At 42.0% G+C, this 144,179-nt stretch overlaps 1 protein-coding gene and 2 pseudogenes across 3 annotated transcripts; 2 read left to right on the plus strand and 1 right to left on the minus strand.

The window, feature by feature from the left end:
• Positions 1–30,960: 30,960 nt before the first annotated feature.
• On the plus strand, positions 30,961–31,746 carry LOC147419243 (uncharacterized; annotated as a pseudogene).
• Positions 31,747–35,073: 3,327 nt separating this feature from the next.
• On the minus strand, positions 35,074–97,065 carry LOC147419244 (uncharacterized). 3 transcript variants are annotated; one of them, XM_086506120.1, is made up of 3 exons: positions 96,919–96,986; positions 38,068–38,148; positions 35,074–37,616 (listed from the first exon to the last, which is right to left on the minus strand). In XM_086506120.1, the coding sequence occupies exon 3, from the start codon at positions 37,573–37,575 to the stop codon at positions 35,500–35,502; it is 2,076 nt and encodes a 691-aa protein (XP_086362246.1). In that variant the 5' UTR covers positions 37,576–37,616; positions 38,068–38,148; positions 96,919–96,986; the 3' UTR covers positions 35,074–35,499. The 3 variants fall into 3 exon arrangements, with proteins under 3 accessions (XP_086362246.1, XP_086362245.1, XP_086362244.1); XM_086506119.1 differs by lacking the exon at positions 38,068–38,148 and having other exon boundaries at positions 96,919–97,065; XM_086506118.1 differs by lacking the exons at positions 38,068–38,148; positions 96,919–96,986 and adding an exon at positions 37,867–38,054.
• A 43,896-nt stretch (positions 97,066–140,961) lies between these two features.
• LOC147419245 (aspartic proteinase nepenthesin-1-like) lies at positions 140,962–142,568 on the plus strand (annotated as a pseudogene).
• Positions 142,569–144,179: the final 1,611 nt, after the last annotated feature.

Genomic DNA, 144,179 nt, shown 5'->3' on the forward strand with positions numbered 1-144,179 from the left:
TAGTTTTGGAGGACGCATCTGATTCATAGATAGAACACCAAGTCGAATTCAGAGCCAAGTTTGCATCAACTTATAGGTTGAAGACTATGACATTTACACATCCAAGTTGGCTCTCTTGTTATTGAAACGTGCATTGCGTTCACACCATCATTATTTCGTTTCCTCACCAATCATTCTACATGATTTTAATGTGGTAGTTTATTTATGTCGCTTTATTTTTCTTGATCCTTGGGTAGGGTTTATGGGAATTTATGTTTTGATGTTCCAGGTTTTGGGTCATCTAAGATTTCTTTTTCCTTCAATTAACGCGAAAGCCTAAATTTGCTTTGCTCAAACCGTCAAATTAAGAAACTTTTTAGTGAAAAAGATTGCATGGCAACGGGTAGTAGCGAGTTGTAGTGTTTACCAAACTCATCAACTTGCACAAGTCTTTTTTGGTTTTTTGGTAGGAGTCTATGAGGACTTTCGGAAGGGTATACAAGACAATTTCACTTGGTTGGCCAAAGGGCCAAAAAAAAAGCTTCATTGTAACAAAGTAACAAGTAAAAATATACATATCTCATATAACTCCTCGAGCTTCAGAATAGCTAGGGACAAAAAATAAATAAATAACTCCTCGAGCTTGGCAATAACTAGGGACAAAAATAAGTAACAACTGACAAGTTTATACGTCCATCCGTAGACATAGATGAGTCATCAAAGTAGAAGGTTTCTAACTTATCTTTCAACACAAGTAAAAAAATAAACACAATTAGAACGCTTGCCAGATTCGTATTTGGGTTAGGGTTGAGTGGAGTGAATATGGTGCTTACAAGAGAGAGAGAGAGAGAGAGAGAGAGAGAGAGAGAGAGAGAGAGAGAGAGAGAGAAGCTAATACTGATCATAGGACATAGAACAGAAATTTAGATATGCTTCTCTTTAAGCTTAATCAGTATCTATGTCTTCTGTATTTGTCTTAATGCTTGTTTTGTGTATGGCAGAGATAACATATATTCACAACACTGGACGTTTTGATTGCACAAGCGGGACTCCATCTTGACAACACTGTAAGGTCCGTTATTTGCATCCAATTTCCCATGTCTATGCGTTTGCTCAGCGCAACACCTAAACGCTACTAGATAGGGCACGGCTTCCGTTTCTTATAAGTTTTGGAGAGACCACAATGCCAGCTCTCCACCATACTTTTGTATGGCACCTCTACATGACGTGCACTGTATACTTTGCAGATTGAGTCTGTGACATTTCATTGCAAGAAGATATGTTTAACTATTCACATTGCTTTTTTGTAGCTTGACTCAAACATTGTCCTTTGGCTTTCACAATTGGATGACATTCGTACACAATTATCAGGTCGGTAGTATAGATTAGCCTGTTTATGTTTTCTGTATTTTTTGAGTTTGTCAAAGCTTCCTTAAGTTTAGTTTAGCCACGTGTTTTCCTCACCAGTGCATGTTCAATCTTAATCATCGTATCTATATCAAGTAAACACTCATTTCTTTCTCACAGTTAAGCAATTCAATTTATATATTGAGTACATGTTTACTCTCTCTCTCTCTCTCTCTCTCTCTCTCTCTCTCTCTCTCTCTCTCTCTCTCTCTCATGTTCTACGAGAAATAAAGGAAAATTGACTACGCTTGATTGAGAATAAGATGGGTGTTTCAAAGATGGGACCATGGTTGAGAATAAGATAGGTGTCTCAAAGATGGGACCATGGTCTAGAGACTAAATGGTCCATATTACTAGGATGAATGGTACAATCTGCAAACAACTACCAAAGTAGGTTAAGGACTAGGTTAAGGTGTAACCCTTTTGGTTGATTCAATTACCCTCTTTAGTAGCCCTTTGTTGTATCGGGAGCGCTATGGGACACAACTTGCTTCTTCTCAATGCTCATCAAGTCCCAAGCTGAGCTATTATTGGTTGGTTCTACTCATTTTCTCGTGTTCCACAACAAAACCCAACGCGACAACAATCACAATCAACTAACCAAGTAACTAGCTGCGCTCCAAAATCAATCAAATTATGTACGGCAAAGGCCCATCAAGCAAGACTAGTTGTGCTTCTTTTGACTTCTCTCTCTCTCTCTCTCTCTCTCTCTCTCTCTCTCTCTCTCTCTCTCTCTCTCTCTCTCTCATCTCTTGTCCACAAATATGGACAAGATCAACATATTTCTAGAATCGCTATGATCAAGAATTGTTAAGGATCTCAAGAGTTCATGGGGCATTGGGGATATTCTAACACATTCATTTGCAAATCAACTATGTCTTTTGACTTCTCTCTCTCTGTCTCTCTCTCTCTCTCTCTCTCTCTCTCTCTCTCTCTCTCTCTCTCTCTCTCTCTCTCTCCCCCCCACAAATATGGACAAGATCAACATATTTCTAGAATCGCTATGATCAAGAATTATTAAGGATCTCAAGAGTTCATGGGGCATTGGGGATATTCTCACACATTCATTTGCAAATCTGCCATAGTTGCTAAATATTTTTAGGCGTTAATTACTTATTTTGAACCAGCAAAAGAGTGTAAAGAGTCCACCAAATTGAAAGAGATGCTTAGCTCTACACCATCCTTAGAAGCCCCTAAGTGAACTACATTCTTGCACATGGCATGGTCGGGCAATCAAGAAACTAGAAATAGATGTCTTGCAGGAGCCTTTGCCTCTTGACCTTGAGAATGAGACTCGTGGAAATTATGCATTGCCCGATTGTCAACGGTGTCGGGGGATAAGTGTTCGAAACGTGAGCCGGGAAGGCACAGGTCCTCGGGCTATGAGAGGTGTGTGTGAGAGGGAGAGAACAACAGACACAATCAACTCCAGCAAGCACGATAATCATCAATACACTGAGTAAAGCTTTGAGTACACTTTAATCAATAGCCAAGGCGGGCTATTAACAGCACCGTCACTTGGATTAACTAAAAACTAGGTGTTTACTCTCCCGTTACCAGATTACACGGGCTGTTAATAGCTCTGTGACTTATCAAGATGAGTAATCAAGTTTAAGTTGATGACAATGATGATTAAGATTGGATTATCTGAGAGAAAGAGCATCGATGATGGTAACAAACGTCGAACATCATAGCGAGCGCGGTTGCTTCCTCGGTTTTCCTTGGGTTGGATCCATAATGATGATGGAGATCTTCTCTTCTTCAATCGCCTTCTTCTTATTCTCTTGCTCAAAAATCCACTCTCTGGTAGCCAAAAATCTCCTCTTGAATGCAAAAAGTTGTGCCCTTAAGGGCGAGTGAAGCCACCACCTTTGCTCGGACTTCTTGGACCTGCCTCCTCTCTGTAAAGTCAAGAGAGGAAGATTATATTCTCAAAGCTTTTCTTAGTCGAGAGAACTTCTTGCCCTTTCCACCCTTGTGCTCAACTCCTCTTCTTCTCTTCCAAGCCTAATGCAATCCTTCGTCCGAGAGAGAATTAGTCCACAGCTTTCTCCTCCTTCCTTCCCCTAATTCTCCCTCATTGCCCTTCTCTTGCTACCATTATGCCATCCCCTTGGCGGCTTCTCCAAGGTAGAGAGAGAGAGAGAGAGAGAGAGAGAGAGAGAGAGAGAGAGAGAGAGAGAGAGAGAGAGAGAGAGAGAGAGAGAGAGAGGAGCTCTTCCCCCTCCTCCCTTGGTTCCTTCTCGTTTTCCCCTTCTCTTCGATGATGTCTCCCTTCAATCATATGTCATGCCAATTTTTACTTTTATTTTAATGCCCCCCTTCATTTGCTTGTCATGCGATGTGACAAGCCTTCTGGTGACGTGGTAGGCCAAACAACGAGCTCCACCAAATGGGCCAAAAACAACATCGAAGTTGGTTGCCCCAGCTTGCTGGGCATTTCTCACTTCTTGCCCATTGTCATTCCCTCGTTGCCTTGGCTCCTACGAGCTGCATCTCCCCCTCAGCACTTCTGTCCATGGCTCAACCCCATGCCTCGTTTATTTTCCTCCACTATTCACATTAAACCCCATAATTTTTAGATCCTTTGGGCGACCACTTATGGCGAGCGGCCATTTGGTCCTCCATTGGTTAATGCTCAAGCTCCTATGGGCACACCATATCAACCAAGGCATTTCCTCGTACGACATTTGGCATGTACACCGACAAAGCATTACCTCCCATGGCATTTATTTTTAGCAGCCTTTGATTGACAATATCATCGTGAATTTTGTTTCCCCTATCAGTGTCTTGAATGGTGCCATGGTGCCACATGTCTTTAAGATGCAAGTATAGGTGATTGCATTTCGTGGAAGCCCTTTCCCTTCGCATCTGATTAAAATATAAAGAGCTTCTTTGCCACATCCATATCGGGCATTGCTAAATCACTACATTACGCATATATCTTGACCACGGTAGTGTCGAGCACAAGTCCACCAACATATCCAATAATCAACGCACTGCAAGAGATGACATTTCAGACAAGATACTCCTTGAGCACTTATTGACCTATTAAGTGCACTATATTCCAGAGCTTGGTTGAAGCCCCAAAACTCCCAGATGGCACATTGATCAAGGCGACCAAAGTGGTACGAAACTCGCCCCCCGCCGATGAAACTTTAACGGTAAATATCTTGGCAACCAAAACTCTGATTGCTGATGTGAAAAGATCGATGCTGCACTCCACAAGATGAGCACTTCAAGACCATGCATTCTCTTCATCTTTGGTCCTTCATCCGCAATTGTCCAACCCAGTACGGATCTGCAATCCACTCAAACTTCAGACTGTCATAACTTCCTCACCGTAACTCTAATTGACGAGCCATACAAACATGCTTGTAGAGCACTTTGAGTACTAAAGTTCTAGTGCATAAACTCTCATTTGTGACTTGCTTATTATCGAGCCCTGATCATTGTTGAATAATTATATAGACTTCAAGTAGGCTTAGCCTGCATGCCTTTTCTCTTTTTCTCACCATGGAAGCAGAGCCGCACAAAATCCACCCCCTCTGAACCTGCACAGCCTCCGGTCTATGCCACTCGGTCTTTAATCTTCATCTATTATAAGCACTTAGAGCTCTTTGCCATCATCAAGATCACATAACCTGGTAAGCACATGAAAAAAAAAAAGGTTTAAACCCTATCATCAATGGTCTGGCTTAATCATTTGGTAATAACTACACCCATTAGAAATCTTTGAACCATATTCGTCGTATCTTCATCACACTCAATTATGAAAACCCTGTATAGTAAACCCCGCCAAACTCAAGTATGCTCCAGTTAGTTCTGCACATGTCTTGACCATCAAGCTCTATTTAGGAAACTCTGTCTGCACACGGAATGGCTATCAAGTCCTTTACTCCAAGTTTTGGCAGCATAACCAACTCAAAAGATGTGAAGATACTTCACCAATTGTCCAAAGAAGTCAAATGGAAGCTATCCATGTAAGCTTACTGACCTAAAAATCTAAAAATCTTCCCACTTAGCATAAATCCAAAAACAAAACCTAGTGCAAAGCAACCTGCTACAAGAAATAACTGATATCCCTTGCATCTGCAAGCTGCACTTTAGTAGCCCCCGGGATCAAATGGGATAGTAAGGAATTTCCCAAACAATGAAGCAACATAATATCCACATGAGCATACATTTCCTCTATCAGTCACCTTCAAGCATTTCTGGTGCAAATATGCTATTCCTCGATCAAATAGTATGCAACCACTATGCATGCTCAAAAGTACCCATCCGTATTGAACTTGCCTTTTAAGATCCTTAGAATCTCTTGGATCAAACACCATTGAGAGTACATAGCATTGATGGGCCCCACATACTAGAGCTTCACCTAAAGCATGATGCAACACCCACATCACATAAACTTTTGGAAACTTATGCTCGTTATTGGCAAGCGTTCAAGAGAATTGACTCCCTTTTACTGGCAGCCAGAACATCACTGACATAAGCATCATTAGAAATAATATCCAAACCCAACCATAGTAGGCATATTGTCCAAGGAAATGAAGAAATTTGTGCACTTTTCGCAGTACCAATGATGATTTTGTATCATCACTCCCTCTAGCTTCATAGCCATCGTGAAGAACCTTGGAACAATCTGGACCTGAATCATCAGAGGCATATTTACTTGGGATTCGAGCTTGATCATGCGAGCAATCTTTGAAAAGGTTTCATCATTAAATTCATTGTTTACCTCTATTAAATTGCTCAAAATATGGTCCTCCAAGACTAAATCTGCTACTTCCAAAGCTGTATTTACTTTGGCTTTGCTCCTTGCAAAAATGTGTTCCCAAAATTCTTCATAGTTGAGGAATTGCATTTGATCCCCTTCACCTTTATTGAAGACAATGTGGCTTTGTTCAGTAATTTGCTTCATTGCCAATTCGATAATCCTTGACCTTTCATGAACAAATCCATCTGCAAAATAGTCCCAATGTGTGGGATATGTTTCCGCCAGCTCTCGAACCTTATCTTTAAACTCGGAGGTTACAACTTCTTCAAGAGCTGCAATCATCCGATCTTTTGGAACTCCTCGGCCGGGTCTTCATCTTCGCTTTATAGCATGAAAGGAGACCATCTAGAACGAGCCCTTGAAAAACACACCATTGTTCCCACATGGCATCAAGTGCCATCTCCACGCCATCGTCAATTTGCTTTTTCAACTTCATGGCTTTCACTTCGAGCAAACATCCTGAACTAATTGCATTTTTTTTTGGCACATTTCCTTTGTTCCCATCAAATCCTTTTGAATTGAAATCTTCAATAAACTGCATCAATTGTTATGAAATTTCCATCTTCATCTCCCACCCCGGCTCATTTCACATTGGGTTTACGAAGAAAAACATGAGCCGAGAAGGCATGGGGCCTCTGGCTATGAAAGGTGAGTGAGAGACAGAGAACACCAGACACAATCAGCTCTGGCTAGCACAACAATCATCAATACAATGAGTAAAGCTTTGAGTACACTTTAATCAATAGCCAAGACGGGATGTTAACAGCAACGTCACTTGGATTAGCTAAAAAACTAGGTGTTTAAGCTCCCTTACACAAGCCGTTAACGGCTTTGTGACTTATGAAGATGAGTAATCAAGTTTAAGTTGATGACGATGATGATTAAGGTTGGATTATTTGAGAGAAAGAGCACCGACGATGGTAACAACATTGTAGCAAGTGCGATCGCTCCCTCGATTTTCCTTTGGTTGGTTCCATAATGATGATGGAGCTCCTCTCTTCTTCAATCACCTTCTTCTTCTTCTCTTGCTCAAAAATCCACTCTCTGGTAGCCAAAAATCTCCTCTCTTGAATGCAAAAAGTTGTACCCTTAAGGGCGTTGAAGCCACCACCTTTGCTCGGAATTCTCGTTCGTGCCCTCCTCTCTCTAAAGTCGAGAGAGGAAGATCATATGCTCGAAGCTTTGCTTAGTCGAGATAACTTCTTGCCCTTTCCTCCCTCGTGCTCACCTCCTCTTCTTGTCTTCCAAGCCTCATGAAATCCTTTGTTCGAGAGAGAACTTAGTCCATAGCTTTCTCCTCCTTCCTTCCCCTAATTCTCCCCCGTTGCCGTTCTCTTGCTTCCATCATGCCATCCCCTTGGCAGATTCTCCAATGTAGAGAGAGAGAGAGAGAGAGAGAGAGAGAGAGAGAGAATGGAGCTCTTCCCCCTCCTCCCTGCTCGTTTTCCTCTTCTCTTTTTGATGATGTCTCCCTTCAATCATTCGTCGTGCCAATTGTTTTATTTATTTATATATGGCCCCCTTCGTTTGCTTCTCACGCCCTTCTGCTGATGTGGCAGGCCAAATGACGAGCTCCCTCAAGCCGACCGAAAACAGCGCCGAAGTTGGTTACCCTTGCCTGCTCGACATTTCTCTCTTCTTGCCCATTGTCATTTCGCCGCTCCCTTGGTTGCTACGAGCTCCATCTCCCCCTCAGCGCTTCTGTCAGTTACTCGATCCCATGCCTCGCTTAGTTTCCTCTTCCATTCACATTAAACGCCATCATTTTTAGCTCATTTGGGTGGCCACTTATGGCAGGCAGCCATTTGGTCCTCCTTTGGTTAATTATCAAACCCTTATGAGCACACCATATCAACCAAGGAATTGCCTCGCACGGCGTTTGGCAAGTACACCAACAAAGCATTGCCTCGCACTGTGTTTATTTTCAGCAGCCTTTGACTGACAGTATCATCGTGAATTTTGTTTCCCTTATCAGTGTCTTGAATGGTGCCATGGTTCCACATGTCTTTCAGATGCACGTATAGGTGATTGCAATTCGTGGAAGCCCTTTCCCTTTGCATCCAATTAAAATATCCAGAGATTCTTTGCCACAACCATATCGGGCATTGCCAAATCACTATATTACGCATATATCTAGACTACGATAGCATCGAGCACAAGTCCACCGGCATATCCAAGAATCAATGCATTGCAAGAGATGACATTCTGGACAAGATACTCCTTGAGCACTTATTGATCTATTAAGTACACCATATTTCGGATCCTGGTTGAAGCCCCAAAACTCCCAGATGGCACACTGACCGAGGCGACCAAACTAGTCAGAAACTCGTCCCCGGTGAAACTTTAACGGGCAATATCTTGGCAACCAGAACTTTGATTGCCAATTTGAAAGAGAATTGCGCTTCACAAGATGAGCACTTCAGGCCCATGCATTCTCTTCATCTCTGGTCCTTCATTCACAGTTGTCCAACCCGGTACAAATATGCAATCCACTCAAACTTCAAGCTGTCATAACTTCCTCACCGTAGCTCCAATTGACGACCCGTAAAAACAGACTTGTAGAGCACTTCTAGTGCATAAACTCCCATTTGTGCTCACTTCAAACATACTCACTTTCAACATCAAAAGCATAGTTTTTTTGGCCCCTTAATTCGCATCTGGCATACAGTTAACATTAAACTCGCTTATTATCAAGCTCTGATCACTACTAAATAATTATATAGACTTCAAGTAGGCTTAACCTGTATCCCTTTTCTCTTTTTCTTATCATGGAATTAGGAGAAATATGGACTTTTCATGGGCCTTCTAAGGAATCCTCATTTTTAGGGATTAAGGATAATGTTGTGTAGGGTTAAGTGGACAAGTGCATTCAACAAACTAGTTTTGAGTAGGCTTTTCTAACCTTTTTTTAAAACACATGTAGGATGTGGACCTAGGAGGTCACTTTCTCTCTCTAGCTTTTTGAAAGTGAAGGGAGTAAAGGGGTGTGGCCACATTAACAAAAATGTAGGTTACTAAGAGCCAAAATTTGACTTTTTTTTTTCTCAAAAAAGTCATTTTTACTTATTTTTTACTTTAAATTACCCCCCCCCTCCCCCCCCCACCAAACATATATGCATATCAAGAAATCATTTATTGACCTATTCTTAAACCTACAAGCAATGATAGTCCACCTTTTCAAAATCTCTCTCTCTCTCTCTCTCTCTCTCTCTCTCTCTCTCTCCCGTCCCCTCCCCCGCAAAAAAAAAACCTTTGTTCTCTCCTCCTCCTCCCTCCTCTCTACTTCTCCTCTCCCTCCCTCCTCCTTCTCCCCTCTCTCTCCCTCTCTCCCTCTCCCCCCCTGCCCCCTTCTCTCCTCCCATCTTCCTCCCTCTCTCTTTTCATCCTTTGCTTCCTCACAGAACAGCTCCCATGGTGCTCACAGACATCACAAACCATGTGCCTCCACCAACACGTATTGTGCACACCAAAAGCGTATATATTCACTCTTCCAGGACGTTTGCATCGAAAGCCACACGTGAGGGTGAGCAGAGGTCATCCCAGGAACGACATACCGTCAATGAGACAAATGTTGACATTTGGGTAGATGGCCGTTTGTACCCTTACGATCCTATAAGCCACTTCCATCTATCCTTTAATAGCCTTTTGATGGTTCTTCAATATCTTAGGAGGGGAGAAGCATGCTTGTTAGTCTATTGCAAGCGGTTGTGTATGGGTGCAAGTGATTTTTTGCATTCGTGGATGCACGAATGTCAAGCTCTTCAACTCAAAACAGTGGCATTACAAGAAAGTATTGCCTCTTTTGGAGAGGGAAGTTGAAACTCTTCACAACAACAAATGCAGGAAAAGAATGTCCACATTATGAAGCTTGCCAACACCATCACATATTTGAAAGAAACACCCCTTGGTGCAAGGGAACAATATCCATTTTACTTTTGGTTGTATTCTTCTTATCATAGACTTTGAAGTCTAAGGTCTTGCCTCTACTTGTTTTGCAATGCTTTGCAGAAAGGTTGCTTTTGTGCTAAAACTCGATGAGTGTTAAATAGTGAAAGGTTGAAGGTTAGACAGGTTAAGTGTCACCACTTTTCCTTTAAAACAACCTTCTTTGTTACATTTTGTAGGTAGGTGCTTCAAATCCATGCTTATTAGAGGTGGGTAATCTCATCATAATTTATGTTTTATGATTGTTTATTCCCACTTGGATGGAAATACTTGCAAATTTGTACAACATATACTTAACAAGTGTCTTTATTATACATCTTGCAAATGTTGAATTCATACATTTTTTTGTTTGAAGAACTAGTCTCTAATGTGTCATGGTACAAGGTGACCTTTTACTATGCTAGTTGAGTGGTGGTGTTTGTAACTGTTGGAATTAGGGTTGCAGAGAAACGCACACAGCTTGGAGAAGACGAAGGAAGCTCAAGGCACACAATAGAGAGTGTGTTTCTTAGTATGCAATGGAAAGATAGATAGCCCTAGAGTGATGGGCGTATATACAATGCACGGGGAAAAAACCTCCTAAAGAGGGAAAAAAATGCCCCGGCAGTCCTAATGTGTTCACACACATCACTACCACATGTATATGGTAACAAATCCCCCCTGGAGTGATGCGGTGAACGAGAGCTAGCACATGAGTAAAGGGAAGTGCCATGCCCTGAGGACATGATCAGTCCACAAAGGGGAGTAAGCCCAAAGCTTTGCGGAAAGCTTCAAGCTTCTCACGAGACAATGCCTTTGTGAAAAGATCTGCAAGGTTGTCCTGTGTTGGCACATAAGCCAAGCTGATCTCTCCTGCTGAGAGCCTCTCCTTGACATAGTGGTAAGGCACCTCAATGTGCTTTGTGCGAGCATGAAAAACTCGGTTCCTCGCAACTGCCAATGCGCTCTGACTGTGAGTGTAGATAGTGTCCTGTCCAACACCCAAATCAGCCATAAGGCGTCTGAGCCATACACACTCAACTGTAGCTGTGAAGACTGCCCTGTACTCAGCCTCACAACTCGAAGTGGCCACAGTAGATTGCTTCTTGTTCAACCATGATATACATGAACTGCAGCATGAAACAGAAACCACTTGTGGACACTCACGTGTCAAAACAACCAGCCCAATATGAGTCCGAATGTAAGTCTGGCGGCAATGATCCCCCCTTGGGATAAAACAAGCCAAGATATAAAGTGCCACTAAGGTAGCGAAAAATCCTCTTGACAGTCTGTCAATGCTTAGACCCTGGGCTATGCATAAATCTGCTGATCTGTGAGACTACAAACTGAATATCTGGCCTCGTGTTGCATACATAAATGAGGCAGCCAACAACAGTTTGGTAAAGAGTGACATCAGCAGGATCGTCAGCATCATATAGACTCAACTTCAAACGTTTTTCCATGGGAGAGGCAATAGGTTTGCAATCCTCAAGTCCGAACTTACATAGCAATGTTTCTATGTAACTTTTCTGACACAAAGCAATACCACCATCACACTGCTTAAACTGTATACCCAAGTAATGATGCAACAGCACTAAATCTTTCATCTTGAAAGTAGCATTCAAATCAGCCTTAAATTCAGCAATATGTCTCTCATTTGGTCCAGTGATTAGCAAATCATCGACATAAAGAACAACAATGAGAAGTACCACATCCTCACGCTTTACATACAATGTGCTTTCTGTTGGACTGTTACAAAAGCCTCGTTTCACCAAATGAATGTCAGCTTTCTCATACCAAGCACGAGGAGATTGCTTCAACCCATACAAAGCCTTCTTACATCTGCACACTTTGTCCTCTTGTCCTTTTATGACAAAACCGCGAGGCTGCGTTACATAAACTTCCTCAAATATGTCACCATTCAAGAAATCAGTAACAATGTCTGATTGATGTACATCCCAACCAAAATGAGCTGCCAATGTACATAGAAAACGCACAGTAGTCATACGACAAGTGGGAGCAAAAGTGTGCATCAGCCATACGACAAGCAGTAGTCATACGACAAGTAGAAAACGCACAGTAGTCATACGACAAGTGCATCCAATTTACTATCACGCAAAGTGTGCATTAGCCATTTACGCATACCTCTAGCCTGCTCATTTTCAACCCTTTCCTCATCAAGTACATCATGTACATCTGTATCAGTAATAGGCTGATCTAAAACATTTTCAGAAACCCCCATAGGCTGTACATTTGCCTCATTGGAACTTACATTCGTACTTCCACCACTGAAAAGAGGCAACAAAGTGTCATAAATGTCCTGTGAGCTTACATTACTGTCTCTAGTACATGACAACAAGGGCTGAATAGAATCTTCCACAAACACTACATCCCGAGAAACCAGAATACGTTTTGTTTGCGGATGATACAACCTATAACCTTTGCTTTCAGCATTATAACCAACAAAAATACATTTGACAGCCTTATCATCCAATTTTCTGCGTTGCACTTGTGGCACCAAAGCATATGCCAAACAGCCAAAAACACGCATGTGCTCAATAGAAGGCTTTCTATCATGCCATGCTTCATATGGAGTAATAGACTGCAAAGCTTTCGTAGGACACCTGTTAAGTACATAAGTGGCACACATGGTGGCCTCAAGCCAAAAAGAATGCGGCAAAGCTTGACTTTTGACCATACATCGTGCCATTTCCGTCAATGACCTGTTTTTCCTCTCAGAAACACCATTTTGTTGAGGTGTATAAGGCACTGTACATTGGTGTTTTATCCCACGACTAGCCAGAAATGCATTAAATTCATGAGACATATACTCCCCCCCTCGATCGGAACGGAGGGTGCCCATAGTACATTTCGAGACATTTTCAGCCATAGCCAGAAATTTTTTGAAGCACATAAAAACTTCGGACTTCACTTTAAGCTGAAGTACCCATGCATGCCTGGAATAGTCATCAATGAAAGTCACGAAGTACAGGTAATTGCCCGAGGACAGAGTTTGCATGGGCCCACAAACATCAGTATGCACAAGTTGCAACCTGCATGTGGCCCGAACTAAACCATCCTTTGGAAATTTAGAACGCTGCATCTTACCCAAAATAAAGCCTTCACAAACATGTTTGACAGGTGCTTCAAGAGGCGGCAAAGAAGCAACCATATCAGATTTGTGCAAACGCAGCAAACTCACAAAATTCAGATGACCAAAACGTGCATGCCAAAGTTTTGCATCTGAAATAGCCCTTGAATCTACAACAACATTTGCAAAATTTTGTCCACACTTGTCATACAAAGTGAGCTTATACAGTCCATGACACAAAAGCCCAGATGCAACAATTTCATCACCAAAACTGAGATCATGAACTGTACATTTGTCATCCACAAATTTGACCACAAGTCCAAGTCTAGCAAGTGCGGATACAGATAAGAGATTCTTCTTGCTCCTAGGTACATAAAGTGCATCAACACGTGTGAAGGAACTGCCATTAGCAGCAGTGAGCACAATCTTTCCAACTCCCTGAACTGGATAAGAGGCGTTGTTGGCACAAGTGACTGAATTCCCATGAGGGATAGACTCGAGAGAGGTAAACAATTCACGATGTGAGGTAATATGCTTTGTAGCACCATTGTTGAAATACCACACATGTGAATCTACAGCAACTGACAAGCATGCATCATGGACAACAGGATTGTAAGTACACTCTGCGCTAAAAGCCCATTCTGCATCAACATCAACAACATAGTCTCCTTTCACAGAAGACTCAACAATGGCTACATTTGTAGTGGAACCAGCATTTGCAGTGGAACCACCCTCTTTCTTCTTAGCCTCTTTGGCCTTCAACTTAGGACACGACTTGATCAAGTGATCATTGGATTTACAATAATGGCAACGCATCTTCTTTTTTCCCTTATCATCAGAATTTCCAGACGAATTGATGCCAGCAGAAGCATTGGGAACAGAATTTTTTCCACTAGCAGCAGAACCATAAGAAGTGGTTGCATTGTTGTTACCACCCTTTCTTTGAGAAGCAATAAAAGCCTGTTCAATTGCACGCTGTCTAGTCCTGTTTTTTCTAGAAAGTGACTCTTGCAACAGCAATGTGCATAATGCATCAAACTTGACAACTAGCAAAAGTACTAGCAAAAGTCTGGTAAGTACTAGCAAAAGTCTGGTAAGAATCTGGTAAGGCATCAAGAACAGTTTGCACAAGGGAACAGTTTGCACAAGGGAACAGTTTGCACAAGGGAACTGTTTGAAATGACTTCACCTACATAAATAAGTTGCTCATTGATATCCTTGACACTAGCAAGGAAAGTGTCCATATCATCTTCCTCATGTATAATCTTCGACTCCAACTCTTTACGCAGCAAAGCAATTTTAGCTTCATTGCGGCTTGCATAAAGACCTGCTAGAATATCCCAAGCCTGTTTTGCAGATTTTGCTAAACGGATGTGAGGAACAATGGTGCGCTTCACAGAAAACGCAATCAATGCATGAGCATGCGCATCCTTAACATCCCAACGAGCTTGTTCTGCCGTAGGCAAAACAACTCTAACAGCTGCAATCCTTGCAGCAAGACCTGCAACATCCTCAACATCGCCTACATCCTCAGAAACAGGACGTACATCAATGCCCTGCACAATGTTCCAGACACCCTTTGACACAAGAACATGTTGCATCATATAAGCCCACATAGGGTAGTTGTCCCCATCCAACCTGTCCTTAGCAGCAAACATCTTGAACACATCTGTGTTGTTGTTGTCAGCCATGGTAAATGCTGCACCTGATGTGAAAACTGCCCGAAAATAGGAGAAACGGAGCGAGAACAACCTGTGCTATATAGCACAAACCGTAGAAGACTATAAGACACCTATTATGCAGAAAATGACACTGACAGAAATTTTGCACAAAATGACGAAATAGCCTGTGCAGTTTTGCATGTAGTGGAAACGGAGGCCGAAATGAGCCCAAATCAAAATTCTGAGCAGACCTAGCTATACGAGCTATCCCAAAATATTTGTCGACCTGCGAATGCTTGCCAAAGCTCACTGAAATCGAAGAAAGTGAGCAGGCATGTGCTGGAGCAGCTGGCGACTAAGCCCATGAGGACGCACACAGCTTGGAGAAGATGAAGGAAGCTCAAGGCACACAATAGAGAGTGTGTTTCTTAGTATGCAATGGAAAGATAGATAGCCGTAGAGTGATGGGCGTATATACAATGCACGGGGGAAAAAACCTCCTAAAGAGGGAAAAAATGCCCCGGCGGTCCTAATGTGTTCACACACATCACTACCACATGTATATGGTAACAGTAACAATGGCTCAATGAACTAGCATAACATGAATCTTTTATGGTGGCACAAAGCTCTCCTCAAGCAATGTGGCTCCCACTACACCAATAGTCATTATGCTAACATGGAGAGATCTCTAGTAGGACAATACAACAGATTTCCATCAGTAACACACCCTTTCCTAACATGAGGGCACCCCCACCAAAGATATTTTTATGTGATAGGTCACCCCATGAGCATACCATGTCATGGGATGGATGCAAGAACTATGACCGCACTACCCCTTGGAAGTTTTTTATGAATGTATGTTTATCAAAGTCAATGAGAAGAAATTTGGACTTTTTTGTTTGTTGATGTGTAAGAGCACTCTAGGCCTACCATATTTTGAGATTGTTTGATAAGTTAAACAAGATTTGGTCATTTAAAGTGTAAATTTGTTTTTGTTTGGTAAGATTGTAAATGAGAAGACATGATAAAGTAAAATAAATCTTTAAGGAATAAACCATGGTGAGATTCCTACCATGCACTTGTGACACCATATCTCTCCTTGAACCTTGTGATTTCTATCGCTGTGGGGAGTCCAAGGGGAGCCTATTTTCAAATTTTTAGTGATAAATTTTGTTTGAAGGAACTTTTTGTTGTTTTTAAGTTTGTACACAGTCTACGAGTTCATTCTGATTGTTTTCCTTCAGTTTCAAATTTTGACCGAGGACACTCCTTGGAAGCCACTTTTGAAGGTGTTAGGGTGAGATTTTGGGAAAGTTTTGAGCGTAGGAAATATAACCCTTAACACAATGAAAAACATTGGTTCTTTGAGTATTTTCAGATTCCATGGTTTTGATGCTCGTTGGAGCCCGTAGATTAATGAAAAAGTAAGAAATATCTCTTTTACATCATTTTATTAGAAATTGCAAACTTGCACGTTGATGTTTGGAGAATTCGAGCAAGATATCACATGATGGCCAAAGAGTGCGACAAGATGACCAAATTTATGTGAGACAAGTCCGTACAGATTCGGAGCCGAGTGGGAGCTACAAGCTGTTGAACACTTACAAAATCAGGTTCAACACTTCCAAAAAATAAAAAAAACTTAACACTTGAATCATGGCCAAACAACTAAAATATGCTTGTATTTGCCATTTTAAGGCCCTAGGGGGCCTCAAGAAGAGGGGCCACAAGGGCGCGCAAAATGGCCATAGGGCCTTAAAATGACAAACAGAGCCTTTTTTTTAATGCATGGCCATGAGATAGAAGTGTGCAGTTTGATGTACTAAGAGAAACCCCCCTTCCCCCCTCTTTTTGTTATGTGTTCAAAGGCACCGAGACATTCACTATGTAAAATTTTCTATATCACGTGCGTTCACCAAAATGGATTAAAAGTACCCCTTATAGGCCTTATCTACACATGTTTCTGTAACTTTACAAGAATATAAAATCCCTTATGTTGAACACATGTGATATGTTACATATACTTCAGTGAACTCTCCCGGTCAAAGGCCTCACAAATCCTGTGCACTCAGCACTAGAAATCAACCAAACAAGGAGCCAGCTTTTACTTCCTTGTGTCCACCCCCTGTTCTTGGGAATGTCTTTGGTATTTGAAATCACATATTACCCCTATTGTTATAGTATTCAACTAAAGGTTTCTTGATTAGCACTTTACATAGGCTCGAGTGGTAGTATCTTCTATGTTAACAATGCATGCATCTATAATTTATGTTTACACTTTGTCTATCCAAATGAGCTACATAGTAAAAATCAAATCCACAATTTAATAGTTAAGTTCACAAGGTGATAGCCATTGGTATCAACTTTAGCAATACCAAAGAAATAGCTACCAATAGCTAATAAGTAGGGATATTTAGGAAGATTTGATACCAAAAACTTGTGAACACTACTAAAAAAGGTGGAAATTGAAAGGCTTTACAATCTATGTATGCTAAAATACAAATCAATAATAAGTTCATTGTTCACCTATCAATCACCGCTATGCATGGACACCTCCATCTCAACCTTGGCATAGGCATAGTATGGAAAAAATAACATGCTGGAAAGCAAGAATTTTGCTTTCTCAACTTGTGAAACGTTGCTAATGAAACAAGATATATTCAACATCCCCAAATGAAGACATCTTGACAAAGGTTATGATCCACTTTAATAAGAATAACCATTAATGATTAAACTGAAATCAAAATATTGCTCAAATTTCTCTATGGTGGAGTGATTAAGACTTGAGACTTGAAACATCTTAAATGCAAATCAAAATATCCATAAAGGTCAACAATGTTTCTCAAATCTGTATGAAACTCCAATAATTTAAATTAAATACTCACTCAATGCAACACTATTTAACAAAAAGAATATCTATATTGCACCAAAATGAGTATAAATACAAAAACATTTATAGAGGAATCCAACCTTATGAAAATAATTACAAACGGAGAAAATGTTATTGTTGTCAGGCTTCTCTTACAAGTACTTGGCTTCCTCATCTAGAAATTCATATACACTTGAATACTTGTGTGTATGACACTATGGAAGATGGTAGTACTTTATGGATGGCTTTTCTAAGAGCTCCTAGAGAGTACCTATTGGTTCAAGATTCTACACAAATCCTACTATTCTTATCATAATCTTTTAACATGGTAGTGAAAGGTTCCTCACAGACCAATAATAGAGTGATTTCCATCTCTGCACATGGTTGCTTACTCATGTCCTCTTAAAACAAGTTGACTTTGTAAGTAAACAACAAATTTTGTGAGCACAAATTTATAAAGTAAAGAATGATATCATTCTAATAATCTAGTGACAACTATACAAAGAAGAAATTAGAAGGAGAATCTTTGATAACTCTCCATAGATAACACAACTTACTTACATTGTGAGACTCAATCACATGCTACACAATCATAGATGGTGCACCAAAGCCATCAACAAAACACACTCCAATGTTATGAGGTGTGAAGCCCTAAACATTGAAAGCCATAAAGAGGTTAAGTCTCTCCAACATGATAAAATTAAAGATGGTGATGATGTTAAGGTCTGAATGTAAGCTACAATGATAGTTTTCTTACCATTCTATCTTATGTTGGAGGTGAACCCTTGCAATGCCCACTCACTATTCACATCTCGTATTGTTGTGGTATGCAAGTCATGTGAGCTTATACTTTTGCCACCCCTTCGGGAGTAGAGGTTTCCATGTAGTGTGAGTGAATGAAAGTAGAAGGAGTCCAATCTTGTTTCATGTTGTAATGGAGGTGAGAGAAGGGAGAAGAGCTAGCTTGGTGTGAAACTATGTGGTGGGCAAGGGGAAGAGATGGGGGAGAAGCTTGCTTGGTGCTATAATGAGGTGGGAGAAAGTTAGCAGAGAGATAATGCTGAATTACAGGCAGTGCATGTGGTTGTTGCAGCAATGGAGAGCTTGAAAAATGGTTTTTAGAGAGAGAAAATAACTTTTTAGCTATGTAATAGGTTTGGAAAGACTATGGAGGGTTGAAAATAATATTTTGATTTTTTTTAAAAAAAAATCATTTTTTGGGGGGTTTTAGTGTGCGCTTTTTTACTTTTGGAGGTAAAAAATGATTTTGTGATCATGAAAAAGGTTTGGGGACCTTTTAAGGAGAGAAAACATGAAATTTTATTTTTTTCATAATTTTAAATCCGGGCCAAAAAGTGGAGGAAAAGAGGTCAAAGTGGTCACCCCCCCCCCCCCCCCCCCCCTCTTCCCTTTCCCTTAGCCATCTCCCTTACCTTCTCACTAGCCATTAAGAGATGTAAGACTACTTTGTTCCCCTATTCTTTTGAGGGTATAGAGTGTGTCCACCACCCTCTTCCTATTGACTGGCTTCTAATTGATCTTAATCCCAAAGGGCCCCTAGAGGGTTCATATTTTTCCTAATGAAAATTGGACTCAATTTTGGGCCCTATAAGAAACGCCAACTCAGCATAGAGAGAGGTAATCCTAATTTGGAATTTTATTTCTCATAGTACATACATAAAAGTTTTCTTGATTACTTAAATGCATGCTTGTACAAAATGCTTTTCGAGAGCCCAACTTAAGTGTGCACAAAAATCCATGTCCGTGAATCTTAATGAGTGATGTGATGTGTTATGAGAGAAAAAACATAAGAGATGTTTTCAAAATACAAAAAAAAAAAACACCACGGATGCATCCAGAACGTAAAAAAACCTTAGGATAGCACTTTAAAACACTAAAATCCGACGTCTCTAGCTCAAGATACAACCTTTTTAAGTCTAGGGCCTCCTGAGGTCAATACCAAGTGAGTAGAGGCCCAAGAGACCCCTCATGGGCCTCTATTCGCTTGGTTATGACCTCTTCATAGTCTTAAGTAGGACCTATCAATCGCTATCAAGTACGATCCGTTCAAATTTGAATTGTGAGTACCTCACAAAAAGGTGATTGATGCTTGTGCGAGATAGCAACATCGGGTCATAAAAAGACGCTCGGCGCCTATGCAAGATGTCAACATCAAGCGCCTTACTCTTTTGGTGACAATGAAAATTTCACCAAAATGATTTTCATGGACATTTTAAAAAATGAGAAAAAAAGGTTTTTCTACGTAACGTTAGCATTCTTCCTATTGGCTAAGGGGCATTTTCTCACTAGAGTTAAAAGCCCAAAAATGAGTCCATTTCTTTCCTAATGCAAGGATGGAATGGACTATCGCTTCCTACAGATGAAGATGGCTGCTCTTTACATGACAGTTCCTTCTAGCCTTTAAGATAGGGGACATGGCCTATTTGTTGCACGCGATCTACAAGTTCCACCACATTCAGAGGTGACCCATGTTACATCCATAGTATAAGCATTGATGGTTGTGTCTCAATGTAGCCTCCCTTTTAGATAGAGGCATAACTCATGTAGAGAGCCAAAGACTTTATGTATGTTGTATGTAAAAGGGAATTTTTCCGATAATGTAGTGTCACATTTATAGGAATTTTAAGTTGGTAGATTTAAGTATCAATCCCTCTTAAGTTCTATGACAAAGCAAAGACATCCCTATATGTAGGTCTTTCCTCTTCTCTACTTTTTTGCAAGATAACTTCTTTAGCATCTTCACTACTGTAATAAGACTTTATTGTTCAATTTGCTCATGTATTAGCTATTCTACCACAACACCTTTGTCTTGGATTGTAGTCTAAACCATAGTATGCAGTACAACAATTAGTCCATTATACCACTATTATGCCAACAAATACTGAACGTAACCAGAGCCACTCGGGCTGGGAATCTTTCTATACGATGTTGCCAACCTTCCTAATACAAAAAATCAAATATACATCCAATACGGGTTAATGAATGAATCCTCCTGGAAGGTGCATCTTACCACAAAAATGCCATCAGAAAAACGCAAACCAATGTATGCCTCCTTAAATGGTGAGTAAAGATGGTATGCAAAAACGCAAGCCTACCGTCAGTCTTTAGAAGCTCCATCAAGCTCACATGTGAAGAGCATGGAATCCAACAAAATGCCAAGAACCTTCATACAGTACACAATAGCGAGAGAGCAGGGTTAAAAAAAAAAAAAACCAATTTACTTTTACACATTATGCACCAGCCAACATTAATAGTGATTAAATACACACATCAAGGCCCCAATGATGAAATCAATTAATGGTCTGTGTGTCCCTAACGAAAAAACCCATATCCTTATGTAAAGCAAAACCTAAGCGCCTGAACAAAACAGAGTATCCTTATACATTCAAAAAATTCAACAAAGTGTAGTATGTCATCCATGTGCCAAAACTACATAACGAAACCAAGCCAAGTAATTCATAGACCTGTGAAGGTTGCTCCGTGAGCTCCATTTCCACTCAGTAAGCGGCAACAAGCGCACTCCTCTCTTTCACATACACACACTAAAACACAATCAAGGCTAAGTGAGGGGCAAAAAGCGTCCTCACCTCTTTAAATAGAAGCAAGTCGAGGATGAGGCATCATGAAGAGCTACAGGTAGTAGCTCCCACCATTATCTACATGATCTGCCAGTGCACTATTCCATATGGGACACAAATGTGGCTGCCTCAGTGGAGGCTAGGAGTATGCAAGTTTAGGTTTATGCGCATAGAGATATCTGAGAGCAGGTGATGCGGCAGAGGGGGAGAGGGAGAGAGGGGGAAAGAAGGCAGTAGGGGCATGAAGAGGTCCTCGATAGGATGAGGAGAATTAAACCACCATGTTTATTTTTACCATCATGAGGTTATTTTTACCATGCACCCTTAATAAGGGTATATCCCCACTAGGAAAAGAAAAATACCTAAGCGGTAACTATGTACAAAGCTAACAACTAGCCACCTCAAGGGGGTAGGTGTCCAAACAAGCCCCTTCCTTTTTTTAAAAAAACATTCGTCTCAAGGAAAAAAAGAAAAAAGATGCCTTGTTCCTGACTGTTTACAACCGGAAAGAGGGTGAGTGAGTGTCAGAGTGTTCTTTGTGCAGGGAAACCATAAGCTAAACTGGGGTAGATTTTTAAAGAAAAAAAGACCATGGTTTGACCAATCAGAGCTTGTAGCAACACCTTTGCGCGCGCGCGTGTGTGTGTGTTTTGAATGAGATTTCAAAGCACTACCTAGAAAAAGCCTTTCATTGTGTGGGCTAAATTTGGAAATTTATAAATTTATGCGTCTTGCAAGTATCATAATTTTATTTTACAAAACATAATTATTGCAAATCAAGAGGACCTATTGTGGGAACTTGTTATAAATAACAACAAATTTTACTAATTTTGGAGCCTAGCTCAAAGATAGTCGCATGGACATCACTCTACTATGATTGACTAAGTAATATTAGAGCTAGCGAATTGTAACTAAGAACCAAAATTAGCTAGAGAGTGAACAAGAGATGAAACATTACTAGGCAATAGAGGACTTGAAAAAAAAAAGGAACAACAAACTAGGGAAACTGTATGTAGCTTGTAATGTGTAGGGAGAGGACGCTTGCTATCCTTTCCCCATAATCAAGGAGATTGACGGAGGCTAGGAGCATTGATTAGGATAGTAAGCGTCCTTTCTCGGCCGCCATCAAGCGTTGTGGGGGAGGGGGGACCAATCATTAGGAAACATGTGATAGGTCAATCGCACTCAGTCGCTCAGTGCTCAGTATCAGTGTTCAAATTATAGAGCATGTTCAGATTACAGGTCCAATGATTGGTTGCTGTGGCTCCAATTTTCCAAGTGCTAACATGGCGATCATATGACGGTGGGCAAAAAAATACCGACTCAAAAAGGCATATCGATGTGTGGCATTTACTTAAGTTTTGAAACGTTGATCAATGGTTAGAGACCTTTGTTACCATATACATGTGGTAGTGATATGTGTGAACACACTTAGGACCGCCGAGGCATTTTCTCCCTCACTAGGAGGTTTTTTCCCCTGTACATTGTATATATGCCCATCATTCTAGGGCTATCTATTTTTTTCCATTTCATACTAAGTAATACACTCTTTGTTGTGTGCCTTGAGATTCCTTCGTCTTCTCCAAGTTATGTGCGTTTTCCTGCAATCCTAATTTCAACAACTGGTATCAGAGCAAGTTGCATCCTCTCGGGCTTAGTCATCAACAGCTCCAGCACACTCCTGCTCACTTTCTCCGATTTCTGTGAGCTTTGGCGAGCGTTTGCTGGTCGACACAAACCTTGGGAGTGTTTGAAGAGCTTAGTCTGCTCAAATTTTTGATTCAGGCTCATTTCGACCTTCGTTTCCACTACAAGCAGTACTACACATGCTATTTTGTCATTTTGTGCAAAATTTTCGTCAGTGATGTTTTTTGCAAAACAGGTCCCTTACAATATTCTACGGTTTGTTCTATATAGCATGTGTTGTTCCCGCTTTCCTTCTCCTCTTTTCGGGCAATTTTCACATTAGGTGCATCATATATCATGACTGACAAAAACACAGATGTGTTCAAGATGTTTGCTGTTGAGGACAGATTGGATGGCGACAATTACCCTATGTGGACTTATATGATGCAACATGTTCTTGTGTCGAAGGGAGTCTGGAACATTGTGCAGGGCATTGATGTACGTCCTGGTTCTGAGGATACATGCAATGTTGAGGATGTTGTAAGTCTTGCTGCAAGAATTGCTGATGTTAGAGTTGTTTTGTCTATGGATGAACAAGCTCGTTGGGATGTAAAAGATTCACATGCTCATACATTGATTTTGTTTTTTGTGAAGCGTACTATTACTCCTCACATTTGTTCAATCGTGCCATTTCCATAAGTGACCTGTTTTTTGTCTCATCAATACCATTTTGTTGAGACGTATAAGACACTGTACATTGGTGTTTTATCCCACGACTAGCCAAAAATGCATAAATTCATGAGACATATACTCTCCCTCTCGATCGGAACGGAGGGTGTCCATAGTACATTTTGAGACATTTTCAGCCATAGCCAAAAATTGTTTGAAGCACATAAATACTTCAGACTTTGTTTTAAGCGGAAATACCCATGCATGCCTCGAGTAATCATCAATGAAAGTCACGAAGTGAAGGTAATTTCCCAAGGAAGGAGTTTGCATGGGCCCACAAACATCACTATGTACAAGCTGCAACTTGTATGTGGTCCTAACTGAACCATCCTTTGGAAACTTCGAACGCCGCATCTTACCCAAAATACAGCCTTCACAAATATGTTCGACAGGTGCTTCAAGAGGCGGCAAAGAAGCAACCATATCAGATTTCTGCAAACGCAGCAAACTGGCAAAATGTAGATGTCCAAAACATGCATGCCAAAGTTTTGCATCTGAAATAGCCTTAGAATCCACAATTGCATTTGCAAAATTTTACCCACACTTGTCATACAAAGTGAGCTTATACATCCCACGGCATAAAATGCCAGATACAACAATTTCATCACCAAAATTGAGATCATGTATTGTACATCTGTCATCCACAAATTTGACTACAAGACCAAGTCTAGCTAGAGTGACTGCATTGCTATTACCACCTTTTCTTTGAGCAACAATAAAAGCCTGTTCAATTGCACGCTTTCTAGTCCTGTTTTTTGGGAAAGTGACTCTTGCAACAACAATGTGCAAAATGCATCAAACTTGACAACTTCCGGATTTATTTGAGTCATAAGTCTTCAAGTTCTAGTAAAAGTCTGATAAGAATTTGGCAAGGCATCGAGAACAGTTTGCCCAAGGGAACTGTCTGAAATGACTTCACCTGCAAAAATAAGTTGCTCATTGATATCCTTGATACCAACAAGGAAAGTGTCTATATCATCTTCCTCGTGCATAATCTTTGACTCTAGGTCCTTACGCAACAATGCAATTTTTCCCTCATTGCGACTTGCGTAAAGACCTACCAGAATATCCCAAAAGTCAAGCTTTGCAACATTCGTTTTGGCTTGATGCCATCATGTGTGCCACTTATGTACTTAACGTGTCCTACGAAAGCTTTGCAGTCTATTACTCCATATGAAGCATGGCAAGATAGAAAGCCTTCTATTGAGCACATGCCTGTTTTTGACTGTTTGGCATATGCTTTAGTGCCACAAACACAACGCACAAAATTAGATGATTAGGCTGTCAAATGCATCTTTGTTGGTTATAGTGCTGAAAGCAAAGGTTACAGGTTGTATCATCCATAAACAAAGCATATCTTGGTTTCAAGGAATGTTGTGTTTGTGAAAGATTCTATTCAGCCCTTGCTGTCATGTACTAGAGACACTATGTAAGTTCATACGACATTTACACACTTTATTGCCTCTTTTCAGTGGTGGAAATTCAAATGTAAATTCCAATGATGCAAATGTACAACCTATGAAGGTTTTTGAAAATGTTACATATCAGCCTATTACATATGCAGATGTATTGATGTACTTGATGAGGAAAGGGTTGAGAATGAGCAAGCTAGAGGTATGCCTAAATGGTTGGTGCATACTTTGTGTGACAGTAAATTGGATGCGCATTTCTCTAGTCGTACTCGTTCAGGTTCTCTCCATGCATCTTATGCATCAGATTGTTATGCTTTGGCTATGTCTAGCTTACATGATGTTGAGGAACCTCTATCTTTTGATGAAGCACAGAATTTAGAAAATTGGATGGTTGCCATGCAATCAGAATATGATGCACTTATAGAAAATGACACATGGACTTTATGTGGTTCGCCTCCTAGCAAAAAGGACATTGGTACGAAGTGGGTTTACAAGTTGACACGCAAGCCGGATGGTGAGATTGATCGCCGTAAGGCTCGACATGTTGCAAAAGGTTGTGCACGGAAAAAGCCATAGATTATGAAGAGACTTTTGCTCCCACTTTCCGCATGAGTAGTGTGCGTTTTCTATGTGCATTGGTAGCTCATTTTGGTTGGGATGTACATCAATCTGACATTGTTACTGCTTTCTCGAATGGTGACATATTTGAGGAAGTTTATGTAACAAAGCCTCACAGTTTTGTCAAGAAAGGACAAGAGGATAAAATGTGCAGATGTAAGAAAGCTTTGTATGGATTGAAGCAATCTCTTCATGCTTGGTATGAGAAGGCTGACACTCATTTGGTCAAACGAGGCTTTCGTAACAGTCCAACAGAAAGCACATTGTATGTAAAGCGTGAGGGTGATGTACTTCTCATTGTGATTCTTTATGTGGATGATTTGCTGATCATTGGAGCAAATGAGAGACATATTGCTGAATTAAGGCATATTTGAATGCTACTTTCAAGATGAAAGATTTGGGATTGTTGCATCATTACTTGGGCATACAATTTAAGCAATGTGATGGTGGTATTGCCTTGTGTCAGAAAAGTTACATAGAGACATTGCTATGTAAGTTTGAACTTGAGGATTGCAAACCTATAGCCACTCCCATGCAAACAGGTTTGAAATTGAGTATTCATGATGTTGGTGATCTTGCCGATGTGACTCTTTACCAAATTGTCGTTGGATGCCTCATTTATGTATGCAACACCAGGCCGGATATTCAGTTTGCAGTCTCACAAGTCAGTAGATTTATGCATAGCCCAGGGTCTAAGCATTGGAAAGAGGATCCTTAGCTACTTGAGTGGAACTTTACATCTTGGCTTGTTTTCTCCCAAGGAGGGGATCATTGCCGCCAGACTTAGATGCTTTTTCGGACTCAGATTGGGTTGGTTGTTTTGACACGCGAGCGTCCACAATTGGTTTTTTTCCTGCTTGGCAGTTCATGTATACCATGGTTGAGCAAGAAGCAACCTACTGTGTCCACTTCTAGTTGTGAGGCTGAGTACAGGACAATCTTCACAACTACTTAGAACCGCCGAGGCATTTTTTCCCTCACTAGGAGGTTTTTTTCCCCGTGCATTGTATATACAATCATCATTCTATGACTATCTATTTTTTTTTCCATTGCACACTAAGTAATACACTCTATGTTGTGTGCCTTGAGCTTTCTTTGTCTTCTCCAAGCTGTGTGTGTTTTCCCTACAACCCAATTCCAACAGCCTTGTAAAGGGAAACAAAAAGAACACCTATACTCAAAATGTAAGGATCTCTACTTCAGGAAAGTCTCGATGTTTCCTGCATTTGCTCAAGTTTTGAAATGCTAATCAAGGAACCAATCTTTTTTTTTGACACACTAGAGGGCCCACAAGGAGAGGTGCTTATCCCTTTTAAATATTAGCCATGTCACATGGTCGGGCAAGGGCCGCGTACCATCGGGCAAGAACCATGCGTAGGCATCACCATGGCCACCTAATTGATGCACCACATGTTGGGAATGACACAGAGAACTCGTAGCAGCCAACTAGGAATCTCCTCCTTGGGTGGGTCAATCTCCTCCTTGGGTGACCCACCCTAGGAGGAGGATGCACTCTAGTGTCCGAGGGCAAGAGCCCTAGCAACGTGAACACCAGTTGAGCACAAGGTGTCCCTCTAGAGTGTGACCCAACGGGGATTTGAACCCACAACCTATAGATTGAGAGGCCAAAGCCTTACCGTTAGACCAACTCTTTGGGGACTCAATGAACCAATCTTTGATTGATAGTCCTTACATGAAAAACCCTATGATAGAAATAGACAAAGTCAAAATAATAAAATTGCATGGAGATCAAGGACCTCATGCTCTTAAAGAGCATTGCGTACCATGACAAAATTATCTACACATGATTCTAGATATCAAACTTTTCAAGGTAGCCACCGACAATTTAGCATGCAATCATAGAAAGATTTTTTAAAAAAGACGATTAAAATCTCCATGCGACCAATTGTCGATGATCACAACATGTATATTAGTACCACAACCAAAAGAGATTTATGTGAAAAATAAAGCCTAAGTACCTTCTTCAAGTGGCCAAAAATTCACAAAGCCACATAATTTACAATATGGAATATGTTCTAAGTAGCCACTAGAGCCAAGTCAAGGAATAGAACAGGGAATAAAACCCATAAATTATAAGATCTAGGATGGACTTTGTCCAAAGGAGCTAGCTTAATTGGTTGAGTACTCATCCTTTGTGACTCGGGTAATGGGTTCGAGTGCGGCCAAGCAACCCTAGTAGCACTCACAGACGCCCTAATGTATCACAACAAGCGGGAAAGCTTGTTCTGCTACAGAAAAAAGATGTAGGATTACAAACTAAGAACCCATATACATGAAAAATGTGGTGTGTGTGTGTGTGTGTGTGTGTGTGTGTGAGAGAGAGAGAGAGAGAGAGAGAGAGAGACCTATAACCCATACACATGAAAAATGTGGTGTGTGTGTGTGTGTGCACGCGCGCATGCATGAGAGAGAGAGAGAGAGAGAGAGAGAGAGAGAGAGAGAGAGAGAGAGTAACCTATAACCTTCTATCACCAAGTGTAGTAAACTGGTTACCCCATTTTCCTGGAGTAACAAGCTGTATAGATCTTTGAGGTCATTGGGAATTGTCTGACATTGGAAACTTCCATTCTTGTGTGTGCGCGCGCGCGAGAGAGAGAGAGAGAGAGAGAGAGAGAGAGAGAGAGAGAGAGAGAGAGAGAACATAAAAAAACCTTTCTATCCAAGTGTGGTATATTAGTTGTCCCATTTCCCTTCTGAATAACAAATCTTCTGTTCAAGACTTGCCAGATAGCTCTATAATGCCTCTAGAGATTATTCATATTGTGTAGGGTAAAGGAGCCAATTGTGAGACATGCTGCATGTATCCATCCCCAATTTAGAGGCACAAATTAGAACATGCTTAGAATATTACTAATTAGCCCTTTTCTGATTTGCTAAGAAGTGTACCACCTCAAGAAGCCACAAAATGTAGATTTTCTAAAATAGAGCGTCAAGACAAATTTGGGAAAAAAACAATGTTCGTATTGTTTAATTCTTTTTTTTTTTTGTTTGTTTTAGGAGTCGAGTTGGGCACTCCCGGCCGCTCCCCAAAAAAGTGCACAAGAAGAACGACCAGGACTATGCACCTAGGCTCCTAGGGAAGACGCTTTTGTCACTAGTTTCCTTTGGACTACGTAAGGCCATAATTATCTACACTCTTAAAGCCATGCCCTTGAGAGACCCATTTCACTGACTAGTGATGGGCATGACAGGAACCGAGTATCTCTGTTCAGAGGCCCAAGTAATGCGGGACTTGCTTCGGTCTTCCCTTTGGAGTTGCCTCCTCCAGGTAACTTATCGCTCACCTCACTAAACTGCCCTTGTAACCCGACGGTTTTCCCCTAGGAAATGCCATACCCACTTGGAAGGACATCCGCTCACAGGTGGCGTCCGCTGAGGTTGGTAGTGTCTCCCTTTTGCACCTCCCAACCCCTTTGAGGTGAGGTTGACCCCCCCCCCCCCGGGGGAAGGAAAGGCACTTGGGCGCTCTTGTAGCTCATTTGGCTTCGCTTGGGGAGAATTGTGTCATTTCCCTCCGAAGGGATCGGATTCAAAATAAAAGCACAGGAAGGGAAGCCCCCCCCCCCCCCAAAAAAAAAAAATCCGCCGGGTACAACCTCACTGAGGAACTTCGCCACAAGCACATGCCCTGCGGTTCCATCCCTCGAGTGCGGATCACAGCGTACCCAGAAGGGCATCCGCTTCCCGCGAGCCTCCGTCCTTTCTTTAGGTTCCAACGACGAGTCGATAGCGTTGAAGGTGGAGTTGAATCGGTTTAGCCAACGCCCCCTAGAATCATCAACCGTCGAATAAGTCACTAGCAAATGCGAAAGCGAACGACCCTCTAGCTGGGAGCACAACAAGCAAATACTGTGTCCGCGCTTTATAACTATCAGCAAGTTTGAGCTCGCCTACTCTCGCGAGAGCCAACACTCTCTCTTCTTTCCTAGTCACGATAGTGCTCCTATTGAGCTGCAGTAGGTATCCATGTGTTTGTTCAAACCTGGTTGTCTTCTTATAGGCCTTCAACGCAAGGCACGAATGCCTCTCGTCCCACTTGTCCCATGCATGGTAGCGAACTAAGCTAAAGTCAGCCGTTGGGATATATTTATTCATCCAGTTATGGGTTCTTGTGGTCCAAGTCCACTTCTTGAACGGCTAGTTCTTAGGCTTCTTGTTTACCAAGGAGCCTATCCAGGTGGATGAAACCGAGCGGTACTTGTCAAAAGCCCTTGCTCGTTGTCCCCCACAAAAGGCAAGTACAGGTGGGATGTTAAACTCGTGGTGGAGAGTTGCCGTCCCTACAGAGGTCAACCTTGCTCCCTTCCAGAGTAACATTCGCATCCCGATGGTGACGAGACGATGCAGAGAGTGAAGGACACGCTGATCGTGGGCCCCCATAATTTCCGCACCATAACGAATCATTGTTTAATTCGTCTTCTCATGACGAATCTGATGCAATTTTCAAATCACAAGAATGACTAGATTTGCAAAAGCCACCCGCAATGGGGGATTTTGCAATTACTATGTGTCTAATATGGCTCCTACACCATTAAAAAGATCTCTGCTATCTATTCAATGAATCCCATTGATGATAGAAAGCTTTATAGAGAGATTTCAGATTGGTGAGATAGGAACTTCATTAACATTCCACCAAGCTAAAATTACCCTTGTATGTGATTGTTTGGCAACGAATAGCAACATCAAAAATCGAGTTCCTAGGAACTACGGGGAGCATACCAAGTTTGTAATAGTAACCAAGTTACAGACCCATAGGCATTACATCAGCTTGAAGGGGACACAAAATAGATGGATTTGGTATTGAAAAAACCCCTGAAATATAACAAGAACCACAAACCACAGGGGAAAAACCATCAGTGATGAAATGTGTGCCCGTGCACGCGCACAACTCTCTCTCTCTCTCTCTCTCTCTCTCTCTCTCTCTCTCTCTCTCTCTCTCTCTCCGCGCAGCCCCTGCACCCCCTGTAGCTGCCCACATGCCACCCCTGTGGCTGCCTGCGCGCTGCTGCTGTTTCATCCCCTGCGCGCGCCACTGCTGCGGCTGCTGCGGCACCCGCTGTGGCTGACCTACTGCGATTGCACAGTGCCAAGAGTGTAGCACCTGCCGTTGCCTCACTGCACCAGGCCTACTGTCTCACTGCTACATGTAGCCACTGCCGCATGATTCCACCTATGCAATCAGCGCACATTAATCAAAGGGTATCCAGAAACGGTCGAACAGTGAGCTCATCGCCTTTTAAATCAATGCCGAAGGACACGCCCCCCAAGGATTCAAGGGACATGACGATCACATGTACTACACAGGACATTTGGGGACTGCTACTGTCTATCCAAGAACAGGTACGACAACAGAATGAGGTTATTTCACGCCAAAATGAAGACATCAAGAACCTGACACTACACAACCAAGAGTTGGATCATACCATTGCACTGCAAGCTCTGAAGCTTCAACAACAAGAAGACACCCTGAAAACACTGCAAACTCAAGTACTGGAACAAGGCAGTCACATAACACAGGTCACCAATAATGTAACCGATGCACCCGAGGGGTCTCCTCCATCTTGGGCACAGATAGTGAAACAAGAGAGGACCATGGGACACAAGACAGGAGAGATGTATACGTATGAAAGTATGTATAAGCATGAGGATTCTACCGAATACAAGGAAAGGGAGAAAAGATCCCAAAACATTGTGATACGAGGCATGCCATAACCTGAGGGGGAAACAGTCATGTCATTGAACGTAGACGTTACCACCCTGTTAGCAGAAAAGCTTGATATGCAAGATGCACGGGTATATGGGGCACATAGAGTGGGTCAGAAGAAGATTGATGCTCATAGGACAGTTGTATGCACAATGTTGGATGCTCGCAAAAGGGCCATAATTTTGGAAACTGCACGCTTCTACTTGAAAGGCACTCAGTACTATGTAAGTGAAGATAGAACACCGACACAACAGGTAGCAAGACGGAAAGCATATGAGGAACGCCTCAAGGAGAAAAAACCAGCATCACCGCCTAAAAATGCATAGGGGCACGCGACCCATGGGATCACAACCATACAGGTTACAAGCTGGAATTGTAGAGGTTTCCCATGGCATAAGGGGGAAGGGCTGGTGGATATTCTACCACAAGCTGACATACTCTTTCTATTGGAAACATGGGAACAAAACACATGCAGGCTGCCAGACATTAGTGGATATATCAAGCACTCCGTATGGTGGAATGGTACCAAAATGCGAGGACAAGGAGGTGTAGCTGTAATGTATAAGGAAGAGCTTCAAACGATGGTTGAGGTATGCAAGATCGATGACCACAAGCGCTATATATGGGTTAAGGTTTTCTCTTCACAAGGATTGATCTTTGTTGCAGGATGCTATATCCCGCATCGAGAGTCACCTTTTTATGACACAAACCAGCTATCCAAAAATGACCCCTTTGCTGACCTATGACAGACATTGCAATGTATGCACAAGAGGGAGCAGTTGTCCTTCTAGGGGATTTGAATGTCCGGATTGGAAACACACAGGTACAATTGACAGACCATTCAATGCACCCTGCGGATAAGAATGGGGAACTTATACTTGGTTCTATGTGGGATAGATGTTCAAGTGATAACATCATGAATGCACAGGGGTCAGCCATGATAAGTATGATGAACTCAATGCAGCTTGTAGCCATGAATGGTGCGAATAAGTTCGTACACTCTGGATCGTACACTTGCTACACGGCAAATCAAGGGAGGAGTACAAATGATTATGCCTTGGTGAGATACGACGCATTGGACTTGGTCCATAGTTTTGAAGTGGGTAGCAGGCTACCGACCTCTGACCATACCCCAATTCATATATGCCTACACATGCCCAGTATGCCTATTGTCAACACAATGAATACACCGAATTGGTCATACAAAATGCAACTCACAAAGAAAGAGGACTATGCTAGTCTCTTAGATAGCTTACTGTTTGATCGGAACATGCCTTGTGACATTGAAGAGACGTGGAAGATCTTCCGACATGCAATGGAGGAAGCGGCAAAAATTACTATGGGCAAGTATCAAAATGGTAAACAGACTAGGAAGGGTTTACCTCATAATCCTTGGTTTGATGCAGAATGCAAGGAGGCCAAACGCAAGATGAGAGGCTTAGCACAACACTCAACTGAATGGGAATGGGCTGCTAGAGAATACAATACACTCAAGAGGAAAAAGAGACGCATGTATGAACTCTCAAAAGAACAACTAGACCTCAGCAGGTTCAGAAGGCTTGGCGTAACATGAAGGGGAAGAAAGGGGATGTGATGGGAGATTTCAGCCTAAATGAAATGTATGCTTATGTACAAACTTTGTATGCCCCGTCGGGGACTCAAGAGGCGATATACACAGGGGCTCAGGCCGAACATCCAAAGCCCATCACCTTCCAGGCAGTCATTAAAGGCCTCAAAAGCCTGGCGAATGGGAAAGCAGCTGACACATTACATCTTACCTCTGAAATGCTGAAATGGTCAGGTATTGAGGCTAAGAAATGGATACACCATATGATGAATCAAGCAGTCAACCAATACTTACCCCAAGATTGGCAAGAAAACTGGGTGAAAGCGCTCTTTAAAGGAGGTGACCGCAATTTGCTCACTAATTATCGCACCATCATGGTGAGCTCATGTATGGCAAAACTATTTGAAAGCATTATTGAGAAAGATCTTAGCACATGGGCTGAAAATAACGGGAAACGTGCCATTGGACAAGCAGGATTTAGAGCCCGCCACAGCAAGATAGACCACCTTATCACACTCCGGGTCTTGATGGATGAACCAGGCTAAAAGGCAAAACCTTGTATTGTTGTTTTGTGGACTTCACGAAAGCGTTTGACACAGTACCCCGTCAAGGGCTATGGTCACGTATGGAAACTCTGGGAGTTCCTATGCATCTCAGGGCAGCAGTGGGACGCCTCTACCAAGAGGTCAGATGTAAACTCAAGACAAACACAGGTTTCTCACAAGAGTTCAGGAGCACTATGGGAGTTAAACAAGGATGCCCTTTGTCACCTACACTTTTTGGACTATGCATAGATGAGCTTGATGATTTCATTAACAAGGCTATGGGAGAGGGGGGAGATCACCCTAGCATTGGTACTTTCACGCTTCTGCTCCTCATATATGCCGACGATGTGGTTCTCTTTGCCTACAAGGCCCTCCTACAGAAACTTTTGGATACAGTACATGCATTTTGCAATGCAACGGGCTTGTCAGTCAATGTAGCCAAAACAAAGGTTATGTCAGTCCACACATGTAGAAATGAGAATCAACCCATCATCACGTATGATGGGCAAACACTCCAAGCGGTTGAGAGGTTCAAGTACTTGGGCATCTATGTACCTTCAAACCATGCATGGGAAAGTTGCGCGCAAAACAGAATTGATGCAAGACAAGCGAAATACTATGAATTTGAGAACATGTGCAAGCAAAGTGTCACAAGGCAATGGGAAATCAAGTCTCTGGCATTTGATGTATGCGTAGTCTAAACAATACTTTACGGTGTAGAGGTATGGGGGGGAGTATCTCCGCTAGCACTTGGAATGACATTGAAAAGATACAGAAAAAATTCCTATGTAGACACATGGGGATCAAAACTACCACCCCATACTCAGTGATGCTTTTGGAGATAGGCAAGAGACCCTTGGAAATGCAAGCCTTACAGAGGGTACACAGATACCTCATGAAAGTTAAGATGATGCCGGAGAGCCGTCTACCCCACATGGCATGGCAAGCCGGATGTAAACCGCAAAAGAATTACAAGAGTAAGTTTCTCACATCCAATGGTTCTCTAGATGGCATGTGGGAGACCATGTGGACATGCACATAGAGGAAGGCACTGAACATGAGCATGGGCTGAATTTTGACAGAAGCATACTTGAAGCCCTACACACTAGATGGAGTACAACAGTACACAGGTCCAAATTTGAATACTACGGCAAACACATCAATACACGATATTGGGAGACCTACAAGACTGGGGACACCCAGATGCATATCAAGACACCTATGTCCCACCGGGTAAGACGGGCCATTACTTTGATGCGGACGCGATCACACATGCTCAAGATTGAAACGGGAGGGTGGCTGAATATTAAGGAAAATAGAAGGACATGCACACAATGCAATTTAAACAAAGTGGAAAGAGAGGCCCATGTCACCATCGAGTGCCCAGCATACGCACACATCCGTGCTAATTTCCCACTGCTATTGCAAGGAGATGTCACCTTTGAGGAGCTTGTCTCTCGGACACACCCCTCCCCAGTAGCTTTAGGCATCTACTTTGCCAAAGTATTGGATCATCACACAACACTAACACACAAGAAAGCTACTAGCCCACTCCCCCCTCTACACACATGAGGGGAGCCTCTTGAAGATTTTTTTTGTGGTCCCATGGGTCATTTTGGCCCCCCGAGGACGTAAATACAACATCATCATCATCATCTCTCTCTCTCTCTCTAAGGCTTACAAAAATGTACAACCTTTTCCATTCATGATCTAGCACTTCCATGCACCAGCCTAGTGGCTACTCTCCATATGTAAACTCAGGCTGTAAAAGCTACTAAAAAGCCTACATGTCAATATCTCATCAAATGGAATGTGGCAAAAGACCAAGTCCACCTACAGTGACAAATGGGAGCTTAAGGTTCCCATGATATATTTGGGCACACCCTAAGTTTGTACAAAAAGATGGGTGAACTTGATTAAGTATTCTTTCTACCCTTCCCTGTTGGAGCCCTTGTGTCTTCTTACCATTAATGTACTTCTGTGGCAGATCCAATGACAGAACCATTTTCCACATTGGCCTCGGACAGCTTGAGAAGCCGCTCTCTCTCATCAAGAAACTTGGCAAGAACTTTATTTCGCCGGAAAGCAACTTCAAAGGGACTTGTTGCTTTAATTTCCTCAGAGCCTTCCTCAGAGCCAACGACAGCTTGCTTTTTCATGGTTAATACGATTCGATCTCTGGTTGTGCGTATAACTTGAACAGCTACTTGCTGGCCTACACTGAAGTAGGTGGATGTCTCAACACTCTGCCCACTTGGAAGCACCTCAGATGCTGGAAGGAACCCAACATGCCCCTGCTTCAATGTTACAAAAACCCCTGAGGAATCAACCCTCTGGACGCACCCATTGAAATGCTGACCCTTCTGAGGCTTTCCAGCCACTTTCGGTGAGCTCTTATAAGGAAGCTGTACTGAAGTCTCTTTGCGTTGTTGAAAGTTATCCTGTGTTTCCACCTTCAGGTCCCCATCTTTTGTAATTAACTTCAACGATAAACGCTTGGTAGCTACATCCACATACAAAACCTGGACTTTAACATCGTCTCCCACCTTTAGAACGTCCTCTACAGATCTGACATACTTATTGGCCATCTTTGAAATGTGAACCAGACCGGTCGAGGATGCCCCAACATCCACAAATGCTCCAAAATGCTCGATTTTTGTAACCTTCCCAGTGAGAACAGCTCCAGGCTTCAACACATCCAAACGTACAGTAATCCCTCTCCTTTCCTCAGGAGCATCATGCCCACTGCTCTTAGAAACCTCAATGCTCTGCTCTACCTTCCCATTTCCTGTTTTAAAGGTTTCGCATGCTTCACCAACCTCGCTTTCCAACAATGTCTCTGTAACGCCGTGATCTGTATCCAGGCCCCCTTCACCAGCGGCAGCCTGTGTTTGCGAAGAAAGAGAGCAGGGTTTACAAGGCTCTGTGACTACAGGACTTGAATGTCCAGGCAACATCTTTGAGTCCCCATCTTCTGTGATCAACTTAAAAGAAATTCGCTTGGAGGGTACATCCAAAGATAAAACCTGGACTTTAACTTCATCTCCCACCTTAACGATGTCCTCTACAGATCTGATATACTTATTGGCCATGTTGGAAATATGAATCAGACCCAACGAGGATGCGCCAACATCCACAAATGCTCCAAAAGGCTCAATTCTTGTGACAGCCCCTGTGAGAATAGCTCCTTGTTTGAAGGCATCCAAAGATACTGTAATGCCTTTACTTTCTTGAGGAGCAAGATTCCCTTCAGGGCTGTTTTTAGAAGACACAACGCCCTGCTCCTCCTCATTTTCTGTTTCCAAGGTATCATATGCTCCAACCTCACTTTTCAACAATGATGGTTTACAAGGTTGTGTAACTAAAGAATTTGAATGTCTGGGAGGCACATTCAGGACCCCATCTTCTTTCATTAACTTGAAAGAAATACGATTGGAAGATACATTCACAGATATAACCTGAACTTTAACTTCATCTCCTACCTTAACAATGTCCTTTACAGATTTAACATACTTACTGGTTAAGTTGGAAATGTGAATTAGACCACTCGAAAATGCCCCAACATCCACAAATGCTCCAAAATGCTCAATGTTTGTGACCTTCCCTGTGAGAATAACTCCAGGTTTCAAGGCATCCAAAGGTACCGTAATGTCTTTACTATCCCGAGGACCATATTTCCCACCTATCCATTGGGTGCTGTTCTGAGGAGCCTCAATGCTCCGCTCTACCTTCTCATTTTCTGTTTCAAAGGTTTCATTTGGTTCACCAACATAACTTTTCAGCAATGTCTCTGTAAAGAGGTTATTTGTATCCCCTTCCCAAGTAGAAGCATATATTTGCAAAGAAAGAGAGAGGGGTTTACAAGGTTGTGTCACAAAAGGATTGGAATGTCCTGGCCATCCTGTGTGTTTTGACAGAGATGTGTTGTATTGCCTTGATGCTAATCTGTTGCTGGATAAGAGTAGCTTTGCACGCACAATTTCTGATGAAGAAGCAGCAAAAAAATTTCCATTGGCAGGAGGCAATAATGCTGATAAATCCATCAGGTACTTTTCATCCAAAATTGAGTAATTTCGTTTGCAACCTGTACCCAACATTAAATTAAATGAATATGAAAACAGGAAAATGTAGCAGCATCTGAGACCTTTATTAGTTTCCAATAGATAAACGATTTAATTGTTGCACCAGAGCATCTAAGTAAGAGTTAAAAGTCCATACGGAAATTCATACAAGTCAATATATTATCCAACTCATAACTGATGCCCTTAACTCTTACAAATTCAAATCAATGAACTTCAAACACATTCTTGCTCATATGAGTTAAGGCACACGACCTTGCTCGAGTGTCTCAATCTTAAAGTTGAACATTGAAGACTGAATTCCGTATCAAAGTGGGTGGTAAGCAGATCTATTCGAGTCTAAAATTTGTTCAGGCAAGTGAAAACCAAAAGGATAGTGTAGTTATTTGGAAAAGAAGAGTTTCTTCAAGTAAGTGATTCCCGCAAAATCAACAAGAAAATTAAAGCATTCAATACTCGCAGATATTCGACCCTGCAATGGCCAAAATCGATGACATTCCTTCCCCTTTAAAAAAGAGTAATCGTCCCCGATTACACCTGTAGGCAACATAGAATTTTACAAATTATGGCTTACAAACATGTATGCAAAACTTCGTGCCAATGCATCACTAATGCATCATGGGGTGTATGCCATACCGTGTCATCAACAAATACTATCAACATCCACATCATGCACGCTAGGCAAGATAGTACACACTTGGCCTTTCAAACCATATGCAATTTGTCAAAGTCGACGATGGGGAAGGGTAGAGAGAGAGAGAGAGAGAGAGAGAGAGAGAGAGAGAGAGAGAGAGAGAGAGAGGATTCTAGGTACTAATCCTTAATTAAGTACTTAAACTCATGATTAAGACTTAAGAAACTTGAACTGAACTCAGAAACAAGACTCGGAAGACTCTGTGTTTGATTGATTCAAAGTGTGATACAAGGGCTCCTTATATAGGAGACGAAGAGACACAAATCAAAAGACATGCCTCCTGGTGAAGAGACATGACTTTAGACGTAAAGACACGTCCTTTCGGCGAAGAGCTGCAACCATTGGGCGAAGTGTCGCACCCGTAGAGCGAAGGGGTGTGACCATCCCAAGCGTAGGGGTTCTGCTTGGCATGGCACTTCGCATATCTGCATCAATGAGTAAGTATGTAATGTAGCTAAGTCACAAACATGACATTCCCTCCCTCTTTAAATGAAACCCAGGGTAGTTGAAGAAACTCTAGGAAGAAGGAAATGTAATGTTGTATTGCTTCTGTATCCAAAGCTCTTTCTGTTAAGTCCCACGTCATAGCAGTGTTATTGACCATGACTATTTGCCAAACTGAAAACTGATCATATATGCAATTTGTCTCATCTTTGTCAAAAGTATGAGTATCACATCTGTAACTTGATTAGTGCCTTTGTCAAAGTCATTTGTAACTTCGAGCTTTGTCCAAGAAAAGATTGAATTTGTATCTGCTTCGAGTGAAATTTTTGGTAAACTGACTTGAGTTTTCTGTTGAGTGATGACCATTGGTTGAAAAATTGTAAGGTATTCCATTGGTTTATCTGGAACAGTAAGATCCTCCTAAAGGGATGTTGTAGATTGAGACAGAGTAGTGTTTGGAGGTATATCCATCTATAAAGGCTTTTCTGTGGAACAAGCTGTGTCCAAAGATTCAATTGCAGCGACTGAAGTCATGCTGCAAGAGTCTGCATCTGTTTTATCCTTTGCAGAGTCTTCAAGTTTGAAGAATTATCATTCACCATAGCATCTGGTATCTGTTTAGAGACAAAGACTGTATTCTTCAAGGGCGGTGACGGGGCGAATTTTGCTGCTGGATCACGGCCAAAGAAGGGGTTATGTGCTTGTTGGTTGTCACATAAGAACTGGAATCTTCTGAATCTTCAGCTTTCTCGACGGGTATTAAGGCTTCCAATTGACAAGGGAGAGGTTGAGGAAGATGTTGCCTCTTAAACCTCTGAAGGATCCTCTTGCACAAGGAAAGAATCAATAAATCTTCGACTTTACCACCATCAGATAAGAAAGACTTAAATGTAGGGCATGGCTCGCGAGGGGGAACTTGTCCAGCGTTGCGGCGTTCACGACCGAGTACTCGACTAGGGTCGGATATATGTGCCACTAAGTCCGTCCATCTTAATATGGCTGATTTCTTTTTAAGATGAGATCCTTTGGAAGCTTCATGTTGCTGCTTTTGTTGCTGATGATTCCAATAAGAAGTTTGCTGCTTAGAATTGTAACAGTTCCAAGAATATCCATGCGAAGACTTTAGCTGCTCGCACGAAGGTACTTTGTGTCTAGTTGTCTCTGAAAAACCATGCTTTGGGTGAGAAAATTTTGGTTACGAAACCTCCAATTTGGTCTCTTCAAAGGTTTGCATCTGTAACTGGTCCAAGCAAGTGTTGATGGAAGCAAAACTTGCTGAGAAATTCTGTTGCATAGCTTCCATTTGGGCTTTGAGAAAGGTAAGCATCTGTGCCTGCTGACCATCTTCTTCATGGGACGTCGACATGGAGATCTTGACCTCGTTGATGGAGGTGTCTCCTTTAGAGCGGGCTGTGTAATCCGAAACTAGGAGCTTGCTATGAGCATGCACCAGGGATTGGAGGAAGATAATGTTGTTGACTGCATCCAATCTGCACTCTGTCAGTGAGTAGGGTACCGCCCAAGGATGCATTCGAAGTGTGGAAGATGACGAAACTTGCACGCTAGTAGACGTGCCACACCACCCACACCTGTAACTGAGTTGCGTGGCAATAGGTGACATAAACCACGTAATCCTGTAGTGTCGGCACGACCTGAGACACAAGAATGGGTACTGGTTCTGGAGCGAGTACGGGTTCTGGAAGATCTGTAATAAGAATGTATGCTGGCTCGAGAACTAGGATATACTTTGGCTCCAGGATTGGTTTGAGGACCAGGACGGATTTTGTTTCGGCCGTCTGAGTGTCGGAATAACAATTATACCGTGGCCAAGAAGGTGGTTCTCCGGCAAACTTCCCTCTGGAACCTCGTCTATGTATGAGAGGAAAGGGATGGGCACCCAGAACTTGTCATCTACCATGGGTGCGGTTCCAACAGCGCACAGAGGGGAACCAGAGAGCCAACGCTGGAGGGTGAAAGAGGGCTGAAATGTACGACATCTGCTACATTGCTGGCTGGTTTGGACTCTAGAGGATTCAAAATGTTGACACGTGGGTAAATTGGGGCAGACAGCCAATTTTGGCCGGCCACTTTGGGGCTCAATAAATTTGGGTGTGTTAATGTAGGTTTAAAAAGTAACGTTGCTGGTTTCTTAGCGTAAAAACTCCAACAAAAAAAGGCAACGCTTCAGCCAGCGATTCAACAAATTAGCGTGAGGAGTTTTCAACCCGTGTGAAGAGGCAACCTGCTGGGGACTCGATCGCTTGGTGAGTAGCAACTTTGGGAGAAAGGGGTGCGACGTGAGTGAAGGGGTGTCCTTCCACGGTGCCCTTTCACGAAGAGGCGTGCCCGTTGATGTGCAGCAACCAGCGAAGGTATTCAGCCTCTAGCAGAGAGAGCGCCACACCCGCAAATAAGTACTTCTATATGCGAAAGGGTGCCAGCAAAGTAAAGAGATGTTGTCCGTTGATGTGCCCGTTCGCGGGAAGGGGTGAGAGGGCGGATTCGAAGGGTTACCACCCGAGGGATGGGGTACGCAAAGAGTCACCAGCACGAAATTTTCCCAGAAAATCACTGGGTACGTGGCACGCCACACACACACATCTGCGTCTCTGTCTATTATTTATGTAATTGGAACAGAAAAATTCATGTTACCTCATGCTCGTGGGTGTGTGTGTACCACCTTTCTTCTGCTTCCATGCAACTCCGGGAAGGGGTGGAGAGGGTAGCGACGAGGGTGAGAGGCTCACAACCTTCGGGTCCCGGGAAAAAAATTTGCTTTGATACCACTGTGAGGATTCTAGGTACTAATCCTTGATTAAGTACTTAAACTCATGATTAAGACTTAAGAAACTTGAACTGAACTCAGAAACAAGACTCAAAAGACTCTATGTTTGATTGATTCAAAGTGTGATACAAGGGCTCCTTATATAGGAGACGAAGAGACACAAATAAAAAGACACGCCTCTTGGTGAAGAGACATGACTTTAGACGTAAAGACACATTCTTTCGGCGAAGAGCTGCAACCATTGGGCGAAGAGTCGCACCCGTACAGCGAAGGGGTGTGACCAGTCGTCGAAGGAGTTGGCTTTTGGTGAAGAGGTACGTCTTTTGGGCGAAGGGGTGTGACCGTCCAAGCGTAGGGGTTCTGCTTGGCATGGCACTTCGCATATTTGCATCAATGAGTAAGTATGTAATGTAACTAAGTCACAAACGTGAGAGAGAGAGAGAGAGAGAGAGAGAGAGAGAGAGAGAGAGAGAGAGAGAGAGAGAAATGAAATGTAATATTAACGTCTTCAAAAGGCCAAAATGACCTATGAGACCAAAAGGTTACATGTGGTGAATCTAATACCAGGTCTGGGTACAAAAAGTACAAAGAACTGAAAAGAAAATAGTGGGTAGGGGTGGGGTGAAAGCTGATACAAAGGGTATACAAAGGGGGGGTGAGTTGATACAATGGATCTCTTTGACAGTAGAGACATCATATACATATACATTAGTAGAGGCATAAAGAGAGAGAGAGAGAGAGAGAGAGAGAGAGAGAGAGAGAGAGAGAGGAGGAAGAAGAAGAGAATTTTAACGTCATAGGAAACTATCCCAAGAGACCTTAAAGATCTATCCGACGAGGAGAGTTGAACTCAAGACCTGTTATTCAAGAGAGAAATGGCATAACCAATCTACCACACATGGGTGATAGAAAGGTTATACCATTTTCCTCTTTTTATTAGCACACACACACACTCGAGAAGAAGAGAATTTTAACGTCGTAGGAAACTATCCCAAGAGACCTTAAACATCTATCCGACGAGGAGAGTTGAACTCAAGCCCTGTTATTCAAGGGGGAAATGGCATAACCAATCTACCACACTTGAGAGAGATTTGATTTGATTTGGTATTAACGTCCGCGGGGGGCCAAAAATGACCCATGGGACCTCAAAGTGATACAAAGTCTCCCCTCACGAGGGTGTATGGTGTGGTGTGTGTTATTCTCTTTTTGTGTTCCTATGAGTGTCTTTTGATGCTCAAGTATGCGGGTGAGGTATGTTCCGAGAGCTGTAGGGGAGGGGTCTGTCTTGGATAATAGGTCCGCAAAGGTAGAGCAACCGCTTAGAAGTGGTTGAAAATCAGCCCGGATGTGAGCGTATTCTGGGCATTCCAATGTCACATGTGCTTCATCTTCGGGAGCTTGCATTGTACGTGATGTGCATATCCGTTTAGAAGCATCAATTTTCAGCCAACCCTCTGTTTCTATTTTGAGCATATGTGACCTTGTGCGCATCAAAGAGATGGCTCTTCGTGCCATGTGGGGCATGGGTGTTCGTATGTGGGCCTCGGCTTCCATTGGGTTTGTGCTATAGTCTTCCCAATACTTTGTGTTGACATGCTTGCAATAGTATTCAAATTTCGAGCGGTGTTGCGTTGTCTTCCACTTGGTGTGGAGGCTATTTAGTAATGCAATTTCAAAATTCAGCATATGTTCTCCCTCCTTGCCCTCCTCAATAAGCATGTCCACATATGCCTCTACATTCCATTTAGCAAACCATTTCTTAATATCCTGTATGAGGCTCGATGACAGAAATTTGCTTTTTTTTTTTGTCTTTTGCGGCACACATCCTGTTTCCCATGCAATGCGGGGGATTCGAGTAGTAGGCATCGCTTTGACCTTCATGATATACGTGTACATTTTTTGCAATGCTTTCATTTCTAGTGGTCTCTTGCCTGTCTCCAAGAGTAGCACGGAGTATGGAGTCGTCTTTTTGACCCCCATGTGTCGACATAGAAACTTTTTCTGAATTTTTTCAATTTCATTCCATGTGTGGGCTGAAATGCTTGCTCCCCAGATTTCCACTCCGTAGAGGATGGCTTGCACTACGCATGTCTCAAAAATGGTCGCTTTTATCTCCCATCTTTTTATGCTCCTTTGTGTGCACATGTTTTCAAATTGATAGTACTTGGCATGGCCGATGTCAATTCTATTATGTGTGCATTGTTCCCAAGCATAGTTGCACGGGATGTCAATCCCCAAGTACTTGAAACTGTCGACTTTCTCAATTTGTTTCCCTTGATACACGAGGGGGGCGTGGATATCCATCTTACGAGTCTTTACAATCATGAACTTTGTTTTGTCTACATTGATTGATAGACCCACATTTTCACAAAAAGCATGTAACGCATCGACCAATTTCTGTACAGCTGTAATGTCATGGGCGAAAAGAGCCACATCGTCTGCATAGATGAGCATGAGAAGTGTAAGCATCTCGATGGTTGGTTCATCCCCTTCTAGTTGAGGGAGGAAGCTTTCTATTTGATCAATGCACAATCCAAAAAGAGTAGGGGAGAGAGGGCATCCTTGTTTGACCCCCATGTTGCTCGAGAAAGCTTTGGACAGCCCTTCGTGCGTTTTTAGTTGACACATGACTCTATCATAGAGACGTGCTACCGCACTCCTGAGATGCATCGGTACTTTTATGCATTCCATCCTTTTCCATATACCCATTCTCGGGACCGTGTCAAAGGCTTTGGTGAAATCTACAAAGCAACAGTATAATGTTTTTCCCTTTAGCTGACTCTCTTCCATTAATACCCGGAGTGAAACAAGGTGATCAATGGTGCTATGTTTTGGTCGAAAACCTGCTTGTTCTTTTGCTCGTCTTCCATTTGTCTCTGCCCATGTGCTTATGCTTTGTTCTAAGATGCTTCCCAAAAAAGTTTTGCCATGCAAGATCCTACCATAATGGTACGGTAGTTGGTAGGCTGATTTACATCCCCTTTTTTGTAAAGTGCTTTGATCCAGTTCTTTTGCCAATCCTCGGGTAACCCTTGAACAATGGCTTGGTTTAGCATTCTATGTATCCACTCTCTGGCTCTCATACCTGACCATTTAAGCATTTCTGAGTTCAAGTGTAGTATGTCCGGAGCTTTCCCATTTGCAAGTTTCTGTATGCCTTTTTTAACCGTTTCGGAATCAAAGTGGTCTTGGGCATGGAGATCGGTTTGCATGTGTGGCATTTCTTCCGCACGCATTATTATGCACATATAGTTGTTCCACATACATGTACATGTCATCTGAGCTTATGTCCCCCATAATTTCATGTCTCCGTCCCTTTATTTTCAGCCATTCCTTTTTGGAATTTTTCTTGAAGTTGGCTATGGCTTGTGTCTCCGTGCGTAGCTCATAGTTTCTTCTTTTCCGCCTCTTGAGATTTGTGTAGTCTTTTGATAGAGTTTCCCATTCTGTGTTCGTCGTTGACAGTGCCCGCAATTGTTGTTTTACATACTTGCACTCTTCATCAAACCATGGGTTATGCGGTAGCCCTTTAACATGATTTCCTCGCCGATGCGTTTTTCCCATTGTTTGTTCCACGGCGTCACATAGAGCTTGTTTGAAAATTGGCCATGTTTGTTCAATGTGTGATGGCATGGGTACATGAGCAAGTGCATTGTCTAGATGTTCTACATACATTCTTTTCTTGTCCACTTGCATTTTGTATGTCCATGATCGGGCATGGGGCTGTTTTTGTGCTTTTTGAGTGGGAGCTTGTACCCATACATGGATTGGGGTGTGATCCGAATTGGGTGACCTCTTCCCAATTGTAAAATTACTTACAATATGGGATGCCTCATATGCAATCAATACATAATCAATAACACTCATGCCTTTGTTGGCCGTGTAGCATGTGCATTCTCCCGATTTTTCAAACTTACTTGTTCCATTGACGGCGATTAGTTGTAAGGATGTCATCATACTGAGCAATGCAATATCTTGCGGGTTTGTAATGAGATCTTTCGAACATCTCTCCCATGTGGGATCTAGTATCTCATTATGTTCAAGCATTGGAGGTGTCATGAGATCCACCATTTGCATTTGCGCATGTGCTATGCGAGCATTCATGTCCCCAATAAGCATAATCATCCCTTCTTGTGCATAGGCATGGATATCGGCATACAGATCCTCGAAAGGTTAATTCTTCTCTACATTGAAGGCACCATAGAATGGTGACTCTCTATGGGGGATGTAGCACCCGGCAATGAACATAGGTTTAGGTTTTGTGTCAAACTTGATCCATATGTACCGGTTATGAGCATCTGTCTTGCAAATTGTGATCATTTTTCTGAGTTCCTCTCGGTATATCACCACGACTTCTCCTTGTCCCCTCATTTTTGTACATGGCATCTGTAGGGAGTGTGTGACATATCCTTCAATGTGTGGTATTCTACATGCATCGTGTTCCCATGTTTCCAGAGAGAGAGAGAGAGAGAGAGAGAGAGAGAGAGAGAGAGAGAGAGAGATTATGTTGAACCAACGAACTCGGCAATGAAATAGATGATAATACAATGGGGGCTAGGTCAGTGTTACCGAGGAACGCCCATCTAACGGGGGAAATTCCCGGAATGGCGTTCCAGGTGTTTGGCAGTCCCTGAAACATTTCGGAACGGCCAACCGTTCCGGACAAGCGGTTGATGCTCGAATAGACGGCCCGGAACGGCCAGATTTTCAGATTTTGGTTTTTTTAATCTTGTGAGCCAGATTTTCAGATTTTGGTTTTCTATCTTGTGAGCCTCCCCCTTATAGAATGCCCCTCCCCTCATCCCTTACCTTCACAATGCACACAAGCTTTCAAGGGCCAAGGCTCAAGCTCTACCCTCTCGAGTCTCGACTCTTCAACTCTAGCCTCTTTCAAGCTCTCAAGTCTACAAGGCTACATAGTACAAGCTCTCTCCCTATCTCTCTCGAGCTCTCTCCCTTTGTCTCTCACCCCCTCTCAAGCTCTCAAGTCTACACGAGACACGTGTCACGATTGCCATAGTAATGTTGAATGGTCTTCAAATCAAGGATTTTGTGAGTATTAGAGTCAAAGGACTCTAATACTACTTGTTTTCAATCACACAAAGCTAAAAATTGTAGTATTTGGGTGTTTTTAATGCCTCCCGTTCCGGGGACCTTGCCGTTCTTCCATTCCGCGGGGATCCCGTTGCCATTCCTGTTCCGCGTTCCGGGTAGCTCTGGGCTAGGTGCCTCTTATATACTAGCCTTGGGGCCTTAAATACCCCCCTCCGAGAATTTCCCTACCCAAATCTTGTCAAGTAAGTAAATAAATACCTAAAGACAAAATAAAATATTTGGATCACATTGCGCTATTTGCTATTTACTTGAGATGCTATAACTTTAACACAAGTGTGCGTGTGACCTCATGTAATAGCCTTGGACACTCCAAAGCTAAAATCTACCACACTGTGAGAAAACTGCACACAACTAAAAGAAATTGCAAAAGTGAGAGAGAGAGAGAGAGAGAGAGAGAGAGAGAGAGAGAGAGAGAGAGAGGAGAAGAATAAGAAGAAGAGAATTTAACGTCGTAGGAAACTATCCCACGAGACCTTAAAGATCTATTCGATGAGGAGAGTTGAACTCAAGAGTCAAGACCCGTTATTCAAGAGGGAAATAGCATAACCAATCTACCACGAGAGAGAGAGAGAGAGAGAGAGAGAGAGAGAGAGAGAAAGAGAGATGAAATGAAATGTTATATTAACGTCTTCAAAAGGCCAGAATGACCTATGAGACCAAAAAGTTACAATCAGTGAATCTGATACAATGTCTAAGTACATAAAGTACAAAGAACTAAAAAACTAAAACTGAAATAAAATTAGGGGAGGGAGGGGTGGTGGCCGATATAATGGGTAAGTTGAGACAAAGAGGGATACATATCACTAGTGATACAAATGAAATCCAGATCAGCATAGGGAGGCGGCTCAGATGAGATTCCTCATCGGTCGCTGTCGAATCTCATCAATATCCTCCATGGTCAATACTCTGACTAGGCGTCTCGCATGTCAAGCTAGAGTGGACTAAATCCTCTTCTGCAACCTCTGTTGATGATGCGAGGCCCCCCGTGGTCGTGGGCGCTTGGCTCTACCTGGCGCAATGGCTCGATCAATCACCGTACCTCTGGTGTGGGTGGGATCTGAGTTGTGATGACTGCTCCTCTGGTCGGTATAAAGAAGTCTGTGATCTGTCTCTGAGGCTGGCTCTCCCCCAACATCCTCAGCAAGCTCTCTCTATGTTTGCGCAGCTTTAGTAGAAACAATCCAAGACCTCATATTCTCATGACTCTAGAAAATGGTCCAAAAGCCTCTCTGAACAGACAATGGAAGTGGCCTCGTATCTCATAGCACACCGGGGAATGACGTGTGTAGTGCAGCTCTGTCTCTCGCTCTAGGCGACATAAGTGACATATCCTAGCCTCTGCTCGTACTCCTTGAAATTGGCCAGTCTCAATCTGAAGATGATGTGAGGATGTACGTAATTGCACAATAGCACACCGTATCCCATGAGATAAGTGTGTATCCATGTATGCATGTCTAGTCACAAAACCGTCCTTTGTGAGTTGGAGAAGATGCTCTCTATAGAAATCCATCTTTGTGCCCAACTCCTATGTCGGTTGTATGCATGTGCTCTTGGTATCCAGCTGAATCAAATCCTGACATATGAGTCTGGTGATCTCTGTCTGTGTAAGAGATAGGGAGGGTGCATCCAAGGAGTACTGGAACGGGGGCAATCTATCCATGCTGAAACTGTGTGATTGAAACCATGACGGCATCTGCCCATACCAACATGCTTTATCTCCCTGCAACGCTAGCTTCGAGATGACTCCAAAGCTAGCCGAGCTTATCTGTCTCTTGAGAGGTCACATAAATTGTGTATAAAGGATACTGATCTAGTTAATGACTCTACTATGAGGGGGGGAGCGGCTAGCTCGGCTCGGATAATCTCATGTGGCGTTGAGGCCTTAGCCCAAATCATCCAAGAAATCATAGATACCAAAGGCCTCTCCATCCATCCGTGCTGCCAGATCTGCCATGGTGGTCTACTGAGGGTCCCCATATCTGAACTCCATAAAGCATAGCTGAAGCCACTAAAGTGTCAAAAAGCCAAAGCTTTGTTCGCGGTTCCTGAAACTGAACCTACGAACACATCCTCTCCAATCCTCCCAAGGCTGATTAAGCTCTCGTCACTTTAGTCTCTACTGCTCTCCTCAATGAAAACACCGGTCCACTGAATACCATCCCAAGATAGGTGTGTGTATCTGTGTACTCCACTGTCTCCTGGCCAAACGTAAATGTGGGTGCGGTGCTGACCTCCTGACCCACTAAGATGTGGTGTTGAACACCATAACCTTGGTTTTCCCAAGCTTAACAGACAATCCACTATCATGAGCAAATATGTGCAAAGCATCTAAATGACGCTGCATCCCCTCTGGAGAGTCAAAAATCAAAACAATATCATCAACATATAACAACAGCGGAATCCATGTCCCTGCTAGCTGAGCACCTCTGTCTCCATCTCGCTCTACATAGTCTGAAAACTCATCCACATACATCCCAAAAAGAGTCGGAGATAGGGGGCATCCCTGCTTCACCCCAATAGTGGAGTGGACCATGTCAAACATACCCTCAATAGTGCATACCCGCCCCACCACTGTCCTATATAAAGCCAAAATCCCCCATATCAGCTCAATGGGTACACTCATCTCCTGTAGTCTGCGCATAAGTCAGGCTCTCGGCACTGTGTCAAAAGCTTTGTGGAAATCCACAAAGCTACAATAGATCCTAGGGCCATGGTGTTTACCCTCCTCAATAATAGCTCTGAGTGTCAGAATCTGGTCAAGAGTGGAGAAACCTCTCTTGAAACCTGCCTGTCTTGATGCTCGTATGCCCTCTCTCTTTGCCCATCTACTCAGATCTTGCTCAAGAATAGATGCATACAACCTAGCCAGTGTGTGACCAACCATGATGGTGCGATAATTCTTGGGAACCGTGGGATCTCTTGCCTTGAAAAGACGCACAATCGTGGACATAGTCCAAGTCTCAGGAAAACCCTCCTGCATGGCTCGATTAAACGTCATAGCAAGAAGCTATGCAAGTATATCTCTAGCATGGATGAAGTGGTCTGCTACCAGACCATCATGATCATGTGCTCTCCATGTCAATGGCTTTCCTCACCCTCTCAGCAGTAAAGAAAGTACATGTCTCAAAGCATGGCTCTGGTGGGTCCGGCAAAAATGGCTGCCCTGATGCTGTGTAGAGAGATGTAGCATGGTCCCCCCATGTCTCTGTGAGGTAATGGCTGGTGGTGGTGAATGCTCATGGAATAGCCTCCATGCCTCGCCCAAGTCATGACTCATAAATAGCTGATACAAATCTCGCTCTAGCTAAGATAGATAAGCCCTCTTCTTTCGTCGCACTAGGCAGCGAAAGATAATCCGTGACTGTCTATGTGTGGTCATACCCATGAGCACCTCCCTCTATAATTTGATCCTCATCTCTCTACACTCCTCAGCATACCAACTGTTCAGGGGCATGCTCCCAAATCGTCTCCGTGTAGGCTGACTGTGGGGATATGTTGTTGATGCTGCATCATGGAGCGTCTTTATCAGTATTTGAGTGAGCTTATCTAGTGGCCTTCTCGGCTCCCGAGTGCATAGCCGCCTGTATATCTCATCCATGTACACGGAATCCGTCTATCGTAAAGGTATACAGAGTGTGTGTGGAGACCTCTCCTAATGGAGCTGTGTTGAACTGAAACGCGAGAGTGAAAGACAAGATAGCATGATCAACTGCTACTCCAACTGGCCTAGTGCCAACCATGAAATTCTGAAAGAATGGAATTAGACCTGGCTCAGCCATAATATAATCCATTATACTAGCCCCATATAGATGCCCGTTGTAGAATATCCCATATCTAGCAAGTATTTGCCATACTCAATGAGCTCCTCATCCTGTGATAGTCTGGATAGTCCCATCTCTATAACATCATGCTTGTAAGGTGCAACGGAAGTGAATGTTAAACTTTGCGCTCTCAACTGTGCTCAACGTTCCTTTTACTTACGGAAGGGAGAGCCTTCCGTTCCTTAGTGAGAGAGTGCAATGGACACAAACAAAGTGAGGACACTGTGAATGAAGGTACTGAGCCTGAGAGATAGAGAGAGAAGAATACTACACCAGAATGTTGTCAAACCCTCCTCCGAAGGCCCCACTCTCTATGGCGAGAGTGGTCTACTATTGATTGCACAAATCTCTACAATGCTTTGGACTTGCCAACGATGTCGACGACGATGAGGACGACGACGAGACGGGCTGAAATTTGAAGACGCTAAGGGCTGAGATCTGCAAATCTTTATCTGCTGAATTTTGACTCTATGTCGATGACGACGACGCGCTGAAAACACAGATGCTGAAATCTGCGTTTTCTGGGCTGAATCTGCAAACTGTGCTGGATCTGACCGTGCAACGAGAATCTGTTGCGGGAAGCTAAGATCTGCGCGGTTCGAGGTCCTACTGCGATGTCTGACTGTTGGAAACTGAAAACGCTGAAGCTTCTTGTGGTCTTGTCGCGATGGAATTGCAAAACGCTAGGGCTGAATTGGAGTCTGTTGCAAAAACGCTAGTGGGTCTGTGGTCATGCTGTCGTCGGTTGTCCTGCAAATGCAAAACGCTAGGGCCGATCTGCTGTTCTACTGTCGCCGGGAATCTGCAAGTGCAAAATCGCTGGCTGAAAAACGCTAAGTCTTCCTGCCGGTGGGGAGTCTTGCTGAGAAGGTGTTTGCTGAACCCTTGGTTCTTGTTGCCTCTTCTGCTAGAAAGTGCTAGCGCTGGGTTTTCTTATATACTTGGCTATCAAAATTGCCCTACCTAGTTCGTAACAAAAGTCACTTAAAAACAATAAGTGAAAATTGGCTAAAATAGGGAAAATAGATCTATGCACTGTAAAAATGTCACGTGACACATCCAACCCTATGTGTCCGTGGACAAGCTACAGCATGACCAGGGTTCAGTTCCGTCAAGTCAGTCTAGAATAGGAAGTGATCTGGCACTTTAGTGAGTTTGTTCGCAGACCGTGCATGCCCAGGCACTTAGAGTAGATGCATATCCTCTGGTTGCACACAGCATGATCATCAGCATTACCATCAGAATCGAACAGAATCCATCAGGAGCATTTTCCAGTGCATTAAACCTATTTTCCCTATTTTTGACATTTTTCACTTATTATTTCAAGTGACTTTTGTTGGGAACTGAGTAGGGCAATTTGGGTAAGATAATATATAAGCAAACCTAAGCTAGCACTATTGGGCAGAAGAGCAAGGAGAACACAGGCCAAGGGCAGCAAGTTCCCCCTCTCTCTCTCTCAAGCAAGACTCCTTCCCTTTGGGGGCGATTTCCTCCAAGCAAGGCCAACATTCGACCACCATCTCCCTGGCGTTTTTCAGCATCAAGCCATCATCGCCATAAGCTCCAGCACCCTGGTGTTTTCAGCACTCAGTATCATCGCCAAACACCACAGCAGATCAGCGTTTTACCCTACAGCAAATCAGCGTTTTAAGCCTCAGCCTGCAGCATTTTTCAGCCTCAGTGCAACGCTTATAACCAGTGAAATCAGCAAGCACATAGCCTCCACAACCAACGTTTTTCCCCACAGCTTGATTCAGCGTTATTCTTGCAACCTAAACCAGCGTTTTGGAGAGCAGATCTCAGCCTAAAACCAGCGTTTTTTGCATCATCAGATTTCAGCCCTTTTGGCGTTTTGGACAGCAGAGCAAGCACTCAATTTTTCAGCCATAGAATCGGTCTCGTCGTCCACGTCGTCGACATAGCAGGAGTAGAGCCAACAATGGGCACCAAGAGGAGCTGAAGATTTTTCTCTTCGTCTTCGTGCTCACTCGAGCTCCCACCCGGCCTGCGCTAGCTTCTCCGTCCTCCTTTCTCTGCACTACCCGTTGGTCGACAACATGGCTTCTTTTTTCTCCTCCTATCCACACACAAACCCCTCCTTTGAATTATTGGACAACCAACATGATTGGGTGGCCATTCTCTTAGGTACACCACATTTGTTATGCATTATCAACCAAAGAATTGTTAAACACAACATCTTCCTCCAATAGTCCTTGACTAACAATATCATCGTGAATTTTGTTGCCCGTATCAATTTCTTTGATAGTGCCATACGCCTTCAAGATACAAGTATAAGTGACTGCATTTGGAGAAACGCCTTCCCTTGCATTTAGTTAACAAGCCAGAGCTTCTTTGCCATAGCCGTGTTGGGCATTCATTGCAACCAATGTTCTCTGGGTGTTAGCAGCAAACTAACACAGATACCATTTGTCGGAGTTCTCTTTGTAAAACATTTATTAGTTGATAAATTGGGAATATTGTAACTCCTATTTTCTTGGATAAACTCTGTAATTAATGAGCCAGGGCTACAAGCTTCCAGATTGTATCGGCCAGTCATTTCTCAGCTTTGGTAGAACTCCAGATTATTGGTTTTGACCACCCAAAAACCTTGGCTAAGGTATTAAAGCTAATTTTTGTGAGTTTTTTTATAAGTTTTGGATAAGAAACACACAGCGTGAGCTAACGACGCTCGCTCCTCTCCTTCTCGCGCTTCCTACTCCCTCCCCGGTTGTCACATTGTAGCCGCGTTAATGCATTGCAACCGCAGGTAAGAGCTCTACATATTGACATAAGCAGTTCACAGTATTTCGTAGCTTTTGGCGTCGCCGACCCGCGGCCTAATTTCATCATAACTAGGAATTTACACTTTGAAGTCAAAAACTAAGCATAGGCGGGGTATTGGGACACCATTGCTAAGTATTTAGATGCATTCTGGGTCGAAAACGACTAGGTCAAAAATCCATTGCTATTAATAATCGTGATTTTGGAACTTTACCTAAAGTGGGGTTTGAGACCATAAGCATGTGTGCTTAGTTCTTATAAGCATGTCTTAGAAAATTCGTTATGTTTGGATGTCATCTGATGCTGTAACGGATGTGATTTATTTGCGGATGAGCGATGGCTTTTGGTGATTTCAATCACTTGAGTGTAGCTTGAGTTAGATTCGAGTTGTTAGTTGTTTTCTGAGAGATTGACAACCTCTTCTAGCCTCTACGCACTAGTCGAGTCAGCTTTGTCCAATGGATTGACAAATTAATCGTGGTTCTCACTAATACTGTAATAAGATAGGATGGTGAGGTTAGACATGCGTCCCACATTTGGCGCCACTGCCGAGGATCGAAGAGACCTAAACTAGGGAAAAACACGAGCGTTTTGTGAAGTTATCCTTTAACTTCCTCTAAGTTTGCCTAGAGTTAAAAACTTTCTTTTAGAAACCGCATAGCTTAAGATTGTCGTCTTTTGCTGTGGAGAGGTAGCTTGAAAGTAATCGTACTTGCTGAGTGCCTTTAGGATTATAGGATTGTGGAAATAGATTAGGATTTGGAGAATGATTGATAGACAAGACAAGTCTTAAGATCAGTGCTAAAAAAAACATAAAAAACAAGAAAACGAGTGTTTGTGGACACTTTCCACAACCCTATTGCATGAGAATCTAGGAGTAGGGTAAGTAGGATCCGAGGTGGATTTCAGAACATTGCTCTTTCTGAAAGAATCAAGTGTGAATTATTAGTAGAAGTTGCAAAATTTCAGGTCTACGGCTAGAAATAGCTCGAAAAGACTCGAAACCACTCAATCCGACTGGAGAGTAAACTTAAGAGTTGCAAGAACCAGTTGATAAGCTTAAAGACACTTCCAAGTAAAAATTTCAAGAGTTGGCCAAAACTCACATTATTTACTTTTTCTTGACAGTTTAAGCCAAATTAAGTTTTGACTTGATTCATAGGCTTAAAATAGCTCATATAAGGACTGTCTTTGAAAAAATTGCAAAAAAGTGTTCATTTCAAGCTTGAAGTTAGTAATCGTGATTATTAACTTTCTGCTCTAAATTGACCAAGGTTCATGCCATTGACTCATTGCATGTGTACAAACAACTTTTGTAAAGGCCCAACAAATCTGGATCACTTAACTGGCAAAAAACTGGGTTAAAACTAAAGTTTGTATTGATTTTTTGAATCTTGAGTGTAAATTGGGAAAAAATTTGTCCAAACTTGCTGAAAATTGATTCATAAGCTTATGTTGATGTGATAAACATATGTACATGCTCAGTTGACCAAAAATTTGTAAAAAGTTGTCATATATAAATCATCGTGATTATTTACCTCTGTCCCATTTTTCAACTTTTTTGATCAAGTCAATATACCACTAGTTTTAACATGTTGTAATAAGCCCACAAACCAAATTTGATAACATTTGGATCACTGGATTGAAAATTGTGACCAAATTTGCAAAGTTAGTCTACGGACAGATAATTGATGACCATTTGACCAAAAATTGTCCAAACTTGATGAAACTTGGCTAGTGACCTTAACTTAAGGTGTGACAGATCTGTGTCAAAGTTGGGGCAAAAAGTTGCAAAAATATAGCTGGAGTAAATAATTGCGATTATTTACATCTGCTTCAAAACTTGAGAAATTTGCAAGTTTTTGAGTATACCACAAGGTCAAGCATACCAAGTGGACTTCACAAATCAATTTTGGATATGTACATGCTCAGTTGACCAAAAATTTGTAAAAAGTTGTCATATATAAATCATCGTGATTATTTACCTCTGTCCCATTTTTCAACTTTTTTGATCAAAGTCAACATACCACTAGTTTTAACATGTTGTAATAAGCCCACAAACCAAATTTGATAACATTTGGATCACTGGATTGAAAATTGTGACCAAATTTGCAAAGTTAGTCTACAGACAGATAATTGATGACCATTTGACCAAAAATTGTCTAAACTTGATGAAACTTGGCTAGTGACCTTAACTTAAGGTGTAACAGATCTATGTCAAAGTTGGGGCAAAAAGTTGCAAAAATATAGCTGGAGTAAATAATTGCGATTATTTACATCTGCTTCAAAACTTGAGAAATTTGCAAGTTTGAGTATACCACAAGGTCAAGCATACCAAGTGGACTTCACAAATCAATTTTGGTGAAATTTGAATCACAAAAGTGAGACTTAAACCAGATTCTCAAAATCAGAGTCTACGGACACAAAACAATTGATAAACTTGATCAGATTTTGTCCAAACTTGTTGAAACTTGTCCAAGGACGTTAACAAGCTGTATACTTGCCAAACAAATCAAAAACGTGCAAAAAACTGACAAAAGTAAATAATCGCGATTATTTACTTCTGCTATCTAGAGACATCAATTTGACTTTTGAACTTATACAGTGTTAGATCAACATAATATAAAGCCACAGGGTAATTTTGGGTTCAATCAGATCAAAATTGCATTGGTACATGTACACTCAGTTTCCAGGTTGTAGATCAAACCTTTGATTTTTGCTAAGTCGAATCTGAAAGTCAAATTTTGACTCCCATAGCTCGATTTGAAGTGATACACAGAGACCAATCACGAGAGTTAGCAAAAACTCTACTGTCTTTATAGAAGAATAGCTAACTTGATCAAATTTGTACAGGAATCGGGTTGCAGACGAGGAATTAGTGGCTTGATAGGAAGTTGCAATCGAATCAAGTGGAAATTGACGACAAGTCAATCCAAAGGTGAGTACTCTATCCAGGGCTTCATAAGTCTATATGAACCTTAGATCTGGTCGTGTACTAGGAAATCAGGGCATACTCGGAGAAACCTCCAGTAGAGCATCCACCGAAGAAAGCGTGAATCAAGGCAATTCCTTACACACAATTCTTGAAGAAGTCTCAGACACTTTTTTAGACTCAACATCCAAAATTTCTTCTTACTCGACTCACTCGAAAACCGGAACGACAATGCGCTATAAGCATATACTATCTTTTTACAAGACTAACCGCCATGGAGCCTAGGTTTACTTGGACCCTAACGAAGAGTATCCTATTTGCATTGATGACCATGGTATTGAGTTCAAAGAAGAGGTTAGGGCAAACAAACAAGGAAAAATGTACATGGACAAAAACGGAACTCAGTATGTACAAGTTGAAAACCCTTAAGTGGTAGACAAATGGAGTTTAGAAATAAACACCATAATTCCAGATATGTCAACAAAAGAAGGACCACCAACTTTAGAATTCGAGGGATACGATCAAGTAGATTTGAAGCCTTTGAAACGGCTTAGTACGGATAATCCTAAGATCGGGGTCTATTGTTAGGAAGATAGAAACATAAAAGATCTTTTGTGGACTTTGCATGCCAAACCAGGACAACTAACGGCCATGAAGACCATCTATATATTCAAGATCAAAGATAAGGGATCAGCGGACCTACAAACTTATTTGTTTAGGGATTGTTATAATAACAACTTTGTTGTGATGACTCCTGAGGAGGTAGAACAAACCAAATACCAAGGGTATTCCATTCGGGATTGGATATTGGGACAAGGACCAGAGACAATTCCAAGAGATGAACACCGTGAGAGATCTTTGAGAGTAATGTAAAGGAACCAGAAACCACCTCATCAAGTAGAAAATCGGGTGACACTACAGCCAGTCCAGCTGGTTTGAAGGACTCGGAACATGACCAACTACCAGAAGACCTGGAGTTGAATCAAAAAGACGCGTCAAACCAGCTAATTTTTAGAAATGGCTCAGAAAATACAGTGGATCAGGGGATCCATACGACCACTTAGCAAGCTTTAAACAAGTGCTAAGAGCAGAACAAAAATTCAATTTCCATACTCAATTCGAAGGGTTTGGAATGACATTAGAAGGAAAGCATTGACATGGTTCCAAAACATTCCACCAAGGTCAATCATGGACTTGAACACATTAGCTTAAGGATTTGTAGCTGCTTGTTCCAAAACAGGGATCAAACATAATAGGGTAGCTCAAATCTACAACTTTAAACAGAAACATGGTGAGTCTGTTAGGGATTGTGCAACTCGAATGAAACAATACATTGTCAGATGCCTAGAGCTGGAGATACCTGCAGAAGAACGACTTGTATCTTTGTTTCTGGAGGGACTGCTAAACAAAGAACTTCATGCTATACTCTATAGTAAAAAGCATACAACCCTAAAAGTGTGTGTGTCAGATGTTATGACTTAGGAGACAATTGCGAAATTTTCAACGAAGAAGATGTCCCTAAGGATAACCAAAGCGAGAAAACAATATCCACTAAACCAGCACAAGTGGAAACAGCTGCGGCAACACCACTCTCAGCCATAGAAGATATGCTTAAAAGGATGAATGACATGATGAACAACATGCAGAAAGCACCTATGAGGGGACCAATTGAAGAGGATACCTCAACAAGGACAACCAATTAGGCCACAAAAATGGTGTGCAATCGAGGGTAAATGGACCAATCATGAGACCCATGAGTGCTACTTCAAGCCAAAGTATGATGGGAATGTTCAGTACGTGCCCATGAGGCCACAAGGACAACCCATATATAGATATCAGTCTAATATGGCCCAAGCTCAAAGACCACCAATGGGTCCCGGGACAGTCACTTATCAAAAGACCCCTATATCACGTGCGTTCAAGAGGTAATTAATAATACCCCAATATACATACTATACTTACACTCTGAGCCTATTTAAAAAAACCCCACCCCCGTCTGTATGTATACATTTTGGTCTTTTAATAATCCTATCCGGTTAACTCACGTGATATCATACACATTCTAAAAAGTGACCGCCCCGGGCAATGGGTATGGAAAGACCTCAACCTGTGTTGGGACAACAACCTCCGTATCCAGAACATAATGCAGTGCATGTAAAGTACATGCACTCTGAAGGAGTCATAGATGAACAAGCATTAGTACATGTTACACCCTATGCGGAGCCTAGTCCATCTACAGTAATGGTAGAAGGAGATTGGTATAATTCACATCCAGCACCAACGGAAGAAACTGTGACTTATGCTCCACCAGAGCTCGCACCAATGTATTATGTAGCTAATCAAGGTGTCATACCTCCCATGGGAACCCATGATAAAGCCAAGAATAGGAAACTGTCATAATTGTGGTGTTGATGATCATTGGAAAAATGAATGTCCAAAGCGTGACAAAAACCTCAAACCAATTGAAGCCTATTGCATACAATGTTGCAAAAAGGGAGGACACTTTCCAAAAGATTGTCCTAAAAATCCTTTGAAAAAGTGTAAAACCGTAGTAAACGTAGTCCAAGTGATACCTAGTAGCTCATCAGAGAGTGAACCGATTGTTCCAATCAAGGTAATCACTAGAGCCTAGGCCAAGAAAAAGAAATACAACTCCTCTGATGATTTGGAAAATACAAAAGTTTTCTCTCAAAGAATCAAAAGAAGCAGAAGCAAAAGATATGAGATGAGAAAACAAAAACAATGGGTTGAAATCAAGGAGAAAGCAAAAAAGCTATTCCATGAAAAGTTGAAAAAAACTGGAAGTGAATTTAAAGAAACAACCATGAAATCTGGAGGATCCATTCTAGTTGATAAAATTTTTGAGCCTATTAATGCCGCCTTGGAAGCCTACCCAACATGACTTAAAGTAGGCCAAAACATGGAAAACAACAGGAAAAACTATCCTTCTCCAGACATGGAAGCAGAAAAGCTGGAAGCTTATCAAAATTTGGTAAGAATCATGCAAGAAATGCTGGAAAAACAAAAACCCAAGCTTAAAAGTATCGCAAAACCTGAAGAGCTTGTGGTAAGAGACACTAAAGAAAAATCCAATTTGGTGGCAGAACTCCACCTTGAACCAAAAGAACCAGAGCTTATAGTGCCTGACAGTGAAGATGCCTTAGATGAAATTCCATTCATAGAGGAAGATTGGCCAGGACACTTATGGGAAATGGTGAGAGAGATCAATGATGGGAGCCTAACTCTAAAGTCAGCCCCTATAGAGGAAGTCTGGTTGGATAACCTTCCTTCTGATATAAACGTGGATGTACAATCCTTGTACGGGGATTGTGGATCGAAAGCTTCAAGAATGTCAAAACCATTGACCTTGAAAACATTACCTTCTTACTTGGGAGATAACGAAGATGAATCCATCGTGTGTAAGACCACTCAAGTAAAAAGAGCTGAATAGACCTTAGAAGTAGACAACATTCATTCAATCATGTCTACACCCATACAATGTACTCTTACCTTGGAAGAACTGTTAAAACTCAGACCATGCTTATGGAATGATCTACAAAAAACCCTAAAAAAGGTGGGGATAATGGGATTAATCTCAAAAAAATTGGAAAATTTGAAAAATGAAATGGACAACAAAGAGATTCGATCAGTTCCCATGAACAAAGTCGGAGAATATTATGAAGGAGAAGAAGGAAACACCACCCTCCAAGTGAAATATAATGACATTGAAACCATGGCAATACTAGATAGTGGAGCTGGCATAGCCATATCCACTAAAGCAGTATGGGAATCCTAAGGATAACCAACCATTAGACAAACTCGAATGAAATTGCAATTGGCTGAGGACACATTGAGAGACCTTTAAGGCTGCTTGAAAAGGTGATAGTCAATTCCTGTGGAATTGAATACCAACACACTTTTGCCATAGTAGACTTTGGGAAAAAACTCAACTATGAAATCATATTGGGAAGACCTTTCATACGACAGGTACAGCTTATCCAAGATTGAGAAAACAATTATATGTACTTGAAGCAAGTGGGATCTATAACAAGAGCCAATTTAAAAGATCACACTTATAGAGATGTCTTGAAAACACCCATCCAAGAGTTTGAGTCAGTCTCTTCGGCTGAAACTAAACTTCCATCCTGGTTAAACAAAGACACTCCTATCTGGATGTGTGGAGCTTCAGAAAACGAAAGCTTAAGACGAGAAGAATGTATCCTAGAAAGTAACTACACAAACGAAGCCTATGTACCTGAACCCTTTCCAGAGCATTTGTTTGAGCCATTTGAATGGACTCAAATTTTAGCGACTATGGATGTATGTGTGAATACGTCTATGCCTACTCAATTTTGCAATGAGGATGGCTACGATATAATTTCCATCCAAATGATTTCAATCCTCAACATTGAAGACGAGAATGAGGAAACCAAGGACTTAATCAAAGCTCAAGAAGTCTTTTGAGACCTCTGTTACAATGCAATTGATGAGTTAGATGAACACTCGGCTACCTCAGAAGATTCGGGGTCACAAAAAGAGCATATGAGAGCTAAGCTACTCTTAAAAGGAGGGGAGGAAAAGTTTTTTGACTTTCCAAACCAGAAATCAAGAAGACAAAAATGGAATAGATGAGAGACACCAGAATTGTGAAAACACGACCTATGCCATCAGTCTCCAGTAGAACACAATTTCTGATGCAGATAGATGCAAATGATTGTGTCAAGGACAAAATCACTGGCAGATATCCTTCAAACAAAAACTCAGCGAACATCAAGAAAAACAAGGAAGGGTACTCAAGCAAACCCACAGGATGAGAAACCACTCATGACCAAAGTCAAGCGGAAAAAGAAATATCAAGAGTTGAAAAAAGCTCTAAAGGAGATATACACAACTGAAATGGAAACCACAGAAGAGGATGGTAAGGATGTAATGAGTGTTCCATCCCATTACAAGAAGTATACTCTCTAGGATCAAAAAATCATAGTCGAACAACCTGTTAGGGAACTTCGTAAAACAGGGCGAGTTTTACGAAGGGCCTGAAAACGCTAAAAGGATAGACTTGGTTGAACCGGGAGAAGAGCGTAGACCGGCTTACATTACAAATGACCTAACAGAAGAAGAAGAAGAGCTCTTGCTGATCTTGTTAAAGAAATACCGAGATATCTTCGCTTTGTCATACAAGGATCTCAAGGGTGTTGATATGCCAACATACCGTATCCATGAGAGATGATGCAAAACCAAGTAGACAAAGGCCATACACGTATAATCAAACTTTTGCCAGGAAAATAAAAGAAGAGATTGAAAAACTAAAGGAAGCCGAATTTATTTACGAAATTGAACACACATATTGGGTGTCTCCGATTGTGGTAGTACCCAAGAAGAATGAAAAATTGTGAGTGTGTGTTAATCTCCAAAAGGTGAATGCAGCTACCATTAGAGACAACTTTCCTCTTCCGATAACTAAGCATGTTCTAGAATGAGTTGCAGGAAAAGAAGCTTACAGCTTCTTAGATGGCTTTTCGGGATACAATCAACTTTTGGTTAACCCAAAATATCAGCATAAAACTGCTTTTGCAACAGAATGGGATATATTTGCCTATCGGGTTATGCCGTTTGGGTTAACTAATACTCCAGCCACATTTCAAAGATTGATAAGCATGCTTTCAAAGAATATTTTAGTAAATTCTAGAACTATATATGGATTATCTATGCGTACATTTATCAATCTGAGCTAATCATTTTGAACACCTCGAAAAGGTATTCGGAAAATGTAGACTTTATAGGATTTGCTTAAATCCTGAAAAGTGTACATTCATGGGTAGACAAGGAAAACTTCTTGGACATATAGTGTCTAAAAATGGCATAGCTGCTGATATTGAGAAGGTTCGTATCATTGTTGATTTGCTTAGACCAACAACAGTCAAGGGGATACAAGCCTTCATGGGGCATTGTGGATATTACCGACGGTTCATCTACATGTATGCTATAATTGCAAAACTCATGTATAGCTTGATTACACACTTTGAATGGACCAAGGCATATGAAGAATCCTTCATGAAGCTTAAGAAATCTCTCACCTCAGCTCCAATATTGAAAGCACCAGATTAAAATAAGGTATTCCACATACATGTAGATGCTTCCAATTTTGCTATCGGTTGTATACCAGCTCAACCAGGAGATGGGAAAACTGACTTTCCTATTTTTTATGCTAGCCAACAATTGAACATGGTGGAAAAGAATTACACCACCGTATAAAGAGAAGGATTAGGAATGATCTATGCCGTTAAAAAGTGTAGACATTACCTATTAGCCAACAAGTTTGCGTTCTTTGTGGACGACCAAGCTTTGTTCTATTTGATCAACAAGCCATGCAGCACAGGGAGAATAGTGAGATGGTTCATTATTCTTCTGGAATTTTATTTCATTATGGTTGTAAAAAAAGGCACTACATATCAACGAGCAAATCATTTGTCAAGGATTGTTTGAGGAGAACCACCTAAAGGGATAGACGATGATCTACCAGATGCCTATTTGTTCTCCGTGGAAATGATACCTCGATGGTCGGAAAACATTGTGTCATTGATGACAATAGCTCAAGTGGATTCACAAATACCACTTCCTATCACAATCAGATTAATCGAGCAATCGGCTATGTATCAATTACTAACTGGTAGGCTATACAAAAGAAATCGGGACGGGATATTGATTTTATGCATTAATCTCAAAGAAAAAGAACATTACCTAAGTCAAGCACATGTTACCATAGTAGGACTTCACTTTGCGGAAGACCAAACTATGCAACGAATCTTGAGACTTGGAGTTTTTGGCGGACTATGAGGAGTGATGTTCGATCTTTTGTAAAGGATTGTCCTCAATGTAAAAAATAAACACCCATACCTCATGTAACATTGTTTCAAATGTCACATGTTCCTAAGTGGAGTAACTATTTGTTTACTTACTTATCAAGCCGAACATTTCCTGAGGATATGAGTAAACGCTGTCAAAGATCAATTGAAACTGAAGCAAGATACTATGCTCTTATTGGGTACCAATTGTATCGGAGAGGTAAAGATCAACATTTGTGTCTTTGTGCAAATGAAGACGAGTATATTCCATTATAGAACTAACACATGCTGCATTAGCTGGAGGTCACTTTTCTAGTGAGACCACCGCAAGAGCAATCTTGATGACAAGCATATGGTGGCCAACACTTTTTGCACATGCGAAAGAATATGTTTGAAGGTGTGATGCTTGTCAACGAGCAAAAATGCCAACACGTGTAGATAGCATGCCCTTAAGACCAATGATGGGGGCTAGAGATTTCGTAAAATGGGGTATAGATTTTGTTGGGCCAATACAGCCACCTGCTTATAGAACCCAAGCTCAATATATCATTGTAGCTATAGACTATTTGACCGAGTGGGCCGATGCTAAAGCAACTCAAAAGAATGATGCCAGAACCACTGCTGCATTCTTATATGAGTATGTATTCACGAGATATGGACTGCCAATAAAAATTGTCAATGATCGGGGAACTCATTTCCTCAATGAGGCAATCGAGTATTTGCTTAATGAGTTTATGGTCATCCATAATAAATCAGCTCCCTATCACCCACAAGAAAACGAACAAGCTGAGCATACGAATAAAATTCTTAGTTCGGTACTGACTAAAGTGGTTAGTTCAGGAAGGACAGACTTGGAAATGAATCTCCATGCAGCTCTATGGGCTTATCAAGTTTCATTCAAAACAACTTTAATGCTACACCCTTTAACCTTGTTTATGGTCTTGATGCCATACTTCCAATAGACTTTCTATCGCCGATATTAGGGGTAGCACAGAATCTTGAGTGGACTGGATATGAATTGTCAAAAAGACTTGAAGATTTGGAAAAGCTAGATGAGCAAAGGCTAATTGCTGTAGCTCATATCTATGCACAAAAGCGGAAACAAAAACAGTTTTTTGATTCTCACTTAATCACAAAAATCTTTAAGAAAGGGGACTTAGTTTTAGTCGATTCCCTTAAGCAACACATTCCCAAGTTTAAGAAAAAAGTGAAACGGACCATTCATCATTGAAGATGTATCTCCAAGTGGAGCAGTAAAATTGTCCATCCTAAATGGTGAACCAATGGCTAATTGGATTAGTGGATGTAGTTTAAAGAAATACAATTTACCACTAACCAATGAATTGCTAGAAAGAATGCATGCAGCCAAGCATAGGAAGATTAAACGACAAGTTATTGATGAAGCCCAAGAGGAAGCTCGGCTTTGGGTACTCAAGCGGAAAGCTGCTCTCAAGAATCAACAGACACCGATTCCTATCAACACTCTAGAAATAAATGACCGACAATGGGAATTACCTAAAGATGCAGTTTCCACAGATGATGATTGGTTAGACAAAATGGACATGCACATTAAAGTACAACTCAACAATCATAGCACCAATGCTTTGGTCGACACAAGAGCTAGAATAAATATAGTAAGTTATTCCACATACAAAAAGGCAACAAGTCAAGCATTGACAGCCGGAATAGCGACAATCAAAGGATGCAACAAGAACCCAACTCCAACATTGAAAGTAGTCAACTTGAACGTGATAGTACATGGATGTTCATGACCTCATCAGTTTGTATGTTTACCAGATGAACACATGAATGAGACAATGATTCTTGGAATTCCTTGGATGCGAACATACAAAGCAGTACTAGATCAGGATACAAATCAGCTAAAGCTATCACCTAAAGGAGGGCAACTCATTGTTCCAATTGCACCGAGCAAGGAGGAATGGAAAAGAAGCAATCAGCAGACCAAACCACGAAGTAGTCAATCTTCTCCATCTCCTTGACAATCAAATGCTACAAGTAGCATTTGTAAGAAGTCAGGCAAATTTGGGTACCAAAAGCACAGCTTAAGGATAAACCGATTGAGATCTGGGTGCCTAAAACTTCACCGACAAAACAAAAGAAGGTTCCAAGGGTTAAAACATAGAGACGAGCATCTCCGAGCAAAAAACCTAGCATAAAAATGGTTTGGAAGAAAAAGGAGCACTTATCTTCTCCACAAACCGTAAAACCAATCAACCAATGGCGAGTTAAGTCTCAAAAGACTCCACCACACCATACAGCACCAAGAAAACCAACCTACCAATGGTGAGAAAAAGCTCGACAACAATCAAAAGTGCTACCAACAGCTCAAGCAATCAGTGTGCTAAAGCATCCTGATGGTACAATTAAACAGAGAGCACACAAGCTACAAGATTTGCTCTTTGGAAGACATCAGCAGCAAACCTCGACATCGAAAACCCTTGAGTTAATTACTCAAGACCTAGCTCTTGCACAGCATATTGGTTTGAATTGCATTGATCTTCATAGCATGGTAGAGCCAACCACAGCTATGCATAGACACAATTGTTCAACCAATGCACACAGTCGTCCCAGAGTACGCCATAGGAGGGGTGGAAGGGCACTAAGTACTAAGTAATTAAGTGCAATGTTTAAAGAGGAAGGAAAAAGTTTGATGTTAACGTGTGATTTTTTGTAAAATTACCTAATAATGCTCTTATAATTCATCATCAAGGGAAAATTCATTGATAATATCTTCCCGATGAGTATAAATAGTGTATATACTATCAGAAAATCATCAAAAATAGTCTTTTTTTGGTATTTTTCATCATTTTTATTGATAATGAGACTTAAAAATAAAAAAATCCAACAAAAAACAATAAATCTGTGTTTTTCAATGGATTCTTTTAATTATTGGATTTTCACTTTACTTTTTAGAGCATTTTTCTTTTATTTTTTCAAATAAACACGTCAAAAATTAATAATAAATAGCAGGGAAGCTCAGATGGAAAAATGGAAGACATGATGGTGATCAGAAAGACAAGGCAGACAAGTACAAATATTTTCAATGAAATCAGAAGATAGAAGCAAGAACCCTAAATTTGGCGGCCAAGCCTACTTATGCAAAATTCTTGCAGAATGAGCTACATGAATCCGATCAAGGAAATTTTTGAGTCTAACATAAATTTCACAGCCTTGTAGGACTAACGAGGGAATCTGAGGAAAATTGGTTCGGGAAGTCCGGGTATAGATATCCAAGGTAGGCTAAAACCACCTCATTTTCACTTGCAACCTTTGCAGAGAGAGATTTCGACCTCTTTTGCGCGACTTTTTTGGAGTCCACAGTTGACCATTTTCAGTGCCGTTTCACACGAGACATGAGAGGTAACATCGACATAGCCCCTAGACTTGCATCAGTTATCATTCATCCACTTTTGTACCAGATTGTGCAATCAATAGTAGACCACTCTCACCAACGAGAGTGGTGCCTTCAGAGGAGGGTTTACAAACGTCTCTGGTGTCGTATTCTCTTCTCTCTCTATCTCTTAGTCTCATACACCTTCACGCACAGTGTCCATTCACTTTGTTTGTCCATTGCACTCTCTCTTTAAAGAACGGAAGGCTCTCCATTCCGTCAGTAAAAGGAACCCTTGAGCACAGTTCAGAGCACTCATCTTGAGCAAAGTTCATCATTCATTCCGCTGCACCTTACAAAAAATGCTCTTGATGGGTTCTGATGGAAATCTGATAATCATGTTGTGTGCAACCAGAGGATATGCATCTACTCTAAGTATTAGGTGCAGCGGAATGAATGTTGTATTTTCTCAAGATTAGTGATCTATATTTGCTCAAGGTTCCTTTTAGTTCTTAGGGAAGGAGAGAGCCTTCCGTCTTTATGGAGAGTGCTATGATCACGAACAAAGTGAGTGGATATTGTGCGTGCAAGTGTATGAGACTGAGAGAAGGAGAGAGAAGAGATACGACACCCGAGAGGTTGTAAAACCCTCCTCCAAAGGCCCCACTCTCGTCGGCGAGAGTGGTGTACACAGAATGCACAAAGGTGTACAATGCGTATGCAATGGACTGATGCAACTTGGACTATGCCGACGATGACGACGGTGATGATGACGACGACTTAGGGCTGAAATCTGGGATCTTCTATTTGCTGAATTTCATGGCTGTTTCGGGGGCTGAAAATGACTGTTTACTGCTGTCCTTATGGCTGAAAATGAATGGTTTCGTCGGGGTTCATGCTGATGACAAAAACGCTGATGTGCTTACACCATCTGGCTGCATTTTTAGGCTACTGTCGCATGCTGAAAACGCTGGAAATTGCAGGTATCCAATGCTGAAAAACGCTGCAGTTTGTAGGTCTATCTAATGCTGAAAAACGCTGGAATGGGCAGCAGTCCTAACGTTAGTAATTTGCTGATGTTTTTGAGTCAAAAACGCTGCATGGGCTGATGGTGGTAGGGGGAAAAACACCAGGCAAGAAGGCTTGATGGCGATGCTTTGATGTGGGAGGAAACGCCCAAGGGAGGGAGTGGATGGCGATGCTAACTGCTAGGGATGGCTCACCAAGGGGATGACTTGGGGAGGTCGTTGAGAGAGGGAGGGAGCACCTGCTGCTTGGGGAAGCCTGTTGTTGTCACGTGACACATCCCAACCCTATGTGTCCGTGGACAAGCTATACCACAACAGGGTTCAGTCAGTTTAGATTAGCAGTGATCTGGCACTTTTGTGAGTCTATTCGTAGACCGTGCATGCCCAGTCACTTAGCATAGATGCATATCCTCTGGTTGCACACAGCATGATCATCGGAATTCCCATCAGAATCCATTCGCATCAGTTAAGGGAATTTTCCAGTGCATTTAGCCTATTTTCCTATTTATTGGTATTTTCACTTATTATTTTTAAGTGACTTTCCAACAAAAGTAGGTAGGGCAATTTTGCTAAGTTAATATAGAGGCAGTAGGAGCTTCCCGCTCAACAGGCAACTTCTCAGCAGTACCCCCCCTCATGCACCCCCAGCGTTTTTGGATTCCATCCTCGCCGGGCCAGACCTCCACCCCATCCTTGGCGCTCCCTTCCACGGCAGGCCATCGCCATCGATCATCAGCACCCTAGCGTTCGCAAATCCCTGCCATCGCCAGCAGAATCATCAACTTCCCTAGCGTTTTCCCAAAACAGCCCAATCAACGTTTTTGGATTGCAGATACAGATATCAGCTAGCGTTTTGCTTTCACAGTGACCGCCGGCAGTAGCAGATTCTCAGCGTTTCCTCTCTTGCATCCTCGCCCTCAACGTCAGCCTTGTAGTGTTTTTTTGTTGCCTTCATCAGTACTAGAGCCCTATGGCGATTTCAGCCCATGCTTGATCGTCATCAACCCCCAAGTCACCTAGCGGTTGCAGATTCACCTAGTCTGCAGCAAAAGGACCCCTTGGCATCAGCGTTTTTGCAGTATTATTCCAGCGTTTTCAGCCTTGACAAAAACGCAGATTTCAGCCATTGACAAACGCAGATTCTCAGCAGAGGAACAATAGCAGATCAGCCCCCATTCAGTTGCAGAAGTCCCCCCAAGTTTAGCCAAGAAACGCAGCCAAAACAGTCATTTTCAGCCACCGAAACAGTCCCCGAATTCAACGATTAGAAGATCTCAGATTCAGCCATCAAGTCGTCGTCGTCACCACCGTCGTCGTCATCGGCATAGTCCCATTGCATCAGTCCATTGCATTCGCATTGTACACCTTTGTGCAATCAAAGTAGACCACTCTCACCGAGAGTGGGGCCTTCGGAGGAGGGTTTTACAACCTCTCGGTGTCGTATCTCCTCTCTCTCCTTCTCTCAGTCTCATTCACTTGCACGCACAATATCCACTCACTTTGTTCGTGATCTCGGCACTCTCCATAAGACGGAAAGCTCTCTTTCCCTAAGAACTAAAAGGAACCTTGAGCAAATAAAGATCACTAATCTTGAGAAAATACAACATTCATTCCGTTGCACCTAACATTGGTATCAGAGCTTTGGAAGTGTTCTGCATTACTCAAGGAAAGAACCACAAGAACCACAAGAATTTTTTTTGCTTGTTGCGATCGAACGAACCCAAGTTTACTTGGGCGTGGCAATTCCTAATCGTGTTTTGTTGAAGAGTGACAGGAATCCCAAGAAAGAAGGGCTTGTCCAGTCTTCCCTTGTGTCTCTTTTCACTCATTGAGAGTGGACCGTGCACTTAGTGGCCGGCCAAATCAACGTGAGGTAGGAAAAAGCAACCTTGGTGTGAGCGCAAGGCCGCCAAGGGGTGCGCTCGCAGAAAGGAGTAGAACTCGGGTGAAGAGAAGATCCTTCTCCAACGCGGTTTGCAAGCAAAAGAAAACCTCAAGATCCTCAAGAACTCAAGAATCTCAAGAACTCAAGACCCGCAAGAACCCAAGTTCCTCGTGAACTTAAGAACCAAGACCCCCAAGAACCCAAGTTCCTCGTGAACTTAAGAACCCAAGAACCCACAAGAACCCATGACTTCAGAATGATCATCACTCGAAGCGGAATGGATACTTCGCTTGGAGGTGATGAGCATGAGAGAGGCGAAGAAGAATTTTCCCCACCAGGAGGCTTTTGCGACCCTTCCCCATCTACGACACCAATTGCACTAACTCCTATGGAGGCTTTCGACAAGAGGATGATGGACAAGAAGTTAGAAGACAAAGCAAGAGATGCCGAACGAGAAGCAGAAAGAAAAGCCTACGAAAAAGACATGGCTGCCATCGAGCGTAAGTACCAAGAAAGAATGGCAGCCATAGCGCGTGAGAACGAGCAAGCACGCTTGAAAGCCAAAGCAAGAGAAGCAGAATTTGATCGAGAGAACAAAGCAATAAGGCAAGAGATGTTGCAACTCTTTCTCGAATGCAGGCACAGATGCAACAAGATCGGGAAAAGAAGACTCTCTCAGTCTCTTCTTCTCCCAAGCATGACACACAAGATTTGCATGATTGTGTGAAGCATGATGATGATTTGAATGACAAGCATGATGATTTGGATGACAAAGATAAGCATGATGATTTGAATGATATTGCTAAGCATGATGATTTGGATTCCAATGACAAGCATGATGATTTGCATGATCAAGGTGTGATTTCTTACAAGCATGATGAGTTGCATAAAGATGATGTGATTGTTCACAAGGATGATGTGTTAGTGGATGCTTTTTCTAGCGAAACTAACCTCGTTGCAGATTCGATCAATCACAAAGGATCGATCTTGGCTCTCGAGCCTTGGTCCAAAGAACCCTCACAGGAAGTATTATTATGTGTTCGTATGATTGATACGCACGCATTGTTCGAGTGTTTCATTCGTGACGGTTTCCTGTATTTTAGTCAGCATCGTTATGTGATCCCTTTTACTAGGCATGACATATTGTATGTTCAGCATGTCTCTCTCATGAATGAGCACGAATTTATGCGGACTGTTCATGAAAAGTTGAAAAGTTTGTAAGTAATGAAGTCACATTCCATGTCTCTTCCTTGGCATGACACAGTTTCCGAAAGAGCACATGATAGTATGAGCACCAAGCATGGGCATTTCCATTGTGATTTTCCACAGTTGCTTGATTTCGATCAAACAGAAAAGATTCGATTTCATTGTTTGCATGTGTTTGATGAACGGTTTGTCACTACATCTATTTGTTCATAAAGCATTAGTTTAAACCATCTCCAACACAAAACCATGAACATACCCATTCCATGTAAAGTGAGTGGAAAAAATCTTGTCTTCCTTAAAGACTGTGCATGCAATGTAGATGAGCAAAGAGACGGAGTGCTAAACCGTTCACCACATACACACAAACAATGACATCGAATCTTTCTCTTATGATCTAGAGCAATCAACTGTGGCAATTCACAATGGAAATGCCCATGCTTGGTGCTCATACTTTCATGTGCTCTTTCTACAAATGTGTCATGCCAAGGAAGAGACAGGGAATGTGACTTCCTTGAATGCATACTTTTTAGCTTTTCATGAAAAATCTGCATACATTCGTATTCATCCATGAGTGAAACGTGCTCAACATACAATATATCATGCCTAGGAAAAGGGATCACATAACGATGCTGACTAAAATACAGGAAACGATCACGAATGAAACATTCGAACAATGCGTACGTATCAATCATTCGAACACATAATACTTCCTGTGATGGTTCTTTGGACCAAGGATCGAGAGCCAAGATCGCTTCTTCTTGAATGATCAAATCATCTTGTGGGGGTTCTTTGGACCTCGACTCGAAAGCCAAGATCGGATCTTCGTGATTGATCGAATCTACAACGAGGTTAGCTTTGCTAGGAAAAGCATCCACTAACACATCATCCTTGTGAACAATCACATCATCTTCATGCAAATCATCATGCTTGTCTTTATCATTCAAATCATCATGCAAATCATTATCATTCAATTCCTCATCATGCTTCATACAATCATGCACATCCTGTGTATCATGCTGTGGAGAAAAAGAGACTGAGAGAGTCTCCTTTTCTTGAATCCTTTCAATCTTGTCCTGTATATTAGCAATGAGAGATGGAGAATGAGCAATGTCCTCACCATGAATGACAATAGGAGAATCATTGTCGGCATTGAGAGTTATAGTGTTAGTCACAAATTTCATAAGAGCATCATTATCACGAAACCATCGAATGCCCAAAATCATCACATCCTGAGAGAGGAGAAACAACAAATCTTCTAGTGAAGACAGTCTATTGAATTGCAAACAACACATCAAGGCACTCCTCTGTGATGAGAGCGTCCATACCGGGACGAAAGCCAGAGACCTCGATAGGAGATCTCGGACTAACTTCGAGGCGGGCTCTCTCAACAAGAGAGGAACTGATCACATCATGCATACTACCTGGGTCAAACAATATGACAAAACGGTACCCCGACGTACGACCATAACATTTAATGAGAGATTCATCAATGGAAGGATCCTAAGAAACTTGGGGCACACTCGTGTTATCATTCATTGCATTGACAGAGGAAGTGGGTGTTGTGGGTTCTTTAGATTCATTCGATTCAAGCTTAGGACATGTTCTTTTTATATAATCCTTAATGTGACAATGAAAACAACGACCTTCCTTAGAATAAGTGCTTTGTTCTTTCGACGTGATGTATCCTCCTACAATTCCTTGTGCTACCTTTTCATATGGAGTAAGCTTAGGTTTAGCCGTTGTGTTAGCCTTACCCTTAGATTCATTGAAAGAATTCTTTGATGAGAGACTGTTGGAAGATTGGTTAGAAGAGTTATCATTCTTACCATTCTTACCGTTCTGCGGGTTATGAGAAGTCTGCGAGGTACTTGTGGAAGTCTTGTTCTCCTTAGGCTTTCCTTTGTTGTGTTTCATCTCCTGTGCGAGAGCAATCGCTACCGCCTTGTTGAGATTGATTGGATCAAAGACTTTGACATCGTACTTGATATACTCATCCAATCCAAAGAGAAAAGCCTCTTTGCGCTCATCATCCGATTTGCGTAATTGAGTGCCTAGCTGCAAAACACGATTAGAAAAAGACGTGACTAGCATACCATTTTGCTTGAGAGAGCGTCAATCGTCTTTCAATCGTTCGAGGTAATGAGGTGGCATAAACCGCGCCTTGAGCTTGTCTTGGAAATCAGCCCAATCGAAAGAAAGGGGCGTGAATCCGTCGGCTGCCTCTAGGTGCACGGCTAGCTGTGCCTCTTGCCATGCGTGGTACCAATTGATGGCATCATCGGCAAGGTACATAGCTGCCGTCAAAACTTTGCTATTTCCAATCTTCTTAGTTGTCGCAAAATAAGCATTAAATTGATGCAACCAAGAATGAATAACTGTAGCATCCATCTTACCGTCGTACTTACTGAAAGTCAACTTTTCTGTGACTCGATGGTTGGAATCCGTGTCGTGGCTTGCGCCAATTGACGAACTCCCATGATCTTTGGGTGGTTCGGTCTTTGAGGCTAGCGCTTGTCAAAGCAATTCTTGAGTGCGGAGCTCTCGTTGAGCCTCACGCTCCGTCTCCAAAGCCAATCTTTGAGCGGTACGATCGGCCTCCAAGGCCGCATTTCTTGCCGCCTCTTCCGCCTTTCTTAGTTGTTTCCGTTCTTTGCGTTCGTTGCACTCGCGTTCTAAAGCAAGTCGATTGTCTTCTTGTTTTGCGGCAAGTTTTGCGTTTCTTTCGTCGCGCTCGCGGTCTTGAGCAAGGCGATTTGCTTCTTGTCTATCCATCATGGCCATCATCTGCTTGACCATTGCCTCCATAGGGTTTGGCGCACTTGGTGGCGTAGATGGCGAAGGGGGAGGGTTGAAGAAATCATCTCCGGTTGGGGACGAGTCTTCGTCGCCTCTCTCATGCTCATCACCTGTATGCGAAGTATCCATTCCTCTTCGGGTGACGACTATGCACTATGATCTTGGGTTCTTAAGCTCGCGAGGAACTTGGGTTCTTGAGGGTCTTGAGGTATTGAGGTTCTTGATTCTTGAGGGTCTTGAGTTCTTGAGGTTCTTGAGGTTCTTGAGTCTTGAGGGTCTTGGGTTCTTGAGGTTCTTGAGCTTTCCTTTCGCTTGCAAATCGCGTTGGAGAAGGATCTTCTCTTCACCCGAGTTCTACTCCTTTTTGCGAGCGCACCCCTTGGCGGCCTTGCGCTCACACCAAGGTTGCTTTTTCCTACCTCACGTTGATTTGGCCGGCCACTAAGTGCACGGTCCACTCTCAATGAGTGAAAAGAGACACAAGGGGAGGCTGGACAAGCCCTTCTTTCTTGGGATTCCTGTCACTCTTCAACAAAACACGATTAGGAATCGACACGCCCAAGCGAACTTGGGTTCGTGCAACCGAAACAAGCAAAAAAATTCTTGTGGTTCTTCCCTTGAGTAGTACAGAACACTTCCAAATCTCTGATACCAATGTTAGGTGCAGCGGAATGAATGTTGTATTTTCTCAAGATTAGTGATCTATATTTGCTCAAGGTTCCTTTTAGTTCTTAGGGAAGGAGAGAGCCTTCCGTCTTTATGGAGAGTGCTATGATCACGAACAAAGTGAGTGGATATTGTGCGTGCAAGTGTATGAGACTGAGAGAAGGAGAGAGAAGAGATACGACACCCGAGAGGTTGTAAAACCCTCCTCCGAAGGCCCCACTCTCGTCGGCGAGAGTAGTCTACTTTGATTGCACAAAGGTGTACAATGCGTATGCAATGGACTGATGCAACTTGGACTATGCCGATGACGACGACAGTGATGATGACGACGACTTAGTGTCACCAAGAGGTGTATTTTTCCAGTTGCCTTCCGTAAATAAGTACTATATATTTTTATTTATTTTATTTTTACTTGTTTTCCCCGGAACCCTTGAAAAGGTGCAAGTGGACATTGCATGGCCAGTGTGAAACGGCTGCGGCCGAATAGGTTTCTCACAGCGGGAGTTTGGGTCAGTCAGTCTGGGACTGGTCGGGCCAGTTAGCACTGAATTCTGATGAGTATGGAAGCCTGTGTGCGCCAAATGAAGTCTGGGCCACTCGGAAAGTCACTTATAACTTTATAAGTCAGTGGGAACTAGAAAATTAACTCAAAAGGGGCAAACTGGACACATGGCGGCTTCTAGGGAGTTTGCTACTTCCAGCTGAAGAGGGGGCGCCCAATTTGAGAGAGGAGGCTGATTTTTTATCATAAGGGAGCTACAGTGTGTGTGTGAGTAGTGGGTACAGGTCTACAGCTTTAATGGAAAGCTTGCCTTCTCCTCTGTCTTATGTAGCGCGATGACTTGCTCTCGTGCATCTCTCTCTCCCCTTTGGCACATATGGTAATGCCCCACTAGTTGGGCTACTCAGATGAACATGTACAGTTCTAGGGGTTTATGCGCGTTTGCCAAGGCAAGAGCCTTCTGAACAGGAACCGGATTAGCTAATTGTTAATCCCCCACAGATACGCACAGTTCCATCGCGAAAGATTGCGAGTTCGGAGAGTTTTCGTCCAATTCACAGGGGAACTATCCCATTGCGTGCGGGAGCCCTTGGGACATGCGTAGGCGTGTTTGCTCCCCTTAAAACGATCCGAAACAGCGAATTACAGCTTGCTGTGTTTTTCTGCAGGTTTAGAATTTCACACCTAAACTGCAAGGGAACCCCGGGGAAGCCTCGTGAGAGCCTTGGGATGCGTGTACAGGCTTTTGGGCACCCGGCAGTGAAAAACAGGGAATTACAGCCCGCTGAATTTCTGTGATAGCTCACCAGAAAGCTTCCAAATAGCGAGGGAATCCGTCCTAGACAGGTGCTTTTGACCTACAGGGGTTTTTGCGCCACTATGCTGCCAAAATCAGGTCGAAAACCTGCGTTTTCAGCCGCAGGTTTTCAGCCCTCGCCAGGTTTGGACAGCTTTGTGAAAGCTTGTGCTAAGTGGTCGGATCGTCTACCTTAATTTGAATAAAGAAATACCGAAAGAGGCGCCAGTCTTAGGGGCCTACAGGGTGTAGGTCTCGTGTGCGCAGTGACATTCTAGTCGCTAGACGCAACTGTGTTCTCTTCCCTTCTCAGTGCTCTGTGTAAAGTTAACAGGTAATTAAAATAGTACCGCCCTCTACGTTGTACAGGCCGGTTATACTTGGGGCTGAAATCTGAGATCTTCTATTTGCTGAATTTCATGGCTGTTTCGGTGGCTGAAAATGACTGTTTACTGCTGTCCTTATGGCTGAAAATGAATGGTTTCATCGGGGTTCATGCTGATGACAAAAACGCTGATGTGCTTACACCATCTGGCTGCGTTTTTAGGCTACTGTCGCATGCTGAAAACGCTGGAAATTGCAGGTATCCAATGCTGAAAAAGCTGCAGTTTGCAGGTCTATCTAATGCTAAAAACCGCTGGAATGGGCAGCAGTCCTAGCGTTAGTAATTTGCTGATGTTGCTGAGTCAAAAACGCTGCATGGGCTGATGGTGGTAGGGGGGAAAAACACCAGGCAAGAAGGCTTGATGGCGATACTTTGATGTGGGAGGAAACGCCCAAGGGAGGGAGTGGATGGCGATGCTAACTGCTAGGGATGGCTCACCAAGGGGATGACTTGGGGAGGTCTTGTTGAGAGAGGGAGGGAGCACCTGCTACTTGGGGAAGCCTGTTGTGCTCTTTGCTCATCTGCCTAATTGTGCTAACTTGGGTTTGCTTATATATTAACTTACCCAATTTGCCCTACTGAGTACCCAACAAAAGTCACTTAATAAATAAGTGAAAAATGTTAAAAATAGGGAAAAATAGGATAAAGTCACTTGAAAAATCCCCAAACTGACTCTGATGGAATCTGATGGAAATGCTTATGCTTATGCGGTGTGCAACCAAAGGATATGCATCTACACTCAGTGACTGGGCATGCACGGTCTACGAGTAGACTCACAAAAGTGCCAGATCACTGCTAATCTATACTTGACTGGACAAACTGAACCCTGCTGTGGTGTAGCTTGTCCACGGACACATAGGGTTGGGATGTGTCACGTGACACTAAGTGTCTAGACATGCACAGTCTGCGAACAGACTCACAAAAGTGCCAGATCACTTCCTAATCTAGCTGAACTGACTAACTGAACCAATGTCATGAAGTAGCTTGTCCACGTACACAGGGTTAGATGTGCATGTGACATCCCCTCCTTTTCAAAGTGAGGTACTGGTACCGAACTGTATGGCGTTGAGGGAGATCGCCAACAGCGTCTAGAATCTTGGGAAGACTCTTCGCCTACCCACTCTGATGCGTGGGTCCTACGATACTTGAATTTCATAAAGGTCTGCAACGCTTGCTTCTTTGGGCCGGGCCAAAAGCGACACAGTCATCTGTGGCTCCTTCAATGCTTCATCTTCGTCTATAGACATACTTCTACCTTCTTCAAGAATCTCCGAGGATGAAAATTCCTGAAACCACTTCCAACACAAAAACATGAACATACCCATTCCACGTAAAGTGACTGGAAAAATTCTAGTCCTTCGAAAAAATTGTGCATGCAATGCAAAGGAACAAAGTGACGGAGTGTCAAACCGTTCATCAAACACACGCAAACAATGGCATTGAAACTTGACTTTCTGATATATATCAATCAACTGTGGCAAATCACAATGGAAATGCCGATGCTTGATGCTCAATCCTTCTTGTGCTCTTTCTAATACTGTGTCATGTCAAGAAAGAGACATGGAATGTGAATTCCTTGGGTGCAAACATTTCATCTTTCCATGAGTAATCAACACACATCCGTGCTCATTAATGAGTGAATCGTGCTCATCGTACAATATGTCATGCCTGTGAAAAGGGATCACATAAGGACGGTGATTAAAATACAGGAAAGAATCACGAATGGAACACTTGAACAATGCGTGCTGACTAATCATTCGAACACATAATACTTCCTATGGGGGTTCTTTGGAACTCGACTCGAGAGCCAAGATCGGTTCTTCGTGATTGATTGAATCTTCCTGTGGGGGTTTTGTGGACCTCGACTCGAGAGCCAAGATCTGTTCTTCGTGATTGATCGAATCTGCAATGAGGTTAGCTTCACTAGAAAAAGCATCAACTAAACCATCATCCGTGTGAACAATCACATCTTTATCCTGCAAAGCATCATGCTCGTGAATAATCACATCTTGATCATGCAAACCATCATGCTCGTGAATAATCACATCTTGATCATGCAAATCGTCATGCTTATCATTATCATGCAAATCATGTAATTCCTGTGTGTCGTGCTTTGGAAAAGAAGAGACTGAAAGAGTCTCCTTCTCCTGATTCTGTTCAAACTGCGCCTGCATAATAGTCGCAACAACTCTTTCATGTGTTGATCGCTCATTGCTTTTCTTGCTTTGTTCTCGCGATCAAAGTCTGCTTGTCTTTCTTCACGCTCACGATTCCTTTCTGCGTTTCTTTCTTCGGCTTCCAAGCGTGCTTGCTCGTGCTCACGCGTTATGGCTATCATTCTTTCTTCATATTTGCGCTCTATGGCTGCTATTCTTTCTTTGCTGTCTAACTTCCTGTCCATCATCATCTTGTCGAAAGCCTCCATAGGAGTTAGTGTAATCCTTGGCGTAGATGGGGAAGGGGGAGGGTCGGAAACCTCCTCGTGGGGAAAACTCTTCTTCGCCACCCCCCTGCTCAGCACCTCCATGCGAAGTATCCATTCCGCTTCGGGTGATGACCATCCACTGAAGTCTTGGGTTCGTAAGTTCACGAGGAGCTTGGGTTCTTGTGGTTCTTGTTCTTGAGTTCTTGGGTTCTTGAGGGTCTTGAGTGCTTGAGGTTCTTGAGTTCTTGAGGTTCTTCTTTCGCTTGCAATCTGTGTTAGAGAAGTATCTTCTCTTCACCCGAGCTCTTCTCTTTTCTACGGGCGCACCCCTTGGCAGCCTCGCGCTCACACCAAGGTTGCTTTTTCCCACCTCATGTCAATTGGCCAGCCGCTAAGTGCACGGTCCGCTCTCAATGAGTGAAAAGAGGCACAAGGGGAGGTTGGACAAGCCCTTCTTTCTTGGGTTTCCTGTCACTCTTCAAAAACACGATTAGGAATCAACACGCCCAAGTGGACCTGGGTTATGTGCGACCACAACAAGCAAAAAAAAATTATGTGGTTCTTTCCTTGAGTGATACAGAACACTGCCAAAGCTCTGATACCAATGTAAGGTGCGGCGGAAGTGAATGTTGAACTTTGCTCAAGATGAGTGCTCCGAACTCTGCTCAAGGTTCCTTTTACTTATGGAAGGGAGAGCCTTCCGTTCCTTTAGTGAGAGAGTGCAATGGACACAAACAAAGTGATGAACACTGTGAATAAGAATACTGAGACTGAGAGATAGAGAGAGAAGAATACGCCACCAGAATGTTGTCAAACCCTCCTCCGAAGGCCCCACTCTCTATGGCGAGAATGGTCTACTATTGATTGCACAAATCTCTACAATGCTTTGGACTTGCCAACGATGTCGATGACGATGAGGACGATGACGAGACGGACTGAAATCTGCAAACCTTTATCTGCTGAATTCTGACTCTATGTCGATGATGACGATGCGACGACGATGCGCTGAAAACGCAGATGCTAAAATCTGCGTTTTCCAAGCTGAATTTGCAAACTGTGCTGGATCTGACCGTGCGGCGAGGATCTACTGCAGGAAGCTGAGATCTACAAGGTTCGAGGTCCTACTGCGATGTCTGACTGCTGGAAACTGAAAACGTTGAAGCTTCTTGTGGTCTTGTCGCGATGAAACTGCAAAACGCTAGGGACTGATCTGCAAACCAAAAACGCTAGGGCTGAATTGGAGTCGGTTGCAAAAACGCTAGTGGGTCTGTGGTTCTGCTGTCGCCGCTTGTCCTACAAATGCAAAACGCTAGGGCTGATCTGATGTTCTACTGTCGTCGGGAATCTGCAAGTGCAAAAACACTGGCTGATCTTCTTGATGGCTGAAAAACGCTCAGTCTTCCTGCCGGTGGGGAGTCTTGCTGAGAAGGTGCCTGCTGAACCCTTGGTTCCTATTGCCTCTGCTGCTAGAAAGTGCTAGCGCTAGGTTTTCTTATATACTTGGCTATCAAAATTGCCCTATCTAGTTCCCAACAAGTCACTTAAAAATAATAAGTGAAAATTGGCTAAAATAGGGAAAATAGGTGTCACCAGCGTGTGACTACTATCTATCCTTTTTGTTGATTTCTTTCTTATTATCTATTTACTTTCACTTTTTGGAAACACCCCTCGGGAAATCTAATTGCCCTGCATTGCATAGCTAGTGTGGAACTGTCCAGAGGGAGTCCAGGCCTGAGGGCAAGAGAGCACTAAGGTTGGACAAGGACTATGGTTAGCCAAGTGGGGTCATTGACTAGCCAAAGTGGAATCCTTTGCTACAGAGGCTACATTTCAGTTTTGGATGTGGCCGCAGTGTACAAAGAGGGTCGGATGACCTAGAAAGATACAATGGCAGCATCTCCTAAAATTTAGGGAACTGCTATTTTGGGACCTGAAAATGTGTTGACGTCATTACCTCCGGAATGACAAGGGGAACATTTTCTTACTCTGCCGTGAAGTCAACTGGGCAACCGGTTGGAATATTTTTAGACGACAACCCCGAAACGGGAAAATGCTTATAAATGTGCCAAGTGGCACCTTCTCGTGCACTTGCCTCATGCAACAAGAAGCGGCGCTGAATTTAGGAGGGGGAGAGCCTCATTTTCAGTTTTTGTCACAGGTTAAGAGCTATGGAGTGCTTGCTTTCCCTCTTATGCACAGTGCAGTGCCAGGAGTGATGCCCTGCATGCTACGCACTGCCCTCTCTCTCCCCTTTGGCAGTATGTTATGCCCCTCTAGTGGGCTCTTCATTTGACCAATGTACAGTTGTGTGGGTTCATGCGCGATTGCCGAGGCAAGAGCCTCTTGCACAGGTACTGGATTAGCTAGCGGCTAATCCCCCGCAGGTACAGGTGAATTCGGAGAGGTTTCACGCCAGAAATCTCGTCCGATTCAAACGGCAAGTAGCCCTACAGGTGCGGGAGCTCGAGGACTTGCTACGGATGTGACCGGCACGCGAAACGGAGCCCGAAACAGTAAATTACAGTCTGCTGTGTATTTTTGCAGGTTTAGGGTTTTGGCCCTAAACGGACCCTAATACCCCCAGGAGGTTCGGGGATGCAAGGGGACCGCTGTACAGGTGATCTGGCGCATTTTCAGGGCTGAAAACAGAGAATTCAGCGTGCTGCAGATTCTCGCCAGGTTTTGCAAAGTGCCCGTATGCGTCGGGAAAGTCAGTCAATGCGTGGGAATACTGACTGTGAAGTGTCCTAGTACAGTTATGCTGTCGAAATCAGGCCGGAACAGTGGAAATTCAGCCGAGTTTGTGCGGGGCAGCTTGTAGGGAACCACAGCTTTTATTCCCTCTTTTGAACAATAAAGAAATACCGAAAGGGGCGCCTAAGTTAGGGGCCAATCTGGTGTCGGTCTACTCATACAGGTGCAATCTAGCAGCCTGTATCCCTCTCCCCTTTGTTGTGTCTTCAAAGTACTGGTAAAATAGACGACTAATAATGGGTGAAAGCTAAATCAAGGTTTGAAGTAAAGTCTACCGCCCTTTTTGGATTGAACAGGCCGGTTTCATGGTTCCATCGACGGGATTAAATCACTTTTTCCCATAGAAGTGAGCCTTGGTCAGTTTTAGGCTTGAAGACACAGGGGATCATAGACTTGACACAGGGAATAGCAATTATGGCTGACAGACCAGATGATGTGACTGAAGAGGTTTCGTCTTCACAGGGTCAACAGACACATGAAGTGGGTGATTCCTCAAGACCACCACAGACAGATGATGATATATTCAGGGCCCAGTTGGCTACTGCTGTGGCTATGTTCACACAAGTAATGCAGAACCCGAGGTTTTTAGCCTTTCTGTAACCTCCTGTTCCGTCTCAGTAAGTTGGGTCACTGGATCATATTCAAAAGCCTGTTAAGGCTCGAGCACAGGTGATTCATACCGCACAGTCAATGGAAACACCTGTACACTTGACGGAGAACATGCAGTCTCCACAACCTGTGCCTAAGGTGCAAGAACAGGTGGCTGAGATGCCAGTCTTTCAAGCTATACCAGTTCAGCCCGCCACCTTTCAGCAGCCTATAGGTGGTTCTAATGGGCAAGGAAGCAACCTACAGGCTATGCAACAAGTCTTCCCACCACCTTCAGTACACCCTGGCTATTTTGGAGGTGGATCAGTATTCCAGAGCATGGCTGGTCATGCACCTGGAAATCAGTTTTATACGCCAGGAACAGTGTTTGGGGGTGCTCAAACGATGATGCCTAACCCCATGTACAGTGTCATGGGTATGCAACCAGGGTTTCAAAGCACTCAGGGCCAATTTGGGATGCCACAGGTAAATTTTGGTATGGCTGGAATTACAAATCAACAGCCAAATATGGCGTTTCCAGGTCAAGTTAATAGCGGCCAAGGAACACAGATGAACCCTAATAGTGTTCCCATGTTTCAGTCACTTCCATATGACAATTTAACGCCGCTGGAGAGGCCAACTCCGTACAAAGAAGGTGGCAAAGGTGTGTCATTCACGACCTTTACAGGGTTTGATGACACGAAGAAGGCTCTCTCATTCCTCCAGCAGTTTGACAAGGCCTATGCAGGGGGAAACTTTACAGAGGCTTCAAAGATCCGCAAGGCAGCCACTTTCTTGAAAGGGAATGCGGGACAATGGTGGACAACTTTATTGCTTCAAGGGCAAGCTCCGTCCACATGGATTTACTTCAAGCAAATTTTTGCAGCAGCATGGTTATCTGATGACTTTGAAGCAGATGTCATGACAGAATGGCACCAGCTTAATGCTGCCACTTGTAGAAATCTGGATGATTACAATCGGAAGTTTTGGAAAGCTCTACTTCCAGTAACTTCCTATAGGTTTGTGCCATTGACAGAACAGATTGAAAAATACTGTTATGGCCTACCCAAAGGATTGAGAAAATATTGCACGAAGACAAAAGTCACTACTTTGACGCAGCTCATCGAGGTAGCAAACACTGGGAATGGTTTGCTCAAGGGAGAAGATTGTGAATTTAACACTGGCGTCAAGGCAGGATCAGGCAAGAAAAATTTAGCCAAGAAGCACGTTCCCAATGAGGCTCCTAAAGGGACTCAGGAGTCGGCCAACGCAGGGAAAGATAAAGCTACGGCTGAATCAGAAAAAGGACCAGCAAAGAAATGGAAAAGACGTTTTCCTCGCAAGTCAGAAGAGCAAAAGAAGGTCCTGAGGACAGAGAACAAATGCTTTATATGTGAGCAGCCTGGCGACATTGCTTACAATTGTCCTACAAAGAAAAGGCCAGCTGATTCTGATGACAAGGAAGACAAGAAAGGAAAGAAGCCCATGGCTGGTTTAGTGCCAGATATGGTGGGCGACAAGCCAAATTCAGATGCAAGTGAGCTTTGCAGAGCATGGGGAAAGGTTAGGGATCAAACAGTGCTCATCTTCTTTGATCCAGGTGCCAAAGCCAACTTTATTTCCCCAGAATTGGCTTCAAAATTGGGAATCAGACCTGAAGAGATGGGGTATACAGCAGAGGCAGGTTTGGCATGTCCTGGCCATACAGAGGCTGTGACACCCATCATTGGAAAGTTGCGTCTACATATCCAGTCCTATGTAGATGCTGAAGAATTTTACATCATGCCACTAGACGGATGTGATGTGTTGTTAGGTATTCCTTGGTTGTTTCGTGTACAGGGAATCATGGATGCCTACAACAAAAAGATCACTATACAGAGCAGGGGAAAGACTCACATTCTGGATGTAAAGCTTAAAGGGGAGTCTATTCCTACTGTATCAGCTTCTGCTATTACTTCTGTAATGAAAAAGCATCTTTCCGCGTACTTGGTTTTTGCACGTGAAGTGTCAGATTGTGATGAATCAAATTTATCTGTGCTAGATAAAGAAAGGTCAATGTTTTTACAAGAGTATAGTGACTGTTTTTCCGATTCATTACCGTCTCAATTACCGCCAGAGAGACCCGAGGACCATGTAACAAACTGCTGATGTGTCAAAGCCTAAAGAATGGAGCCAACTTACAGATGCCGACCGAGGGGCCTAAACCCTAAGAAGCAGTAGAAGAAGTGTCATAGAGTGAGGACGTGGTAACCCTAATTGCTGAAACCCTAATTCTGGAAACCCTAACCCTAAAACCTGCAAACCCTAATTTCTGCCAGAAACCCTAACTGCTGAACCCTAATTCTGGAAACCCTAACCCTAAAACCTGCAAACCCTAATTCTACAAACCCTAAGAAGAACAAGCAACAAAAGAAGAAGTCCTACCAACTTATGGGGATCCCGTCCGATGGGGTCCCAAGTGGCATAAAGGCATTAAAAATAAAGCAGAACACACTCAAAAGACTTTGCACATCAAAATATGATGATGTGGCACCTGTACGGACGTCCCGGAATTCGCGGCGGATTTTTAGGGAAATCCCGAAATTTTAGGAAAGTGATTTTTTGGGGTCAGCTTTTCATATTTGATGCTTTTAGGCTTTGGGCCTTTAAATATGAGCCTTGGAGACCCTCTCTGGCACTCTTCAGCGCGAAGATTGCAGAGGAGGTGCTCCCCAGCTGTTGTACTTTGCGAATCAGCAGTAATATAAAGAAATACCGAAAGGGGCGCCAAGGTTTGGGGCCAATACTCTCTGGGGTGGAATTTCGCCACTCCGTGTCGCGTGTCGTCTCTCTCTCTCTCTCTCTCTCTCTCTCTCTCTCTCTCTCTCTCTCTCTCTCTCTCTCTCTCTCTCAGTTCAGTTGTTATTGAACAAAAGTCTGTTCAGTCTGTTCTTTTCTATTGGCACGTGGTGCCCGCATTTGTGACAGTGGTATCAGAGCATCAGGCGTGTGCTTTTCTGAAAGCATACCGGTCCTACAAAAGAGCAGACAGAGCTATTGGAATTGAATTATATTTGAGGTATTAGCCACTCTCACCCTTACTTCATCGCGCATCGGGCGCGCTCCCGTCTTCACCGCTCATGTCTTACATGGCATAAGCCATGCAAGAGAAGGATCCAGATTTGTTTCAAGTCACTGTTTTTCTCAGAAGCAGTGCCATGCAGATGTTGATGTCTATAGCTACCAAGCAGCATACTCCAAGTACTTGGCAAGCTTTCAAGAAAATTTTTGCCCGAAGTTATATGGTTTCTGACATCTTCCTTCGGAGTGCAACTTCTGGCAGAGTGGGGTATCCTGAAATGCTTGCCATGGAAACCCTAGCAGATTATAAATTGAAATTTCTCGACATCTCTCAGTAGATGTCTCTTCACGAGCAGATGACCTTGGAGGTTCAGTGTGATTGCTATCTCTTGGGACTACCATCGCCGCCAAAGAAACACTGTTTGTCCAAGAGCTGATTGGATCATGCTGTGCTCGGCTATGACTTTATGGAATGAACCTAACCCTAATTTTTGGTGCAGGTTTCAGGATGGAAAGTCAGTCGACTTTTCGAGCTCGATTGATGTCGAGATTGCTTTTTAAGTTTGAGTTCTGTTTGATCTTGTTTGGTGATCCTGTTTGGAATTTGTTTGAAATGGATGATATCTGTTTTGAACCTGTTTTGGTGCCGATTTGAAATGTTTGACTTTGGTTTCAATGCCGGTTTCATTGATTGGTGATTTTTACTCCCGAGTGGAGGAGTGAGAAATACTGTCTTGATATTGTTTGAAAACCTCGGAACGACGCAGGCCGATGCCTGGGGAGCGTTTCGTTGTATGCTTGAACCTCCGAGCGATGCAGACTGCGGTCTGGGGAGCGTTTGGTTGTACAGTCCTCTAAATCTCTCTCTCTCTCTCTCTCTCTCTCTCTCTCTCTCAGTTCAGTTGTTATTGAACAAAAGTCTGTTCAGTCTGTTCTTTTCTATTGGCACGTGGTGCCCGCATTTGTGACAGACCATGCAATAGATTTGGTGCCAGGCAGTAGCCCACCAAATAAGCCTCCGTACAGGGTTAGTGCGGCTCAGTAGAAAGAGATAATGGGCCAAGTACAGGAACTGTTAGAAAAGGGGCTGATTCAGCCCAGTTCATCTCCATTCTGTTCTCCAGTGTTGTTGGTGCAGAAAAAGGATGGCTCATGGCGTATGTGCATCGACTACCGTGCACTGAACAAGAATACCATCAAGAATAGGTTCCCTATACCTAGAATTGATGATATTATGGACAAATTAGGAGCAGCAGCTATGTTTAGCAGGATAGATCTAAAGAGTGGGTACCATCAGATCCGCATTAGATCAGAGGATGTGCACAAGACTGCTTTTAGAACGACGTTTGGCCTTTACGAATTTTTAGTGATGCCCTTTGGTCTCACAAATGCTCCTGCTACGTTTAATAGGATGATGGACAGAATTTTCTGTCCACACCAGCAGTTTGTTGGTACATTCTTTGATGACATGATAGTCTACTCAAAGAATGAAGAGGAGCATAGGCATCACTTGGCCATTGTGTTCAAAGAGCTACGCAGTCATAGGTTGCTCATCAATGCAAAGAAAAGTGAGTTTTTTCTGGAAGAGATTCACTTTCTGGGACACATTGTCTCAAAGGATGGTGTCAGAATGGATCCTGCAAAAGTTGAAGCGATCAAGTCATGGCCAAATTTGAAGACAGTGCATGATGTCCGAAGCTTTTTGGGACTAAGCTCCTATTACAAAAGGTTTATCCGAAATTTCACTGAGATTGCTTCACCTTTACATGCTCTTCAAAAGAAGGCAGTCACCTTTAGATGGACACAAAAAGAGATTTCAGCTTTTAATCTCTTAAAGGAAAAGATGACTTCAGATCCAGTCATTGTGTTGCCAGATCTTAGGAAGTCATTTGTTGTCCAATGTGACGCCTGCGGTAGTAGCATTGGTGCAGTGCTAATGCAAGATGGCAGGGTAGTAGCCTATGAGAGCATAGGGCCAGAGATGACCATGCAGGTCTATGAGAAAGAGTTACTGGCTGTGATTCATGCGCTCTTAAGTTGGAAACACTACCTGCTAGGTGCAGACTTTGTTGTCCAAACGGACCATCAGACCTTGCGATACTTCTTGACACAGACAAAGTTATCTGAGAAGCATATGCGATGGGCAAATATCTTGTCCATGTTCCATTTTCAGATTGTGCATGTGGAAGGCAAGAAGAACGTTGTGGCTGATGCCTTGTCAAGGAAGCCACAAATTTCAGCTGTGTCGATTCCTTATCATCATGAACTTGATGATATGAGAGAACAGTATGCAAATGATGAAGATTTTGCAAGGGTCTTCGAGCAACTAATGGATGGACAACGTCATGAACACTATCTTCTCAAAGATGGGTTCATGATGATGCATGGCAGATTGTGTGTCACAAAGCCATTGCGACGCAAAGTTATGGAAGAGAGTCATGTCCCACCGTATGCAGGGCATCGTGGTATCGATGCTACAGTTAAAGCGGTTGAGACATTCTTCTATTGGCCTACATTGAGAAGGGATGTGGATGCCTTTGTGCGAGAATGCCTAATATGCCAAAAGGTCAAGTTTGACAGGCAAAAGGCACCAGGGTTATTGCAACCACTACCTATTCCAGATAAACCATGGGAAAGTATTGCTATGGATTTTATCTTTGATCTTCCGAGAACGCAAACAGGAAACGATGGTATTTGGACCATTATTTGCAGATTCAGCAAACAGGCTCATTTCATTCCTGTCAGGAAGAAGATAAAGCCAGATCAGATGGCACGCTTGTTTATGAGCAATATTTTCAAGTATCATGGCATGCAACAATCGATTGTTAGCGACCGTGATCCACGCATGACAAGTTTGTTCTGGAGAGGCTTGTTTGAGAATATGGGCACAACGCTCAAATTCTCTTCGTCATTTCATCCTCAAACAGATGGGCAGTCAGAAGAGAAAAATTCTACTGTCCTAGATCTGCTGAAGTGCTATGTGTCAGAGCATAAAGGAAAGTGGGAGCAGTATTTGCCATTGGTGGAGTATGCATACAATAATACAGTGCATTCATCAACTGGCAAGGCACCTTTTGAGATAGTTGAAGGTGGCAAGAAAGTTCCTCCCATACTACATACAAAGGACAAGATATTTGAAGCAGATAAGTATGTTCAGGACATGGATGAAATGTACAAGAAGGTCAAAGTGGCCTTAGAAAGGACTCAGGCAAAACAAAAGAAAGCAGCTGATCGTCACCGTCGTGAAGTGGTATATTCACTTGGTGATTGGGTGCTTTTACGCTTTGAAAAGGCAAGGTTAAAGAAGATGAAGGGCAAGGAAAGACTGTTTCCAAAGCTCAGCATGCGTTACTATGGGCCTTTTCAAGTGTGCGACATAATCAGTGATGTTGCATATAGGCTGAAATTGCCTGACAGTTGGAAGATTCACAATGCATTTCATGTGAGTCTTCTCAGACCCTATGTGGGTGATGTGCCAGAAGATATGCCAGCTGAAGATCAGCCGGAAGTCGAGGAACTTGACGAGATCTTGGTCCCTGAACAGATTTTGGCACACAAAGAAAGGAAAGTGAAAGGCAAGGTTGCTAGGCGTTACTTGGTAAAGTTCAGAAACTATCCACCAATGGATGCTAAGTGGATGGAAGAAGGTGAACTTGCAGAGTCACCAACTGTGTTATCACTTTACCTGGAAGCCTTCGATTTGCAACCTACCTTGACCCCTTGAGTTTCAAGGCTAAATGGATTGTCAGTGTGACAATGGCTTCTGAAACAAATGATGTACATGGTATTTAAAGTGAGCTCAAATCAAATACCTGTTACATGAATGTTAGAGCTGTACAGATTGTCAGTTTGGCAATTGCTCTTATGGAATGTCCAAAAATTTGGTTAGTGCTATAGAAGTGAGTATTTCTTGTCAGTTTGTCAAGGATACAGTGATTGCTTCTATTGAAGAGTACATGTGTAACTGCATTCTTAAACTGTCGGTTTGGGTATGCTCGAAAGTGTTATGGGATCCAACGTGTACTATAAGACAGTGGCAAAATGTGCAGCTACCATTTTGTCATTGGAAAGTTAGTGACTCAAAGCAATGGCAGAGTGCGCAGCTACCACTATGTCATTGGGACAAGGTTCACACGCAGGCAATACATGAGTCGACGAGGTGTTGAATACACTAGGGTTGACAATGAGCATGTATGTGTCGTATATGTGTCGACAGGTGTTGAATACATCAGTGTTGACAGTAAGCATGTACGACATAGATGCAAACGAGGACGTTTGAGATTTCAAGAGGAGGGTATGTCACCAGCGTGTGACTACTATCTATCCTTTTTGTTGATTTCTTTCTTATTATCTATTTACTTTCACTTTTTGGAAACACCCCTCAGGAAATCTAACTGCCCTGCATTGCATAGCTAGTGTGGAACTGTCCAGAGGGAGTCCAGGCCTGAGGGCAAGAGAGCACTAAGGTTGGACAAGGACTATGGTTAGCCAAGTGGGGTCATTGACTAGCCAAAGTGGAATCCTTTGCTACAGAGGCTACATTTCAGTTTTGGATGTGGCTGCAGTATATAAAGAGGGTCGGATGACCTAGAAAGATACAATGGCAGCATCTCCTAAAATTTAGGAAACTGCTATTTTGGGACCTGAAAATGTGTTGACGTCATTATCTCCGGAATGACAAGGGGAACATTTTCTTACTCTGCCGTGAAGTCAACTAGGCAACCGGTTGGGATATTTTTAGACGGCAACCCCGAAACGGGAAAATGCTTATAAATGTGCCAAGTGGCACCTTCTGATGCACTTGCCTCATGCAACAAGAAGCGGCGTTGAATTTAGGAGGGGGAGAGCCTCATTTTCAATTTTTGTCACAGGTTAAGAGCTATGGAGTGCTTGCTTTCCCTCTTATGCACAGTGCAGTGCCAGGAGTGATGCCCTGCACGCTACGCACTGCCCTCTCTCTCCCCTTTGGCAGTATGTTATGCCCCTCTAGTGGGCTCTTCATTTGACCAATGTACAGTTGTGTGGGTTCATGCGCGATTGCCGAGGCAAGAGCCTCTTGCACAGGTACTGGATTAGCTAGCGGCTAATCCCCCGCAAGTACAGGTGAATTTGGAGAGGTTTCACGCCAGAAATCTCGTCCGATTCAAAGGGCAAGTAGCCCTACAGGCGCGGGAGCTCGAGGACTTGCTACGGATGCGACCGACACGCGAAACGGAGCCCGAAACAGTAAATTACAGCCTGCTGTGTATTTTTGCAGGTTTAGGGTTTTGGCCCTAAACGGACCCTAATACCCCCAGGAGGTTCGGGGACGCAAGGGGACCGCTGTACAGGTGATCTGGCGCATTTTCAGGGCTGAAAACAGAGAATTCAGCGTGCTGCAGATTCTCGCCAGGTTTTGCAAAGTGCCCGTATGCGTCGGGAAAGTCAGTCAATGCGTGGGAATACTGACTGTGAAGTGTCCTAGTACAGTTATGCTGCCGAAATCAGGCCGGAACAGTGGAAATTCAGCCGAGTTTGTGCGGGGCAGCTTGTAGGGAACCACAGCGTTTATTCCCTCTTTTGAACAATAAAGAAATACCGAAAGGGGCGCCTAAGTTAGGGGCCAATCTGGTGTCGGTCTACTCATACAGGTGCAATCTAGCAGCCTGTATCCCTCTCCCCTTTGTTGTGTCTTGAAAGTACTGGTAAAATAGACGACTAATAATGGGTGAAAGCTAAATCAAGGTTTGAAGTAAAGTCTACCGCCCTTTTTGGATTGAACAGGCCGGTTTCAATAGGTCTATGCACTGTAAAAATGCTCCTGATGGGTTCTGATGGAAATCTGATAATCATGCTTTGTGCAACCAGAGGATATGCATCTACTCTAAGTGTCTGGACATGCACGGTCTGCGAACAGACTCACAAAAGTGCCAGATCACTTCCTAATATAATTGAACTGACTGAACTAAACCCATGTCATGAAGTAGCTTGTCCACGTACACATAGGGTTAAATGTGCACGTGACAATGCTAGACCGTGGCAGAACATGTCCACGTAGCCCAAGTGAAGTGCACACGTGACATCCCCCCTCTTAAAGATGAGGCACAACTGCCAAACTACTATCTGTACCTCTGATGCAGAATGGCTCTGATGCATGTGGATGCACCAACCGATGAAAATTCCTCCAAACGAGTGGATATTGCAGATGTAGATCTGGTGCGATGTAAACACCTACCATACGAGTTATCAGGTAGCCTTACTACTGTCGCTGAATATTAGTCTTCCTGTTGACTGTGCCTTACAAGCAAGTACGACCAGTCACCACTTGAATAGTCTTGTCGTGAAAACATTGCGGGTGAAGCTGAAAGATAAGGGTGCTCGGAGATATTTCCAAGGGTTTCTTGTCGACGGAAGTGGATGCACGCTACATGCGAATGCGAATGCAAAAGAGGTTTAGGGATCCTGTCTCCCAACTCCTTCCATATCCACATAAGAGGCAAGTAGATCCTTGTACTCAAGAGCTGGGTTTTCGTATATCCGATGTTGATCTTCCTTCAAAGACATGGCAATGAAGATGGAAGCTAATGAGTCCACGATCGGGATTCGGAGATTCTTTCAAGAAAAAAGAAATTGGGAGAGGTTTCTTGGGTTCTTCGTTCCGCTTGGGTTCTTGAGGTTCTTGATTCTTCTCGCGTTCTTCTTTAAGTTCTTCCCTTGAGTTCGCGAAGCCGAAGCACGCACAAAACTTTGATAGCAATGTCAAGTGCAATGGAGATGTTTATGGATTTTAGCTTGGATCTAGTACTCCGCACAAACACAAGGGACACTTTACTTCACTTGAAAGAACTGAATTGAATTGAAAGAAAGAGAGAGACACGAGAGAGAGAGAGAGGCGACACAGAATGTCGGGTCCCAAACCCTCAAGAGCCCCCTTGCTCTATTGCCAGAGCAAGCACTTTGTTTCTCTTGCACAAATGCTCATACAATGACTGGATGCTGAGATGTTGATGCTAATGGGTACTGATGCTAGGGTACTGTGTATTGATGGTACTGATGTTGGGTACTATTGGGTCTATGTCGATGACGATGCTGCCGACGACGATGGTGATGTCGACGACGACAATGATGGTTCTATGGCTAAAATTTAAATGCCTGACCTGCTAACTGTGTCGATGGTAACGCTGATCTTGCTTGCTGAGAAAACGTTGGGCTGCTGCACGGTCTGGTGCACCGCTACATTTCCGAGTTCTCTGCCTTCTACAAGCGCCAAAGCTGCCCCTTTATAGGTGATAAGGGATGGATCGAGCATGCCAAACGCAGTCCTCAATATTCCATTAAATGGCTAAAAGTCACTTATTAATTAAGTGACCAAAATAAGAGGTGGTTCATGCGGAACAAACTGCCTACATGGTAAAATGTTGTTGTGCAAGAGAGGGTATGCAATTGTGACCGGCCTAGACATACACGTCCTGCTAGAGGCTCACAAAGGTGCGAGGCTCAATCCTCAGAAACTGGATCATGCTAGACTGTGGCAAAACATGTCCACGTAGCACAAGTGAAGTGCGCAAGTGACAGAGAGGGTATGCAACTATGACCGGCCTGGACATGCACGTCCTGCTAGAGGCTCACAAGGGTGCCAGGCTAGCTAGGTCTAAGCTAAGACTGACGCTAGATTGTAGCAGAAGCTTGTCCACGTGACGCAAGCGCAGTGTGCACGTAACACCTGAATTGCTTGCCACGGCAAGCCTAGCAGATTACAACTTGGAATTCTGGACATCTCTTAGCAAGTGTCTCTTCTTGAACCTTGGAGCCCAGTGTGCTTGCTACTTTGGGCTACTATCACCACCACAGGAACATTGTTTGTCCAAGCTAGTTTCGACGATTCAAGAGTTTATAGGCCATGTCGCGGTCGGCTACAACCTTATGGAAGAAATCTAACCCTAATTTTGGCGCAGGTTTCAGGAAGGAGGCCCTATCGACTTTCGATTGGACTGATGTCGAGGATGCTTTTTCAGCTTGATTTAGCAGTTTTCTGAGTTCAGTTTGAGAACTTGTTTAATGATCCTGTTCAGAATTTGTTTGAAATGAATGGTATCTGTTTTGAATAGTCTTGGTGCCCGATTTGAATTGTTTGACTCTGGTTTTAATACGTGATTTACTCCCAGGTGGAGTACTGAGAAATAATGTTTGAGAATGCTTGCACATACTCATGGCCTGGACCCTTGTGGTTATTTGCGGGGGAGTATTGAACATTTGAAAAGTGTTGTTTTTACTCATGTCCCGGACCCTTGTGGTTATTTACGGGGAGAGTATTGTTGTTGTTACTCATAACCCGGACCCTTGTGGTTATTTGCGGGTGAGTATTAAGAAGTCTGAGCAGTGGTTACTCTCAACACCTCCAAACGACGCAGGCTGCGATCTGGGGGGAATTTGGTTGTAGAAGGCCTCTATATCTCATGGCCCATACCTTTTTAATTTATTTGCGGGAGGAGTGATGAGGGAGTCGTTGAACAGCTCATGGCCCAGACCTCGATGGTTATTTGCGGGGACAGTTTCATCGACGGCTTTATGTTTCTATGTTTTCACGCATATGTGAGCATTTGTGTTGCATTGTGATGTGCCAACCACTGAAAATAGTCCTATTTGGGTGAGATTGCCTGGGTATGTAATTTTAGGGCATCAAGACACCTGTTACAGATCGGCGTGGTTTGGGTGTGATGGCTAATTTTACTACGCCAAAATATCAAGAGCGGAATGAGACTCCTTATTGGATGAGATTTTTCTGGGAAGCCAACGACCCAGGATATCAAGAGCTCCAATTTGGAATGAGAAAACTAGTGGTCCCTCGGAATGTCCCTCACAAATTTTTGAGCTAACTTGAGTTGTTTTGCAGATATGTTGTAGTAATCGCGGACCGTTACTTTCTTTCAAGAAGAGGGGATGTCACAAACTGTTGACGTGTCAAGCCACTGAAAAACAGAGCCGACTTGCAGATCCCGACCGAGGGGCCTAAACCCTAGAAGAAGCAGAAGCAGCAGAGAAGAAGAAGCAACAGAAGTTTTACCAACTTGCAAAGTCTTGCCAAGTGGCCTATTTTTAAAGACGAGTTCCCACCATTTTACAAGACCCCGTCTGATGGGGCCCAAGGGACCTAAAGTCATTAAATAAAGCGGGACCAGCACACACTCAATCACGTGGAGCATGATGACATGGTTGCAGTACGGACGCTCTGGATTTCGCGCTAACATGTTGATGTGGCAGCTGTACGGACGCTCGCAATTTTTACGTTGATGGCGTGGCAACTCTACGGATTTCTGCAAAACGCAATGGCAACTTTTGGACGAGTTGCTTTTAACGTTTGAAGCTTTTTATGTAACTGCTTTTGAGAGGCCAAGGGCCTTTAAATATGTGCCATGGGCTCATTCTCTAGCACGCTTCAGTGTGGAGGTGCAGAGCTTGGAGTATAGGCATTGTACTAAGTTCAAGCAATACAAAGAAATACCGAAAGGGGCGCCAACGTTTGGGGCCAATGCTCTCTTGGGGTGGGACTCCGCCACTCCTCGTCTCGTGTGTCGTGCATCTCTTTCAGTTCAGTTGTTATTTGAACTGCTTAAAGTTGTTCAATCCTCTTTTCCGTTGGCACGTGGTGCCCGTCCCCGTTACAATCTGCTTAGTCCTTCTCCTCCATCCACTTAGTATCAAGAGCCGGATACTTCTTGAACTTGACCGAATATCTACGGCTCCACTTACCTTTCACTTGTCTTTCCTTTGTGTGCTAGGACCTACTTTGGAATGAGAATCTCTTTCGACTCTTCCACTTCTGGTTGCTTGTCTTGCTCTTTGAAGTTTGTCCTCCTGCACTTCACCCTTGAAAGGTCTCAAGAGACTCACATGGAATGCGTTGTGAATCTTCCAAGTATATGGTAGATTCAGTCTGAAGGATACATCATTTATCTTTTCCTTTACCTGGGAGGGCCCATAGTATTGCATCCTAAGCTTTGCACAAAGACTCTCCTTACCCTTCTGCTTTCATAGGCGTGCTTTCTCAAACCGAAGTAGCACCCAATCATTTTCCTTCAACTGCAAGTGGCATCGATGCTTGTATGCCACCTTCTTTTGCTAAATGGCTGTATCAAAAGATGTACATTTGAAATAAGAATTCGTAAAATGAATATGTTACATGTCCTCTCTCAAGTGTGAGTACGTGTCGGAAAGATGAAATGACTACAGCATTTTGTCTAAGTCACCTAAGGGGTGATGTGAATGTGTTAGTAGATCAAGACATCGTGAAAAGATCAGCGCAGTCTGGATGTGAATGCTAAATAAGTTACAATGATCATGATTCTCATCTAAGATCTCGACAAGGATAATGATTATGAGAATGTCGTCTCTGTGCAAGTCTAGTATGTCAATATTTGAGTCACTGTCAACTGAGCTAGATTTTGTCCTGTGTCGTTTTGCACGCGTAATCGAGGATGATTACAATTCATTCAAGAGGGGGGTATGTCACAAATTGATGACGTGGTATGCGGCGGCATGTCCGTACTAGAAAATGTCTGGCTGAAAGGACACTTGGGGATTAATTTTGAAAACCTAAACCCAAACAACTACAAATATTGGTCGAGTGGACCGAAAAGAGGGTCAACTTACAAGAACCCAACCGAGGGGCCTAAACCCTTCAAAAATAAAGCAAGACCCAAAACTGTGTCACATGACGTGGCAAGCTAGACGGACGTCCCTAGATTTCGTGCTAATTGTACGAAATATTTGAGATTTGCACAAACAACCCAATGGGCCATGAGGCGCCAAATTTTGGTCCTTGTCCTTTTAAAAGTGTTGCTTTTCGTATAACTGCTTTTGGATAGGCTAGGGGCTTCTAAATACAAATCCAAGGCATCAATCTTGGCAAATTAGCTTGAGAGCGTCACCAGAGGGAGGACCCTTGGACATTGGACCTTTGTGAAGTAATAATAAAGAAGTACCGAAAGGGGCGTCAATCTTTGAGGCTAGTGCATCTTGGCTCGGAACTCCACCGTGCCGTGTTGACTCTCTCTCTCTCTCTCTCTCTCTCTCTCTCTCTCTCTCTCTCTCTCTCTCTCTCTCTCTCTCTCTCTTTGCAGTGTCAGATCAATTGTGTGCATTTTGCATTTTTCTCACATGTTACAGTAGATCTTTTCTTTCAAGTGTTCAAGGCTATTATAGTTGTAGGAGTCTTGACACTTGTCGATTTGCGCCAATCATCCTTCTTGACCGAGGCCAAAAGAAATACTTCTCCACCCCCTTCAAGATGCCCTCAGTGCCGCTATGCCCAACAAAAGGAAGATTGTGGCACTCCGTCGACACCTTTTGCCCCCGTCCACGTGTCACAGGCAGCATGGATTTTCACATCAAACAATTTTCCTTGAGAGACTATCCTACAACTTTCTTCCCACTCTGCACCTATGTCTACAAAATCTATATTTGTAGCGTACTGCTCGAGTATCTCATTAAAATCCTGATGGTGCATTGCGATGATAGAGAAGATATTTGTGGTTTGCAAGAATGGCAGCCTTTGGCGCCAATGCATCAGAACCCCGCTGCTCTGTTCGACCTTTCTCTCCCTCTCTCTATTCAATTCTGTTTGCTGCAGTTTCTGTTCGTGTGTTGCTATTCATTCTCGCTTTGGTGTCCAAGCATGTTACAATGGTCTCAGAGGTCAGACGATTCTTCTCCTATGGAGGATCCGATTAGGATTTCTGCAGCACACATGGGTGTAGCAATGAATCTGACAAAAAGGAATGCATCCCACCTACTACAGTTTTGCGCAATGATGAAGACCACTTGAATGCCCAACGGAAGAAAACAATCGTCCTGTGTGCAGAACGTGACCAACCTTGCACAAAAGATAATGTATCATAGAGACTATTTCATGAGGCTTAGGGACATTTTCTCTACAAAGTGTGCAGTTGTATGTTTGACTCTTAAATCAAGAAGTCTTGCCTTTCAAATTGTAATCTTTATTCAAGGTCCACACAGGGCCAGAATGTGAGATCCTATGCTATACATACTTTGGTCCCTTGGTAGTGATCTTGTTTGCGTCATCACTTTGATCTTCTCATCAAGTTTGTCAAAAGGTAGAAATAAATAGTTACCTTCGATGCTCATTGCTGACTATGGGATCTCTGTATGGTATGGCTCTCTACACATTCCCTTACAATATTTCAAAGGTAAGTACATAAGAGGCATTCCTCTTGAATTTGTTTTGATTCTTGCACAAGAGACATAGAGCAAGAGACACAGACAGCAAGAGAGGGAATATTCTCTTTTTCAATCAGTTAATGGCTCACTAGCAAGAATCAAACAAGGTTATTTGTTAAGCATCCAAGCGCATTTTCATGTGCCGGTTCTTCTGTCAGAAGAGAATCTGCTCTCTCTCTCTCTCTCTCTCTCTCTCTCTCCACAGAACGAAGCTGTATACTTCTTACTTACATGGACGCCATGAGAGCAATCGTGCGAGGGGAAGCCTACATCATGGCCTTGCGCTCTCTGTGTGTCTACAGACATTGACGCACACTCTGCTGACTTGGCATTGCTCACTCAAATACTTTTTGAACTTTCCAGAGCTACAAGTTTAGGGTTAAGGTAAGCATTCCATTATGAAAAAATTAAAAAAAGAGGTATCTTTGGAGATGCTCTCTCTCTCTCTCTCTCTCTCTCTCTCTCTCTCTCTCTCACACACACACACACAACAAATGCTTCATTCTGGAAAGGACTAGCACCGTGAACAGTGCAAGGCAGGGGTTCTCTCTCTCTCTCTCTCTCTCTCTCTCTCTCTCTCTCTCTCTCTCTCTCTCTCTCTCACACACACACACACACACACTTAGTTCTATGGCTATGTTGAAGACGTTCACATGGGTGGGAGAATTCAATATGAGAGTATCACGGATGCCGCCTTTTGAGGTGAGAGCTTCACCAAGCAATCCAATGTACCTATGTACCTCCAAAAGTCCGGTCGTCAATGGTGGGCTAGTATGTAAACCCAAGGGACCGAGCCAAAGACTTGGAAGGAATGTAGAATGCTATTATGCAATAATTCTTGATGGATGAAACTAAATACAACGCTTAATGCATTTGGAACTTTTAAAGAACAACAAGTTCTAGTTACATCATTAATTGAGAATCTAAGGCTCCACATGCACGGCTACATAAACCAAGAAGAATTTTTTTGTATCTCCTTTGCTTCATGAGAGTGTAATTCTAGGAGCGCCATGGTTACATCGCATGGTAGTTCGACTTAAGTTTCTTGATAGAGTCGTAATAATTCATCATAGAGGTAGAGCTATGAGTCTTATACTAAGAGAAGGCAAGTACCATTCCAGTGTTATCACATGTATCTTTACAAAAATCAATACATCCTTCTCTTTTCTCATACATGGATTTTGTCGAAGACTCCTCTCCCATATCGTGAAATCTAATGCCAACTCATGCTCTTATCATGAAATGAATCACACGTCTTTCACTCAATCATATAGTGATTTATTTTCTGACTCTATCCCTAGTGAATTGCTTCCCTCAAGAGGGGATAAGATTGAGCTAGTGCTTGGAACTACTTCTTCTAATAGATCTCTTTATCGTGTTTCTCCGGCCCAACAAGAGGAGACTTCCTCCCAAGTGAATGAGCTCATAGTAAATGGAAAGTTACATCCAATTTCATCTCCTTTTTGCTCACATGTGATTTTAGTGCAAAAGGAGGATGGGTCCTATCGTATGTGTGCGGATTATCATGCATTATATAGACCACAATAAAATATAGGCTCCCAGTTCCTTACATAAAGGATATGTTTGATAAGCTACAACTTGATCTTAAAAGATTGAGCTTAGTGGCACACACGAGACGACATTTTGTACACAATTTGGGTAGTATGAATACCTAGTAATGCCTTTTGTTCTTACCAATACTCTTGCAACCTTTAAAAAGACTCTTTCAAAAGCATAGAGCATACACAGGAATATTCTTTGACAATTTAATCATCTTCACTAAGACTTTAGAGGAGCACAATGAACACCTAAAGGCAATTTTTGAAGAACTACATCCTAACAACTCTACGTAAATAAAAAGAAAAGTGAATTCTTTCTCAATGAGATATACTACTTGGGTCATATTATCCTAAAAACTCTATGTAAATAAAAAGAAAAGTGAATTCTTTCTCAATGAGATATACTACTTGGGTCATATTATCTCTAAAGAAGGAATCGGCATGGATCCTAAAAAATTTAGTGATACATAACAGGCTACAACCAAAGAACTTACATAAGCTTAGAAGCTTTATCTTTATAGGCATGTCTTCCTACTACCTATGATCTATAGATAATTCTCCATAGTAGTGGAGCCACTCCATAATTTAACAAAGAAAAAGGTTAAATATCAGTGGACTACCTGAGAGAATTGTAGCTTTAATGAGCTCAAAGAAAAGCTTAGAACAAAACCACTCTTGGTTTAACCAAATTTTACTAAGCCTTTGATGTCCAACAATGGATGTGATGATAGAATTGGGGTAGTCCTTTCCTAACTCTTTAAAACAGGACTATACTAAAGACAGAAAGCACAAGAAAACACATGTCGAAAGACAATAAGGCATGCAAGTAAGTGCACTCATGGGGCTAAGGAAGTGCCAAAAATGAATGCCACTTTTCAAGGACATGAAAATGTTTCCTAAGAACTCACAAGAATTTTAGGAGGCTCAAATGACTCCTCAACCGATCGAAAACATCAAACTATGGCTTATGGTGGGTGGGAAGGGGAGGCAAAGTGGGTAGAAGGGCATGTGGATGGTCATTTGGGCCTAGAACGTTCATTTTTCTTTTCAAAAATTGTACTTCCATACTTTGAACTCTTCCACCTTCTCTTGAGAATTCAAAGTTATTATCTTTGAAAAGGGGGAAAAAGTGGTCTTCACGAAATCAATCATAAGTTTTTACTATATCAATCATAAGTCGCTCACACATGGTTGATTTAAAAAAACAAGAAGCTCTTTTCAAGATTTGCAACTTTGTAGAAGTTGAAAGCTAATTTGGAGATCACAGAGGCCATCTGGCAAGGTTACAATAGTAAGTCTTACTAGTATTCCATAAACTACTATGCTATGAAGCTTCTTCTTTTCAAGCTCATAACCAGAGCCCCATGGATTCCACTCCTTTTCTCTACAATATACTTTATTTAGTAACCAAAGCCCCATGGATTCCACTCCTTTTCTCTACAATATACTTTATTTAGTAACCAAAGCCCCATGGATTCCAATCCTTTTCTCTATAATATACTTTATTGACTATTTAGTAATGCTTTAAAGAAGAAGAGAATGACATATGGTCATCAAGGAACTCGCTAAGTTACTTGGGTCATGGAGATATTAGCCTCCATGGCCGTATATATAGTCAATTTTCTCTTTGTGTTGGAATTAGGATTGCACAGATGCACACACAACTTGGAGAAGATGAAGAAGCTCAAGGCACAACACATAGTGTATTATTAAATGCGCAAATAGAAAGACAAGTTAGCCCTAGACTAAGTTGCATTTATATGTCCATGTAATCATGTTTATGTGTATAAAAGGCAATTAAACATTTTATACCCATATTATATGCGTTTATCTATATAAACTCTAGTTCGATCAAGCTATAGCTCAATCAAAATATACCTTTTTATATATGAAAAAAAGGAGTGTTTACAATTCGAACAAATTGTTAGATTCCCTCAATTTTAGGCTTATCAGAGTACTTGCAGAGGATTTTCCAGCTGCTTGAGGTGATCCAACTTTTTCTAATTGTTTATTGTTTATAATTAACTTTTTATTTTTTGCTTACCTATTGTTGTAGAGAATAGTCTCACACTTTGGGGTTAGTTTGTAGGTTTGTACACTAACCCTAACTCTGTAGACCTTCACGTCACACTACGGGGGGGGGGGGGGGGGGGGGGGTAAAAAAACTACACACTTTGTCTTTGAGTGTGCGGATGATCGCGTCACACTAGAAGGAGAGTATAGGGAGTGTTAGATTCCTTGTCTCTAGTTGTGCAAACCATCGTGTCGCACCATAGGGGGGGTTTAGGGTTTAGTAATGGCTCTATCTCTAGTTGTGCAGAGCACCGCATCACATTGTAGAGAGGAATTAAGGAATGATACACTTATCTACAGTGAAGTAATTGATCCCTTGTTCAATACATCACATTACCAACTCAATAAGAAATAAGAGCGTTGTACTATCGTCACATCTACCATATTTATGTACACACATCTGCTTAAATGGTGCATAGCAACTTGTGCTCTTTAAACATGTTTGTGTGTGTATTCAAATATGATAGATGTGCCAATCGTGTATGGTTTCTACTTGTCATTGAAGTCGTAGTCGCCCATTTTGAACAAGTGACTTTACTCAAGGATTCAAATAAGAAAACGCCTTGTCCCTGACTGTGCAGACCACGATGTCTCACTATAGGGAAGGCTCAAATACAAACAAATGCTCTGCCTTTGGTTGTGTAGACTATCATAATAAACTACAAAGAGGGCTTAAGAAGTGATATACACTTACTTGCCTGCAGTGAAGTAACTAACCTTACCCAAAAGAATTCATTATGAAATCGGTGAGAAATGAAATTTGTGTGCTAGTCATGCACACCTTCTATTTCTGACTAAGTTTGTAATCGATCATTTTGGACAAGCCACATACTTTACTTCAGATTCCAAATAAGTGTATATATTCATCTTATCCTTGACTGTGCAGACTACCGCATCAGGCTACAGAGAGGGAAGATCGTGGTTCAAATATGCACCTTGTCCTTGACTGTGCAGACCTTCGCGTCCCATTGTAGGGAGGGTTATGTCCTTTAAGCTTTTCATTTTGAATTATTTACATCAATTTACGTCTTTTTATGTATATGTTTGATGTCATCAATTTTTTAAATTCACTAATAGATATATGACATTTTCAAGCATTAAGATTTAGATTTGCTTTTCAAAATTCTAGCCATGGTAGAGACAAATTTGTCACGTGCTCATCGTAAAGTCGTTATTGATGCTCTTGTACTCTACATATATCATGTTACAGAGGATCATGTACAACGAGCATTTAATCTGCTCGCGTCAAAGTTTGAGGACTTCATTACACAACTTGTGAGACACTACTTCACCAAGCTAGAAGCCTCATTTTGTTTGGCGCAAGTTGACCCAATCATTCTAATAAATGGAGTCATACATATAGCGATCAACCAAATATTAGGGTAGATTATCAAGACATTCAAGAGCATCCAACATCCTATGATCAAAACTGCCCCAAGGATTCTAGATCAGATGTAGCTTATTTTACAGCTCCATTCAGAGCTCAAGGGCAAAAGGAGACAAGAAGACTCCTCCAAATATCCGGGACTAAAGAGGAAGGACCAGCTGCACATGAAGCAATTGTTGAATCTGTAACCCATATTCTAGTAGCAGTTGCATCTTCTACATGTCCCTCTATCATAGAGGCAATTGCTTTGGATGAAAGCTTAACCCCCACTGGTCCTTCACTTGCTTAACAAAATTTCAATTTTTCACCTACAAGCTCACCAACTTGGTGAAGGTCACTTTGTTGTTGTGAAGCAAGCCACACTGATGCATCCAAAATTCAAGGATGTAAAGTATGTTGCCAAGATCTACAAGCTCATGCGGCATGGAAAATCCCCCATACAGATGGCACTATTAGAGGGCATTGCCATGACTATTCAGGATCATGCCATGATCCTTGCAAAAGCCCTTGTGCGTCATATCGTTAAGCCAATGCTTAAACGCTCTCACAAACATTGAAATTTTGCATAATCACGACTTTCTACCCATTGATTTGCATGCTTGTAACATATTGATACACTTTGGCTCCAAGGGTGCATATGACATCACTGTTTGGGGATCAAGCATTGTCGCAAACACAAAAGAGACATTCCTTTATTGCTACAATTGTCCCGAGAAGCAAGACTACAACAAGAGAGAGATTATCCATGGATAGCTCTTGAAAACATTAGCACAAGACCCCCTCCTTTCACTAAAGCCTCTGATGTATATAGCCTATGTTGGATTCTTAGACGCTTGATTTTGTGTATTCCACAGCCTTCTAAACATGAGAAACAAGTTTTTTTGTGCAATGTGCTACAACATATTGCCTGAGGAAAGAGAGGAATCCCTTAAATAGGCCTAAGCAGGGCATTTATCACGTTGTATGAATGGAGCCCATAATGCTGGCTACAATATTGTAACTTACTTTGGTTATGGTCAATTGATAATTGAATGATCAATGAATTATAATTTTTGTGCCATTGTTTGAACTCTGCAATGCTTTTTTAATTTAGGTCTTTAAACAATTTCAAGCACTGGCTTTAAATTATTTCAAGTTTAATTTTAAAAATGTTTTTGAAGTAATTTTTGAACATTTCAAAGGTTTAAAGGCATGTGCATTTTATGTTGTTAATGTGTGCTTCTTGCTATGTACATATGAAAAACATACCTTATTTTGTATGATGACATACCACTTCAACACGATGACATGCCACCTGAGCACGATGACGTACTGCCGCAACGTGATCAAAATGCAAATGAAGATCCCTACCTCAACCATGAACTAGCACAACAAATCTACAAAGGGGAGGAGATTTATGTAGCCAATGGCGGCAAGGTCCCAACAGGACAAGTTAGACAATGATGGAGAGCCGTTGATCTACAAGAAAGGCAAAAAGTTGTACCCAAATCATTTTTCGTGGCACACACTTTTTAGAGCCACTTGCAATGCAAAGGGGTCCCCTTCTTTAAAGATATCTAACGTGAAACACACAATATTGGCACAACATATGCATGCCATATGTCATAATAACTAATATCTAAGCCTCCTAAATGATTTTCTCATGTTAAACTGATCATTTAATATGAGAAGTACCAAGGGAGAAAAATCTAGAATATTGGTTAGGCTGGAAGACCGGTCACAGTAGGGATCCAAAGGAGGGAAAATAGGGATCCAAAGGGGGGCCATCTACAAAAGAGAAATGTGCATCAATGGCCTTCAGAGACCCTAAGGTTCAGCCCATTAAGACTTCCAAAATGCTAAGGTTCCAAAATTAAATCAAATACTCAATGGTCAAGCCTTAGGGAAAATTTGGATGCTTGTGGGAAGACTCAAAAGTCTTCTCACATCCCTATCAAGGAGGGGGCAAGCCATATTTGTAGGGGATGAGAGAGAAACACACACACACACTCTTCCAAGCTCCCTTTACACAAAGGGCATAGTGGACACATGTCAACTTCCTAGCCCAGTTGCCCCCAAGGTGCATTCAAATCCTATTGGATGGCCATAGAGGTGGACCAATGAGAATAGGCTAGAGTAAATTTAATTTAATTCATTTCAAAACACTTGATAGAAGAACCAATAGAAATTAAGCTCTCTAGAAGACTATGAGCATTCAACAGCCCAATGGCTTGCCTGATTCCTATTGGCCAGAAGACTAAAAGGTCCAATGAGAGTTTAATTGCATTATTTAAATACCTAAATCTCTTACAAAAGGGGAAAGGGGGACACATGTCACAAGGCTATCACTTATGCTTCTTAATTGTCATTGGCTAAGCTTTGCAGGAGCCAATAGGATGCCAGCATGAGCAAATAGCAAGAGGGGTCAACCAAGAGAGGGAGGGGCTGATTTTTGCAAGGCATTATCACACACACACTCACACAATCTCATGTGTGAAATAAACAAGACTATCTCCTTCTCAAGCTTTAATGGAAAGCTCCTCATCAACTCCAAGCTTGTGAGAAGGGAAGCCTACACCAACAACTCTTGGCTTTGTGATGCAAATCCAACCAAGAGCCAAGCTCCAATGCATGCTCATCTCCTCTACCATGCTAATTACTAAGCTATGCTAAGCTATTAAGAGTGATTATGTGAGGAGACATACTTCTTTCTCGTAAGAATACTCCTCCTTCCTCTCGATCTACTCTCATACCCTGCTAGCTCTCACCATCTTTGAAGGTGTGTGAGGTCTTGGGTCTTAGACCGTGAGGGAATTGATGTTGTGTTTTCAAGTGTAAGCTTGATGCTTGAAGCTTCCATCTTCATTACACTAGCAAGTTATTGAAGGAACACAAAGTATTGTATTGTAAAATGTCTCCCTTGATGGGGGAAACCTATAATACAAAGCCTTTTTTGGAGGGGGGACCTCCGGCTCCATGTAAATCCGGTCCTCAACTGTTGTCAATAGCTTAGTTTCTCTCTCTTTTTGAAGTATTGTTCATGCCTATCTAACTAGGTGTTATGCTTTTGTTGGTCTCTCCATCCAAGCACTCTTGTTATGCTCATTAGGAATCTAGTCTTAATGAAATGCTCACTATGTCTATGTTAATTTCCCCTACACACAAGTTACTAAACCATTAAATGTTACATTGGTATCATAGCGCAAGGTTTCTCTTTTCTTGCTCAAGAAGAGAGTTCCTCTAGCTGACTATAAATGGTTGGTATTATTAATTGCAATTGAGTAAGTAGAATAGGGATTTTTCAGCCTTGCAGTGCACCTGCTTCGTGCAGATAACGGGACATCACCATTGAGAGCTATGGTCTTAATAGTGGAGTCCTACGGAATCACTATTGAGTTATTAGAAGCTTAACAAGAGCCGGTACTGTTTTGGTGGTGAAAGACCCTCTCTTCTATTCCTTGCAATTAATGATATTTGAGCCACGGGTATAGGAGCTTGAGTGCTTTTCTAAAGGGGTTAAGATGAGTAGCAGTTAGGGCTTGAAGTGCTACAATACACTTAAAAATTTTACACCTAAAAGTTGTTAGAATGGCTGATAATAGTAAAGAGAGTGAAATTAATGTTGATAGCTTTGCTTTTGCTACTGAACAAGCTACTAATGATGCCCCTATGCTTGTTAATTACCTTGTTACTAGGATTCAACAAGCCATGGGCAATCCATCCCTCCAAAGTGAAGTCAAATGGCAGCTACATGCTCATGGGTTTCTCCAAGCTCCCCACCAAGAAGAGAGAGTACCTAGGAAGCCTCCTTGTGGGAATTCCAAAAGAGGCCTTTCTCTGATAAGGGAAGAAGAAGAGGATCCGTACGAAGTGCTCAAAAATCTACTACTTGACGACGCATCTCCTTCCCAAAAGAGAACTCAAGTTTCAATGGTAGAGCCCCCACCGAAAGAACAAGAAAGAAGTGAGTATCCTAGCACCTCAGCGGAGATGGCTCCACAAAGACGGTGGGCAAAACGCTCTCCAACACCCCCTAAACGGAGAAGACCATCGCACACAATTCAAAGAGGGACGACAAAAAACAAGAGAAGAAAAAGGCGAGAAAGAGGTCACCCTCTTCTCCATCTTCTTCATCCTCTTCCTCTTATGAAGAAAGTGATGGTGCAGACAAGGACAAACAAGGGAAGAAAAAGGAGAGAAAGAGGTTACCCTCTTCTCCATCCTCCTCAAATTCTTCCTCTTCTGAAGAAAGTGATGGTGCACTTTTTGAACCACCTAAACGAAGAGGCCATAGGAAATCCTATGCTGCATGGAAGAGGTTGTCTAAGATCAAAAAGTTCAAAGAGGGAGGAAAGAACATCTCTTCCCTTACCTACGATGGCACCTTTGGTGCTACGGACAAAGTTTTGGCCTTCATCCAACAATTCGATGCGGTGTTTGGAGACGAGGGCTTCACGGAGTCCTCTAAGCTACACCATGTAGCTATGCATTTTCAAAAGTCCGCCAGGCAATGGTGGCCTAGCCTACGGGCAAACGGTGAAGCTCATGGAAAGCTTTAAGAGCTTCCATCATGAAGCAGTTTTTGGCTACCGATGCCAAAGACAAAGTACTCACCGAATGGCGAAGCTTGAAGCTCTCTCCCTACAAATCTATTCACAAATATGTCGACAGGTTTTGGGACTTATATCTCAAATCGATTGTCTTCAAAAAGATGGATTTTGGAGAGCAAAAACAACAATTTTGTGCGGGTTTAACTGAAGATATAGCGGAGTATGTCAACTCCCAAAGGCCACACACCATATATGCGGTCATACACCATACCATGGTGGCTTCACGAGTCAATTCCCAACAAGGGGCTAAGAGAAATCTTAAGCCCATGGAGAACAAGGACCAATAACGAGCCTTAGGGGAAGGACAATTCCCAAAAGTCTCCTAGAGGCAACGCCAACAACAACAAAGCTAAGGAGAAGGGAGTTTATAAAGGCAAAAATAAACTCCCTCCTGAAGAGCTTGAGCGTTATCGTAAGATAAGCCTTGTTTCAAGTGCGGGGAGCAAGGGCATGCCTATCGTGCTTGTCCCCACAAGAATACACAAAATGAGCCTCCTATAGCTACCTTGGTCGGAATCCAAGAAGAGGATGCTCACCACAAAGGATCTCCTCTATGCCATGCTTGGGGAAAGTAAGAGAGCATGATGCTTTTATTCTCTTTGACCCTGGTTCTACTCACAATTTCATATCCACAGAGTTGGCCACCAAGCTAGGCATACAAGCCTATGAGATGGAAGATGTCCTACCCATTGATGGTGCTTTCAAGGGGCAAGAAGCTTCAGTCACTCCCTTATTGGGAAATTGAGGCTCCATGTCCAAAGCTATGTGGACAAGGAGGACTTCTTTATCTCTCCTCTCAAGCATGAGGATGTAATCCTAGGGGCACCATGGTTTAATCACATGGCTGCCAATGTTAAATTCCCTGAAAGGCAAACCTACTTTAGGTTCAGGGAAAAAGATATGTACATAGATGCTAAGGAGTTGGGTAACACCATACCCATTGACATATGCAAGCTTTCAATAAGTCAATAAAGAGCTCTATTTCCGTGTACATGATTTTTGTTAAACATTCTCAAAATGAACCTAATCCTTTAGCAAAAGAAAATATAGAAAATCACAAGGAATTAGAGTTATCCAATTTTCGCAAGGGATTTCAAGATGTTTTTATTGACGACATCCCTTGTGAACTACCTCCTAAACAAGGCAATGATGACCATGCAATTGAACTTCTTCCTGGAAGTTCACCACCTAATAAACCTCCTTATAAAGTTTCTCAAGCTCAACAAGAGGAGATTATGCGGCAAGTGCATGAGTTAGTTGAGAAGGGCATGGTTAGGCCTAGCTCATCTCCATTTTGTTCACCCATGTTACTAGTGCAAAAGAAAGACGGCACATATCATATGTGTGTCAACTATAGAGCACTAAATAGGATCACCATCAAGAATAGGTTTCCCGTTCCATGGGTAGAAGACCTATCTGATAAGCTACAAGGGTCGACTTACTTCAGTAGGATTGACCTAAAAAGTGGCTACCATCAAATAAGGATAGTTGATCAAGACATTGTAAAGACCGCATTTCACACTACGTTTGGTCTTTATGCATACATTGTAATGCCTTTTGGCTTGACCAATGCACTAGCCACATTTAACCATTTGATGGAGAAGCTATTCAGGCCTCATTGAACCTTTACTGAAGTGTTCTTTGATAATATAATCATCTACTCTAATTCACTAGACGAACACAAGCAACATCTCCAAGTAATATTTCAAGTCTTATGCGAGAATAAACTTTATATTAATTGAAAGAAAAGTCAGTTTTTCTTACAAGAGATCCAGTAGTTAGGTCACATTATCTCTCAAGATGGCATCCAAATGGATCCATCAAAGCTAGAGGTAATAAAAGGATGGCCTAATCCAAGAAATCTACATGAACTAAGAAGCTTTATAGGTATGTGTGCATACTATAGACGCTTCATAGATAAGTTCTTACAAATCACGGGACCATTACATGACCTAACAAAGAAAAACATGAGGTATACATGGTTTGCCAAGGAGAACAATGCTTTCAAAAAGTTTAAAGAAAAGCTTATCTCTCAACGTGTGCTTACACTGCCGGATCTCTCAAAGCCATTTGAGGTCCAATATGACACTTGTGGTGATTGCCTTGGAGCTGTTTTGCTCCAAGAAGGGCACGCCATAGCCTATGAAATTCGAAGGCTCGACCCTATTGAGCAAGCTCTGGGCATATATAAAAAGGAACTCCTCGTAGTTCTACATGCCTTAGACTCATGGAAGCACTATCTATTGGGGACTCCTTTCATTCTGTGGTGACGGATCACCAAAGCCTTAAGTACTTCATGACGTAGACCAAGCTCTCTGACAAACAAATGAGGTAGGAAAATTTCCTTTCGTAATTTCATTTTCATATTGCTCATATTGTTGGCAAGCATAATCAAGTAGCCGAGGCACTCTCAAGAATGCCGAGAGTGAATGCGGTTTCCATAGCAACTCACAATGGTCTATCTTCTATGATAGATGAATACGCTATTGAAATCGATTTTAGAGGTGTGATTTCAGCCCGTGCACTAGGGAAAAAAGAAAAACCATTTACCTTACAAGATGGTTATCTTCTCTATGGCAATAGACTATGCGTTACTAACTCATTGAGTGAGAAAGTAATGTACGAATATCGTGCTCCTACTTATGCGGGGCATAGAGGGATTCAGTCTACCCTAAAAGGGATAGAAACATATTTCTATTGGCTTGCCAGGAAAGCAAACATACAAGAGTGTGTTTCTAAATGTGTGGTATGACAAAAGACGAAGTTTGATAGAGGGAAGCAACCTGGATTGCTTCAACCTTTGCCAATCCCTAATTCAACATGGGAGAGCATATCCATGGATTTTATCTTTGGATTTCCTAAGTCTATCCATGGGAATACGGGAATATGGACGATAGTAGACAGGTTCAACAAACAAGCTCATTATATACCTATCAAAAAGACTATCAAAGCCCATCAAATGGCAATCCTCTTCATATCACAAATCTTCAAGTACCATGGCTTGCCAATGTCCATAGTCTCGAATAGAGATCCTAGAATGACCAGTAATTTCTGGAAGGGTCTCTTTGAGAATTTAGGGACAAGGCTAAACTTCTCTTCGGCCTATCACCCTCAAACGGATGGCCAAAGTGAAATAGCTAACCTAACAATCCTTGATCTACTAAAAGCCTACGTAACTAAAGTAGATCAAAGGTCCCAATGGAATAAGTACTTATCGTTAGTGGAGTATGCCTACAATAACACTATACATACCTCCATCGAAAAAGCACCTTTTGAGGTAGCTGAGGGAAGATCTAAAAGTCCCCTGCTACTTAAGGTACACGGGAAGATCTTCATTGCAGATGAGTATAGCCGAGACCTACAAGAATCGTTCCAAAATATTAAGGATTCTATCTCTATCTCACAGCAAAGGCAAAAGGTTACTGCTGATAAGCACAGAAGCGCTCAAGCCTTTAAACAAAATGATTGGGTCTTACTTAAATTTCCCAAGGCTTGATTAAGGCAGACAACGGGCAAGAATCCTATGGGACACCAAAAGTACTTTGCTAAATTAGGAAAAAGGTACTATAGTCCCTTCCAGATTCCTAGACCAATCAATGAGATAGCCTATCAACTCAAGTTGCCCAATCATTGGCTCATACACAATGCTTTCCATGTGAGACTACTAAAGCCGTACAAAGGAGAGCCACCTCAAGAACCAACTATTGAGGACCAACCAGAGATTGAGGACCAAGAAGAGGTGTTGCAGCTTGAGTCCATTCTCCAACATGAAGACAAGATATTGAGAGGCGGTAAGATTATCCGACAATATCTTATTAAGTTTAAGAACTATCCTTTTGAAGATGCTAGATGGATGCAAGGCATACAATCAAGGATAACCTAAACCTTGTCAATGCTTACAATGATTCCCTAGAGTAAGCAAATGTAAAAATGTTTAAAATGAACAAATTTTCTGTCTTATAAGACTCTCTTTTTCTTTATTGCGCACAAATGTTAAGAAGTATGCAATGATCAAGCTTGCGGAGACGACGTCTTCCAAACACCAAGTAGAGCTTGTCACTCTACTATGGAAGATGGATAGGACTAATGCGCAAACATGCTTGCGGCAGCTTAGGCTCTCAAGCGCCAAATGGATTAGTCATCCATTCTGGAACGATGTCGTAGGGTAAAATAGGGATCCTGTACCCGCTAGAAAAAGGACTAATGACTAGGCTTTATCTTCTCTACCTCATAGTCGAGGACGACTATGATTTCAAGAGAGAGGTAATTCCGTAATAACTAATATCTAATTCTCCTAAATGATTTTCTCATGTTAAACTAATCATTTAGTATGGGGAAGTACCAAGGGAGAAAAATCTAGAATATTGGTTAGGCTGGCAGATCGGTCATAGTAGGGCCCCAAAGGAGGGAAAATAGGGATTTAAAGCGGGGCCATCTGCAAAAGAGCAATGTACATCAATGGGCTTCAAAGACCCTAAGGTTCAGCCCATTAAGACTTCGAAAATGCTAAGGTTCCAAAATTAAATCAAATACTCAATGGTCAAGCCTTAGGGAAAATTTGGATGCTTGTGGGAAGACTCAAAAGTCTTCTCACATCCCTATCAAGGAGGGGGCAAGCCATATTTGTAGGGGACGAGAGAGAAACACACACACACTCTTCCAAGCTCCCTTTACGCAAAGGGAATACACATCTCAACTTCCTAGCCCACTTGCCCCCAAGGTGCATTCAAATCCTATTGGATGGCCATAGAGGTGGACCAATGAGAATTAGGCTAGAGTAAATTTAGTTTAATTCATTTAAAACACTTGATAAAAGAACCAATAGAAATTAAGCTCTCTAGAAAACTGTTGGACAGTCTCCCAAGGGGTCCAATGAGCATTTAGCAGCCCAATGGCTTGCCTGATTCCTATTGGCTAGAAGACTAAGAGGTCCAATGAGAGTTTAATTGCATTATTTAAATACCTAAAGCTCTCACAAAAGGGGAAAGGGGGACACATGTCACAAGGCTATCACTTATGCTTCTTAATTGTCATTGGCTAAGCTTTGCAGGAGCCAATAGGATGCCAGCATGAGCAAATAGCAAGAGGGGTCAACCAAGAGAGGGAGGGGCTGATTTTTGCAAGGCATTATCACACACACACTCACACAATCTCATGTGTGAAATAAACAAGACTATCTCCTTCTCAAGCTTTAATGGAAAGCTCCTAATCAACTCCAAGCTTGTGAGAAGGGAGGCCTACACCAACAACTCTTGGCTTTGTGATGCAAATCCAACCAAGAGCCAAGCTCCAATGCATGCTCATCTCCTCTACCATGCTAATTACTAAGCTATGCTAAGCTATTAAGAGTGATTATGTGAGGAGACATACTTCTTTCTCGTAAGAATACTCCTCCTTCCTCTCGATCTACTCTCATACCCTGCTAGCTCTCACCATCTTTGAAGGTGTGTGAGGTCTTGGGTCTGAGACCATGAGGGAATTGATGTTGTGTTTTCAAGTGTAAGCTTGATGCTTGACGCTTCCATCTTCATTGCACCAGCAAGTTATTGAAGGAACACAAAGTATTGTATTGTAAAATGTCTCCCTTGATGGGGGAAACCTATAATACAAAGCCTTTTTTGGAGGGGGGACCTCCGGCTCCATGTAAATCAGGTCCTCAACTATTGTCAATAGCTTAATTTCTCTCTCTTTTTGAAGTATTGTTCATGCCTATCTAACTAGGTGTTATGCTTTTGTTGCTCTCTCCATCCAAGCACCCTTGCTATGCTCATTAGGAATATAGTCTTAATCAAATGCTCACTATGTCTATGTTATTTTCCGCTACACACAAGTTACTAGATCATTAAATGTTACACCAAATTATTTCAAGTGTACATGCAAAACGCAAACAACAACCAGATAGCCATTTACTTTGTGCAGCAATGCTACTGTTACTATGTTTTGGGATGCAAAGTGGCCTAGAATGATCTACCTAGCATGGGAGGAGTTGGCAAGGGATACCCAACAAAACGAGTTCACACTCAAGAGACAAATGAAGGAGAGCCTACACGCAAGAAGGGCTTCACCTTAGATCTATCTCCCCGAGGAGACAACAATCCTTGAGCAGTTGGCTCCTCAATGTATAGAACGTGCCAGCTAAGGAGAGATTGCACAATCATTGCACGCTTGATGTGAAGCATTAGAACCTGAAAATGTTGGATTGAAGCAAAAACTAGCAAGGTACAAGGCAAAGTTTGGTCCCTTGGAAGAGGATGTATTAGAACCAGGGATAACTAGGTCCATAGGAATATATGAGTTTCGCTTATCAAAGATCATGGGAGATTACACCTAGGATCTAAGCTAGATATTCATTATCCAAAGCTCATCTTTTTGTAACTGACCTTTTTGTGAAAAAGCGCACATCTCTTCTCTATTGGTGTAAGCTCGCACTTTTGTAATTACCAAATTAATGAAAGTACTTGATGTGTGTGTGTGTGTGTGTGTGTGTGTGTGAGAGAGAGAGAGAGAGAGAGAGAGAGAGAGAGAGAGAGAGAGAGAGAGAGAGAGAGAGAGAGAGAGAGAGAGAGAGATTTGATGCCCAAGTTCTTTACTTGATCAAAGATATGTCACTTATAAATCATATGGAGTGTCAATCACATGCACCACATCATCCACTTCCTCCACATCTGAACAATCCGGGTCCACATCTTTTAGATCTTACTCAATTTCATCATCAGATTGGGATTCATCTGCAATATCTTTGTGCGTCTAAAAACATACAAAGCTTTGCTATGTAGCTCGTGTATCTATCCTTTCTGTCTTGTGCATTACTCACACATTGCAAAAGATGTACACTAAATTTGCAGCCCATTTAGGAGTCAATCGATTTCTTTTCTTAGTGTGTACAAAAGCAAAGGATGACCAATTTATCTCATAGGTTCCACTAGAGTTAACCATTGATCGACAAGACTCTGACAATCACATGTTGTAGCTCCACTTTCTCCCCACCATATTCCTTCCACCAAATAGGTGCACTCAATGTCTTGATTGCATCTATGTGCCATGGATCCTTGAACATCCCTTCTCTGTTGGTGTCAGGTATCTTTTGCTTGTAAGCTACCCTGCCATCTGCATCACCTAATAATTGTGCATATGCTTTCTTGAAATTATAGATGACCTTATTATTATTAGATTGATTGTGCATTTGAAACTTAGGATCCAACACAAATCCTGCTCCATGCAAAGGGATTTGTAAATGTTTCTGAGCAAAAGAGACCATCGTGTTTTTCTCTCATACTACAAAGGATATACTCTCTTTCAGCTTGCAAACAATCATGCATGTACCAATAGACTAGCCCAAACATGAATGCATCTTTATCAACAAAGCACACTAGATGCACGAAAGGCTTTGAAACAATGATAATTTTTTCACATTTCTCCAGAACATAAGAGAGTTCACAAGCTAAAAGCACTTGATGTTTGCGGCTCATAGCGGGGTACTTGTCAATCCAAATATCCCATATTCTATCTAAGAATGTTTCACAAAGGGTTGGTTTAATCTGTTGCAACGTTTCAAGAGTGTAGTATATTGTTGCAAACCGTGTTCACAAAAGATTACTGTAAACTGTATACAATTTGCTACGTTTCAAGAACGTAGTATGCAGTTGCAAATTGTGTCTCACAAAAGATTTGTAGACCCATGCTGAGTGATTTAGTTCTAAATTGAGCATAAATAAAAGCATGCTCTCTATTGAACTTGACAACATGATTAGCATCTATTTCATTGACGACACTTTTCCACAAAGTCTTTGAGAAGCAAGTTCAAAGTGTGGGCAGCACATGGAACCCATGTAAGCTCAAGATACTTGTTTTCAATTGTATGGCCTGCACCTTTATGGTTAGATGCATTTTTGGGCCCATTAACTTTTTGAATTGCACACTCATAGATGCTTGCTAGATTTTTTTTTTTCTTTCAAGGATGTATCATTTGCTTCAAAAATGGATCCCCTTGGACAAGTCAACATCACATTTATCAAGGGTCTTGTTTTTCAACAATTTGTCTGTCCATCAAGAGCAATTGTACATCCGTACTATGGCACATACTCAAGAATTGTGCGCTTCAAAATGCTCTTTGATAAAGCAAAGCTTTCACTTTATCTAGATATTCTGTATGCATCTTGTTGTAATCAGGTACCACCAATTCTTTCTTTGTTGTGCTCATCAAAGCATCCTTGAAGACATGATTGCGAATTACATTAAAGGGGATTCCACAAGCAACAGAATCTTGAGTCCACTTGAGATGTAGCTCACGCAACCATTGCTTGATGCAAAGCAGAAGCACTCAACGCTACACAAAATCCTTTTAAATGAGAAGTGGTAGGTGTGGGGTTTGAATCACAAGATGCTTGATTGTATGCAGTAGTAGTGGGGGAGCATTGTTCACCCCCTTGTGCACACACGGGCCACATTACTTCATCTTTAAAAGTCATCTCCACATCCCTCTCAGTCAGTGAACTAATTACTTTCAGAGGGACCTTCTTTTTACCTTCGTCAAGTATTCTCTTTGCGTTGAGCGCCCATTCAGGAAATTTTTCCCAAATACCTTTGGGAGGGCTTTTGCAAACTAGCACATTTTAATGTATTTTGAACACATGTTCTTTTATCCTATGTGCACTCTCGCTAAATTTATGGCCACAAGACTTACACCTCAACCTTGATGAGGTCTTTTTGCTATGTTCATCTACGTAGCTCCTCATGTATCCTTTTACATATTGTAAAGGTGTTGAACATCAAAAAAACTATCTATCAACACTATAGCTCAAATTAGTTCCAATCTATACAAACCATTCCTACTCTATTTAAAAATCAAATCATTATCATTGCTATCTTATTTAAAAATAAATAACCATTTACAATGTCCACAAACATAAGCATTAACATTTCATGATATATTGCTATTTGAATCAAGGTTAGATTTTAAAAATTCATCTTCGGTGTGAGCATTTACTCTACACATGAAGAATCACCTAATTTACATCTATATAGCCTTCAAGTGCGAGTAAACTTTGCACATGGTAGACAATCTTCTAAATCTACTTGGATTACCTTCAAGTGTGAGTCAATCTCTACATGTGAGAAGTAGTTTATATTTAGCCTACCTAAATCACTTCCAAATGTGAGTCAGGTTCTACACAAGGCAAGCGATCACTATTCTATGTACATAAATCACCTCACTTGGTAGGCAACCATGAACTAAGTCTACCTAAGTTACTTTTAAGTGTGATCAAGGCTCTAAACAAAGAACTAACTACTAATTTAAGTTAAATTAAATCACTTCCATGTTGGAATTGGGGTTGCAGAGAAACAGATTTACCTTTGGGAGAAGGCCAAACAGCTTACAGTTTAAAGGAAAACCTGATTGGGAGAAAAGTAGATTGTACTTTTGGACAGTTGATGAATATGGTGCCAAACTTAAGAGGCAGTGGAAATCATTAGTGAATCCAGAGAAAGAGCTGAAGCATGGACAAGTCAGAGTGTTGGCTATGGGACAGTTGCCCGACATTTGTCCTGTGGTGTGAACGCTTGGCACAAAGGTGTGGGCATGGGAGAGGCTTACATTGATGGAGGTGCTCAAGTTTGTGTGATCACATAGCCATCTGTCGAGAGGCTGGGTGTGATCACACAGTCATCTGTCGAGAGACTGGGTCTTATTACATGTGGGAGCTCTGGGTTCACGATTTGACTAGCAAACCATGCCAAAGTGAAGTGTTTGGGGTTGATTAGGAATTTGGAAGTTGAAGTCTTTAACGTGATGGTTATAGTAAATTTTCATGTTATGCCAGCTGGCTTGGGAGCTTTTTCTCTCATTTTGGGGCGACCTTGGTTGAGAGCTGTTGGTGCTGTGCAAGATTGGGGCAAGGGCACAATCTTTGTGTATGGCAAGAAGGGTGAAAAGAGGGTGTTTGATATGAGTACCAAGTAACCTTTGGCACTAGAAGATGTGAGCAAAAATGATCAATCCGAAGTCACCAGTGATTGAAGACAATTCTGAAGATTTAGGAAGAAGCACTACTTCTAATTCTGGTGATGAGAGTGAAGTGGCATTCTTGCTGTTGGATGAGGAGAAGAGAGAAATTGGTGAAGTATTGCGAGTGTCAGGGGATATAAATGCTTCGAGCCGTTTAGAGCAACTTGAGGAGTTGATGCAGCCTAAACTGGAATTGCTAGTGAAGAAGGGGTTGATTTAAAACATGCTTAGTACTGATTTGACACAAGGAGAAAGAAGGGAGTACTTAACAATGTTGAACAAGTTTCCAAATCTTTTCATGACTTCATATCAAGAAATAAGGGGTTTTGTTGGAGATCCTGTGAAGATTGAACTAGTTGAAGAGGCAAAGCCAATAAGACAGAAATTAAGAAGGATGGGTAAGGAGTAAATGAATTCTTTAAAGGAAGAAGTGGATAAACTTTTGGATGCAGGGTTCATTGTGCCAGTTGATAATGCTGAGTGGGTGAGCCTTGTAGTGGTCACTCTAAAGAAAGATGGGTGTTGGAGAGTTTGTGTTGATTATAAACCATTTAATGCAGTGACCAAAAAAGATCCTTATCCCTTACCTTTTATTGATCAACTCTTGGATGCACTGGTTGGGTTTGAGAGATACAGTGTCTGTGATGGTTATTCAGGGTATTTTCAACTTATCCTTGATACTGAAGACCGAAAAAAGATTACTTTTATCACTCCATGGGATTGTTTCTGTTTTTACTGCCTTCCTTTTGGGTTGACAAATGGACCTAGAGCTTTTGAAAGAAAAGTAGATTGGGTCCTTAGTCCGTTCCTTGGGAAGTTTGTCAAAGGATTCATAGATGAGTGTATATAGTTCAAGGAAAGAGCATGTTTAGAAGCTTGAAATGACTTTCGCAAGGTATGATGAATGCGGGGGTTAGTTGAACCCTAAACGGTGTCATTTGGCATAACCAAGAATAAAGCTCCTTGGACATGTAATTTCAAAAAATGGGATTGAGGTAGATCCAGAGAAAGTAGAAGCCTGGTTATTGCTGTCATCTCCAAAGGATACAAGACAGTTGGCCACTTTCATACAGAAGGTTAAATATATATCTTGATTCATACCTTTGGCATCACAATTATTGTATCCATTGTAACAACCGGTTAAGAATGATCCATTGGGGTGGACACGTGATTGTGAAGATGTCTTTGACAGAGTCAAAGAAGTTTTGAGTACACTACCTATTATGCAAGCTCCTAACTGGAAGAAGGAGTTTTATGTTAACCCATCAGTGGGAGATGATGCCATTGGGACCATGTTGTTGCAAAGGGGGAAGGAATCTCAGTATATGAAGCGTGTTCATTATGCTAGTAGAGTGAAGACTCCTCATGAAAGAGATTATTAAAAAATCAAATTGGTGATGACCAGTATGGTTTATGCTTGCAGACGATTCAAACATTACTTGTTGCAAAAGTTGTTCACTTTTCTCACCTGTTATTCATTGATTCTCAGTTGTTTAATAACTCAAATATATCAAAGACAGTGATGAAGTGGGTTATTGAACTTTAAGAGTTCAAGTTCATTTTTTTAGTGGAAGAGAGTACTCGGGCTACCCTGGCAGATTTACTCACTTATAAGAAGACTCCTATTTTGGTTAAGGAAGAGGTGGTGCGAAGGAAGAAGGTCGAAACTTTTGCCATATCCAATGCTTCACTGTTATATTTTGATTGTTCTTATTGAAGAAGTCATGATGCTGCTTTGGGAGGAATTGTCATTTATGATTCACAAGGAAAACTTGTAAGAAAACAAGGACTGAAACTTGATGCAAAAAGTAACAATGAAGCAAAGTACATGGCTCTTGAAGGTGGCTTGCACATCTGTTTACAGTTGGGATTTGGAAGTCTACAAATCAAAGGAGATGCATTGTTGGTTGTGAAGCAAGTATTGGGAGTATGGAAGAATAAGAATCCTAATTGAAAAATTTATGCTTCAAGGTGAAATCGTTACTCAAAAAGTTTGAAGCATGGAGTTTGCAGCATATTGAAAGGTCTCAAAATGAAGAAGCTCATGATGCTGCCCAAGAAATGATTACTTGTGTGTTTGTGTTGAAGGATAATGCCCCTTTATATCATGGAAGGGAAGTGTTATCAAAGGAGATGGGTTTTCTATTGACAGGTGTTTTACCTGAAGGTCTACCATCATCTAAAAAGTATACTTTTTATAAGAAAAGCTAGAAAGTACAAAATGCTTGATTATATGCTTTACATGAAAGAAAGTGATTTAGTATTGTGTCGTGTGCCCTAGAAAGAGGAAATTTACAAGATTTTGGAAGAAAATCAAGAGGTATCTTGTGGAGGCCATTTTGCAGATTACGCTACATAAGATTTTGCAAGAAGGCTATGTATGGCCAAATATCTAGTAGGAGGTTAACCATTGGTGCAAGTCTTGTTTATCTTGTCAAAAAATGGGGAAGAGAATTTTAAAGCCTGAATTACGGAGGATAATTCTAGCTTTTGATGTGTTTGAAAAATGGGGTCTTGATGCTATTGGACCCTTACCCAGGACTAGTAAAAGGAATGCTTACATCTTGACAATAGTGAATTATTTTTCACATTGGGCAGAAGCCAAAGCTGTCAAACAAATTAGCAGTAAGGAAATGAGAAAGTTTGTGTATGAACATATATGCTGCAAATTTGGTGTGCCACTATAACTACTTTTTGATAGAGGACCGAGATTTAGACGAGAGCTGTTTGATTTCCTATGCGAAAAGCTCAACATACAGCACATGTATAGTTAGTTCTTCTCATTATCCACAATGCAATGGTCTCAATGAAAGGTTCAATGGAGAGTTGGTGAAAATCTTGACAAAGATGACCCAGACACATGGAAAAACTTGGGATTCAGAGTTGCCTTGTGGTTTATGGGCCTATAGAGAAACTATCAAAACGAGCACAGGGTTTTCTCCTTACCACTTGGTCTATGGCAAGGAAGCATTATTGCCAATTAAAGTGAAAATTCCTGCACTTAAATTGTTGTCATTGGGGAGATGAAGAGCAAAGACATACTTGGCATGAAAGGTTATTGGATTTACAATGTTTGCAATTGGACAGACTTTTGGATTAAAGCTACTATGAGGAAGTGTCAAAGAAAGCTCAGATAAAGGCTAATGAATGTGTGAAGGATAAGGGAATTGAAAAGGGTGATCTTTTGTTGCAATACAATAGTAAGCTGGACAATACCTTTCAGAAAAAGTTTCAAATTAAGTGGAAAGGTCCTTTTACTGTTGTGAAGAAGTTTGACAATGGGGCATATACGTTGGCAGATTTGGTGGTGCACAACATAAATACCGCGTTAATGGTTATAGATTGAAGAAATATCTGGCATGTTTGATGCCAATTGTAACAGATGAGATGCTATCAATGGAGGAAGACAATGTGAAAACATCTGAAAATGTGAATGAGGTTTCTAAGAATGAGCTACAACAGTTGTTCACCCTAGAAGCCTTTTCTTGTTATGAATGATCAAGCATGCTAGGGGGGTTGTCAAGCTATGTCATGCATTTTTTGCATGAGCATAAAGGCAGTAGATCATGCCAAAAAACTTGCTAACTAGCCTCATGTATATATGTGTACATAGTGCTTCGAGTCTTGGGAGTGACCATGTAAAACTTTTTGTACAAAGGTTTGGTTTTGTTGGGCTTGGGTACTAGTGTTTTGAGTCTTTTGAGTCCCCAAAACATGGGTTTCAATAAGTATTTTCACCCGTACTTTATAGCTTGTGAATTGGACATGTACATCATGAAATATGTGCGTCCGAAGTGGGTGGTATCAACTTAGAAAGTGGTTGCAGATGCATGCGACAAAGGAAATTGGGCCAACTTGATGATTAAAATTAAAAATGGTGAGATTTTAAATTCTTGGAGATAGCCAATGTAATGGACTCCGAGCCGTGCTTTACGGCGTCGCATTTGGTGGCCGGAGCGGTGCACTACGCTCATGGGGAGTTGGTCCTAAGAAGGGGTCAAGCTGGAAATTTTATGTGGGAAGGAGGGAGCTGGAGAAGTGTGGGAGGAATGTGCCATGTGGCAAGGAAATAATCCCACATAGGGGAGCTTGGGCTCAAGGCAACGGGTATAAGAGGGGGAATGGGTGCCCATTTGGGGTGTATCAAAGGAGAGAGGAGCTTGGCTATGGGGGACTCGTGGACACTCAGGGGGAGAAGGAGGTGCCATTTTGTGTTCCCACTACTTGCCCAGGCACGTGGCTCCCTTTTTGGTCCCTTGGACACTTGCCACGCCCCCCTCCCTTGGGTCAAAAGTCACCAACACCTCATTTCCTACCCAAAAAAGCCAAAAATGGACCAATTGAAAGGAGCCTAAAAGGAGAGTCTTGTCAGCTGAGAAGAGAGAGAAAATCTTTGGGGATCAAAGATAAAAAAGAGGCCCCATCTTATAGATGCAATTCTCTGCAACACCTGCAAAACTTTCCAGAGAGCTCATTTTTTAGCAAGAGAGAGTACACCCCCGACTTCGAGTGGCCATATCTCTCTCATCTTTTATCCGTTTTTAGCCTATGGATGTTCTACAGGCATCTACTCGAGATGAGCTATGTATTTATGTTTTTGATTTCTCCTAATTACAAGTGTGCTTCATGCTAGAAGGGTCTTCATAAATCTTTACATGTGTTTATCACAGGTGGTTTCATCGGTGCAATAGTTCTTCCTTCAGACGATGTGACTCGTGCAAGGCTATAGAGGCACTCATTTCTTTTGTTGTTTGCATACTAAAAATGTGTGACGGCTCACAAGTCTAACATGTGTTGCCTCCTACATTACATTCATTGAAAATAAAATGATATTACAGTTACATTATCAATGAATATGTAAGTAATTTAGTTAAATATTGAAATTGTAAATTGACGTACTTTTTGCTACGAGAATGCTCCTCTCCCGTCGAAAGTGGGTCCATGACTCCTCATGGAATCTCGAAGGTCTCTTATTTTCAAGGACCTTGACATACTTCCTATTTGTGTTCACAACAAGAGGAAACAATATATGTTTGGATGCATAAATGTATGTATATATGTATGTGTTTATATATGTATGTATACATGTATATATGCATTAGTGAAATTAAATTTAACTTCCTTTTTTTAATACAAATTCAGATTCCTCTAGTATTCCATCGCCTCCATATTACAGTCATGGAGATCAATCTCATATGATGGGACATGAAGAAGAGCCTTCACACAGAGAGAGAGAGGGCGCCTTTAGTTTTATTATGAAGAGGAGAGGATTCTATGTTGGTGTGAAAGATGTGGAGGCTTACATCGAAGGCCGTGATGCTAATGTCATACACATGAGCTGGATTGGGCTGTTTATGCTCATGCACCAACGCTCGCACACTGAGATGAACCTATGGTTAGTATTCTTTACTCTAATTCATATTTATTTAAATTATTATAGTTAGTTGTGTCAATAATATAAATAATATTTCACATTTAGGGACATGCATCTTTAGTTGATGATGCGAATGCCATCTATGATCAAGCTACTCATCACTCTCACACACGACATGGTCATGCAATCCCAGAATTGCAAATGGAAGTCTTGTGAGACAACCTTTGCCTCCCGGCCTTGAGAGCGAGACTCGTGGCAATTATGCATTGCCCAATCGTCTATTGACTTTAGTGTATATATATAATTGCAAACACTATGGGGGATGGCATGGAAGATCTCTTCCTAGAGATGGAGAGGCTATTAGATTTTGGGGTGCTCGTTACATGATAGCTCCGTCTACCCTTCCGAATGGAGGACGTGGCCTATTCATTGCACAAAATCTACAAGTCCCACCACATTCAGAGGTGACTCTTATGTGCTTTTGTGGACCTATATTTGGATGGGGCCCTTGGCATCAGTTGGCGTGCTACATCCATAGCATGACTACTTATGGTTTGTGTCTCAAATGTAGGATCCCTTTCAGATAGAGGCATTACCGTGCAGAAAAAAACGTTCTGTAGAGTGTCTGGAAAACAAATCAAGGATGGATTAGGCTTGGATGAAGGATCAATATCTAACTCTAAGGTGAGATCTTTTGTTTCATCATCCATTGCATCAGTGTCTCTCTCTTGTTTGTTGGAGTAGTTGTCATGCGCTAAAGTTGATAGGAGATGGGAATGTGTAGAAGTCATGTCGTTCTCTTGAGTTACATCATTTGAGATTCCATCTGAGTTGGTGGTGTCAAATATTCAACGTCCTTGAGGATTAACAGGCACGACCTGCCTCCATGAACTGAGAGAATCAAGAAATGTAGAAGAAAGCCTGCTCACAATGTGCCGGCAAAATATATGGTTCTTATGTTGTCCATAATGGTTTTGAAGAGTCAATTTCTCAAAAACCAAATGGCTCTTGTCTCATTGTGTCTCTAGCCGCTTCTACTCAACAGGGAACCAATTTATCTCCAATACAATCTGCTCAACATAAGATATTCAAAAAAGCCTTAGAAAAAACTTCAAAGTTAATAGCATCCTTATGTATATCTTATTACCCATTTACAAGCATGGAATTGAGTTCATAAATACCGACTAGGTTCTCACATAGCTAAGATCCTCATCGATAGGGTTTGAATCTCTTGCACTTGCACGTGATTGTTGTCTAAAAGATGAAACAATGCAAGAATCTTGAGTAACGCGTCATTGATCAATTTTGTCGACTCAAAGGTGTTGTCCATAGGCCCACATGTTTCTATACACAGAAACCTAAAAGAACAAAGCGGAACACATAAACTCCAAGTAATAATCTTAGAAATTCAAACAACTTCGTAGTATACAATCATAAAGAAATTCAAACAACTTCTTAAATATACATACATAAAAGAATTATTACTTCTCTATGCAGCCAAATCCAATCTCTCTCTGCTCATCTGTGATGTCTTCTCCTTCCAGAATTCCATCTTTGATACGTTTAGATAACCATGAAAGAATGGATGGATGTTCAGTCTTGGTAGATTTGCAAGCTCTTGCCTTTTTTGTGAGTTGCAAACTTCTTGGTACTCTTTGAAAAATCTTTCCATACACTGTGATTTGTAAATAACAAATGTGAATATGTACAAGCGTTCGACAATTGTGAGGTTGCAAGGGATGTAATTGCCACATAACACCTCATCTGACAATGTGGAAGACTCTTTCATTGTCCATCTTTGAGGAGCAACTATGTCAACACGCTCAGGGTACTCTAAAAGGTAATACATGCACTCTCCAAGCACCCATTCCTTGGCCATTGAACCCTCTGGTCGTGCTCTTTGGCAAACAAGCCCCTTTAAATATCCTATAAATCTTTCAACCCAAAACATCCAACAAGTGCTAACAACACCTGCAATCTATGGATGAATGAGCAAGTGGACTTGGATATCCAAAAATGATGTCGGTGACTCTTTGTTTGCCAAACAAAGGAGCTCAATGCATTCCCTTTTCTTTTGCGGTATTGACCGTGTATCAATCTCCTTAGACGTGATCCATCAATAAAAAACAGAAGAACAATGTGATTTTTTAAATTAAAAGTACATATACAAACATTTGCAAGCTATACACATACATTGCTAGCTTCCGTAAACAATAGATAACATCTCGAATACCACCCGTTAAGCAACCATCAATAACAAGGGGGAGAACATGCTACCTCTATCAATTTACAATCAAATTAGTATCTCTTGGTTGGAGGAAAGAGTTGTTATGATTAAAAAAATATTGGGTTACCTTGATGAAATTATGCCAATCATGTGTCTAATTCAAGTTTGATAGACTCGTGTCATCCACAGTGAATATATTCTTCAATGAAGCACCATACCCTATAGGTGTGCAGAGAGATCATATTCTTTGATTAATTATACCAATCTCTTTGAAGGTAAGCACCCACGGTGTAGGTGCATATTCTTTTTGACCCGTCTCTTCATCAACATGGGGCCACAAGTTGTGTTTGTAATTTTGATCTTTTAAGTCGTTTTGAGTTGCTTATGTGTCTTACAAACCAATAAGATGTTTCCACAAAGAGTGTCCTACATTTTTGAATATATGCATAGGATCAAGAAGATGAGCTTGTATATTTTTATTGAGTTTCTTACTATACATAGATTTCAACCAATTGCCGCATGAGGGACAAGCCTTATAGCCTTTGATTGAACACCCTACACTCATAGTGAAATATTTAGTATGATAATAAAAAATAGAATGAAATGAAAAGGCGTGTCTGTATATATTACTTAAAATGAAATCAATACCGACATAGAATTCATAGCCAGGAAAGTTGTGTATAGTTTGTTACCATATACATGTGGTAGTGATGTGTGTGAACACACTAGGACAACCGGGGCTTTTTTCCCTCTTTAGGAGGTTTTTCCCCCCGTGCATTATATATACGCCCATCACTCTAGGGCTATCTATCTTTCCATTACACACTAAGTAACACACTCTCAATTGTGTGCCTTGAGCTTCCTTCGTCTTCTCCAAGCTGTGTGCATTTCTCTGCAACCCTAATTCCAACAATTGGTATCAGAGCAGGTTGCGTCCTCCCGGGCTCAGTCGCCAGCTGCTCCAGCATATACCTCCTTACTTTCTCTGATTTCAGTGAGCTTTGGCGAGCGTTCGCAGGTTGACAAATATTTCGGGTAAGCTCATAGAGCTTGGTCTGCTCAGATTTTTGATTTGGGCTCATTTCGGCCTCCGTTTCCACTATAGGCAGTACTGCACATGCTATTCCGTCATTTTGTGCAGAATTTCTGTCAGTGCCATTTTTTGCATAACAGGTGCCTTCTAGTCTTCTATGGTTTGTGCTATATAGCACAGGTTGTTCCCGCTCCGTTTCTCCTATTTTCGGGCAGTTTTCACATTAGGTGCAACATTTACCATGGTTGACAACAACAACACAGATGTGTTCAAGATGTTTGCTTTTGCTGAGGACATGTTGGATGGGGACAATTACCCTATGTGGGCTTATATGATGCATTACATTCTTGTGTCAAAGGGCATCTGGAATATTGTGCAGGGCGTTGATGTACGTCCTGGTTCTGAGAATGTAGGCGATGTTGAGGATGTTGCAGGTCTTGCTACAAGGATTGCTGCTGTTAGAGTTGTTTTGCCTATGGCAGAACAAGCTCGTTGGGATGTAAAGGATGCGCAATTTCATGCATTGATTGTGTTGTCTGTGAAGCGCACCATTGTTCCTCACATCCGTTCAACAAAATCTACAAAACAGGCTTGGGATATTCTAGCAGGTCTTTATGCAAGCCGCAATGAGGCTAAAATTGCTTTGCTGTGTAAAAAGCTGGAGTCAAAGATTATGCATGAGGAAGATGATATGGACACTTTCCTTGCTAGTGTCAAGGATATCAATGAGCAACTTATTTCTGCAGGTGCAGTCATTTCAGACAGTTTCCTTGTGCAGACTGTTCTTGATGCCTTACCAGATTCCTACCAGACTTTTGCTAGTACTTGGAGACCGATGACCCAAGGAAATCCTGAAGTTGTCAACTTTGATGCATTATGCACATTGCTGTTGCAAGAGTCACTTTCGAGAAAAAACAGGACTAGACAGCGTGCAATTGAACAGGCTTTTATTGCTTCTCAAAGAAAGGGTGGTAACAATAATGCAGCCACTTCTTATGGTTCTGCTGCGAGTGGCAAAAATTCTGTTCCCAATGCTTTTGCTGGCAGCAACTCGTCTGGAAATTCTGGTGATAAGGGCAAAAAGAAGATGCGTTGCCATTATTGTAAAGCTAATGATCACTTGATCAAGTCGTGTCCTAAGTTGAAGGCCAAAGAGGCTAAGAAGAAAGAGGGTGGTTCCACTGCAAATGCTGGTTCCACTACAAATGCAGCCATTGTTGAGTCTTCTGTGAAAGGAGACTATAATGCTGATGTTGATGCAGAATGGGCTTTTAGCGCAGAGTGCACTTACAATCCTGCTATCCATGATGCATGCTTATCAGTTGCTGCAGATTCACATGTGTGGTATATCGATAGTGGTGCTACAAAGCACATTACCTCACATTGTGAATTGTTTACCTCTCTCGAGTCTGTCCCTCATGGGAATTCAGTCACTTGTGCCAACAATGCCTCTTATCCGGTTTAGGGAGTTGGAAAGATTGTGCTTACTGCTGCTAATGGCAGTTCTTTCACACTTGTTGATGCACTTTATGTACCTGGGATCAAGAAAAATCTCTTGTCTGTATCCGCACTTGCTAGACTTGGACTTGTAGTCAAATTTGTGGATGACAGATGTACAGTTCATGATCTCAGATTTGGTGATGAAATTGTTGCATCTGACCTTTTGTGCCGTGGGCTGTATAAGCTCACTTTGTATGACAAGTGTGAACAAAATTTTGCAAATGCTGTTGCAGATTCAAAGGCTTTTTCAGATGCAAAACATTGGCATGCACGTTTTAGTCATCGGAATTTTGCCAGTTTGCAGAAATTTGATATGGTTGCTTCTTTGCCGCCTCTTGAAGCACCTGTCAAACATGTTTGTGAAGGCTGTATTTTGGGTAAGATGCAGCTTTCTAAGTTTCCAAAGGATGGTTCAGTTCGGGCCACATGCAGGTTGCAGCTTGTGCATAGTGATGTTTGTGGGCCTATGCAAACTCCGTCCTTGGGCAATTACCTGTACTTCGTGACTTTCATTGAAAATTACTCCAGGCATGCATGGGTATTTCCGCTTAAAGCGAAGTCTGAAGTTTTTATGTGCTTCAAACAATTTCTTGCTATGGCTGAAAATGTCTCGCAATGTACCCTGGGCACCCTCCATTCCGATCGAGGGGGGGAGTATATGTCTCATGAATTTAATGCATTTCTGGCTAGTCGTGGGATAAAACACCAATGTACAATTCCTTATACACCTCAGCAAAATGGTGTTGCTGAGGGGAAAAACAGGTCATTGACCAAAATGGCATGATGTATGGTCAAAAGTCAAGATTTACTGCATTCTTTTTGGCTTGAGGCCATCATGTGTGCCACTTATGTACTCAACAGGTGTCCTACGAAAGCTTTGCAGTCTATTACTCCATATGATGCATGGCATGATCGAAAGCCTTCTATTGAGCACATGAGTGTTTTTGGCTGTTTGGCATATGCTTTGGTGCCACAAACACAGCGCAGAAAATTGGATAATAAGGCTGTCAAATGTATTTTTGTTGGTTATAGTGCTGAAAGCAAAGGTTACAGGTTGTATCATCCGCAAAAAAAACATATTCTAGTTTCACGGGATGTAGTGTTTGTGGAAGATTCTGTTCAGCCCTTGCTGTCATGTACTAGAGACAGTAATGTAAGCTCACAGGACATTTATAACACTTTGTTGCCTCTTTTCAGTGGTGGAAATACAAATGCAATTTCCAATGAGGCAAATGTACAGCCTATGGGGGTTTTTGAAAATGTTACAGATCAGCCTATTACTGATGCAGATGTACATGATGTACTTGATGAGGAAAGGGCTGAAAATGAGCAGGCTAGAGATATGCCAAAATGGCTGGTGCACACTTTGCGTGACAATAAATTGGATGCACCTTTGTCTAGTCGTACTCGTTCAGGCTCTCGCCATGCATCTTATGCATCAGATTGTTATGCTTTGGCTGTGTCTAGTTTACATGATGTTGAGGAGGCTCTGTCTTTTGATGAAGCACAAAATCCAGAAAATTGGATGGTTGCCATGCAATCAGAATATGATGCACTTATAGAAAATGACACATGGAATTTATGTAATTTGTCTCCTGGCAAAAAGGCCATTGGTACGAAGTGGGTTTACAAGTTGAAACGCAAGCCGGATGGTGGAATCGATCGCCATAAGGCTCGACTTGTTGCAAAGGGTTATGCACAGCAAAAAGGCATAGATTATGAAGAGACTTTTGCACCCACTTGTCGTATGACTACTGTGCGTTTTCTATTTGCATTGGCAGCTCATTTTGGTTGGGATGTACATCAATCAGACATTGTTACTGCTTTCTTGAATGGTGACATATTTGAGGAAGTTTATGTAACGCAGCCTCACGGTTTTGTCATAAAAGGACAAGAGAACAAAGTGTGCAAATGTAAGAAGGCTTTGTATGGGTTGAAGCAATCCCCTTGTGCTTGGTATGAGAAAGCTGACACTCATTTGGTTAAATGAGGATTTCGTAACAGTCCAATAGAAAGCACATTGTATGTAAAGTGTGAGGGTGATGTACTTCTCATTGTGGTTCTTTATGTTGATGATTTGCTGATCACTGGACCAAATGAGAGACATATTGCTGAATTTAAGGCTGATTTGCATGCTACTTTCAAGATGAAAGATTTGGGGTTGCTGCATCATTACTTGGGTATACAGTTTAAGCAGTGTGATGGTGGTATTGCCTTGTGTCAAAAAAGTTACATAGAGACATTGCTATGTAAGTTTGGACTTGAGGATTGCAAACCTATTGCCACTCCCATGGAAACAGGTTTGAAGTTAAGTCTACATGATGCTGGCGATCCTGCTAATGTCACTCTTTACCAAACTGATGCTGGCTGTCTCATTTATGTATGCAACACGAGGCCAGATATTCAATTTGCAGTCTCACAGGTCAGCAGATTTATGCATAGCCCAGGGTCTAAGCATTGGCAGGATGTCAAGAAGATTTTCCGCTACCTTAGTGGCACTTTACATCTTGGATTATTTTATCCCAAGGGGGGATCATTGCCGCCAGATTTACATGCTTTTTCGGACTCAGATTGGGCTGGTTGTTTTGACATGAGAGTGTCCACAAGTGGTTTTTGTTTCATGCTTGGCAGTTCATGTATATCATGGTTGAGCAAGAAGCAACCTACTGTGGCCACTTCGAGTTGTGAGGCTGAGTACAGGGCAGTCTTCACAGCTACGGTTGAGTGTGTATGGCTCAGACGCCTTATGGCTGATTTGGGTGTTGGACAGGACACTGCCAACACTATCTACACTGACAGTCAGAGCTCATTGGCAGTTGCGAGGAACCCAGTTTTTCATGCTCGCACAAAGCACATTGAGGTGCATTACCACTATGTCAGGAAGAGGCTCTCAGCAGGAGAGATCAGCTTGGCTTATGTGCCAACACAGGACAACCTTGCAGATCTTTTCACAAAGGCATTGTCTCGTGAGAAGCTTGAAGCTTTCCGCAAAGCTTTGGGCTTACTCCGCTTTGTGGAGTGATCATGTCCTTAGGGCATGGCACTTCCCTTTACTCATGTGCCAGCTCTCGTTCACTGCATCACTCCAGGGGGGATTTGTTACCATATACATGTGGTAGTGATGTGTGTGAACACACTAGGACGGCCGGGGCATTTTTTCCCTCCTTAGGAGGTTTTTCCCCCCGTATAATACGTTATTCGTTATTCGGGAGACGTATAATACGCGAATAATGGGCGTATTATTCGTTTATCTAAATTATACGGACGTATTATACGGTGCCACATCAGCATAAACGGCCAAACGACGTATAACTTCTTGGTTTTTCGATCGAAAAACTTTTCGAACGAAATTATTTTCGATCAAAAATTATAACGATCGAATATGTTAGTATATATAGCAACACGCGACATCCCTCACACCATCTGTCACAGTCAATGTTTTCCATGTGAGTATTCTCACCAAACGATCAAAAGAGTAATTTGTAAAAAAATAAAACAATGTGAATTAAATAAAAATAAAAATTCAATGGAATTTAAGTTATGTGATTCTAATTTATGAATTTGTTTTGAAAAAATTAGTAAATAGTTGAAAGTTTGTATTTTGTGAAGAGTTTAATCTCTTACCTGATACAAAATGTAATTATAAGAATCACTTGTCAATGTGTTCAATTAATTGACACTTGAAAGTGAATAATTAAAAAAATTAGGATATTATTGTTGTGTGTAGAGTGTACTCTCACATGAGATAATTAGTTTAAAAATATAATTACATAAAAATTAATTTTATGTAATTTAAAGTTCGATTTTGATGTGTAGAGATTTTCTCTCACTTCAAAATGAATATAATGAAACAAAATTATATTTTTACGTTTTGTGTAGAGCTATTCACACTGCTATGCTCTCACTAGAGTAAAAATTTAGGAAAAGCATGTCCAAAAATATTGATATTCTCTTATCTTTATTTGGACTGCAAAATCTACTGTACTACGTGAGAGCATACACATGCTCGCATTGTAGATAGATAATCGCTTAAAAATCTATGGTAAAGTGTAAGAACTTTTTGTTCGCACTTTACATAGATACGATAATTATCAAGTATTGTAAGTGATTATCGTTTTGACATTTAAAAATGTCACTTATAGCTCTTGTATGTATAACAATTTATAATGATAATCATTTTAATACTTGATTTAATTGTAATTATTGATTATCGTAATGTGTTAAAGCTACAAACTTGCACTTTAGATAAATCGATGCAATTTATATGTAATCCAATGGTATTGTTTTTTATTATTGTATTTTTGTTCAATCATTGTTTTTAATTATTTTAATTTCATTCAATCATTGTTTTTAATTATTTTAATTTCGTTCAATCATTGTTAGTTAAATTAATTTAATGTTTAAATTGATTTTGATTATGAAAATGATCATTGACTTTGGTTTTACTAGCAAATTACTTTTGTGCATCATGGTGAAAGGACAAGAGTGGAGTTATGTGCATGAGTTGAAAGCTGGGAGAAATACATCTCGACTTAAATGTAAATCTTGTGGCCACAAGTTCAGTGGTAATGCAACCAGAATTAAAGAGAATTTATTTAAAGTCCTTGAAAATGTTGAAAAGTGTGGGGCACCACCAAAAGATATTCATGAAAAATTTGCCATGTATTCTCTCAAAGTAAAGTTGATTCTTGCAGCTAAACATAAAGGTGATGTTTCTAAAGATATTCATGCGAATATTGAGCCATCTGTATGCAATGAGGCAACAGAAGAGGTTTGTACCACTTAAGTAAACGATCAAAGTTCTCAATTGAACCCTCTTCATGGACATGCTTCTACATCAGGAGGAGTTCCTAGCACAAGCAAATCCGGCAGAGCGTCATCCAATGGACAGACAATGCCTGAAGCATTAGGTAAACAATGGTTGCTTGAGTTGCATTTAAAATGGACACAAGCATTTGTTGTGTGTGGCATATCGTTCAATGCTATGCGCAATCCAATATTCAAGATGCTTTGATGAGTACAACCAAAAAAGGATTTGTGCTTCCTGACTATAACAAGATGCGAATTGAATATCTTGATAAAGTCAAAGACAATACTGAAGCCATTCTCAAACGCACAGTTCTAGAGTTTGTTCCAGCATATGGATGCACCATAGCATTGGATGGATGGACTAACTGTCAGAAAAAACCTTTAATCAATGTAATGCTTATTAACCCTAGAGGGGCTATGTTCGTGGAAGCAATTGACAGCTCATTGAAAGAGAGACTATCACCTACCTAGCAAGGGTGTATGAGCGTGCAATTGCAAAGGCAGGTGGACCAAAGAATATGACTGCTATTGTCATAGATAATGTGGCCAACTACAAAGGATCAGGAAGAGCTATTCAAGTCAAGTATCTGGAGATTTCTTGGGTACCATGTGCAGCTCACACTTTAAATTTTCTTTTCAAAGATATTGGTAAAATGGCATGTGTGAAGCAAAATTTATTGGATGCAAATCATGTGGTGAAATTCATTAGAGAGCATCAATTTTCATATGCTCTTTTTCGAACCAAGTCACCAAATAAAGCATTGCAAATATTTTGCGCGACAAGGTTTGCTACAACATACTATGTTCTTGCTGCTTTGCAAGAGTTGAAGCCTGCATTGATGGAAACCTTAGCAGACAGAAGATGGGATGGATGGCTCAGCAAGTATCCAAGTTATCAGGAAGCAGCTGGTCGATGTGCGCAAATAGTAAACTCACCAGTCTTTTGGCGTAATGTAGAAAGAATAGTAACTGTGTCAATGCCATTTGTAGATCTTTTGAGAGCAGTTGACATAGATTCTTTTATTTTTGGTCGGTTCTACTGGTATATGTCAGAGGCTATACGCAAGCTAAGAGAAAATGTCAGTTTTGGTGCAAAGGATAAAGCTACCATGATTACAATTGTTAACAAGCGTTGGGTGTAGTTGCATACGCCATTGCATGGTGCGGCTTTTGTATTGGATCCTAAGTTTCAAATGCATCAGTATCTGCCAACAAATAAGTTATGTACGACTTCAAAACAGTGTGCTCCCAACTCTTAGGGCACGAAGATGGAAAAGCAGCTTTTCATCAACGAGTAGATTATGCCAACAGAACTGGTATGTTTCAGGATCCGTGGCATATAGATGCCATTGGCAAAACAAGTGCACCTTTATGGTGGAAGGAGTATGGTGGAGAGAAAGTGGAGTTGCAACACATTGCAGTTAGAGTTTTATCAGTAGTAGCTGCATCACGTGGAAGTTGTGAGCGAAACTGGTCAGCATTCGACTTTGTGCACACTAAAAAGCGAAACAGACTTCATACTAAACGGGCTGCTGATTTGGTGTATGTTTTTTGCAATATGAGACTTATTTATAAGCCTCAAAACATTGCAACTAGAGCCGCTCAAAAGCAATATGGAGTCTTCCAAACACATGAAGCTATTTCTGCAGAAGTTGATGATGATGATGATATGGAATGGGAGATAGTTTCAGAATGCTCAGATATGGACGAAGTAGATGATATGGTTGTAGTTTTTGAAGATGGAGATGATTTGTGAGAGTACCATTGTAATACTTACTCAACAAGTTTTTGTATATGATGAAAGAAAGTGTTATCTTGTTGTCGTTCACATCAAAACCTCTCTCTTTCTCTCTCTCTCTCTCTCTCTCTCTCTCTCTCTCTCTCTCTCTCTCTCTCTCTCTCTCTCTCTCTCAGATACACATATTCACTCACACTCAAATATAAATTGTCGATAATATCTTGTCGAATAAAAATTACATAAAGTCGATGTAGGTTTGAAATTACAACAAGGTTCTGGGAAATTACTCAATCGAAAAGAGTTTGATATAATTTTGAGATTACAAAAAGCTTCTGAGTGACTTATGAGTTTGATAGATTTGCTATAAGTTCGTCTATGGTAAAATCTGTAATTCCTAGCTCAGGGGATGGTTGAGCAACATCTCGTGAAGTGGTAGTATCATCTGGCAAAGGTCCATACAATGATTCATATCGTTGAAGCTTTGCTTGTGCATCACTTAACTCTATTTCAAGCTCAAGAATACGGTCACGAAGCATGTCTGGTGTTACTCCTTGGCTGGCTAATTCAGTCAGTGTTTTTGACTCTTCAATAAGTAAAACAATAGGACACTTGTGAGGAGGCATTGGATTATTTGCATTGCGTGCTGCCACCTTTTCTACAATGCGTCCATGTCCAATGCCAGCGGTGCCTGGACGATCTGATCAATCCACTCTCTTCAGCAAAACATATCGAACATAGCATTGCTGGATAAAGTAAATTGCTACTTGGTTGTTGTTTGGTAGGCATCTCTCTTGTCGTATAAACCTTTGCAGCAATACACGTGCCAGTCCTTTATGTTGCAAATCAGAGAGCTTTAACAGAGCTGTATCTTTTTCATTGCAACTTATTTGAAATAGTTGATGGCGTACAAAGTGATTAGGGAAAAGCTTTTTGCACTCTTTAAGGGTTAATGGTTCGCCTTGCAGCTCAGATTCATCTTCTTCAATGTTGGCAATAGTAGAAAGATCTACTTGTCCACATCTAACTTGTTCTTCTTTAATTAAAAATTGCCTGAAGCTTCAGTGTGGTTGAGTTATTCTTCCATATCTGCATATTAGGTGAACATGTCATTACTTTTAAATACCCATTCAATTAGTTTGACATTGGACAGTATATCGAATGACAAACATAGAATTTTTGTTCAATTAAACATACAATTAAATCTGACACCAAAAGTAAAACAATGATGAAATTATGAGACCGCGTTTTCATTAATCATCAACTGGTCGTAAGCCAGATGTCATTACAATGTTGTAACCCACTCTATGGGTACCATTTAAACATAAGGAGAGATCAAAAGCATTAGGCCGGGTTTTACGGCGACGATTGTATATATACAGTTTTTCAATCGAGATATTTTTCGATCGAAATCGTTTTCGATAGAAAATATCTCGATCGAAAACTATTTTATATGGGTATTCGAAAATACGGCGTATATTGACGTTTTATACCTATAATTTTTGTTATACGGGCGTATAAATGCAACACAGGTGCATTGTATATACGCCCATCACTCTAGGGCTATCTATCTTTCCATTACACACTAAGTAACACACTCTCAATTGTGTGCCTTGAGCTTCCTTCGTCTTCTCCAAGCTGTGTGCGTTTCTCTGCAACCCTAATTCCAACATAGTTCATGCTAAAATTTCTCGCACTCTGGATCTCCTTTCATTTTCTGGTTTTTACATATCAAGCGCGTCTATGCCTCTCCACAACTCTCAGAGGTCGTCAATTAGAGGTGCCAAGTATACTTGAATATTTTTAACTTGACGTTTTCCTAGAATTATGAGAGACAAAAGTAAATTCTCATTTTTAAAACAAATAAAGGGTGGAAGATTGTAGTGAAGTAGAACTCCTGGCCAAGTAGACCATTTACTTGAGCGCATGGAGAATGGATCCATACCATCCAAATCAACGCCCATCTTAATGTGTCGTGGTTCTGTTTCAAACTCATGCAATTTTGTATTGATATGTTTGAAAGCAAGGCAATCCGAGGGACTTCTCATAATCCATCCGTACTTGCATTCTTTGCTCTCCAGTCCATAAGTCTTGCTAAATTTGAGATTCAAAATATGTGTTGTATACGGGGTGCCAACAAAAATGTCAAAGCACCTTACGAGGGATCTGTCTGCTCGTATCTTTATAGCGAGATGTTTTACATTTTGGACATGCTTTTTCATTGTTGTATTCGTTTCTATACAAAATACAATCGTTGGGACATACGTGTATGGTATTGTAATCGAGTCCAAGCTTGCTCAATGTCTTTTTCACTTCATCTCTTGATGTAAGAAGGGTGTTTTTTGAGGGTAAGAACTTTTGAGATAGTAGCCTGCAACATTTTGAGCAAAGACCACATACAAATTAAGTATTGAAACATTCAAAAATATTGCAATAAACATTGACAATGGAGAAGATATTTACTTTAATAATGCAAAAATGGATGCATTACTTCAAACATAATGATTTTGGAGGTTCAGAACAAGCAAACTCGTGCTTAACCATGACAAATTTTCTCCTTCGTGGATTTGCTCTAGCACTTCCGCAGGCTAAGAAAAATTTCGTTATTACATGCTTCACTTTTTTCGTACCAAATCATGAGTAAAATCATCCATGCCATCATCGTCATCAAAAACATCGGTCTCTTTGTCAAAGTGCGAATCATATAGTTTCTTTAATCTTTCATGGCTGTTTGGATCACTTTTACAAAGGAGTTTCATGCACTCAATTGACATATGTGAAATACCATGAGAAGGTAGATGCACATCATTTTCAACATCATACTTTGGAACCTATCATATAGACACAATTATAAGCATTTTATATACAAAAATCAAACTCAATATTTTGTAACATATACTTAAGCTTTAAAAAAGAAACAAATTGATTAAGAAAAAAACTCATTAGTATCAAACGTAGACGTGTAAATTTCAAAAATCTGATACATGATCCACAATTGCATGTTTCTTGTATACACTTTTACATATTCAATCTAGAGGTGGAGGTGCTCTTTTTGGCCTATGAAATCCGTAGTTCACTAATAGTTTATCATCGGCACATAATGATCTAATGGCATTTACAATAATATATCTTGGAACATCTCTGCTCATGTACTCCGGTTCATGTCCATTTTTGCATTCCACAAATGTGAAATTGTTTCTTGCATTCCATTCCCGAATATCATTAATTAAGCCAGCTACGTTTTCATGTATGTATGGTTTGCCATCTAAATTGATCATTGACCTCTTCTTGAGTTTGACTGAACCCTAAATAATAGAGTATTGCAAAAGAGAATAGAGTACCATGGAAATTTGCAGATCCTTTCTCCAAGCTCCTAATTATTGCAGATCTACCAATAGATAGTTTTTAGCCCAAAACAACCCATGCCCATGCTCGACACGATGGTTGCAGATCCACAACATCAGATCCAGTCAACAACGTTTTCTCAGCAATTCAGCTAGTGTTTTTGGAGATTGAAGCATCAAAGTTTTCATCCTTCATCAGCATTTTCATTTCAGTCGAATCCACTCCCCAACAGTAGCAAATCCTCTCGCCAGGCTTTGCAAGTACCAACGACAACCCTTGCATTTAGTTTTTAGCCATAAAGATCAGTAGCATTTTCAAATTTTAGCAATCACAACATAACATATTTGCATCCGCCTTGAAGACACCCATCAATTCTTCTCTCTGCGGCCTTGCCACGGCCGTTTGGCTAGATGTTTCAAGTTTTGTGAGCAATTGGATGGTTTGAGTGCTTGTATGTCTAGTAGCACTAACCCGATTGCAGATACAATTAGTCACGAAGGACTGATCTTGACTCTTGAGTTGAGTCAAAAGTACCGATTCAAGAAATATTATTTTCTTTGATGATTAGTCAGTTTGCATTGTTAGAGTGTCTTATTCGTGACAGTTTCTTGTATGTTTATCACCGTCTATATGTGTGGCTTTTTCACAAGGAAACCATATTGCACGCGGCACAAGATTCACTCATGGATGAGCACAAATGCATGAAAAGCACTTTAGCAAAGATAGATAGCTTCTCTTCAAGGAATCCACAACATAGCACAATTTTATGTCATGTTTGCATGCTCATTCCTTGGCACAACACAGTCATAGCAGACGCATTAGCACAATTGTCCAACGAGCATTGGTATTCCTGTTGGGGTTTGCCATAGTGGATAGAATTAGGTCAAAAATTTAAGTTTAGGACGCATTATTTGTATCAAACAGATGCAAACTAACGGTCTTGTGTTAAGTGTTTTCAAGAAGATCCCTCAACGGAGATGCTGGAAGAAGATGGACCTGAGATCGTAGACCAAGTTGAACACATGAACCCGAAGCTGATGAAGTGGAGTCGCTTTTAGTGAAGGTGAAAGAACCAAGCATTGCAGACATTTATGAAGTTCAAGCACTAGCACACATAGCTTGATACCAATACCTCACCTTGAAAAGGAGGGGATGTCACATGCACATCTAACCCTATGTGCATGTGGAAAGAGTATTCTACTTCTAGGGTTTAGGATAACTTAGGCCACCCTTGTGAGCTTCTTCCCAAGCCATGCATGTCCAGGAACTTAGAGTAGTTGCATACCCTCTGATCGCACAACCATTAGTACCCAGCATCAAGAACAATAAGTTTTCAAATTCAGCCAGATCAGCCTAGCGTTTTTGGTTTTCAGCCCATGCCCGACACGAGAGTGGCAGATCAGCCCCGTACTGGTCGACAACACCAGATCCCCACAGATTAGCATAGCGTTTTGAGATTTTAATAGTTAGATTTCAGATTTCAGATTTCAGCCCCGTCGTCGTCTTCGTCGTTGACATAGTCCATCCTCTAGGATCATAGCATTTACGACCACTATACCAGACTTGTGCAATCTAAAGCAAATACCTCTCTAGCAATAGGGAGGGGGGTTTGGGACCCCATATGGTGTCATATCTTCTCTCTCTCTCTCTCTCTCTCTCTCTCTCTCTCTCTCTCTCTCTCTCTCTCTCTCTCTCTCTCTCTCTCTCTCTCTCTCCCCCCTTAGCATTTCATGCACTAGCACACAGTTTTGTCCCACTTCGTTTGTCATTGCACTAGCACTCTTGAGTCTCTAAGGCACGAAAGGCTCTCCCTTCTGTCAGTAAAAAGAACCCTTGGAGTATCACTGTTCGCTTGTCTTGAGCTATACACCATCATTCACTTTTCATGCACATTACACCGATGATTGCAGATCAGCCTTGTGGAAGTGTGACAATTGAAGATCAATTGTAGACATGTATTTTTGTTTTTGTACCCAGACATTGTATTTTTAATTGGTTGTATTCAAACATTGTATTAGATCCACCAAGGTTGTATAAGTTTGCTCTCATAGGTCATTTTTTCCCTTTGAAGACGTTCAATCTAACATTTTATTTCATTTCATGTTTGTGTGTGTGTGTGTGTGTGTGTGTGCGTGTGATTAATTAATAACCGTGCATTGTCTCACCTATGCGGTAAAAGCTTGGCCATTTCAGGCCCTAGATTTTTTGGTTCCCATCCCTCTCCAAAATTGCGATGTAGCTGAGCAATCACAAACTTTTTGTCGATATCTAGCTGATCTCTGGCATCTGCATTACAAAAAGATAGATTAGACCAAGTGAATAGTTATAAAACATTTAAAGCAACACATAGATACGTACGTCCAAAGTATGTGGAGTCGAGGCATGTACAACTCCACCAGCTGCCCTATGTGCTGACGAAAAAGGACGCCACCTCCAATGGGCACAACCCGCCTGTCAATGTCGATGTTGCAGGTGACACCGTAAGTGCCAGCACACGTCTAAAAAGGTCCTTGGTGGTCAGAATTGGGTCCTGGTGAGGATGTGGCAGACGTGTGGGACTCCGATCAAGAGGGTGTCGGGGTTGAAGAAGGTCTCGAGGCCATAGAGGTGCGTGGTTGGGTCGGGTCTGCTATATGTCAGAGGCCTGCTGTGTGACCTCACCGTCCGTGAGTAGTCTGTACTAGTGGCACCTAAGTAGAGGGGTCCTACTATTATCACAAGTTTATCATGTTTTGGTGAGAAAAAGTGATAAACTTATGTGCACAATATATATATATATATATATATATATATACACACACACACATACATACATACATACATACTTGATATAAAAAGAGATTCAACTTGTGTGCTGCTCCTGCTAAAGGGTCTCAAGAAGAACCCTCGTCTGGGCGTACGGGTCTCAAGACCTCCTGTAGTTGGCGTATGGTAGCCTCTGACTCCTCATGGATTGCTCGTACTCTAGGAATGTCCTTTGCTATCTGCTCCCTTGGAACGCCAACAACTCATAACATGCTCTTTACGCCAATATTAGCCCTACTTGACCTGAGGTGGGAGCCATCAAAATGATCTGTTTAAAATTTTTAGGTTTTAGTCAAAGGTAAAATGATCCATAGAGCTTCTCTAAAGACGTTTGGTTTCTTATCAAAGAAAAAGAGAGAGACTTTACACTTCTACAAATCTTTACTTCTTTTCTTGCTTCAATGATTGCTTTTAGCATGAATAATGGTTCCTTTTACTTTCTGTGAAGCTTGAGGGAACGAGAGAGCGGAAGAGATGTGTCCCTCCTCCGGATTGATGGCGACTGATTGCAAAGAAGATGCAGATGGTGTGGACCGGATGTGCTGCCAAGGATGTGTACAAATTGAGGACAATGTAATGCCTCCTCGAGAATGATGGAATTCTCCAAGAAGATGGGAGAGATGGTTCTTCAAACAATGCTAACACGCTATCTATCCTTCTGATGTTGACTGCTTCGGATGCTTGTGAATGCATCAACCAATGGAAACTCCTCCAAACAGGTGGGTACTGCGGATGTCTGTCTGCTATGCTGTAAACACCGACCAATCAAGTTACTAGGTAGCCTTACTCCTATTGCAAACTTGACTAGCGTTTGTGTTGACTCTGCCTTGCAAGCAAGTACAACCACTCGAATAGGCCTGCCATGAAAACATTGCATGTCACGTGCTATGTGCATGTGAATAGAGTATTCTACTTCTAGGGTTTAGGACAACTTAGGAAGTGTTCTGGCACCCTTGTGAGCTTGTTCCCAAGCCTTGCATGTCCAGGCGCACTTAGTGTACTTGCATACCCTCTGATTGCACAACCATTAGTACCCAGCATGATTCAACATGATTCCTTTTTTCCTAGTTTTTCACCCTTTCCTTCTTCTCTGGTTCTTCCCTTGAGTCTGCGAAGCCGGAGCACGCCCAGAGCTCTGATACCAATGTCAGGTGAAGCGCACATAGAGCTATGATACCAATGTTAGGTGCACCAAAATATCAATGGTGAACGGAAAATACACACAATGCAATACCTCAATGCAGACTCTATGGACTCGATGGATGATGGTAGCCGTGGTAAATCCTCCAAATGAGGCAGCTCCGAGGCTGATTTGATGCATTGAAGATCCTCCTTGAAGTGGGCAATGCGGATGACCACCACGGGCTGAATTGCATTCCCAATGTGAGAGCGACGAAGGCTGATCTTGACGATGTTGATGATGGACAACAATGGAGCACTTGATTCCGGTGAGGGAATGGTTGAGGTGAGGCTCGATGGGCTGTCTACTTACCGGATCATGATCGACAACTTTCAAGGTGGTATCAATGCCGTGGTGACTCGAGAAAGGCGGACAATGGCACTCTGTCATAACTTTTTCCGCAACATGTAAAGACTGTCAAAAGACTCTCAGTGTGATAGAGGGCGAAACGTTTGGCAAACAATACGAAAGAGTATGGGCGGTAAACAAAACGATGGCGGGCCGCAGGCTGAAAGAGAGTTTTGCGGTGCGGCAAGCAAAAACAAAACGATAGCGGGCTGATAAAAAACGCTTCTTGTCAAATGATGCTCGGTATAAAAAGGATCATTTCGCATTCTAGCATGCTGCATCATCAACAGAATATAGCTCCAAAATGGCGCTGAAGGCTGCGTATTTCTGTGATGTCTTGTGGGGAGGGGTACTTCTAGTAATGGTAGCGACGGTAACTAGCTGTTTAGCAGGCGCTGCAACGCCAGTAGGCTACAAACTGCAGCTAATCAGAAGAGAACTAGCAGAATACTACTATATTAATGGGACACTAGGGGGGTCAAGCTCTATCATGCAGCCGCCATTCGGCCTGCGTGCCGCTCTCTTTGAGTCTGCCGCGCAGCGCAGCCGGCGCAAAGCTTCTAGAATCAGACGATCGTTCGGGTCGGAATATAGAGCAGACCAGCCGGCGCCGGCGCCGGCGCCCATATTCAACATTGAAACCCCTGCCCGCCTGGGCAATGAGGACTTCGTCACCCCGCTCGCCATGGGCACCCCGCCGTGTCCTTCTTGGCTGAAATCGACACCGGCAGCGACCTGGTCTGGCGACAGTGCCAGCCCTGCTCTTCCTGCTTCCCACAGCCGCCCCCGTGTTCGACCCCTCCTCCTCTCTCTCTTACCACACCGCCTCCTGCTCCGACCCTCTCTGCTCCGCTTTCTATCAGTCTTCTGTTTGCGTCGACTCCCTCCTGGGAAACCCTCTCTCCGACCAGCCTTGTAAATACTTCTACGAATACGAGGATAAAAGTAGCACCTCTGGCAACCTTGGGCGCGACACTCTTTTCCTGCAGGATAACGTCGGCGGCCTACAGCCGGCCTTCGACAACTTTGCGTTCGGCTGCGGCCACAAACAGTTGTCAATCATTCCCGGCGCCGGCCTGGGGGGCATTGTTGGCTTCAGTAAGGGCCCCCTTTCATTGCCCTCCCAGCTGGGTGTTACACAGTTCTCGTACTGCGTCAACTCCATCGACTCAGGCTCTCTCTTTCTGGGCGACAGTACGATATTCCTTGACATCGACGTCGACTACGACGCTGCCTCCATCTCCACCCCTCTCATCGACAACGCTGCTGATTCCAGCTCATATTACATTAACATATCGGGCATTAGCGTAGGAGCGGAGCCGCTTGACCTGCCTCAAGGCATATTTGCCCTACAAGAGGACGGTTCCGGCGGGGTAGTCGTCGACTCAGGCACCTCTTTCACCATGCTGCCTGGGGCTGTTTACCAACAGCTTAAGAAAGCTATGAAGCGCTCTATTCCTGCTATTAACGACGCCATAGCCTCTTCCTTTGACGAGCTCACAGCTGTCTGCTATGACTCCTCTACCTTCACGGAGCTGGAAAATATTCCCCCCTCACCTTCCATCTTGCAGGCGGGAATCTCGTGGTTCCTGGGAAAAATTTCTTTGTCGACATCGACGGTGGCCTCAAGTGCCTTGCGATTGAGCCAATTGCAAAGGATGGAGATGCCTCCATCTTAGGAAATCTTCAGCAGCGAGACTTTCTGGTGACCTATGACAACAACGCTGCAACGCTCACCTTTACTGGCCCCATCTCTTGCTTGTAATGACTCGCCCCTTACAATAATCTGGGAAGCATGCCCACTAAAAAGAATATGCAGCAGGCATGGATGGCCTTCCGATGGTATGCGTTTTTGTAAGTAACAATCAACTAATGTCTCTCAATGGCTCCTAATTATGCTCATGGCCAAGAAAAATCACATCTACCTATAGACAAATCAATCATATTAAATATTTACTTCCACAAAAGTTTCTCCAAAATTCCATGGACTTTGGTGCCAGGAATATCTAAGAAATCTCTTTTCAACTTATAGGTTTTGAAGTAATCTGGTATAGGTGTGGGGCATATGGGAGTGCTGTGTGTGTGTGTGTGTGTGTGTGTGTGAGGAGAGAGAGAGAGAGAGAGAGAGCAGGCGCAAGAAAGAGAGAGATAACTAAAACGATTCAATTGGGTTGTGTGAATTCTAAGTAGATTAGAAGAATATGTTCATGTGGGAGCAAGTTATGCATAAGATGTTACTAGCTAGTGCAACTATGTTGAAATGAAGATAGTTGTAGAAGGACTTCCATTGTCCCACATGACAAATAACTAGTCCACATGTGACCAAGCAAGAGGCATAGTACTTATCCCCTTATACAAGAGCTATTAAATATGTTTAGTGTGATCAGTACCTGAGCATAGTTAAACGGGCTTTTTGACGGTCTTCAAATGAAGATTCTACATGAACTCCTCCTTCATCCAACATTCTCACTGTTGCAACACACATCGACGACAGTTGAGAGAGTCATTTTCTCTAACATTTGTCATACATTATTTGAGGTGAAGACACCTCATTAAAAAAATGAGTTGTTTTTGAAACGGACTACGTCTATCATGGCATGCCTCAATGGAGAGAGTGGGGGTGACCATCAAATGAGTAGTAGAGATGTTGCCAAGGCTTTAGGACCTCACCAAAGAAATATCATTGCTGCCAATTTTTGGTTACAACATGCCTTCCCTTAGCTGCTTGTCACCATCAATTGCATAGAAGAAGCACCTTAAAGATCGAAATCAAGGAAATCGTTATTTCAATTCTGTGGTGGATCATCCGCATCTCCCCAAACAAGAAACATGTTTTTCCAAAAAGAGAATAGTAAAGAATACAGTGCATGTACTGCATCAAGTGATCTGCTCAGTTTGTCTTAGGTATATCAGTCCAAATATCTTGAGAGTGTGTCATATTGCTTTACTGTACTGTGTTATTCAAGTGCTTTAGTATGTGCTTGTTATCTTTTCAAAATGCTTTATGGTGCTTGAAGGTGCCTCCAATTGTTTCATGTGTATGGTAGTCCATTATCATACTTAACCGTGCTATGTAGTGCTTGACAGAGATTAATGAATGATCCGAACTACTCATGATTTCCTATGAGTGTATCCAAGTGCTTCCAAATGTCCCCTAATGATTCCAAATGCTTCAAGGTCCTCCAGGTGCTTGACAATCCATTCTTGTACGCTACCATATTTTATAACACTTGTCACAACATAATAAATGATTATCAATGCTCCTTAGTGCCTCTGAGTGATTCCAGCTATACTGCCAAAGGGTGCTTGTTAATGCATCACAAAACAAGACCAGCATTTCTTATTCTTCATAGAGCTTTATAATGCTTAATGTTGGTGCATTAAAGTGCTTGATCGTGCTTTATAGTACTTAAGAGAGCCTCACAGGTATTCACATGCATCCAAGGGCTTCTAAGTGCTTCTCACTAAGTGCTTTCATTCAATTCCAACTTTTGAAAAGTGCCTCAAAGTCCTACAAGCTTC

Source organism: Adiantum capillus-veneris, chromosome 29, assembly GCF_014529385.1.
Source record: "Adiantum capillus-veneris isolate H3 chromosome 29, ASM1452938v2, whole genome shotgun sequence".
Classification (NCBI taxonomy): domain Eukaryota; kingdom Viridiplantae; phylum Streptophyta; class Polypodiopsida; order Polypodiales; family Pteridaceae; genus Adiantum; species Adiantum capillus-veneris.

Bases quoted from the DNA above. Each gene is read 5' to 3' on its own strand.
- LOC147419244 (XM_086506118.1), bottom strand. From the start codon at position 37,900: ATGTTCAACTTTAAGATTGAGACACTCGAGCAAG. The intron at 37,617-37,866 runs GTCGTGTGCCTT...TGTTGGGTACAG, and splicing joins GATTGAGACACTCGAGCAAG to GTTGCAAACGAAATTACTCA.